This window comes from Chiroxiphia lanceolata, chromosome 12 (genome assembly GCF_009829145.1).
Source record: "Chiroxiphia lanceolata isolate bChiLan1 chromosome 12, bChiLan1.pri, whole genome shotgun sequence".
In the NCBI taxonomy this organism is placed as follows: domain Eukaryota; kingdom Metazoa; phylum Chordata; class Aves; order Passeriformes; family Pipridae; genus Chiroxiphia; species Chiroxiphia lanceolata.
This window is the reverse complement of record NC_045648.1, coordinates 5,775,070-5,919,248: the sequence shown is the minus strand read 5'-3', so window position 1 is coordinate 5,919,248 and position 144,179 is coordinate 5,775,070. Positions and strand designations below refer to the sequence as shown.

The 144,179-nt window shown below is 40.3% G+C and overlaps 1 protein-coding gene across 2 annotated transcripts; it reads left to right on the top strand.

The window, feature by feature from the left end:
• Positions 1–23,698: 23,698 nt before the first annotated feature.
• MCTP2 (multiple C2 and transmembrane domain containing 2) lies at positions 23,699–143,429 on the top strand. 2 transcript variants are annotated; one of them, XM_032700625.1, is made up of 24 exons: positions 23,699–23,746; positions 38,373–38,476; positions 39,269–39,805; positions 45,046–45,108; positions 46,240–46,348; positions 57,912–58,054; positions 58,847–58,923; positions 60,071–60,182; positions 62,070–62,105; positions 70,452–70,616; positions 72,410–72,540; positions 79,587–79,773; positions 80,504–80,597; positions 84,347–84,449; positions 86,129–86,231; positions 95,219–95,320; positions 96,265–96,339; positions 97,119–97,238; positions 120,310–120,432; positions 123,260–123,301; positions 133,439–133,548; positions 135,909–136,018; positions 138,432–138,529; positions 140,732–143,429. In XM_032700625.1, the coding sequence occupies exons 3-24, from the start codon at positions 39,332–39,334 to the stop codon at positions 140,798–140,800; spliced, it is 2,646 nt and encodes an 881-aa protein (XP_032556516.1). In that variant the 5' UTR covers positions 23,699–23,746; positions 38,373–38,476; positions 39,269–39,331; the 3' UTR covers positions 140,801–143,429. The 2 variants fall into 2 exon arrangements, with proteins under 2 accessions (XP_032556516.1, XP_032556515.1); XM_032700624.1 differs by having other exon boundaries at positions 80,501–80,597.
• The last annotated feature ends 750 nt before the right edge of the window (positions 143,430–144,179 follow it).

Genomic DNA, 144,179 nt, shown 5'->3' with positions numbered 1-144,179 from the left:
GTGGCTGCCCCATCCCTGAAGTGTTCAAGGTGAGGTTGGACGAGGCTTGGAGCAACCTGGTCTAGTGGAAGGTGTCCCTGCCCATGGCAGGGGGTTGGAATGAGATGATCTTTAAGGTCCCTTCCAACCCAAACCATTCTGTGGTTCTACAAACTAGAGTACACCTGCAGCTTGGCTGCTCTTCCTTAGTGAAGTAGTGGGACCACCTAAGAAATTCCAGTTCACCATGAAACAGGCACCATGTGGGTGGCTTTGCAGTAATTGCAGAAAGAAAGACAGGAAAAAAAGGATACCAAATTGGTCTGCAAAAAAGGAATTGCATCGGAACAGGTGTGGATAAGTGATGTCATCCAGAAACTCTTTGGGTTTATTTTGCAGCTTCTGAAGAGCTTGTCTGAACACAAACTTCAAAGTGGATTAGAAGGTGAGCCTGGCAGGATCTAAACTTACATGTATTACTTGAGATCCATGTTTTGTTCCAGGCTCTGCTACTGGCCTGGAAGGAAGAAGAAACTTGGAGAAGATATTTCATCTGTCTTTGATTTCCTGTAAAATCAAAGCAGTGATACCAGCTACCATGAAAACATGTGGAGATAAGCTGGAGGAAAGTTATTAATTATACTAGTAAAATCACTTCCATGATTGTCTGTGGCAAGTTTCCCAAATTAGGTTCTTGAATTAACTTCTTTTGGTAAATAAAATTCCCTTGTTTATGCCTCTCTACATCTCATGTCCGGAATACAAGAGGGATCTCAACTTTTTGTTGCTTCCACTTAATTGGATTAGTCATCTACCTCCAAAGGTATGTGCCTCAGGTCCAGTTCTTGCTGACAACCAAACCAATGGGCTATTACATGAGGTAGATGGAATCCAACATCAAAGGAGAGAGCAATTTGGCCTGGATAGATGCCAGGACCTTTTTGTGCTTAACCAAATGCCTGCATGCGTAGAGATTTTTCTCATTGCTGCTGGTGCTTTCTTATTGCATGTTGGAAAGGCTTAAAAACTCTGCTCATGAGTAAGGTTATGCTCCCGTTATCTCCAGTGCCCAAATAAAAATTATGTGGGGTTGTTTGTGATGTCAGAGATCACTTCTCACTTTCAAAAGCTGGTGGCTCTGGGGAATGAAAGCCAGCGCTGTAAAGAACTACCAAAACATGGGATTTTTAGCAGTGCTTCAATATGATCATCTCTTCATCTCTTCCTGTCACAGAATCAATGAAGAAAATTAAGACTTATCATTGCTATAATGTGGCTGGAGGGGTTTGCAAGGACATGGGAGTGCAGAGTTCTTGCTTACTTCTAATGAGGCTCTTGCTGCAAAATAGCTTCCAAAAGATCTGTGAAGGTCCCCTGGAAAGCCTGTCAAAGATATGACATTTGAAGTAGTTTGTGTTGCCCTGGTACTGGTTTCAGGAGTGTGCTCTGTTCTCTTGGCTTTGGTAGCCCACAGCCAGTGTCCCTGTGGAAGAGCCATTTGCTGTAGCAAAGGACCACTTGCAACCTGAGAGCAATTCCTAAACAGACACTGGGAAAGCTGGAACTGTGCTCCAAGTACATTGAAAAGCAGAAAAAACCACAGATAAATATCCATTCCAGCATGTGTGAGAAATTAATCCCCAAGACCTCTATGGAGCTGAGTGCAGCTGTTTTGCAAATTGACCCCTTTGGTTTCTACATTGAGCCAGACAGCTCAAGAGAATTGTGATTACTGTGCTATTTCTAGTATCCTCCTGGGAAAACTATCTTTGTGTTCCTTTTCTGCTGAGGAGTTTGGAAGCAGTGACAGAAGAAAGGTAACTAGGCTTTACTGCTTCTGAAAGTTACTGTGAGGCCAAGCAAATGCACAGCTAAGGTAAGCTGGAAAGATCTGCTAATCAAATCGTTGAGCAGTCTGCTGGGCAGAGCCCATCCCCCTTTCTGTGCCTTAGTTTTCATGTTGAAACATGGGATGATGCTGCTGATCTTTGGATTACTTTGTCTGAAAGATGAAAGCAACATTTGAGCACTTCTTAGGTGATGGGACCTATTTGCTGTTGTTTCTCCCTCATTATCACTAGCACAGAGAATTGACAGCTGTGTTGCAGTAGTGAGCTAACAGGAAGAGCAATGAAATCATATGAGTTTGCAAAAAAAGGTCAGGGCCACCTTTACAGATGCAGCATTTCACAGAACATCTGCTAAAGCTGTGAGAGACCTGTGCTAACTTATTGGGAGCAAGGGTGTTGGGCTGGGGCACTCTTTATGGCCCACAATATATTTACAGCTACTTCTCCACCAAATCGAGTGCTCAGGTTTTTGTGTTTTAGTTTTTTTATCAGTCCCTGGCTGCCTCCAGTCCTCCTGCTTTTGCTGTGCTGAGATTCAATTTTTTCACAATCCGTGGGGCAACTTGCCCATACAGATCAGGCAGGTACAAAGACTCCCCTTGAAAGTCTTGTCCTGGGGGTCCGCATCTGTAAAACCTGGCTCTATAAAACTAGCATTTGGTTATGGCTGTTCCCAGCATAGGATAATGCATGAAGTCAGGAATTCCAGTGTTAGTAGTGGGTGTGGATTTGCCACTCTGACTTTTTTCTTTTTTTTTTCCAAGGAGAAGATATTCTTGCTTTATTTCCAGAGGCGAGCCTTTCCAAAGCTGTGAACACAAGAGATTGCCAAATATTAGCTTTCAAGGTTTTAAGTCGCACAGTGTTTACTTGAGTTACCTCTTCTTGAAGTCTATATAAAGAGTCATGTTTGCTCAGGCATACTCCTAAAAGCCCCAAGACATGGCTCTGGAAGGAGGTATGCAGCAGCAAATGTAAATATTGCTGTTCTTAAAACTGGAAGCCCTCTGAATAATCTATAGAAGGAAATAGTAACATGAGGAAAAGACCTTAGAAAATTTGGAGGAAACTTTATAAGATTTGGAGGTGAAGAACACAAAGTAGTACCTGGAATGGATAAAATACAGAAATTCAGTGATATTGTAAACGCAACTTCTCTTGGCCAAGGCTTAGCACTGCAATCACAGCTGCTCTCTTCTGTTCCCCTGTGTTTCCCCTTGTTGTCACCAAGGCAGCATTTTCCTATATCCCAGCCTCTGAAGCAATTGCTGGGAAGAGATTTAGGGAATTTGCTGGCCAAACTATGGCGGCCTCCTGCTGTGGGAGGACAGTTGGAAACAAAATATTTGTCCTACTTAGCAAAGCGATTTCCTCCCACCTTTTGTCAGTAACAGGAGTCATTTTTCTGAGAAGGTTGTGGAAACCTGAGCTGAATTTCAGGTGCTCTGTGAGACGATAGTTGTGAGGGGAATTTTCATGACAGAGTGAGTAAATACAGTGCAAATAAGGAAAAACAGTTGAATTAAAATGCAACCACAGTATTTACAAGTCTCTCCCCCTGCCTATATATGCAGTTTTGCTGAGACAAAATTCACATCATGTTTCCTGCAGCTGAGACAAGTAAGCAGAGTGCTGGGTTGGCTGGGGAGAATATTTGCCCTTGCCATGAGACTTCTTCTATGTATCAGCAGGCAGCCCATCAAATTTCTACTTCCTTTCTTCCCTCTCTGTAGACAGCTATTATCAGCCTTCCCACAGCAAGGGCAGGATGTAAAGAAATGGAGCTGAAGCATTTCTATGCTGCAGCAGAACACCCTGTGCATGAGTGAGTGCAGAATTATTACACTTATCAGTGTATTTATCTAACGCTGTGCTGCCTCGATGAGTGAAGGATTGCTGCAGAGCTGGAGGCAGCCGGACCAGCTGTGGTCCTGCATCCCACAGATGGATTTACGGTTTCCCGGTGCCATCTGCTGGCATAGAACTTGCTTGTGCACCGAGCCCTCCAGCTCCTCTCTACCGTAAGCAGATGCTGCAGCTCTCCAAGTCTGTGCAGGGGGTGTAACCCCAATCCACCTTTTCTGGATGATTTCTTGAGCTTTGCAAAGCAAATGTTCCCTGCAGCCAGGCACCTGTAAAACCGCTCTGCTCATAGTCCCTACTGGAGTTTTCTTCATCTGAGTGCCCCGTAGGCTTTCCAAACCTCCCTTTTTCCTGCTGTAGTGCTTCCAAGCGCAACTGCAGCTGGAGCTGTTTTCTAACCTACCAGGCTAAACTTTTAAATCCACGTAGTTTTGAGGGAAAGGGTTTGTCTTTGGCGGGGAGTGATACTGCTGGAAAGCTTTGAGAGAAATGGAAGCTTGATTTTTTTTTTTTTTAATAAGTCCCTGAAAAATACCAGAAAACGAGTATCCATGTGGCAGAGGGTGTAGGGAAGTTTGTCCTTTTCCTGTCTTGCAAAAGGGACCCTGACAAGCAAAGATGAATTTTGATAACAACATTAGTTAGTGATATTCCTTGGCTTTTGCTGTTATCACTCTAGATAACCTGGTGGAGCTGTTTTTATGCTTTAAACTGGTATCGCTACCTCCATCACAATATCTGCTCAGGGAACTGATCTCCAGATCTTCCTTGCTGCTTGGAAGAACACTTTGGCATGCTTCAAACACCTGGCTGTGCCCACGTGCACTGCATGAGCCTAAAGACAGGATGGATGTCAAAGCAAAGTCATTAATTCACTTTTAAATCTTCCATTTTTTTCAGAAGTAATATATCATTTTGTGTAAACACCATCAAAAAAAAGACTTGCTTCAGGCACCTTGCTTTGACTTCAATCCAGGTTTGCCCCAGGCTTCCCTTATTTTTGCCCAGGGAGATGTAGGAAACTTGCACTAGTTAAACCACAAATAAAGTGGAGTTTCTGACAAGTAAATTCTAGTATGTCAGGAGTGGGTAGTGACAAGACCTAACTGGGATCTGTATTAGCATGTTTGCAGATATGGATCAGAGGCTTGAAATCCAGATGACGTGAGGATGAATGAAGAGGAGAAATTGCTAATCAAATTCTCCAGGGCTGCAATGCAATAAACCAGGGTAACTTGATGGAAAAGTTAATCAAGCCTTCTAGTCTGTTTTTCAGCTACATCTAGGCTTCAATTTTTCAATCCTTATGCCTCCCTGTCACACAGACTTTAAAAGGAAGGAGGATGTCCGTGAGGATCAATGAAATATCTTATTTTTATGAAGCAAGTCCAGTAATTCTGCTGAATAGATTTCCCAGAGGCTTCTTTCTCTTAAGTGGGGAAATATTGCAAAGAAATTCTCCATCTTCAGACCATGATTAGTATACATAATGCCAAAGCAGAAGCATAACACTGCAGTGGAAATGGATTTTTCACCCCTTTCTGTTCAATAAGTAGTTAAATTTGAGGATTGTTTTCTCTATCTTGCACATATATAAATCAGTTTTTCTGAGTTTCAACACCTGATTTTATGCTAAAGGAAATTGGAACTTGTGTCCACTGTCTTGTTTATCAAAATGATCCAATTAAATGCAGAATATTTATCAGTATAAAGTGTTCATAGACCTTAAATTATAACGGACTGTGTTTGGGTTTTTTACTGAGATGTCTGGATTGCATTATGGGGTGGGGGTGTCCCCTTCCTTACAGACTTTTCTGAACACAGGAATCTTGGGTATTTTGTATCTGTAAGATGAAAGGAGCTGAGCAAGTTCATAAGTGAAGCTGCAGGTGTTGGTTTTCTACAAAGTAGAAAGTTTTTCTCTGAAAAATGCAGTGTAAAAACACAGCAATAGCTGACATACTGCTTCCATTTTGAATTTGAGCCAATATTTAACCCTAAAAAAAGTGACGATCAAGCACTTTGGTTTCTGTAGTATTTTAGGCACATCACTTTCCATGTTTCAACCTTGGCCAGGTGGGAGACAATGCACAGAATTGCTGCTTTAAGACTTAAAGGGCCTCTTTAATGAAGCTCTTAATTTTTCCTTCTGTCTTCCTAAAATTTGCTTGCAGGTTGTATGTGAAACGTTGTTTTGACAGGACAGCCTGATCGGTTTTCAGGGAAAATCATAAACTGGCAGCAAGTTGTGAGCAGTAATGGGACCAGATTACTTTAAGACAGAACTTTTTTAGTTCCTTCTTGGATTTGTAACTTGAATACCTACAAGGGGGAGTGTGTATGTATCCTGGGTCATCAGAAATATAAAGATGTTGTTAATTCTTCTAGGCCATGCAATAAATAAAAAAAAAAAAAATAAATTAAGTGGTCAGACCTTGCACTGGGCATAATCTTCAGACACTGTTTAACTTACGTTGGTCCTAAATTTGGGGGATTTGAAATGGCTTCTTATACTCACTTCTGTTGCACTACAGCTTTGGGGGAGCTGGACAAAGCAGGAGGATGCTCTGGCTGCCTCCAGCTGGATAAAATACAGGTTTGATTTGCTATTAAAATAGAAACAAAAGTTCAGAAGTCATATGGAAGCAGCTGCCCTTGGAAACTCTCATGTTGTCTGTTCCTATTGCCTGAAATTTTTTACATTTCTGTTCACCTCATGTAGGCTCCCGGGACCTGGGAATTGGATGGCTTTGAGGTGCTGCCCTTGCTTTGGGCTGTCCCCCTGCAGTCAGCAGTTATCTGTGAATAACAGTGACTGCTGCTCTGATGCTTAATGGAGGTTTGCTTACACTGAGCCTTCAAGTTCATGGGGAATAAGTCTCTATGCCATAGCCAAAATGGGATCTGGAAGAAGGCTTTATGTGTTTCCATGCATCAATGTTAATATATACTGGGAGGAGACATGAGAGTCTTTATACTTTGTGTTTTCATTTTGCCTCTGCACTGTTTTGCACTCAGCTGACTTGGTTTTGGGGCTTGATCAAAATTTACATGTGGTTTACTTCAGAGATTGTTACACTTGATGGTGGGAGAGGGTTTACCTGTATTTGAATTATAAAAATAGTGAACTATTTAGGGGATACAAAATAGGAAGTGCTACAGGAAAACAATGAGGACTCTTATTTAGCAGCTGTATGGTAGAGTATGGGAGGGGGAAGACTGCTTTTTTTTTTGTGTGTGGTCATTTTAAGGTCCCTCATGGACCACTTTCACCTGTGGAGCTGAGGGCTGCAGAAAACTGTTCCTTGGGGATGCCGAGAGCTCCCATCCAATTTGCTTTATTCTCACCAGGATACTCATGCTCAGGCTCTAATTTCTCAGCTTTCCCATCAGTAAAATGTATATTTATTTTATAGTACCGCATTTTGCATGAAAATGAGCAACATAAGCCATCTGTATAAGAAAATACAGGGGCTGGAGTCTGTGACCGTAGCCGTGGAGTTGTCTGAATTACAGCGTCTTGCCTTGAGATCTTTGCTCCCAATGGCCACACTGTGGCAGCAAAATCCAAACAGGTTTCCCCATTCCAAATCAGTGTATGAAAAGTAGGAATGAGTCCACGAGAGCTTGAGCCTATGCTGCCAAGGGTAATACTTGAGTGAGATGAATCCTGCTGCAGGGAAAGACTGATGGGATTCATTTCTAGCAGTGCTTGATTCCTTTTGTGCTTTGCTCCTGGAGGAATTGGACTGGCTGGGAGTGACACAAACTTTTCTAGACACTTCTAATAAGTTTTGGCTGAGTTTAATGGTTTTTCAAGGAAATGAATAATTTTTTTTTAGCATCTCTCTGAGGATGAATTAAAGGCATAATGGAAATCAGTCTGGTTTTGGAGCATATTGCTTTACTTCAGTCTTATCATACTGTCATGTCATTTACAGCTTCACGGTCTAGGCTGTGTACTCTACACAGTATAAAACCATTCCTTAACTAATCCTTGAAGCCTAAATAAAAAGCAATAAAGAAAGGACACTTCCATCACAGATAAGTTACCAAAGCATGGAGGCAAAGGAATACTTCCTTTTTGTGGCTAAGGTTTTGTCTAGAGACAACTAAGGAGCTGAATCTCTTTTTAAAATGCCTAATTCCCTTGGGATGAAGTCTTCAAGTGTTTGAATGCTTCTTGCTTAAACTACACTGGAAATATCCCAGGTAGGAGACTGGAAAGCAAAGTCTTATCACAGTCCTCTAGCACCATAACATCTCTGGTCCCAAACCTCCTTGCTGCCCCATGGCCTGAGCCATAACCAACGAAAAAAGACAAGGCTGAAAGACAACTAATCATGTATTATAAAAGAAAAATAGTGCAGCTCAAAATGGATTTTTACCTCCTGATCCATAAATCTTCACAGTTTCTCTTCTTGTCTAGGCCAGGAATTTCTTTGGAACCAGAAAAAAGATGCTGGCTGTGTCTGTAGTGTGACCAGCCCAGCAGAAGGGAAATGCTTGCTCATTATTTGCAGCCACAATTAGTATAGGATGCTAGTTAAAGAAGGAGGTGTTTGCTAAGCAATCACCAAGTGAGATATGAGTGTCTGGGAGCAGTGAGGAGCAGCACAGGCAGAGCACTTGCTCGAAGGAATGTGGCCAAACAGGGCAAAACACCACCAGGTATGTGAACTCTAAAGTGATTTTTTTTTTTGCCTGCCTAACGAGTAGATTAGAGACAACCTGAATATCTTCCTTAATTAACACCATTTCCTCTATATGGGGTAATTTACTAGTTTAAATAGGAAATAATATAGTACAATTTATTAAGTGACTCATCAAGTAAAGTAAGATGGATTCAGGCAACTGGTTTATGCCTGTCCTGTAGGAAGGGGTATCTGAAGCTACAGTCACATAGATGTTCTGTACCCCTACAGCAAAGACCATTGCTCTGGGCTGTACCTCTTGCATTTGATCACGGGCCTGTTTAATACTTTTGTTCTCTTGTCTTTTCAAGTTCATAAAAAATTAAGCATTACAGACCTGTCAGAACTGACGTCAGTGCCAGGGAATTTTATGGAGCAGATCATCGCAAGTGTGATCATGTGGCACATACGGGACAACCAGGGGATCAGGACCAGCCAGCACAGGTGTGGGAAAGTTTGGTCCTGCTGGACCAGCCTGATCTCCTTCTATGACAAGGTGACCTGCTCAGTGGATGCTGGAAAGGAACACTGGCTACCTATACTTGGCCTTTGACACCATTTCCCACAGCATTCTCCTGGAGAAACTGGCTGCTCATGGCTGGAGCAGGTGTATGATTCTGCTGTTCACCAGTTTAAAAACTGGCTGGATTGCTGAGCCCAGAGAATGGTGGTGAATGGAGGCAAATCCAGCTGGTGGGCTCAGTACGGGGACCAGTCCTGTTAAATATCCATTTCTGGATGAGGGGATCAAGTGCACCCTCAGTGGGTTCACAGAAGACACCAAGATGGGCAGAAATTTTGATCTCTACAACTACCTGAAAGGAGATTGCAGAGAGGGGGGGGGGGCATCATTCTATTCTCCCGAGTGACAAGTGATTAGAGAAAAGTAAATGGCCTCAAGTTGTGCTCTGTGTGTGTGGGGATTACGTTGGATAAAAGAAAAATTTGTTTACCAAAAGAGCTGTCAAGTATTGGAACAGGCTGTCCAGAGAAGTGGGTGAGTCACTGTCCCAGGAGGTATTTAAAAGACATGTAGATGTGGCACTTAGGGACACGGATATTGGTGGATTTGGCAGTGCTGGATTAGTGATTGGACTTGATGATCTTAGAGGTCTTTTCCAGCCTTAACAATTCTATGATTCTGCAGTTGAGATGTATTTATCTTGCAGCTTACAGCAGTTGGAGGGCAATAAAGAGCCTATTGCAATTTTAAACTTTTCTTTCTCTCACTAACTGTTTATAATACAGAAAAGCAGTTCAACTCAAAATGGATCTTTACATCCTGGTCCATAAATCTCCATGGTTTCTCTCCTTGTTTAGAAGGACAAGAATTTCTTTAAGGTACTATAGATCAAAATTAATGCTTCTCTGTGTTCAAGGCTGAACATGAGACCTGAACACTGGCATAGCCTCTGCAGACTCCTTATGATTTTCCACTATACTTAACAAATGACATGTTCTAGCATGAAATTTGTAGTTGTTTAATTGCAAATAGCTCTAGGAGAGCTAATCTGACCATGAAGATAAACCTGGAAGGTTAGATAAGTTTTCCTTCTGGAGAAAGGAATTAGACATAAAACTTACAACCCCATTCATAAGCCAGCCTCTGACGAGCCTCTTGCTGTTCCTGGGAAGGTACAAATGCTTGTACAGTATATACACACAAATAAAGTAGATATGCACAAATACCTTGGACCTTACCTGATACATTTTCATGTATCACTGTTTTTCTTCCTCTTATATGTTTATTCTTTACCCCCATGATAAATCTTTTATTTCCCTCCCTCATCTGGTGGTCAGACTTTCATCCCCCTCTGTGCAATGCCAGCCTTGGAGCAGGAAGGGTTTGGGTTTCTCCAGGGTCCAGTTCCGTCAGCTCAGGGAGTTTGTGGTTGGGCTTTTTCCCTGAATGTGCCCAGATCCTGTTATTTGGTGTCATTCCTGCTTGCACATGTTCTCTGAACTTTTGCTGGCTGTTTGCATAACCAGGAGTGTATTTCCTGGCTGGCGCATGGCCCTGGGATCTGTTTATTAGCAGGAATCTTGGATGGGGGTGAGTTGGTATTCAGAGCTATAAGCTTGTTCTCCACATGCTCTGCAGGGTCTCCCAGGGGTGTAACTACTTGTCTCACTTAAAGTCAGCCTGTGACTTGATTTAATTTCTGTCCTGTCCCCCCTCCCAACTATCAGCCTGCTTATGCAAATAGAAGATTCCCACCATGATCCTGATGATCTGAGAGAAGGTGTCTGGTACCACATTGCCTAATTCAGTTCCTCTCAAAAGTGTCTGAATGTTATCCACCTTCTCGCCATGCAACTGTAAACTAACAGTGTCTTGAAAGCCACGTTTCTGGGATGTGGGATCATTTATGGAATCTGAATACTAATAATGCCTCAACTGCACTTTGAGCTCAAGATTTTGGTATTTCTATATATCCATTTGCTAGCACAGTCTTTCTCTGATTTTCAGATTTTGTGTGGATTTCTTTCAGACTATAATTCTTCCTCTCAAGTCATCTATCTATTGAGTGTCAACTGAGCATCTTTAGTGTCTCAGGCAACTCAGAAGACAGTATTTCTTTGCTTTTCCCTTCTGTGCTTGCCATTTCTATTGCTCATGCTTAATGGCTGTTCGGTACCACAGCTGCACAACTGCACTTCCCTCATCCACTGTACCTTTGTCTCTTCTGTCATTAGACCTGCTCTCTCTGGTTTTTGGACCTTCCAGCTCATCTGGGGCTAAAAACTGCAGTTCAACCACAAGGGAGGAGTGTTTGCTTGATGCTGAGATGAGAACAAGCTAAGCCCATTTGCTTGTTGCACGCTGCAGAAATGGCCTTCTTCCAATATGAACAGCAAACAGACACAAATCTGCCAAAAATGTAGCCAGAAAACAGCCTGTGCCAATGGCTTTGGAGCCTCATGCTGGAAGGTGCTCCAGATGGGTTACTATTCAGCTTCCTCATGTAACAGTGGTGCTGTTCTGAGTACTATGGCATGAAGTTTAGTGGTAAAGAATGTGGAATAAATCAGGTGATGCTAATAGGCTAACAAACCTTTTTAATATTATTTAATCCAGGTGTAAAGCAATTCCTGTGCAAGACAAACAAGTGGAGAATCTGAGCTTTCTTTTCAATAACAGCAGTTATTTTTTTTCTGTAGCGTTGAGATGCTCTGACCATTTAAAATGGAAAGTTAGTTAAGAGTGCAAGTGTGTATTTGACACATCCACTTACACATGGAACAGAACCCATGGCCTTCTATATCCAGAAGGAATTATGTTATAACAAGACTATGATGTGGTTTTTCCCTGTCAGTGAGAGGCAAAGGAAGAGAGGGAAAATATTCATTTCAGGGGGAGGAGAAGGAGAGACTTCCATCAAGTCTGTCTTGTATTGCCAACTGTGGCAAGAAATATTTCGTGCTTTTTTATAACTTTACTAAATCATATGGGAATGCCAGATTCTGAATAAAGAATTGCATGGAGGAAAAGAATGACTCAAAAGTCGATCTGTCTTACTGAAAGCACAGTTAAACTCTGTGCACGCACTATTCCTGAAACTGTTTTCCCTGCTCTTAAGGTTTATCCTTGGAATCTCTGAATTACTAAAGCTATTGGAGGAAATGAATGTTGGAGTCTGTACAGGATGTTTGTAATTCTTCTAGTGGTATAAAAATAACTTTCCCAGTTTTGATTAAATTGAGTCCTCATAAAGATCATTTTGAGTGTATGTAATGAAGTTTCGCAAAAGATATTTTCTATTTAACTACCAGTGTTAGAAACAAGATTCTCAATGTACATCATTGCTATATCAGTTGTTAGGAGGGATAGACTTGTAAAGAAGCAGCATTTTCCTTCCTACTTAGTTTTGCAAATGTGAAAATCAGCATAGTAATCTTCACTTTTAGATCAGACTTTATTCCTTGCTCATGGATTTTCCTACGTTTTTGAGGTTCCAGACTCTTAAAGGCAGTTTATTTCCTTCTGGAAATGTGACATCTCGATCTTTTAAAAAAAATAGTCCTAGATTTCATTTCTCTGTAAAAACTGTAGAACTTAATTTGATACCTATGTAAGTTTTCACTTTTTCTTCTAAAAGCACAAAAGGTGGTGGTGGTGCAACACTTGCTCTTTGGATAGGCCAGAAATTAGAGCAAGTCTGCAAGCATTAAGGATGTTTATGCTGTATCAGACTTTCTCAGCACTCTCATTCCTTCTCACTAAGGTTTAAAGCTATGTAAAATACAGCTATGTGAAATTTCCATAAAGGCAAATGAAGCAATAATCCACATTCCACTCATGTGGGTTTATTTCCCATGCACTGAGAATCAAAAGGGGGAAATGTTTTCATCTTGCACCATTTTTAGATAGACAAATTCAATCCAAATATTAATAAACAATCTTTAGAAAGGAATTCACTTCAGTTGGGAAGCGAATTGCTTTGTAAGAATCCACATATGACCTAGTTAATCTGCTCTGTCTTTGGGAACCAGGACAAGACCAATAATTCTGTTGAGAAGGTGTGATTTGAAAAAACAATAATGGACCTTATGGTGTGATGAGCAAAGTCCTTTCCTTATAGCTAAAATGCTGGAAAATATTACTGTTTCCCAGGTGATCCGTGTCCCATCTCACTGCTGGAAGTGGTTACCTCATGGGAGGCTCTGGCAGAGTGATCTGATCCTCAGGTGGACTGAGTTGGATGAGCAGCAAGTTGTAGGAGGATCTGAAGGGGTCTGGGCAGGAGGCAGACACCAGTGTTTAAAAGGCTACTTCTCTTTTGTAGCTACAGAGGAGAAGGGTTCAGGTAAACCTGATTGTCAGCTTGTGTAAGCCAAACAGCCACTCAAATTTATGCAACCAGTTCAGGTTTTTCCAAGTGATGCAAATCTAGGCAAAGTGGCACAGCCTCACTGAAACTCTGGGTTTCCAGAGCTGAATGAAGAGCAGAACTCAAAGGCCAGGCTATTTGGGAAGAGTTTTGTGAGAACTCAGGGACAAGCAATGGTTCTAAAATAGTTTTTGTGCCTCCTCAGAATGTAATTGTTTAGCAGAATTACTGCCAAAGGCAGTGAAAGGGGCAGGAAGATTCATGTTGGGTGCTTGAATACAGGATTAGAGGGAGTGGGAGGGCAACCTTGAAGGCATCTTCTAATTAATTAAGTTGAGCTGCATCAGTATGAAAAGGCACTGTAATGTACTGCAATAACTGCCCTTGTGCTGTCCCAGCCCAGTGAGCAGTGGAGGTGCCTGTTCCTGTGTGTCCCTATGGCCCCATGCCATCGATTGCAGCAGCTGTGGCCTCTCTCCTCTTCCAGGTGGAACAGGTAAGTGTTTGAATGCTGAAGACCCTGCTCATTTCAGCTTTTTTGCTTAGAGTATCTTTGCTTTTCCATCAGGATTATATCAGTCTTGAATTTTTTCCTCCCCATCTAGTTATGGGACATTCTAAGAGTATTGGCCACAGGCAGAGAAATGGTGTAAGGTGAGTCAGTCTGGGCATGGAAAATAATTCAGATATTGACCAGAGAGTATTGCTCTTTTTTGGAGGCTTTAGTACCTATACTGTCACGGACCTTTAGAGTCTCCTTCTAATGTGGTACAACATTCTGCTCTCAGGGACTATCTGCTATTTTTACAAAGTTACTATCGTCATGTTTAAAATATCTTCTTGCTAAAGGAATCTAAAAGAAGAGAAAATATTCTTGATGGTTTTTTTCTGATGTTTTTGTGAGGAACCCTGTTTTCTACAGCTTGTGATCTCCTGTGAAATAGATCTGGATTGGTCCTAAGGTACCAAGGCATGAGGTGTATTGTGGAATAGTAAGTGAGAGTTGTGGACATCCCTCTGGACTGATCAACTGTAGTAGGGTTGCTTTTGACTGCAAAGCTGAGTCATGATGATTTACCTTCTTTCCAAAATTTTGAGGTGTTTACTGGTGGTGGGGAGAAGAACTTACACTTTACAAGAAAACAAATATCTGTTTCTTTTACCTGGTACATTGCCCCTTTCTCCCCATGGTCCCCTATCTGACTCTCCAGGTTACTTGCATGTTTTCAAGGTCAGAGTCCGGAGGGATTCCCAGTTTGCTCCACTTAGGCACCACTGCAATTATAATTTCACACTTGGCCTTCAGCAGAATGGAGTGTCTCATCTCTTGGAAAGGAATATGCATAGGAAAACAAATAAAAGCACTTACCAGCTGGTGCCTGGTGAATTATACTGTTTGACGTTCATGGATATTGAGGATAGTACGTGCTGATTGGCATTTACGTGGATGTTTGACTGGCATCATTTGACACTTTCTAGCACTACATTCAGACAGACATACACTAGTGTAGTTTCTGTCTTGCCACATGAAAAAGATGCTTAAACTGTCATGAACTTTCCTTGTTCCCTCTAGATACTTGATTCCTTCTCATCAGCAAATGGTCTAGGTTGGTTCCTGTCTTTCTTGATCCCACAAAATTGCTCTCTTTGGTCCTCATGTCATAAAACAGAGGTGGAGACAGCCTGTAGCAGCAGCTGGTTGCCAGGAAGGCCTCGATTGCTGTGTGGTTCTAGCAAGGAGGAGATACGGTGTAATTTGCTTGCCTGCTGTCAGCCCCTAAGCTCTTGTGTTATTGCTGGACAACTCTCCCTCTTTCCTCCTCCTCATCACCCAGTACCCAAAAAGTGGCTTCAGAAACCATATGTGAGGAATAAAAGGAAAGTAAAATGCTTTAGTCTTATCCTCCTGGTGTAAGAGGTGTCACGTCACAACTTCCTTCACCAGCTGCTAGATCACAGTTTGCAACATGGAAATGCTGTCTGTGTTGAAAGAAAAAGTTAACATGCAGGAATAATTTCCCCAGAACCATTGGATATTTGGAGCCCTGGTTCCTTTTGAACTAGACAAACAATGCAGTTGCTTTCAGTTGTCTCCAAGATTTAGGAAAAGTAAGACATTTTGGTGTTAAGACTGCACTGCAATAGTGGTAAAAATCCTCTTTTTTTTGAAGAACCAAATCTTTTCTAACTTGGCTGCTTAGTCTTTCTCAATACTAAATTATTTGCATCAGTTGGAGACTCATAAAGGAAAAGAACAACAAGATGCTTAAAGTATACATAATGTTGGAACATCCTGCCATGTGATTTATAGAAATGTCATAAAAATGTATGTATTATGCTAAGCATTAGAAAGCCCTTCAAAACACCCACACTCAACAGGTTGGTTTTCTCCTCTGTTTTCTTGTGCTGCATCTTAGCTCTAGATATTGAGGATGGTAAATGTACAGACACTATCTGTTTTGGTCATTCTGTGCCATAACCTTTATTCATATCCCTATGCAAAGCAGAACATGCTTTTATTCCCAACTTATCAATGCCTGTATATCTCTTATCAGCTGTGCTGAAGCCGGATGTGTAAAGCACCTGACTGTCAGCTCTGGCTGTTACCTGGAAACATTACTCAACTTTTAGTGCTCTTTCACCCATCTAGTCCTTGGGTTTATATTAAAAACCTCACCAGTAACCTGCTGGGTTTATCAGGGAGGCAGGCAGGGGAAAGCAAGCTCAAAATACTTTTCTGTATACATATTTATTTTATATCAACCTTAAGTTGCTGAGAAAAGAATTAGGTGTTTTCTTTCAGGCTGCAGTGCCATAAATCTCTAGACTGGCTCCTGTAGTTTATTGGGACTGAATGGCTGTGCTGATCCTCCATAAACAACTTGGACATGTGGAAGATGAATTTTAATAAGTGTTCTCAAAGCTAAGTGCTACCACCTCTTGCTTCTACACCTCAAATTCATCCATTTTTTATTTTTATGTTATATCAGAGGCTGCTCTGTGCTTTTTTCCCCCTCTAATTATCTACACTCAAGCTGAATTCTGTCAAGCCCAGAGGAAAGGGAACATAGCTGTGTACACAGAGGAGGGGTTTCCACCTGGCCTCACTTGTGCAAGGGTTTAAACTCCCAGTCTAAACACCTGGACTTTTAAACAGGAGGGATTAGAGACTTGTGCTCAGGGATTGTTTCATTTGCTTTTGCCTATGCAAAAGGCTTTTGTGTTTCACATCCTGTCTGCAAAATGTTCAACCTTGTTCTAGGAAAGGCTCCAAAGTAAATTAGAGCAGCCTCAGGGGCTGTTTTAAATCATAGCAGCTGAGGCCTTACCCCAGCACTTCACACTCCACCCTGTGTCTCTTCCACCAACACTTTCTACAGTAACCTCAGATCTTCACCTTTTCTCAGAGAGAACTCTTTGCTTTCCATCACTGGTAGGTATTCCTAGGTAGACTGGGAAATCATCAAATCTGGTTCACAATAAGGAAAGGGAATGAGAAACTGAGCCCACTGGCTTTGCTGGGAAACAGACAGTCACCAGTTACTGTAATTCATCATTCCTGTTTATATTCTGGAGTGCACAGGCTGACGAAGTAGGAAAAACACAGCTAGAATAATTGCTCCTGGGTATTGTGCTTTCATTTGCAAACTTAACCATTCCTGAAGCTGCTGAGGACAATTTCCCTGAACTTCCAGCATTGTGCAATTGCCCATATCCCTTCTCTGGAGTTTCCACGTTTCCAGGCTCTGATAAATACTGGTCCCTGATGGAGGCAGGGCAGGGAAACTGATGGATCAGTGGAACGATCCTGTACCAACAAATCCATAGTTACAAAAATAGGCAGTTATTCTTATCATTTCCTTGTTCTGACACAATTTCCTGCCCTCCTCTTAGGCTGTTCTGAAGATTGCCTGGATGACAGACCTCCTTTGAAGCCTGTCAAAGCCCTCTGCAGAGCACCTCTCCTATTAGGAATTGCTGTCTTGGAGAACAATGGCTGAGAGCAGGGTGAGGAGCTGTGCTGTGTTAATGGCCTTTGATCACACCTGGCAAGTGTCCAACTGGAGCCTGCTTGTGGGCACTGCTGGTTTTTAACATTTCTGATCCTATCACTCTAAAGCACAGAAACTGTGCTCTGCTTGATGAGTTTTATTATCCCTCCTACAGATTTAGTCATCTCCAGCCTTCTTGGAGCAGCTGAGAACAGGAGAGGGATGGGGGGACTAGAGATGCTCCTATATGAGCTAGTTAGGACATGACTGCAGCAGCCAAGGGAAGAAGGTGAACGAGTTTAATTAATAGGGTTCTGCTAGTGCAGTTTATTTTGACAGAAGAGGATTAATGAGATCTTACAGCTGCAGCTCTGCTGACAGGTCTGTGTGTGATAATGTCTGGCTCGGGGTGGTAGTGTGCAGATGGAATTGATAACCTCCTTGGCAAGTGCAGCTGTCCTTGGCATAGGAAGTGTGATAGCCTTTAACAATTCCATCAAGCCCCTTAGGGATCTATCTACTGGTGGCTCTAAGAACGTATGAGACATTCAGCCTGGCTTTGCAGGCTGGTCACCTTTAACTTGTCATTCTCAAACCATGTTAAGCTTAGTTATGGTAATTCTCAGCTCACCTTTGGTAATTTCTGGGTCTTTAATATTAAACAGTAATTGCAATTAAAAGGTTAGAGTCCACAGGTCAGTGTTTTTTAGAATGGAGTCTTTCTATTTGCTTATGGGATAACACACTCAGACAGCAACACTAGGTGAGGCTCTAAGTAGATTTGTGGCCATGCCTATATGTAAACACTTGTTCTGGTCCAGGAGCCTTCATATTGAATAACTCATTCAATATCTAGATTTATGTGCAAGACTAATATCCCTCAGAGTCAGCATTTCTAGTTGGTCTGATTAAACAATGTACTGGAAATACGTATTACCAAGAGGGATGGGGTCTGCTGTGCTCCAGTTTTAGACTTTGGATTTTCAGCTTAGTGAGATTTTTGTACTATAATGAAGTGATAAAAAAAAAAACAGTAACAGAAATAAAAACAAGAAGCTATTTTTCCTGATTCAAGTCAGTTGTGAGGAACGCAAATCTTGTTTCTTAGCTATCAATTATTAGTAAACACAGTGTTAAAACCTGTGTGTATAACTTTCTTCCTTCAGCTATGCCAGACTGCAATTTATGAGCAAATACCAATTCTAAGTTCAGGATAGGAAAATACTCTCTTAAACGTGTATTTTCCTAAAAACAGACATAGAGAAAAAAAAAATACTTAATAGTCTGGAAAAGAGTAAAACTCTTACATTCATGTCCCTATTCTCTAAATCCAGGACTAGGTCTGGAGTACAGCATTAACCTCTAGTTCATGTTTGCATGTTCTTCCCATGAGGATCACTTTATGAGAAAGCAAGAGTAATGGTACAACAATAATCTGCTCTCAATAACTCTGTACTTGAAAGGGAGAGGATATTCAGGGGAAATTTTACAAAAAAAAATGAAAGACTGGGGGTTTTTTCATTTTCCTAACCCCATGTTCACAACTTATTTGTGTTGTTCAGACTCTCCATAGCTTGTGAGGTGCCAGCCTCACCTATTCCAAGAGCCAAATGCCTCCCTGCAGCAGGTGGCTGGGAGCTGAAAACTCCAGGGATCCAGTTTTACCCTTTCAAGAAGTACAAGCAGAGAACCCAAACCAAAATAAGTCACTCAGCATCTCCTTCCCTAACAAACACTTCGATATTACTGGAAGGATCAAAATTCATATTTTATTCCTGACTGTCACTGGTTTCCCATCTGAGCCAACCACCAAACTAAAACTCTGCTCGTGTCAGTTTTCCTTATGACAGTACTTCTGAGATGTATGATCAATGCTGGTAAGTTCCTTGGAGATTCCTGGATACAATTCCTTACTCAAATCCCTAAGTATGCTTTTGCTTTAGAGGTTTTCTGCTGCTCTCAGGAGCCCACAGACTCACTGCTCAGCTCTGTACTACTCTTGGGATGAATCAGAAGCTGAATTTTCAAATGTTCTAAAAGTTCATTGTTTGCACAAGAAACAGTCCCCTGCATTGCTGCTCAATAGATTGTCAGAAAAATGACTGATTTAAATACTTAATTATAAGTTCTGTCACAAAATACAGCCTGCTTAAATAGCATTTAAAAGCTGTTAATCCTGAGTGGCTGAAGCAATTGTCTCACATCTTTGTTCTTTCTCACCAGGTACAGCTGATCAAAAGGTAGTCAGAGCTGTTCAAATGGTGAAGCTGCACAGAAACACGGGCATGGGATTGAAAGACAGAGAAGAGGAAGCTTGAGGCTGTGATGGTTTCATTTCTTTGAAGTTCAAGCTCAGGTTTCCACATGTGGCATTTCCGCTGTTCAGACAAAAAATGGCCAGTGACATTTCAGAGCAGAGAACCCAGCCCTAAAGAGAGTATCACACACTTAGCTGATAAAGTGAATCATAATGACGTTAAATGGGATAAAAGTATGTGGTTTTTCAAGGTAATCTGTTGGAGCTGAAAGTGAGTAGTCAAGCCATAACTAATTATCGTTATTCATGCATTAATCTCAAACTACTGACATGCTTAAATCTCCTATGGTCTTGAGTGCATTTATTTGTACAGTTGCACAGAATGGCTTAAATCTTGCAGTTAGCTTAGTTCTCATTCTGGGAATGGCTTAATGCTTGCAGACCTGAGGAGCAAGCACACCCTTGGTCCTGCTCCAAATTCTGCCTGTAAACCAGGTGTTCAGCTGCAAGGAAAATGAGCTACTACTTAGGGATTTGTAATTCTTTGTGTTGGGGTCATCAGGACTCCTAGGACCCACTTGTCCAAAAGAAATAAAACACAACACTTAGCTCTTGCAGGACATTTCACTTTGGGTTTTTAAAAAGCCTTTATAAGTCCCATACCTGAGAGATTGTGCCCAGGGCTAACAAATGTCCAAAGCAATCTTTTAAGCAAAGTTCTGTAAACAATTCAGTAAAGTTGGTGGTGAACAGGTGGTGAGTGCAAACAGAATAGCTCAAAGTCATGATAAAGGGATCTTCAAAACTTCTGGTGGTGTTTCCAGTGAACACCTTCTACCTATGAGATAAAAGAAGGAATCCAAAGTCCAAGACTTGTTACCAGACATACTACCTACGAGGTCAGGAGAAAGGGTGTTTCAACCTACATAGGAGGGAAATTTAGATTAGATATATGGAAGAAATTCTTTACAGTGCAGGCGGTGAGGATCTGGAACACGTTGCCCAGAGAAGCTGTGGATGCTTCCATCCCTGGAAGCGTTCAAGGCCAGGTTGGATGGGGCAGTGAGTAACCTGGTGTAGTAGAAGGTGTCCCTGCCCACGGCAGGGAGGCTGGAACTAGATGAGCTTTAAGGTCCTTTCTAACCCAAACCATTCTGTGACTGTTTTCTTCTGTGATTGGATCTCCCTGTGCTGCTGCACCCTCCTGTGTCTTCCTCATAAACCTGAAGATGTGCTGCAGTGAACAGGCTGTGCAGAGGAGTGGGCTGGATACCAATGCTTCACTTGCTGCCTCTCTGAAAGGTTGAAGATGAGCCTGTGACTAGGAAAGGAGCTAAAACTATTATCTTCAGCAGCCTCAAACTGATCCACACTGGCCAGATTCTGGTAAAGGCTGATGAGGTCAGGTTTTTTGTTTCACCAGTTAGAATACAGGGGGGGAAATGAGAGCAAAGGAGAAGAGTTGCATTTTTTTCCCTCTGTTGAGAAGACAGCATTTCTTTTCCTCATGAGAAAATGACATATTCGCGCAAAAAATGAGTAGGACTTGATAACTCCAACTGTAGTTCTCAATTATGTGTTTTTCTGTTCCCTCAAAGGAATTAATAATGCCAGCCTTAATAAAATCCAGAAGAAAAACCTTTGAGTACATGAAGAGAAGGTGTACAGTGGCTCCTTGTGAGTATTTCTGGAAAGCTAATAACAATAATAATATATAATAAGCAATAACAAGAAGAAATCTTATGCACACTTAAATTTCTCCCACTGGAATATTTTTGTTTGCTGTGTTTTTAGCTGTGCTCTTTTTTTTTATGATGTGTTTTACAGTGGAATTTAATTAGTGCTCATCATTAAGTCCTATGCTTAACAAAGTACTGTTATAATAATGCATATCTTGGCTCTCAATGACTTCAGATTACATTGGATGCATTCACAAAATACCCTCACATTGATGTTTCCATGATACTTCCAAACTGTCATGTTTTCTTCTCTCTTTCCCTCAGCCTGCCAGTGATGGAAAGTTCCTCTCCCAAGGATCTGTGCAGTATTATCCTCTCTTTCTTTTCTTGGTTATCAGTGAAGTAGCAAAGAGCCTTGATACTCAGCATGCTGTGGCCTCATCAGCATACTTAATATAGTTACATGATGTCCAGGAGAAGAAAATTTCTCAACCTAATATTCTGCAGAGCCAATATTTGGGTAGTCTTGTAATAGTTAATTCATTTATCTTTTTATTGCCACTAACTTGTGGCAAGCATTTCTCATTTGGGTGGATATTGGGTATGAGAATTTAATTTCTGTATCTCTTTCTCCCGTTGCATCGAAGGAGCGCTGTTACATTTCATTTTGGCAGACATACACAAGCTACTTTCTTTTCCTACTCCAGAAATCAGCTGCCACCTTTATTAGATTGCCTTTGGGCGTGTTTACAATTTTTTCTCTCTTGGCTGTAGCCTTTGACAGAACATGCACAGAACTATATTTGATACACATTTTGTGGGATCACAGACCCAACAGAAAAGTATTTTGAAGACCGTGTTGTTTTAGCTCTAAACTTATCTAATTATTTGAATCTGATACCTTTCTTGGTTTAGATGAAAGGAAGACAAAAACATTAGTAGCACAAGTTTTCTTTCTTATCTGTTTTCAGTTGAGGTTGTTGATTAGTTTTCTGTTCTCAGCCAACTTCCCCTTGAAGTTTTGATTGCATGAGCTGAGTAAAACCGGCCTGTTTAGCATTTAGCAAAACTTTGGGAAGTTCTATGCACTTTACGACCTGCTGTATGCTTATTGTTGTAATACCGATTGCAGTAACCCATGTTATTATTGAGGTTGTGCTGGAACAGCAGGATCTGACCATTTAAACATGACCTTTAAGTCAGGAGGTAAATTGTCAATTTTTTTTTTTTTTTTAATGCCCTGTTCCTCTAAAATTGCTCATGTGTCCAAACAATAATCTTACTGACGTGCAGCTCCTTAATCCTGAACTGCTGGCTCCTTGATCCTGATTTTGTGGATCTGTGTAGGACTGCGAGTATGTCTGAATAACTTCTCTCCAGATCTGGCTGCAAAAACTGGAGTAACGGCTTTTATATTTTCCCCACATTTTTATTCAGTGATTAGTGAACGATTCTTTGCACTGTGACAAACCCTTACCACACGTCCACGACAACTTCTGTTTAGCAATGGCACGATGTGGTTGCATCACCAAGTTTCAGTCGATGGTGTGAGGTGAGTGTCACTACGTCAGCTATGCCTTTAGACAACATGTAATTTCTGATTGGAATCATATGTCTGGAATGTAAATATACTCCATCACCAAGCTTTTCTTTCCCCATCCCATTGCTCTGCACCTCATGTAGTGCTACCACCCTCAGTGGATGTTAAACACCATAGGTGGGAGTGGTGACGTGTGTGAGCTCTCTGGGAAGGTGCGTGGTGGAGTGTGTGACCCAGGGTGCTCCAGAAACGACCTGGTACTGGAGGTGCTGTTGGGAGGTGTTTGCCTTTCCATGCTGAGGCTAACTCACGAGGAAACACGTGTGGTGCCATGTTTCAGCTGCAGACATGGCAGGTAAGCATGTCAGCTCACCCAATCCTGCCTCAGTTTCCTTGCCTGGAACACAGCTACCGTCCTTGGCTCCCTTGTCAGGCACCTGGAGATGCTGCCAATAAAACATGTTGGGAGATGCAGCCAAGAACAAGTGTTACGTGGCAGCAGTGCCGCTGTTGATTTTATTTCCCTTGGCCCTTCGTCATTCCTGTAGTTTCCTTTCTGGCTCCACCCTCACGCAGGACTCTCCAGGGAGGGAAGTGCTGCCAGTTCCCTGTCCTCTGCCACCGTCGTCCCCGACGTCCCTGGGTTTTGGGGACAAAACCCTGGGGTTTTAGGTTTGGTGGGGGGAGTGCTTTGGTCTTGGTGGGGAGTGGGCGGGAAGGCTAAAGGTCCGAGAGGGGACGGTGATGCTCGGAGGCAAACGATCCGCGCAGGGATGTTCCAAGAGGATGCCCCGGGTGGATGCCCTGGGGAGGCGGTGCGGAGGGGATGCTGGCGGGGGCGGGTTGCAGGAAGCCCCGGCGGTTCGGGGGCGGGCGGGGAGCGGAGCGGAGCTCTCAGGGAGGTGCCGGCGGGCGGCACCGCCCCAGGAGGCGGGAGGGGACGGGCGGCGGTGACAGCGGCGACAGCGACACGTGCCCGCCCCGGGACCGCGTCCGCCGAGCGAGTCCCCGGCGGCGATGGGCGGCTGCGGGCGCTGTGCGGACCCGGCCCGGAGAACAGGTAACTCCAGCAGACAGGTGACCCCGTCAGACAGGGGACCCCGGGCGGGGACCCCGCTCCGCTCGGGGAGCGCTCCTTCCCCCCGCCCTCTGCCGCGGGGCCCCGGTGTGACAGAGGAACCCGAGGAACCGGGTTGGGGGGCGCTTATGTAGGTGGCTTGTTTGTTTTGTCTTTTTGTCTGTTTGTTCTTCTGGATATTTGATGGGTTTCGCCCGGTTTTTTGCCGGCCGAGTCGCTCTCTCGCTGTCCGTGCTTCCCCCGGTCACCCGACAGAACTAACTTTGCAGTGGGAGGCTCGGGGTTGCTGCGCGCTTTGCTTTGCTGTGTGTATCGCTTTAGTGATGCTGCACCAGGTGCTGCTCGCACCTTGTGTGGATAAATCTTTTTGTTTCTTCTCCTGTGAAAAAACGATGCTGGGGAAATCCTCTCCTTACCCAGCCAGCTCGCACTGAACTGATTCATCCCGATGTGCATTTGCTGACTGAAACTGAGTTGGTTGGTTATTGACTTTGACTAAATAAATAAGCCACTTAATAGTAATAATAAAACAATCCCTAAACTGAAAACAAACAAACAGCAAAGAAAAACATTCACAAAAGTGCATCAGTGGAGGGAAATTGCTTAAGAGCACCTTTGAGGGAAATGTAAGGCGTAAAATAAACAGTTCTTTAAAAAAGATCTGTTCAAGTGATTGCAAATGAAAAACAATGTGATTTTTCATTGGTGTTTGCCTCCCACTGGCAAGAAACCAGTTGGTGCCCTTAGTTTTATGACAGTCAGTTGTTCAAAGCACACTGAAATCTGAATTGCTGCTGCGTGGCATTAAGAAAATAGAAATTCTCACCTGGATATTGTAGTATTAATTTCCTGTGATTAAGCTGTAGAATTTGTCATGTATTTTGCAGTGATTTTGATTTGTTCTCAGAAGATGATACTGTTGAGTGGGTCGATTTGGCTGTCAGGATGAATGGGTGTATTTGAGTAATAATTCTACTTGTTTGATTTCTAGCTGCTGTTCAATACCATCGTAAAACAACTTATCGTAAAGCAAATAAGCTTTCATATGCTGTAGGAGATGGATTCAGTATGTGTAGTTTCACTTTCCAGTAGCAGTGTAATTTGAAGAATAATTTGAAGAAAACTGTGCAGAGAGGAGATTTTATTTCTCAAAAATTTTAGCATTTTTTTTTTCTTAGGGATGTTAGATTTTGTGCTAAGAAAAGATTTTGTGTTAAGAAAAGTTTAACTATGATTGTATTAAAGAAGGTATAGCATAGTTTGTAGATGTGTGTATTTAAGGCGTCAATTATAAACAAGGGCATGAGGAGGGGCACTGCTCTCCTTGTCAGGAAACTGAGTATCTAAATAGCAAATAGATTCTTGTAATCATCCCCTCTTGGGCTGATGTATGAGACTATAACAGTGCTAGAATTGTTGCTTATCATGTCATTTGAGGTAATTAGTACCATAATTGTCTCAATTTCACTGCAAGTTTTTTTTTTTTATATTTGGTAATATAAGCAACTGGTTTTGGATTACCTGCACTGATGAAATATCTCTTTCTTGAACAAGTGATTGTTAAAAAATGTACCTGCTCAGGCAACAAGTGATCCTAAGGAGAATAGTGGTTGTGCTTTGAATGTTGAAGTTTGCTGGGATGTGATGAAGCTGGGGTCAGGCTTTGTGTGTGGCTGAAGTGGGCTGGGAACAGGGGATAAACCTCATCCCAGAAGCTTCTTTGTTTCTCCCACTGAGATTTCCAGGCAATACTGAGTTTTTGATACTAAGAAGCTTCTGCTCCTTTAGTCTCTACTGTGCAGATTTGGCCATCTCATCTTTATTACTAGTTTCTTACTGATAGCTGAAGGTTGCCATGAGGCCTCCACCAGTGGCCATCAAATACATGCAAGATGTGCAACAGCTTGTGCTGTCCCTTCGTTATGAGAATTTTGGGGTTTATGTGTTTTGTTCACCAACACCTATATCATGAACTGGGGCTTTGAATTCCAGTGTCCAAGGTGCAGAGAGTTGGGGTCTCATCACTTCCATGTTGTCTGGGGTCCCTCTGCCTGGGCATCGGGGAGAGGGAAGTTTTACCTTAGTAGAGGAGAGGAAAGCATGCCAAATATGCTCTGCATTTCCTCTGTGTTGTTTCCATTTTAGAGTGGAAAATTGCTCCCGATTTCCTCAGATTTGAAGGATTTACATTGGCACCCTTCCCACATTCCCATTTTACTTCCATTTGTACTTATTAGATAACACGCTTGTATAGATGGTTTTTATAAGGAAAAGATCATTTTTCCTCAATCTATTCCTAATGAAGTTAAGCACTTAAATGTTCCCTGGGTTCAAGGGATCTGTTTCTTAGGACTAAACTGGTGTTTGCAGGATTGTGAGGATGTTGGAAGCAGGAGTGCCCTAAACTCTGATTTCAAATTGTGTATCCGAGTAACATCTGTACCTGAGTGCACCTTTATTTTCTAAAAAAATCAAATCATAGAACCAGATGGAATATTCATATTTAGGTAATACTTGTATTTCGATACCAAGTCTTTCTTTCTGTATTCCACTGCAATCCATGTAAGTTTTTCTATATTCCGTGTGAGAATTTAACACCCCATTGTCTTCTGTGTGAGGGTCCTAATGAGGAACCGTAAGAGAAACTGGGCCATCTCTGCCATCTTTGATCAAGTGATTGATCATCTTATTATCTGCCTGGCAATTTCTGCCTTGAAGAAATCAGCTTGGGTGTAACTACAGGTTTACCAGCATAGCCATGGAGTGGGCGGATTGCTGCGTGGGCAGATGGTTTTGGTCCAATTTAGGGATCAGTAGTAAGGAAGCTTTGTTAATGGAAACTTCACTTCTGTTAGATGTTCTCCATCTTCCCTGGATCATGTGAGTATAAGGCACTAGGTTTATGCAGTCTGTCTGTCCTGCCCTGATGATGGAACCTCCTAAGGCAAACTTGACTTTTGGCACATGCCTGTGGCCACATGCCTTGCTGTGCCAGGGCAGGGTAAATACTTGCATGAGTATAATTGTGTTTACACTAACTCTTCATATAGCTACTCTGGAGTGATATAAAGGAGGATCTTGCTATCATTTTTTAAAGATATTTAGGAATTGCTAGTTTTTCTTAATCAAAAAATTCAGTCCTTTGAAAAGCTACACAACCAGAGGTAATTTTCAAACTGTTTAAACTATTCTTTCAACTGAGAAATTATTTGGTAAAATATTTGTTAAGACTGTAGAAAATAAGATGCTAATTAACTTTTCTTGAACCATTCTTAGATGGTTTTGAACTTAGGTTGTTTTGTACTACAGTACATATTCAGGCAAATCAATTATCTCAGGAAAAAAAAAAGTCTATGGTGAGTGCCAGTTAAGTTTGGATGGTGTAATATTAACCAGGCTCCTTGAATGAACTGTGCTTTTCAATTAAGAGAGCTCATTAGAGAGGAGAATGCAGAAGTGGGTGCAATCTGAGTGATGTGGAGTAAACAGAGAACAATTACTCCTAATTTCACATAACTCAAGGTTTTAAAGAGGTGAGAATAAATGACCAAGATTCAATGATTTTTCTTTCCTCAGGTACTTTTCAATAAAAGTGAAATGCTTCCATAGCTAAATTATGTTTCTGTTTCACACAAGCATAATTTGTGTATGGAACTCATTACTGCAATATCTTCCTGTTAAGATACAAATGAATTTTAGAAGTTGTTTGGCAAATTAATAGAGAAAAAGTATGCTGGGACTGTTAATCACAAATATGCAGATACAATTTCTAGCTGAAGCAGCTCCTAAATCACAGATTCCTGGAAGCCAGGAGATTATTTTGCAGGCAGAATCACGGTATAATTTCCTGACCTTATATTCTTTCCCTGAGCATCTGTTTTCAGTCAGAGTTAGAGGCAGCTTATTGGGCTAAATTGATATTTGGAGTGATGTAGTCCCCTTGCATGCTATATGTGATGGAAATGTGGATGGGTTTTCCTGAGATCACTGCTACTTTGTCTGGAATGGTTCCAAGCAGGTGAAGGTTAGATGTAACTTCAATTTTCACACTCGGGGGGGAAAAACCTGAGGTAAATAGTGTGCTAAATGTTGTGTTTCCTTAAGTTTTGATTAACTGGCTATACATAACCATAATCTGTTAAGAACACAGATTGAGCTGACCTTTTGCAAGGCTGCACTACTGCTGCAAAGCTCAATTGTTTTATCACTTGTGAAATGATTGGATTATTGTGTGAAAATCTGGAGGATGTTATGATTTCAGTTTTGATTTCTATTTTCTTAAATGTCTACTGCTTTTCCAAGGAGCCTTTTTTATTATCTTTATATAAGCAGCTTGCTGACCTTTAGGCATTTTTATTAACCCTTTCTTTTGATACTTTCACTGCCTCCTGTTAAAACCTACGTCAGGGCTGATGGGGACAAATTGTGTGTTTCCTCCGTCCTTTCCCCTTGACTTCGGCTGGTGCTTGTCTAAGGAAAACAGATCCTTGAGCTGGGAGTCTTCCAGGCTGCTTGTGGAATTGGAGCTGGAACATTTCCAGTGTCCGACCTCCCCTGCCACCAGAGAGGACCCTTGTGTGGGTAGGTTGGTCTTGCAGGGGAGCCCCTTGGTAACACTGTCTGGTGGTCCTTAGTTAAACCCAGTTATTTTGCTTTCTTGCTCCTGGTTTGTTGGTTAAGTTGTAGGGGGAGAGTCGGAGCAGAGGGACCCAGGGGGTGACTTTTCTGCCTGCAGTGGTGGGTGCCTGTTTCATATGTATTTACACAGGTGCTCCTTCACTAGCTTGTTTTCACTTTCCCACAAAACACAACTTGCTAAAATGCAAGCTAAATACTAACGTAGGTTTTGAGATCTTTGTTTTGTTTTGTTGGCCTTTTGGGATGGGGCAAAAAAAAAAAAAGGGAGATCTTATTCATATCCTTCCCTTCTGGGAAGTACTTGTACCCTTGACAGTTCTTCCTGTTGCCCACTCCTAAGAACTACAGTTGTAGTCTGTGAAGTAAATTTTGTTTTACTGGAAATTTTAGGTTTGGGGGAATTTCATTGTTTTGGAAATTCTTGGAATTGTAAAGTTTTGTTGCTTTAAGATCTGAGAAAAGAGCTAATTTAGAAATAAGAGATTTCTAACTTTGTGTAGCGCTGTAAATTAAGACTCAGAAGCAGTTCTTTTCAGGATTTATGAGTGTGCTTTCATTCTTCCCTCCCAAATAGATTAAGCCCTGCTCTAGAAGTAAGTTCCTAGCCAGGACAGGGTATATAGTCTATGTCGTTTGAAAATCTTTTAATGGAGATGAATGGAAACGAGATGGCCATGCTAATTTATTTGAGCAGGCATTTGTCTTTGTTGCCATTGATGTGGAGGTGGCGATGATCTGGAGCTGTCAGCGAGGATGGGGCAATCTCTCTCTTAGCTCATTTTGTCGTGGCTATGTTTTGGTTTTTTTTAAAGCCTGACTCATTTGGGTTTAAGTGAGGAGGGATTACAGAGCTCAGTTCTTTGAAATTTTATTGGATACAGGTTCCCCTTGAAGAAAAATCCTATTGAACCTAATGGTTTTGACAGTTTCTAATAAAAATATCCGATTGAATGAGCGTAACTCACCTCCTTGTTGCTGCTTCCCTGGGTTTCAAGAGGAATGTTTTTTTGCTGTCTTCCCTCATGGGAAACATCTGCAGAACCAAATGGCAAGTCATTAATGCTCATTCAATAGCAGGCTTTGTTCCCAGTTTCTTGTACTTGGAAACAATTAACTGTAGAGTTTTGTTTTGTCTTGTTTCTCTTTTTAAATGGGAACGTCTAATTCCAGTTATATATTCTGGTGGATTTTGTAGAAATCCTGCTATTTGAGCTTGTTTGTGATTATTTTAAAATATATACTCCCTACCCAAATTCGGATAGTGGGAATAGTGCTTTTGTGGTTGGGATGTGATTTTATTTTATTTTTAATGTATAAGTGGCTGAATTTTGTTCATCTCTTTAAAACTGTAATTTAAGAAACAAATCTCATTACAACCTAAAGGAAGACATTTGTGTTCAGTTCAGGAAGATTTCTGGTCTCTCACATCAACCAAGCAACCTTGCATGCCTCATAGTAGCATTTAGCAAAAAATCTGTCTGGTCTTTGGTGCTAAGCAAATGAAAACTGGATAAGATCATGCATTCATCTACTTGGGTGTAAAAGTTTTTTGAATCAGAAAACTTCCAAATCTGTATATCTGACTGTGAGCAGTTTGTGTTTCAAGGCACTTGCCAGATTGCTGACTCCTGTCCATATCTGCTGGACACAGGGAACTGGAACGTGAATAGTTCTTAAATACATTAAAAAACATTACTACATCTTTAAAGGTTTTTATTGACGCCTGTTGGAAAATTTTGGTTTTGAGCCAAAACAGGAGATTGCGTAATTATGACAGCTGAATTAAAATACCTTTTAGTCAGTATTCACCAGAACTATACATCCATGATTAATAAACTCTGTGTTTTGTTAGTTAATTAAGGGCTAAGTGGTCATAATTTGTTCACTTAACATTTACTTTGAGAATATATGAATGGGGCACGATAATGACAAGTGTGGTGGTCAGCTTGATCTGTTTTAAACGATTTTGCCTGAGGCTATACATGCATGAAAGGAGAATTAAAAACAAAAAAACCCACTGTGGTAGCAGTGTACAAAGGAGCAGCCAGTGTGGTTGGGCAGCATGAGAAGAAGCTGTAGATAAGCTTAAGGGAGGGTATTTAAAGTTTAGCAAACTTTACCCCACCCCGCCTATGGCGTATTTACGCCAGATGAATCAGAACCAAATCGTTTCTTAAGCACTGTATAATGTGTCTGCAGGTTTTCACAGAGCAGGTTTGTCACATAGAATCGTAGAAGAACTGAAAGTGAGTTTTAAATTGCTTCAGTCATTCTGGCTCTAAAATGCCAGTATTTCTGTTTTGGGGAGCTTTTCTGATTAGATCACTTCCAGGAGCCACAATTAACAAAACCGGGCTTTGCTGTAGTTGAGGTTCTCTGAACTTCTGCAGGTAAAATACTGAACAGTCCACTTATTCATCCCAGCATGATATTCTTATATTTTTATTTTGGACCCCTTTATTCCAGCTTAAAATAGTTACTGGAGTTGCAGTTTGTGGTTTTCTTTATAATGATGCCAGTATTTAGAGACTTCAGCTTTAGCAAACTGAAACCCCAGTGTTAAGACTTTGGAAGTGCCAAAGTGTAAATGCCAATGCATTTAAGTTAAATTTACCAACTTTATCTGATCTCAACGGGAAAATAATGCTGTAACAGAACCTGGAGACAAGGTGCCTATTTCTAGTGCCAGGAGGCTGAAAACTCAGATGGTGTAAGGAAAGATAAACCTCAAGGCTGGTTTGTTTCTGTGAGAAATGACTGGCATTTAGAGATGTGTGCTGGCATATGTTTAATCTCTACAGTTGGAAATAAAAAAGTTTAAAGGAGTTAAATGAGTCTTTAGGTTTATGCTGCTATTTGCATGCTGAACGTTTTGCTGTCATGACTTCAGGGGAGCAGTGTGACTGACTTGAGTTGTATGCATTGGCTTTAAATATTTAAAATACTAAATTATTGTCCAGGATGAGACCTGCAAACACTTGCCTTCACCAAGAGCTTCCTAAGGGCTTTCTTTGTATGTGGGTTTTCCAGTCTCCCTTCCAGCTTTCTCAGTGGCAATGCTCAACCCCAGATCTGTAAGTGCAGTGATTTTCTGTAAGGAGGCTCCAGGTTCTTGCAGAAAATGAGGACTATTACTGGTGCAATTCCCTCCTTCGGGGCTATGCTACAATACACCGATCTCCCTTTAGGGGCAGTTGCCTTCAGCCTCCTGCCTGTGGTAATTAAAAGCCTGCAAAAACACTGGGTCATTTTGTCTGGAGATATACCTAAACCGTGTGGAGATGTTAAATGTGAAAGGACATTTAATCACGCAGGTCAATACAGATTCAAAGTAAATCAACTCTCCTGTGTGCCCAACTCTCACCGTGAGCTCTGGGCCTGGCTTGTGCCATGTTGCTGTTGGAACATGCCCTGGTAAGGAAAAAAGAGGGCAAATCAACAGCTTAGTGCAGGTTTTTATCCTGCTCAAGTTATCACCAGGTCATTTTTATGAATCAGAAGTGTTCTGTTTGGTAAATTGTTGTTAAATAAAGGATCATGCAGAGCTTTTAATAGATCTTTCCTCTGTAGTCACTGAGTTTTGGTAAGAAGTGTGACAGTAGTAGTAGTTATTTAGGGAGCAATGCTGGTGCACGCAAAAGTAATTTGCATATGGCCACAAACTTCTTTTATTTAAATATATTATTTAAGTGATAATAAGAGGCACTGGTTGATTTGGCCTCCAGTGGAAATGAGTCTCCAATTTCCTTCCTAGGTTTGTTTTCCCTGAGAGTTATGGAAAGGGAGGATCTATTTCTGTGCACCTCTTGTTATAAAAATAAACCTTTTGTTATGAGAGAGGGGAACAGGGGGTTGAAGGAGAGAGTGAGGAGGGAGGAGGTGCAGGGTTGGATTCCCACTGGAGCTGCTCCAGCAGGTACCAGCTCCTTCAGTATTTGTGTATCTGCCTCTTGTGTTGTTCCTCCTGTGAGCCCTGATAAACCTCATTTCTTTTTGGAGCCCTTCTTATCTCTCACTTTGCTTGTACCTACATCTCTCCTTCCTCTTGCTGCTCATCAGCTTTCCCTCTTCCCCTGCTCCAGGCGTCACCATTCCCAGGGATCACTCGATGTGGTTGGGAACAATGAGGCAAATTACAAAGCAGATATAGTCAATGACGAAGAGCTATCCCAATTTTTGGTGTGATCTCAGCACATGGCACAGTACATTCTGAGAGCAGGATCTGTCAGTCCAGGTTCTTTCCTGGAGTCTGGTTTGAGGTACACATCATCCCCTGTGGCACAGGGCTGCAGGAATCAGATCTTCATGCATAGGTGTCTGATGCTCAGCAGGTGTGTTAGCATTGTAAAGATCAGATTCGATTGTACCAGCTTGGTACAATCCCATGAATTAGACTGAGAAGATTGAAAGGGCCTTCTGGCTTGTACAGGTACAATTACAAGCCACAATATTTTGAAGGAAGCTGAAAAAGTGGAAGGAACTTGTGAAACATTTTTGTAAAAATACACCCAAACACTTCCTCCTTCGTTTCCTCCACACATACTCATCATTTTTCTTGTATTTTAGAATAGACAGAAGCAAAATGAAAGCAATGCTTTCATAAGCTGGAGGCAGGTGTAGGTTTTTTTCTCAGTAACTTTCACTATCAGATGCTATTTTAAGATGCTTGTAGCAGCTGGTGGTTCTGTTACTTCTCATAGCTCCTGTCTGCTCATAAATGTTGAGAAAAAAGCTCTCCAGATTGTGCAAAAGAGCCTCTAATGAGTTAAAGTGCCCTTGTTCCTCTCTTGTGTGATAAGTGGAGGAAGATGTGTGCTTGTTTCATGTGTTTGTGAAAGATGAAGCTCATCACATTTGAGCCAATTAAAAATCAGAAAGCCAAATGTGGGATCTAAAAGCCCAGAGCCTAAAATCTAGGGGTCTGTAAAAAAGCCCAACCCAAAACAACAAAACCCAAACCTAAATTAGAAAATATTAATTCAGATGTCTGTATTATCTGCATGTAATAAACAGGATTTTCTTAAGCTTTGTATTTACCTTGGGTTCTATTTGTCATCTACTGCAAGGACTGTAGATTTCTTTCACCTCACATGAAGAAAATAGGGCTGATTTGGTTATTTTATTTCTATTAAAGCCTATACAATTGTCTCTTATGCAGCACTGGTACTAATTTGGCTGACAGCAACAGGTCAAGTTTCTATTTTACTTTAGTTTAGCATCCTGCTATGCTTTTAAAAATGAGTCTGTTACAGTAGAGCAATAGAAGAGCAGGATCTGCATCCACAGACTGGCATCATTTGAAGCCCTACAGGGAAGCTTAAGCTCAAATGCAGTGGGAAGATTTGGAAGCTGGCCAAGCCTTGACCCTGCTTTAGCAGCAAATCACCTGTGCAATGAAGATGTTAGCTACACCACAGCAGTGTGCTCCCTTTGATGCTTGTTAGTGCAAAAAATAATTCCAACACTGATTTCCCTAGGGTAATTAGCCTGTGCAGAGTCAGAGATTAGACTTTTTCTGGTGCCTTATCAAATTTAACTTCAGGTATTTACCATATGCTGCAGGAAGAAAAGGCTGTCTCAGTTGCTCTATATTAAGATGTATGTGTCTAATTCAGTGTCCTGTGTTACCTTCTGGGATCATACCCGGGGAGAAATGTCCTCGGGCCCACCTAGGTCAGCCTTTCATTTTGGACTTGTTTTTTTTCTGCAAAGGAAGTGCAACGCTGGCTTGAAGGTGTTGATAATCCAAGGGACATCCTGCCCCTGGTAAGGTATTCCCTTTTCTTTTCAATATTATATATGAGTGTAACTAGTGCTGGGTTTGGAATGCTCCAGTACAAACTGGAGTTACTTTATTTAGGTGATATTCTCTTATCTCTCTGTCTGTTGGTGCTTAGCATAAAGTTACTGTATTTCCAGATAAGGCACTGAAATAAGCCACTGCAAAGAAGGAAGTTTTGGTTTCTTCAGAAAAAGTCATTCCTCTCAGTAATGATTTATATTTGACTGTGTTTGAGATACAATTATAATTAAAAACCTGGAGTGCTTGGTATGATCTGTTATAGAAATAACCAGCCAGCACACACAGTGGTTGTTCTACCAGCTGAGAGCTATTTTCCTGATATTTTCCTTTCTCTCCCAGGGAGCAGTGGTTTAATTTATGGCTTCTAGGGCCAGAGAGTGGAATTTATAGCAAAAAGATAAAAGAAGGTTATGAAAAAGAAGACCTCAGTCCCTTACTCCCCTTCTCCCTTATCTCCTTCTAGATGTCAGCCTTGTTTCTCAGCACACTAAATTCAGAAATTATAAACCTAAAGAGGTTATACTCATATTAGAACTTTCCATAGCCAAATACTATTTTGCAGAGCAGAAATGTAATTAGCTTTGCTTGTAATTTTTACAATGTCTCGTGTGTTAGGTTTTAGGTCAGTGAGTGTGCCAGGCAGGCAGAGATTGGGCTGAATATCCTATGCCAGAACAGCCAGAATCAATAGAGGTTTTACAGAGGGAGTTTCATTAGTTCCTTCTAATTTGAACCTATTTTAATATGCATCCAAGCGAGGAGCACCTTCCTAACAGCCTCTGATGCATGTTGGTGTTTTCAGCTGTGATGGATTACCATTTAGTTGTAGCTGAAAACATACTGGCTGAATCAAACCTTAGAGGTGGGTGGTGCCTGCACACTGACCCAGAGTTTTCACCTTAATTTGGATAAACAAATTGGGTACAAGGATTAATAGATTTATGGAAGCTGTAATAGTGGTGGTGTGGTGCTCAGCAGTGTTTCAATCGTCTTGCTGGTTTGGGAGATGATGCTTAAAAGTATTAGCAGGAAGTGTCTCATGGTGCCTCAGTGAGCATCGTGCACTTCTGGGTGTGCAGGGAACGGTTACATAGCGAAGAAGGACAATCTGTTTCATAATTTCCAATGTGTAAATGAATTTGGGTTTGTTTAGTTTATTTGTTTAGTTATATTGGGCACTTTTATAATGTTTTCGGACTCTCTTGCAGTATTTCTCACTTGTGGCTTTGCTGGCTTCCTGACAAGACAGTAAGTGAAGTAGAATTGCAGAATGATTTCTCTAGGCTTTCAGTTGCATTTGAAATATCTCACAGAGCCACCTGTTAGAACATCTAAAAAATAATTTAGCTCTAAATATTATAACAATTTAAGAGAGTACATACGGAGTGTTACAGTGAAGGAAAACAAAGCACATTAAAAAAAGTAAAAAAAAAAAATCCCAAGGACCATAATGAGGAGATACTTGAGAGGATAAAATGCTAGAAATATTTGTCCAGTCACAGTGAGCTGTAACCAACTTTTTTATCACTAATCCTTTCCTTCTTGCCCCTATTACCCCCAAAAGAGGAGACAGCAAAAGAAAAGGATATAATAAAAATGACACGTGCAGTCAAAGTGGTCTCTCCATAGGAAAACATTAAACTATGTGGATTCTTCTGAGCATTTGAGATTTAGCAGAATATTAAAAAGAGGGCTGAAGAAGATGGGCTAAAAAGATTTTTTTTTTTCTCACTGCATAAAAACAAGGAGCCATTCAATTAAGACCAACAGAATTAAAATTGATAACAGGAAATGTTTCTCTTTGAACCATTACTGTTTGCAGATTTTTGATACAATGTGCCATTGAAAGGTAGAGAATAAAGAGGCCAAGCTTAGACCAGGAATTTGGCAAAGTATGTCTTTTTTCCTTGTGGTTGCTTAGGGAATATTTGGCGATGCGGTTGGCAATGAACTTCTGAGGCTGGGAAAGGAAGAAGGAAAACTTCTGGCCCGTGGAGGATAAGGACTATGTGAACAACATGTTGGTACTGAGAACAACATGTTGGTGCTGAGAACACACGGTTTACAAGCAAGGGAGAATTTATCTCTCTGAAATGAAGTGTTTTTGTTATGTTGCTCAGTATGGCGTGGTAGGGGGTATCCCAGTGTTCCTGGCACCCCTGGCTCTTCCGCTGATCTCTAGGGAACAGATTTCTGGTCGTGGTGGTGTCTTCTGCTTGAAGTGGGGAAGTGAAGAAAGGACCAGTCTGCAGATGGCATCTCTGAGGGTGCATTTGCCATTCAGACTGTATTTACCCTTTTCTCAGATTGGAACAGATCGTGCATTTTTTGTTAATGATGTATCGTAGCCATCATTTTGGTTAATTTATTTGTAAATACAGTATTTATATAGAAGAAGTTGTAGCTGCAGCAGGAATGTGGATGCAAAGGTTCAGAGGCAGAATATGGCCAAACTTCTAAGCAATCCAATGACCAGGGATGGGCTTACTTCTTCTGTGGCCTCAGTTAGTCAATTTAGTGCTCTCTATGCAGCAAATACAATCAATGTATTGCCCCAATGTGGGAGCTGCAAGGTAGCAGATTACTGGAGCCACCCCTGCTGCCTTGACCAAACCCCAGAAACTTTTCATCCAACTTTTTTTCCCTTTTTTTAATTTTTTTAATTCCACTGTTTTCCTGCCTGGCTTGAGGAGGACTCTTCTCACTCTGGGTTAAATGCAAGTGTGTCTCAGAGATACAGTATGGTCCCTGCACCATCCTTCCTGAATGAGCATTTCTATTCAGCAACTGAGGCAACGTAATTATGAAAAAAATCATTTGACTTGGGGAAAGTAACTGGAAAAACCTACAGGAACAAGTCTGCTGCTAGGGAACAAAATCTCAAAGCAAACAAAATAAAAACAACAGTGGTGGATCATCAAAATGAGAGGGGTGGAGAACAACAGGAAGGGAATAGGAAGCAGTAGGAGCCTTGGGAAGTGGATGTTGAGCTGGGCTCTGCCTTTATTTGCAATATCTTTGCTTCAGCAGGTTTCTGTGCATGTAGGTGAGCAAAGCAGAGAGCACTGGCAGCAGATGAGTTCTTTAAATGAGTCCCAACAGTGCGTTTCATAATGTTTTGTGCAAATGTGTGCACACATTGTGCCTAATAACTTCTGTTGCTGGCATGTGATGGATGTGGTGCTACCAGGGAGGCCTCGTCAAGATTTTATGCAAAGAGGGAAGAGCCGAAGTGAAAGCTCTCAGCTGATGAGAGCAAGTTCAGACACATCTCAGTGAGCTTGTGCAAGGCATCAGGTGCTGCTGCTCCAGCACAGGCATCCCTCCATCTCCAGTCAGATAGGGTTGGTATTTATTTCTTTTCTTGTCCCTCTGTAAATCTGTTCATCTTATGCTTCAACCTGAGTTCAGTGAGAAAGACAGACCCACCATGCCTTTGTGTACCTCAAATCTTCCTCTGTGAGGTTCAGAAAATTGTTTTTACTTCTCAGTGATGCTGTGAGGGAAAAAATAATTTCAGTTTGTTCATGTGCACTTTAATACTGTGGCTGACTTCTGGAGATAGAGGTGAAAATGCTATGTTAAGCTGATATATCTATACTAGCACACCTTCCTATTTGGGCAAAACTTATTATTGCCTCCTGAATGCATGGAGTTACTGATATTTATTATTAATATAAAGGGAGGAGGAGAGGATTGTGCAGCTTTAGTTACACAGTAATACAGTTAGAGCATTTTTTTTTTAGAACCTGAACACTGCAAGTGTGGTAAGGTTAGTCATAAAGTTATTTAAATAAGTTATTAAGTAACTGGTTCTACAACCTCATCAAAATTAATGGTGTAAGAGTAGATTTCTTTGGAAGCAGACTGATTTCTCTGTCTGGATTCATCCAACAGTTGTATTTCTGTTGCCTGTTCTGGCCTTTTTCCTAGTTATCAGGAAAACAGTGGGATAAATATTTTTTTGTCAACTGTGCAATAGTTAGGAGGTAAATATGCTGTGAGTTTTGGGAGCAGCCATCATGTAGTTAATGGTTATATATTTCTAAGGACATGGATATATGCTGTAACCTTTGAGTGTGTGACTATAAAGGAGTAAATCTACGGGTTTCATCAGCTTTTTTCTTACTGAGTTTTGATGATGATTTGACTACCTCTGCTTCACAGAATAAGGATGGTTGCTCAGCTGTTAACCACGGAAGAGACTTCCTGTGAGGATATTCCTGTGCACAGAGGTGTCAATTTGACTGCTCTCTTACGATGCAGATACAGTAAGTGATTTTGTTCTACCCCTTTTCTTCCCTGCTGACTAAATGCTCAGGATGAGTTAACTCAAAGTTGAGTCCACCAATAGGTTTTCAAAATCTCTAGCTGATCCAGCTATCCATTTTTGTCCTCATTTTCATTCAATTGCCTTCTTTATGAGGAAAACTAATTCTATAGCATCAGCTTTCACTGACAGTGGGTTAATGTAAGGGCATGTTTTGGGGTCCCAGTTGGGATTCCTTGTATCCAGTGTGCCCTCGTCAGCCTCAGCCATCTACTTTGTGGAGCTGTTTTTCTTTTGTGCTTGTCCATTAACATGTCCTGTAAGAATCCACGTAGCCTTGGAAATAGCCAACAAAACCCTACATAGCCTAGAAAAGTGTCAGCAGAAATGTCAGTGCCAGCTTTGCCAGCAGGTTTTGTGTGCTCGCAATGTCACGATTTAACTCCCATCAGTAAGTTTTGTACAGAAACAGTTTCAAATTGGATAAATCTCAAGTTTTCACAAATCAGGACTTGGCAGAAGAAGAAATATAATGTGTCCTCTTTGCAATCATGAAGTAGTGGGCAGACATTGCATTTTTGTGTAGGAATAAATACTTGTTCTGGCTGTTTTCCTCCTAAATAATCAAACCTACCCACCAGATTGTATTTGAAAGCACTTACTAATGTGACATGCTCCGTTTTAACTGTTTAGAAAAATGACTGAAAGTTTTAAGATGAGACAACATGAATCATAGTCTCCAGCGGCTGTTCACTTCTGTGATTGACTTGCTTTCTTCCTACGTTCCTTTTAGTCACCCTGGGAATCGCTGAAGCTGTTCTGTGCAGGAGGCATTGCTGAGATTCCCCTCGCAGCAATGGATTTGGATAAACCATCCGTATGGGGATCCCTGAAACAGAAAACTAGACCATTCCTGCAAAACCTGAGCGTGAGGAAGACGAAGAAGAGGTCTAGCAAAATGATGAAGAGGACAGTGCACTCCTTGGACCGATGTCTGAGTGTGTCGGTGCCTGACATGCTGGAGGTGGAGACTCTTACGGAGGAAGAAACTACTTATTCAAGTACTCAGGTGCTGTCGAGCAGCTCCCCCAAGAGCTTTTCCAGGTCTGTGATGTCCCTGAAAAGCAGAAGCGCTTCAGCGAGGGCAGTGGGAGAGGACTGGCCGTGGCTGTCGCAGCAGGTGACACGGACAGAGGTGATTGTCACCCCCCCAGACTCGCAGGCTGCGGGCAGCCCCGTGTCCGAGGGCAAGAGGAAACCCAGCGACGACCTCTTTGAGCTGCTGCAGAGCTCCCGCCTGAGCGCTGCTCTGACGGACGAGGGGGCAGAGGTAGGTGCTTGAGCATCACCCGGGCTCAGTGGCCACTTCGGGCTTGTTGTGCTTCTCCTTAATTTTCTGGGTTATAAAGAGGTGGAAGATCCAACCAAGGCCGGGTTGGACAGGGCTCTGAGCAACCTGGTCTAGTGGAAGGTATCCCTGCCCACGGCAGAGGATTGGAACAAGGTGATCTTTAAGGTTCCTTCCAACGTGAACCATTCTGTGATTCTGTGAGGAGGGGGCTCTCTTCAAGGAATGAATGGGGAATAGAAATAAGCATAAACTTTACATGATATACACATTATTCAAGACTAATTCAGCTATCCTTTCTGTCAGTCTGGAGCTGCAAAATAACCCTGCTCCATTTTTTAATTTTTCTATTATTATTTTTTTATTGTATTATTTTTTAATGGCACTTTAGATTTTTCAGATTTATTGGAGTTGCTTGCTTAAATCAAAAGTTATTGCAGCCCTTTGAGCTCTGAAATGCAGTGCATTTGGTTTTTAGTTACTAGAGTTTACCAGGATTGCTGTATAGCGAAATCAATTTACCATTCACCCACTCAAGACTCAGTGGGTGAAAGATGACTGTGAGCAAAGTGAACTCTGCCTGTCTCTGGAATTAACCAAAACAGGCACGTGATGGAGAACAGAACATGTAGCATCATGCTCAGGACTGTCCTTTGGGTTTTCATCGTGATGATTTAGAGGAGGTGCAAAACCAGTATGCGCCCTCTACGTTCCCCGTCTCGTTCCCTTTACCCTTCCCTCCCATCTCTGTGGTCAGTATTTATGTGGCTGGACATAATTTCACATGCACAGGAGGATCAGAGACCAATGTGCTCCAAAACTGACATGAAACTAATTCCTGCTTGGCCTGAGCAAATTGAGAATCCTGTAGAGTTGCACGATGGCTTCATAAAAGAGACAGCAGGTGAAGATTTGGGCTGCATGAAACACTTCAGGAAAAATCTGCTTTGTTTATATTTTGTGGAAGTATGTGTCCTGCTGTTGAGTTCTCACTGGGAAGGTTAGATTTTGAACTTTTTGCAGCCTTTTCCCCTTTATCTAATTGTGGCAGTTATGGCTGGTTTCCTTAGTCATTCAATATTCAAAAATGGCAACCAGGCATTTTGGTTTAAACTCCTCCTGGGAATGGTGATTTCACAGGTTAATTATTTTTAACTGGTTAATTATTTTTTAACTGCACCTTTCAAAATGATGGTTAGTGCTGCTGTGGGGAAAATGGTCCTTTCTGATACAAACTGCTTGTTCTGCATCTGAAGGCCTGTGTATTCCTACCAAATCGGTGTTGGCTCCTAGTCTGTTGTGATGCAAAGTGTCAGGCCGGTAGTTACTGACCATCACTTGCAGTTTAGTGTTGCTAAATTGTTCACACATTGGCTTCATCTTAGTGGAGTGTACCATTATTCAGAGGGCTCCATAAAAAAATGACTGGAATAGTATATTGCCTTGTTTCTGTGCTCAAACTTTACTCTAAACTTGTAGCACCTCAATCAGTATATGGCAAATATATGGACTCTCATTATTGTGGGAGTTCTTCCACGTTGTTTTAACAACAGCAGCAGTTTTTTCCTGCTGTTGTAGACCAGAAACTCTAATCTAGAATTAAGCACAGCACACCAAAGTTAATACTGTATCCTGATTTGATTTTGGGCAAATGAAGTGTTCAAGGAGAATGAAGTACCTGTGTAGTGATGGAATAGCTTAACTTCAAGTCAAGTTTCCTCCAGATGTACAATCTGAGTCTGGCTTATTTTCTGCAGCATTCATATCTTTCCCTAAATGTGTATTTCTGTATGTGCTAGTGTGTGTAAATCATTTAGTATTTACTTTTATGGCAAATTATCTCACTATGGGAATATCCTTCCTTCCTATAATCTGCCTTCAATACAACTTTTAAAAGCAGAAATATCTTCTTCCTCAAAAATACATAGGAGAGAATGAAACAAAGGAAGGTAGAAATGGATAAGGAATATCGAACAAATTTAATTATATTGAATCTGACTCAGTAGTGGAAGGTGTCCTTGTCTATGGCAGGGAGGTTGGAACTAGATAGTCTTTAAGGTCCCTTCCAACCCAAATCATTCTATGATTCTATGAAAACATCAATATTCAGCTTCTCTTGTACATAAATGAACGGCTACAGGATTTGTGCTCTGTGTGTCTTGGATAGGAACAGTTTGTTACAGAGGTTGTTAGTCTCTGAATACTGGGTGGGGTTGCTGTGAGGAGCAATACGTGAGCTCAAAGAACAAGCATTGTTCTTTTGCGAGCATCACTCGCTGCTCGGGGAGGTAAATCAGAAGGAAGGCAGATCCCTGGAACAAAACAAACTAAAAAAAGCAAAAATGTAGGTTGAGCTTTTTTTCCCCCCTCTGAATTGCTTGTCACATGCCACCTACTCATTTCCTGGTTGTCTTTGGCCACCCGATGTCGTGAGATGCTTTCGGAGCCTCCTGCATGATCGTCAGTGTGGGCTTGTGGTTTTCCCATCGCTCTGAACCCTCCGTGCAGAGCTGCTGGTGCTCAGCACGTGCCATCCTCAGGAAAGGCTCTTGCCACAGGAACTGTCTTTAACATTTGTCGAGAGATTTACTTTCTGTTCTCCATTGCAGCCCAGCCAGGCGAATCTGAGGGGTGAAGAGGCAAGTGAATTTGCATTGAATCCCCTCCCTGCCTGGTTCAGGTTGTAAAGGGCTCCAGTAATGTCACTTTTTTTTGTCCGTGGCCACGTGTCGTTGCTGGGGTGTTCTGACACCACTTCATTCTCTTGCCAGTGCTTTGCAGTGAGTCACTGGCAACCCCCAGCCTTGTCCTGTTGCTGATGCACTCGGTGCCCTTGTATTATTAATCATTCTGCAGAAAACGAGGAGACAGAGGTTCCTCTTGCCAAGAGGAACTTTTGATTTATTTAAATATATATGTGTTCATACATGCACTCTTGCTTGCTTTGTTTTCACATGGATAGGTTTGGGACTGTGGCCCCCTTGGATGTGTTGACTTTTGTTTAAAGTTGAGAAATGTCACTGTAGTTTGATAAAAATCAAGATTTCAGGACCAGATTTTCACCAAGACATTTATCTGTATTCAGTGATCTCATTGCAAATAGCTACCTAGTATAATAGTAATTTACGTTATGAGAAGCTAAGATGAAAACACTAAGCTTTTTTACTTAAAGTTATAATTGCTGTTCAGTATCTGTGGGTGTAATGCCAATAAACAAAAAGTCGAAAAAAAATCATAACTTTGAGGGTAATTTTTTTATTATAAATTATATCAAGCTACCCAAGACAGTACTTTTTAAATTATTATAATTTCCATGCAGTTCTTTGATCCTGTGTTTGCGCCATGTAAAGCAAGCTGTAAAGAGAAACCATTATCAGTGCCAATGATGGTGCCTGAAGGAGATTCTTGTGAAGCCAGAGACTCCTAGAAACACTAAGTTAAATGCACACAAGTGAGATTTTATGCATACTAGTCAGAAAATTCAAAGTTAGGGTTCCCCTAGCAGCTGTAACTCAGCTCTGTTGTGTGAGAAAATTCTTCTGCTGCTCTTTATGATGATAATTTTTTCCAGTTTTAATGTGTTTTTGCAAGGTGGCCAAGTTACGATTACTGTGGGAACCATAATGTTAAATTTTGTCTGTCATGCAAGGGAAATTTTACTTGCAATGCTGAATTACTCTACTTCCTGATATGTAATATATGTATTTGGGGGGAGGAGGAGGTGAGGAATTACACAAAGGATATTTATATTTATTTCAGTGTGTCAATATATCTAAGATTTATGTACTTTGGTGTAGGAACTGGTTCTTTTTTTAATGTCTCTATAGTGCTCCACACAATGCCTCTCTCATCTGAGAGGTTTGGATGTTACCACACTGCACATAATAACATTTTCACATGAGGATCGAATTCCACCTTGTGTGCATTTTTGTAGACTGAGGTTATTCATTGCATAAATCTTTGTATTTGAATGGGCTGTGAGTGCCCTGCCTTAGACCAAAAGAGTTGCCCAGGCATGTAGGTCTTCTTAAGCTTAAAAGATGATCATAGGCTGTTCTAGCAGTCAAAATAGCATCAGAGGTGCCTTGACTGTGATGAATCCCTTCTGTGTGTCCAGTCTAGATGTCGTGCCAGTGTAGCCTCAAGTTTTTTGATGAGTCAGTATTTAGGAAGAAATGTTTGACTTCCTCTCCTGTACTGGGCACTGGATGAAAAAACCTTTGGATCTTCCACTTACTGCAGAAAGCAGGGGGAAGTACATGTGCAATGTATTTTTTTCTCTTTTGTCATGGTTTAACACTACAGGTAGCTAAATATGACACAGCTTTTTGCTTACTCCCCCCCTCAGTGTGAGATATAATCCTCCATCCCAGAGTGTACTGGGGAGAGAATCAGGGAAAACGAATGTAAAATTGGTGGGTCGAGATAAAGACAGGAAAGGAAGAGAGAATAATTTAAAGGAATGACACAACAATTAAAATATTCAAAACAAGTGATGCACAGTGTAGTTGCTTATCACCTGCTGACTGATGCCCAGCCAGTTCCTGAGCAGTGGTCCCTGTCCAGCAACAACTAAAACATCTGCATGTTATCAACACTGTTCTCATTCTAAATCTAAAACACAATAGTGTATGAACTACTAGGAGGAAAATTAACTATTCCAGCCAAAACCAGGACACCTGTCCCTTTGACCATTTCTTTTTAACTTTTCCCCTGAGCATTTTTTATTTCAAAAAAACCAAAACAAACAAAACCAAACACACAGACACACAAAAAAACCCCAAACAAAACCACACACACACAAACCCAAAACAAAACACCCCAGCAAACCAAGCAAAATAATCCTTTTCATGGAACTTGCCTTTTGGGTGATGAAGGAGAAATTGTAGTTAAGTGAGAGTAGCCTGTCACCAGATGCAATAACCTTCAGGCATCAGGAGAGTTTGTGGTGAGGACCTTCAGCACTTGCTCCTGGGGAGGAGAAGTTATTGCAATAGCTGGAAGCAGGCACTTACTTTCTTGGATTAAACTCAAGAGACTAAGTGCTGTTACTGCAAAACAGGAAAAAGAAATGTATATTTAAGTTGTTGAGAGAAGGTTCTATAAGCAGAAATAAAAGAATTTCACTTATTACATGTATAAGTAATTTCTTGACTCCTACTAGGAGTATTTTATTTTCCTACATTACTGTTGTCTAATTCATTGTATCTTTTGTTTTATAGTACCCATGTGGAGAAATGGATTTTGACTCTTCCCTATCATCTCAAAATTTTGATGATCAAGTGGTAAGTCGTGTCGTTTTAAAGCATTTTGAAACTTGATCAGAAGCACAATTTATTTTAGCTTCAGATTTTCTGCTTCTTATATATTTAAAAACCCAGCAAGTGAAGAAGCCATCTATAGATTTGTCCAGTGTGGGGGTTTTTTTTGTGGGTTTGTGAGGGTTTTGTTTGCTTAGTGGTAGTTTTGTTTTTTTGTTGTTGTTTGGTTTTTGAGTCCTTCACAGCAGTTGCTGATGTTTTAAAATTGACCCAAACATTCTGGATTATATAATATTTACATTGTACTGGTAACTGATGAAAGCATCAGGATAAAGACTCATCTAACAGCCTAGGAACAAATTGGATTAGAGTAAACACAGCAAACACAGCTGTAGGGTTTGACAGACAACAAAAACAGTTTTAGGGCAGTGTGAAAAGGCCTTGGCAGTTTTGAAATGTTATTCTCGTGTAAAGCATGTTTGCCTATTCTGGATGAACTTCTCTACCTTTGCCCTCTTGATAACCTCTCAAGTGTTGTCCAGAGGCTGTTTTCACTGAAGATGCCTGCTGGATGATGCTGAGGTGTGCAACCCTGGCAGCATCTCAGATGAACAAGAATCCTCTCGAGTTTGCTTCTGCAAAACCTCACAACTAGCATTGCCTGCTGCTGGGAATCTCTCTTTTAGAACTGTGTGGAGATGCTGTTCTCTCATCTCAGTGGCTGTGTGAGATATGTACTTCCTTGTGAGTTTATCAGATGAGCACAAATGACTTGATAAACCTCTTCCAACTTGATATATTCTACGAATGCACAAGAAACAACTAGGAAAAAAACATGCAGTGAGCTGATAGGATTTGGAAAAACTGGCATCTGTGGTTGTTAATACTGCCACGCATTTTCGGCTATAACCCTCCTTGTGTTACCCCTTGTTTTGTTGAGCATACCCTGTGCTGCTACTTAGCTACTTGCATAGTGAAATAAAGCCTGGGAGAGAAATCTTTTATCTTTTTCCTTTTTTTTTTTTTTTTCTTTCTGTAAGATTGCCCTGAGGAAAAAAGAGAACTTTGTCTCTACAGAACCAAGAGCACACCTGCCTCTTTCATGGTCTGCTTCAGGAGCTGTGTGTTGGTGACTGATTTCTTTGTTCTCTTTAGGCTCTGGAGGAAGCAAATGACTGCTTGAGTGACCTGCCCAGCCCCTTTGCCTACCTGCTGACCATCCACCTGAAGGAAGGCCGGAACCTGGTTATCAGAGATCGCTGTGGTGAGCCCCACCTTTCAGCTGTTTTCCTTTGATATTCACGCAGCTCTCCTTTCACTGATTTCAGATTGGCAGCACATTGGCTTCTTTTCTTATCTCCAGTGCAACAAATCATTGACTTGTATGTCTTGTCCAGGTCAGAGCAGTAAGAGGTTGGGTTTATCCACTGTAGATACAGAGGGGAGAGAGCTGCCCTCTCCTTGCTGCTCCTCCTGCCTGATGGTGCAGCTTCAAAGCACCTTCTTGGCTACTCCAAGCCCTTGTACCTATTCACTGAAAGAAGTCATTTGAACTTTAAAAAAACAAAACAAAACAAAAAAACCCCAGAGAATATTTGGAGATTTATTAAATGATGGAGCTGCCTCTAGGAGTGCTTTTGGGGTTGTCTGCAGAGATGTTAATAAAAGGGAAACCATAGGAGCAGGGCTGCAAGCCAACAACCCTCTCTCTAATCTGGGATGTGACTGAATGATCATGACATGCTGAAAACCCCAAACCCGAAATTCAGCCCCAAATGACGTATCAAATAAATTAGAAAAGATTTGGGGAATTCCTGGAAAAATTATGTGAAAGTGCCTGCTGTTAGCCTGGCTCTTCTTCAGGCTGTTGCAACAGGGAGTGAAAGTGCTTTTAAGCAGCCAGTTGGTAGTTTCTCCACTTGCTGTGGAGGGAAGAACTGTCCTGGCAGAGGTTCTGCAGGGGCTCTCTAAACCTGTCAGAGAGCTCTTTCATATGTTCAGTCTTTATTTAATTTTTTTTTCTGTGTGTGGAACCAGTTCTGATACCTCTGTGTTGCAAAATGTCTGAGCAGTTTCTTTTGAGATGAAGCCATAGGGTTTATTCCTGCAGTTTTAAAGAAAATAAGCTTGCACAGTCTAAAGGCCTGTGAAGGTTTGCACCTGAAGGAACCTGTCTGATTTAGAAACGTTCTCACATGGGGTGCTTGTTGGGATTTTTATTGTCTGCTGTCTCAGTTAACTTTTTCCATGCTGGTTTTTCATGTCTTCACGAAACTGTAACTTTTGGCCAAGTTTTTTGCCTTGTTTTTCCTCCCATTTTTTGGAAGGAGTGAATGAGTGCTTAGATTAAGATCTTTCCTGGTTATACAGAATTCCCTGACAGTGTAGCAGTGATTTACTTGCAAGCTGCACAAGCCAGGACACATCCAACTGCTCATATGAAAAAGATGCTAGAAGTGAGCAATTCCAGCTGAGTAATATTTCTAGAGAAGACAGAGCATACTTTGCTCTAGGCTGTGTTTCATTGTGTAAGAAAGCAAATGCTTGTGTCAGTGCAGCACTGGACAGCACAGTGAAACAGCATAAGGGGAAAAAAAAGCATTTTGATGAGTCTGTTTTGTGGCAAATGACCACTCATTTAGTAAACAGAGTAGGTGAGGTTTTTTATTACACAGGTAGTGGAAGGGGAGAAAATAGTGACTTAATGATTATGCTTCAGTCACCACTGTGCTGTAGTGCTGGCTCTCAACACTGCTGATACCCTGATGCAGGTCTTTATAGGTCTCTGGTTTTGTACTGGTAATGTGGCATCTTTGCATGACACTCAGGCTTGATTTACAACCACTGTGCTTTTTCAACATGCTTTTAAATGTGGGAAGTTGTCAGCTTTGCTCATCTCTACAATGTGAGAAATCCTCAGGCCTTGTGGGCTGAAAGAGTGTGACTTCCCTCCCCTGTCCCCACCCTGATGCTGGATACAGCCATTGTGCTGGGGTATCAGTGTACTCTGAATAATCTGAATAATCTGAATGTAGGAACATGTTATCCATAGCCACCATGTCCTGTGAATCAGATTGTGGCTTGGGCTGAAGGCCAAGTCATCCTCTTCCGCATTTTGGGAACAGCAAACCCAGCAATGCTGCCTGACACAACTGGGAGAGGGCTCAGACCCTCTTCCCCACAGTTTTTCTTATGCAAAGAGGTGCCAGGGCTCTCCAGTGTGTAAAGCTTTGATGATGCTTGTGCATTTCTTCCAACTCAGGATATTCTGTGATTCTGTGAAAGCTGAGTTGCTGGTCCTATGTTTTAAACCCTCCTCTGGTCAGCTTTGTGTGTTCAACTTCAAAAATGCTTTGGTTAGGTGGGAGTGGGGGCAGAGAGTTGGAGTTTATAGGCAGGAGTAGAAATGTCCTGTTTTTGTTCAAATAAATTGTTCATACTTTGCAGTCATTGATGCAAACCAACTCCAAAGACCATGTGGAGTATTCTATACATTAAATAACAAAATATTCACATGTAAACCACAGACTGAGTGAAGAGTTTATGCCAGCATCTCTAGCCTAAATCAGGTTTAATGTAAGTCTTGTAATTTTCCTGAATTTTAATATTCAGTTATTATGTTATCAGCAATTTCTCTAGGGGAAAAAGTCTCAAAGCAGTCATCAAACCCTTTTTAAAAGTTCTTTACTGAGAGATTAAAAAATGGCATTTAAGTGTATTGTCCTGCCTTCTCATGTTTGCAGTTTTCCCCTTAATTTTATCTTACAACAGTTTAAATATCACCCACAGCACGGGTGGGTGATGCCCTCTCCTGGCAGATGAGTAAAGTCTCTTGTACCAGTGACTATTTCTGCTTGTTTTATCCCAATGTCAGAGGTATTTATCTGAATGTGTATATAAAAATAAATCTAAGGTGTGTGCGACCAAGGAGAAATATTTCTGCCCTTGGAAACAGCTGTTGCTGAAAAATCCTGTCTCTCCTCAGCAAATGTACAGGGTTCCCCCTGAATTTACTCATTATATGCTTAACAGTTATTAATTAGGAATTAGTTAAGTTTGGCTGAGTGAAGGGGATCAGGAGTTCTGCTGATAACTGCAGGCTATAAGACTAACATGTGGCTTCACTTTTTTCCACCTTTCCATGTGTTTCCAGATTTTTTGACTCTCTGTATTCTGCTCTTTCCAGGATATGTTCCCTTTGGTGTGATTTAAATTCCTCCTTCCCTTTACCAGATTTTTATTACTTTTTCCCCTCCCTTCATAGTGTTAATCCTGTTAACGCTGCTCTTTCCTATTTTTCTCTTCACCTTTTGCCTCTTGAGTTGCTTTTTGTCTGTCTGTTGTTCTTTCTAGTCCCTGACTTTCTGCAGCTCCTCTCCTTGTACCTCCTCTTTATAGAGAGGGTCTGTCAGCCCAGGAGCCTGGCTCAGCTGCATGTGCTCCCTGGAGCTTCCTCTGAAGTACATAAGCAATGCAGGAAAAAAAAAATATTTTCAGTGTTTTCTTCCCCTCTTTTATCTATTTTTTGAAGTGTAAATGGGAGAAAAAGCCTCCATACAGCAACACCCAGTAGGTACCCCAGCAAAGGAAACCAAGTGCTGTTAGAGCAGGATCTTGGTTCTGGTGGAAAGTGGAGAAACTCTGAAAAATCCCTCTTTGGCTCAAAATTTCAGTGCCCCTCCTAGGAATGCAGGATGAGAGAGGTGTTACCTGCTGGTCTTCAGCTTGCTTGGAGTCTGATTTACTTGCTTACAGTCCAACCCAGTCATACATTAGAAACTGCCTAAGCAGCTGGTAAGGTGTGCTTGGCATCTTACCTGTGTGTGCCTTTGGTGCCTAACATTAGACAGCACATGAGTCCTGTATTTAAAATTCTTGTAATTGATGACCCAAACACTGAAGGTCAAGGATCTCAGTGCGTATATACACAGCATGAAAAACTTGATTTTTATGTACTTTTTATAGTATTATTGTTACTAGATGACATGATGCATCTCAGTGATGGTGAGGAGTTTGTGTCTATGTAGTTTTAATACTGTAAGTAATAAGAAAGGAGGAATGTATTTTATTGATTAAAAATCTGTTGAGCACAGCAGCAGTTTTGCAGAACAGAGAGATAACTATCTTATTTGGCTTTAAAAAAAAAATCACTGGTGCTGTCAGTGTTGCCATCTTGTTGCACCCTTAGTGGTTTTATGACCTTGTTGACCCTGTTTTGTGAAGCTCCCAACTTCCTGCTTTGAACTAGGAGAGGCTGGAGCCCATTTCTACCTGCTGGTTCACTTTCACAGGGCAGGGTGATGCCTAATGATCATTTGAGTCAGTCTAATGAAATCTGAAAGGTCCTGCTCCCTTTTGGCTCTGAGATGCTCTGACTGTGCACGTTTGCTGCCTGTACCAGTCACCTTTGCACAACAGTGATGCTGTGACAGGGAGCAGCAATTTAATGCCACAGCTGTAAGGAAATGTTGCCTTCCCTTACACCCAGCTCTGCTGCTGTTAAGAGTAAACAGAAACTGGATTTTTGAGTGCCTGTAAGGGTAAGAAGTCCCTCTCATTTCCAAATCCTGTACTCTCAAAGTTTGAGTATATTTTTCATCTGTTAAACAATGTGGTTACAAGAAGTACACTTCTCAGATGTGATGTCAGCTGGTGAGTGGCTGACATCCACTGGTTGGTGTCCTTTTTCTTTTTTCCCCTCCTTTAAATGCCTTGTTCCAGCCTGAACTTTGTGTGTGTCTCTTTTCCACATGGTTTTGTGTTTTGTAGATTTTTTCACAAGACCTTTGTGCCCCGTTTCTATTTCTTTCTTTAAAGTTTCATTTGTTTCCTGTTCCTGCACTTTGATTTTCCTCTCATTTCTTTCCCAAGGCAGCTGAACATGTGAAGGGAGCAAGATGGGGTGCAGTAGTACAGAGGATGCCATTGTCTAGATGGGTGCACCCTGCTTTCTATATCCAGGGCATGTCATCATCTGCTCTCATGTCTAACAGCCCCCACTGCCAGAGGGTCCCACTGGGCTCCTGGAGCTGGCAGAGAGGCTGTGCTGCATGGGCAGCTCTGGAATCACTGAGAGCTGTGCTAGAGCTCAGCCTCCCAAGGACAAAATAAAATGAAAGAAAGGGCGTAGGATAACACACTTTTAACTTCCAGCAGTAACGAATCTGCAGTAGCCCAGCACTCACAGGTCTGGGCTGTCTGGGAGCTGGACTTCGATGATCCTTGTGGGTCCCTTCCAACTAAGGATATTCTGTGATTCACTGTCTGGGGCTGTGCTGATACCAGGGTGCCAGAGGAAGGGATGTATGTGTGCTGTGCTGGGTATTTGTCAGCTTAGAGCAAGTAATTGTTTGGAAAGCAAATGCTCAGAGCAATTAGGCTGAATTGCTCTCTGCAAACACGCTGATTAATTTAGACTTTCTCTGTTTTCAGGGTATCTGCAATTAGATCATTAGGCTTTCAGATTTATTAATTATTGAGATGTATTAGGCAACTTTTCACACTTCTTTTTGAAAGGCGTAATCATGCCTAATTTACAACTGCTGAGAATTTGAATGGTGCTGAGGACTTATTTTGATATTTTCTGGATACTGGGTAGGTCTGTGTACAAGAGCTGGTGCTGCAAGTGTATATCTGTGCCAAAGGCAGTTTCTGGAAGTGCAACGTGTAGATGAAACTTTTTGCTTATACACAGTGATCCCTGTGAACATCCTTCCTGGATTGGCTGTGGCAAAGGAATGCACAGAGATAGGAGCCTCGGGAAAATAAGAGATCAAAAAAAGCAATTTATGTGTGTATCTGCCCTTGGTTAAATTAATGTTAAATTAGGAAATGTAGGAATGGCAGCATATAAAGAGAATATGTAGGGCCCAGAGAATACCCTGTGACTCTTCTTTTGTGGGAATTGTAATTTAGATAACGGGTTTCTTAAACTGTAATAGCTCCATCAGTTGTCAGAGCTTGCTCTCTGGGGGCACCTGTCTGCATTAACAGCTCACATGGCATCTTTCAGGTAATCTGTGAGGAGATTCATTAGGTCAAAGACTGAGAAAACAAGAAAATCTGAATTGGGTAGCTCAGCCTGGAGAAGAGATGTTTCCAGAGAGACCTTAGAGCCCCTTCCAGTGCTTAAAAGGGCTACAAGGGAGCTGAAGAGGCATTTTTTACGAGGGCATGTGACAGGACAAGGGTGAATGGCTTTAAATTTAGAGATTAGGGTTAGATTAGATACTAAGGTGAAATTCTTTACTGTGAGGGTGGTGAGGCCCTGGTACAGGTTGCCCAGAGAAGCAGTGCATGCCTCATCCCTGGAAGTGTCCAAGGCCAGGTTAGATGGGGCTTGGAGCAACCTGGTCTAGTGGAAGGTGTCCCTGCCCATGTCAGGGGGTTGGAACGAGATGATCTTTAATATCCCTTCCAACCCAAACCATTCTATGATGAGATACCACAGAAGTTTCTCAGTGCTGCCTGGTGATGTAAATGTACCTTCTACCCTGTCCTTGTGACCTCCTTTGAGTTCATACCTGAGTCCTGACTGGGAATTCAATGTTCCATTGGACCGATTTTCACCACAGACAATTCTGTTCTTTATGTCATCTGTCCCTTACGGATCCCACATGGCATTTTGGTAGGGTTTTCAGTTGGTTTTGCTCAGATCCTTTACCTTTTTTTTTTTTTTTTAAGTGGTGTTTCTGAAGTGTCTTGAATAGAAACTCCTGTATCTGCATTTTTCACTCTGTTAATGCTCAGTTCAGGCATTTCCCCCCCTCCTTTATTCCCCCATCAACTATGGGTTTACACACTTCCTTCACACTTCTCTGGTCTTTTTGATTTATTGTGTTTTGTTGTGGTGGTTTTCTTTTTTTTTTTTTGGTTTGTGTGTTTTGTTTGGTTTAGGTTCTTTTTTTTCACTTATTGGTTTGTTTTCCCTTGGAACCTATTGGTGCTGCTTGTTTCCAAGCAATGTTTCATTTCCATCTGGCTGTGTAAAACTAGCTGGGCACAAAACTTTCCAAAATTACCTGAATTTCCTGCCAGCAGAATACTTTTTTCTGTTTCCCCTTTAAGCCTTGATCTGTGCTATTCCACTACAAGAAATATAGTGGTTTTCCACTTAAAATGAAAAATGTGTGTTCCATTTTAAAATGTCTTTACTCTTTGTCATAAATAACTCCAGTAATTCTATTTCTAGGAAGATTTTCAGATATTTATTCTTTACATGCATATAAAATAAATCTTTAATTTCCTTCTTCAGAGTAAAATTTAGTTTTTTAACCAAAACTTAAGATGGTCTAGGTTATATTTCACACTGTTCTTTGATTTTTCAGACTTTTAAGGCAGCTTGGTGGTAATTTTTATTTATTTATTTATGGAACAAGACTTGTTTCATATGCTATATTTCCAGTAAGTTTGCTCCTATAAAACAGTGTGTGGCTTGAAATTATATTGGGTCTTCTGGGTTTGTTGGGTTACTATTTCCTAATTACAAAGCAAATGTGTAGCAGTATGAGACGGTCAATGTGATCCGTCTCTCGGTAGCTGCTAGAGGGCAGCAGTATCCATTTAAAAACACCATTAACAGTTTCTTGGGCTACTGAACCCTCTCCTACTCACTGAAGCTTTCTCATGTTTTGGGTGATGTCTGATCTGCCTGCACTCATTGCTTTTTAGTGTTAGTGGGAGAAAATAGAAGTGAAATAGATATTATGCAAAGGAATTCCAGGGAGCATCACTGTCGAGATGAATGTTCTTTCTCTAATGGGGAAACAGGCCTAGCTGATGCAATGATTTCTTTTTTTTTTTTTAGAGGTCATCCTTTTTTTTTTTTTTTACTCCTATTGGGTTTTCTTTAGGCTGAGAAGTAAATTATCTTGAGTTTTTATATATATATGTTTTACTGTGTGCAAACCTTTTTGTCATTGCATAATATTCGAATTAGCCTCAAAGCATCACACCTTGCCTTCCCAACGAGAGAATTATTTTTGGGGGTAAAATTCTCAACTGACTTCAAGAATGGTCTGTTCCCCCATTGACATTGCTACAGTTGATGTGATTGAGATGAAAGATGAGCAGGTTCAGACCTCATGTTCAGAAGAGCCTGGGTGCACGTGCTGAAAAGTTGTTGATTCAGTTGCCTTCACTAGGAAATGGCTGCTAAAAAGCCTTTTTTTTTTTTTAATTGATGTGGCTTCTTCAGAAAATTATCCATTTCTGTCACACTTCAAAGAAGATTATAAACAAAAATCCTTTTTTTAGACTGGTTCATCTCTAAAATCACTAGGCGCTTTTCAAAAGAAGTTATGTTTTTCTGCTTAGATTGTAGATTGTCTCTAATAAATAGCTTTTAATAGATCCAGACATCTTTCTGAGCTTGAATCCAGAAGGCTTCAAGCCTTGAATTCAAATGCAAGTCAGTATTTTGCAGTCTGTGCTGTTCATCCCATCAGGAGAGACTCGTCCACCTGGGTTATTTCTCGTTCCCTGTCTGCTTTTTAACCTGTTCTGTTCACCTGGATGCAATGGGATGTCTTAAAGAAAACCAGAAGCAGCCAGAACGACGCAGGGGGAGCTTCGTCAACATCTTGGGAGCGGCTTGGGGGAAGCTTTGGGAGCCCCCAGAGGGGTCGTGGTGCCGTATCCACTCCCAGCATCTCTCTCCTGGCCGTCCAGGTTCACCCCACCGAGCCCTGTGTGCTCCAGCTCCCACTGTGGAGGTGACAGTCCAGCTGTTTGCTGGCACGGAGGTGTCATCCCGTCATTTGTATGATCCGGGAGCCGCGCTCCCGTGCCGACCCCGTTCCCCGCCTGCCTAGTTGAGATGTTACCCCTCTGACAGCCAGACAGGCGAGCGCCGCCGAGCCCCCGCCCCTCCACAATTATTTTCCCTCACAATTAACACCGGTACTAACTTGACACCTTTTCCTTGTTTGGCTTTTGTAAACCATCATCCCTTTCTCTATTAATTCCCGGCATTAATATTTTCTTTCGCCCGAGTGCTGCCGCTCACCCGTGAAACAGTTTGAACATTATGTGGCTGTCAAGATAGCGAGGGATTACCCAGCCTGCCTTGCTGGAGTAAGTGACACCACTGAGGCCCTGCTTTGAGATGTTTATTTTGAGAGTAAGCTGACAAGCATGAAGGCCTGATCCCAGAGTGGCAATCTTATTTAATTAAAGGCCTCTTTTTATTATAGCTTTCCGCCCGCCTCTCACTGTTTGTTTTTTTTTTTAATATACAATATATATATTTTTTATATAAATATAGATTTACACAAATATATACTCCTTTCATATGCACATATATGTTTCTGTGTATAAATAGATGTAAATATGAGGGTAGAATTTATTAAAAAAAATATGAGAATGATTGCTAAAGCCTGGCTCACATGAGCAGTGCTGGGCAGCCCTTCCCCCCTTTTTATTTTCCTTTACTGTATAACAACCTGGAAAGCTTTCAGAGCAATAATGCAATTGGGATGCTTACTTAGCTATGGTCTTCTTGCTTCCCAGCCTCGGAGAAGGGGCTTGGAGTTTTCTACTTGTGGGTATTGGACTTGCTGGCTGTTTGCTTTCTCTATATCTCCTGTTTTTCTCTCTCTTTTCAGGTTTTGCCCTTGTTCATGAGTTTTCTCTGCCAAAAGCAGATGAGTTATGGCCATAGACCACCTGCTTCCATCGCCCTCTTCGTGCTTTCATTTCATCAGTTGCTTTCTCTGTCTTGGCCAGTTGCTATTTTGTGCACAGAATGGGTTGTGGAGACATTATTATAACTCTTATTTTTAATAATGCAGCTTTCTCCTGCTTACTCTGTAAATAAAACTCAGGGGATTTTTTGCCTTTCTTTTTTTTTTTTTTTTAATTTTTAAATCTTTTTGAAGAAGGTGCAAGAAACTAACACCAAAGAGCTCAACGATGCTATTTCTTAATTCTGCATCCCCTGAGGGCTACTGCCCACATTGTGGGGCTACCATTTATCTGTATTTTCCCATTCCTTATGGAAATTTTGCTGTTTTTAAGATGTATGCTTTATGTAAGAGTATAATCATAGTTCTGAGAAGTTTTTAGGGAAAGGTCTAGTCCTAACCCATTGGAAACAATGAGAAGCTGCCCTCTGACTTCCCTGGCTTTGGACCAGGCCCTTATTATTATTCTGTCTTCGAGGAGAAGAAAAAGAAAATTCTCTTTAAGTTTGCAGCACTTTTTCACAAAAAAGGGGTTTATTTCAACAATTCTTATTTAGGAAAAGGATCAGCTGCAGATAGTATTTGAAAACCAACTGGTATTTTTCTTCTGTGAATGAAACACCCTTTATGTGCAGAATGGGCCGGGTTCTACAACTCCTCCCTTTTGAAATTAAAGCAGAATCAAAACTGTTTACAATTCTTAAAAATAAGTTTGTATGTCCCACGAGCACAGTTGTTTTCAGTGCCATGTAATTCCAAATAGATGCTTACATATAACTATTTTTTCTTGAGTTGAAGTGTGTCTTCACATAACACTGATCAGAGCTTTATATATTTAAATATGGACTTTTCAAATTCTCACTGTTTTTCACCAAATTACTGACAAGACTGAGTATTTCTCTTAGACTGGATTATCCTGGACTGCCATGTGTTTGTCAGTCAATATCTCAGTGGAAACCAGGGAGAACAGGTTCAGATTATTTCTGACTGTGGAGTCTGGTGTAGGAATTGATCTTTCCTACCAGGAGCCCTCGCTGCAGGCTGGGGGGCAGCCAGGACCATCACCTTATTCTTCCAATAAAACTGAACTGTTAAGAGGGAAGTTTAATATAATATTCAAAATACAAAGTATCATAGAGAAAATATTGGATATGATAGATGAGTGGCACCTAGTTCAGTTAATTGTATGTGCTGCTGCATCTCAGTTTTATTTTTTCCCCTTATTTACCACTTGTGATATTTTTTTGCTAAGTCTGTATGAATAACTAAATCAACCATCTAGTTAAATCCTCTCTGTACCTTGTTCCCCCTTTTGTCCCGTGTCCTGCACGGTGGTTGGTGTTAATGCAGATGCCGCCAGTTGAATAACAGTAATAAAAAGTTGATTCCCTCTTCTGTTTTCCTTTGACAGCTGCAAGTCCTTCTATTGCTGTCGAGTGGCACGAGCCTCACGCTCTGTCCATGGACATCTGCTCCATAAAAATACGGGACATTATTGCCGTGGCAAATTGTGCCACTTGGATTAAAAAATGTGTTACCTGAACGCTGCCTGGTTTCACAGAGTCTGTTCTGCGTGTGGTTTTTATCCTGAGCTGATGAATAATGTTGGTGTTTTTTCACTGAAACTTCAGATTTGTTTTTAAGTAAATTGGCAAGTGACACCCAGTGATGAAATCCTGACGGGTATTTTAGCTATTGTTACTGGTTTCCTTGGAGCTCCTATCCCAGTTACGATGCTTTTGAGTTTTGGTCCTTTTATATATTCATAGTCACAGGATCACATTTTCTCTCTTCCACTGTGCCGTTAGTTGACCTGTAAATAGTCCTTCATCACTGCTGCTGTTTACTCTTTTCCCAAATTAAAATGTTAACTAAGTTACTAAAGAATAATTAATGTTCTTTAAGAATAAACCAGCAGAGATTAGGCAAACTGAAGATTTTTTGTTGCCTACTTTCAACACAACTTTCTGGTTCGTCTGTAGATTTCCTGTATGAATGAACAATTTTTATGTAGGTAATTAAGTATATGCATGTATATATAAAATAAATAATGACCATTTATTATTATTTACTATTTTATGAAAATATAATTTAATATTGTGGGGTTACATGGAGGTGTGCTAACCTATTTTTTTATTATCACAGGTACAAGTGACCCGTATGTGAAGTTTAAACTGAATGGGAAAACTCTTTACAAAAGTAAGGTCATCTACAAGAACCTCAACCCAGTTTGGGATGAAACTGTTGTGCTGCCTGTACAGACTCTTGATCAAAAACTGTGGATCGAGGTAAGTTTTGGTTTTAGATTTTAAAAAGATAGATCAATATTTTTTTAAGCAATTATTTTCAACTTCAGGAACATTGATTTTTATTTGCTGTAGCAGCATAACATAAAACACAATCCAGTTTAAGAGTTTCAGCAATTTCAAATTAAAATGCACATATGTCTTTTCCAGATTTAACTCGCGTGTTTTGCTTTTCGTCTGCAAAAACCCAAGTTGAAACAAAACTCCTTGACTGGATCTCTTTAAAGCTGTGGAGCTGAATTCTTCTCCCTCTTCCCGTGCTTGTGCAAACTCAGGAAAACCAAGAGTGGTTTCAGGAGCACGTTTTAGGAGTGTAATTTGGCTGGGTTGCACAGAATTATTACCTGGGATGCAGCCGTGACAAGTAGCAAAGCCTTTTCTCATTATGAGTAACGTTATAGTTACCAGAACCGCAAGCTACCAGTTGTGAGCACTAATTGCTAAAACGTCTGTAACCAGAAGTACCTGATTTTTGTGCAGTGTTTCATTAGGCTGTCGCACGGAGCATAAAGGAACAGGCACGATCCATAGCAGCACACATGTCTCTGTTTACATAATATTAAGAAGATACTTTCAAAATGCTAGTTAAATATTTAGTTAAAAATACAAATTAAAGCAGGGAGATGGAAAATGATCCCCGAATTATATCTAAGCTTTGATCTTTCAAATACAAAATTGAACTGAAGGGGCTTAAAATATCTGTTCTTTCATCGCCTGGGATAAAACTGGCTTATGATGTGAAAATTGGAAATATTTGTCTTATTTTGCTACCAGGTGTACGATCGAGATTTAACCTCTTCAGACTTCATGGGTTCGGCGTTTGTAGCGCTCACTGAACTTGAACTCAATAGGTAATGTGTTTATTTAATTAAAGTTTATTAATGCAGCTTAATTGATTAACAGAGGGAAATAATGAAATGCTTTTGTTCTGCCTTGGAATTTGTCTATTCATGCAAACTTTTTTTTTTCTGATAGAAGTATGGGGAGCACATTTTAAGGGAAATCACTTGAGATAAATCTTCTGCACACGTGTTTTCATCCGGCGTTACGTACCGGATTCAAATCAACCTGGATGGAGCCCAGTTCTGGGGCTAACAGTTTCTGTATGTGGCATTGTTTAGGGAGAGCTACACCAGAATAATTTATGGAGGTGGGGGAAGAAAGAGGGGGAGAAGGCTGAGACCCGTTCTTATCCCCACATAGCATGGGGTGCCTTTCCCTGCACACCACTGGGCTGGGGAGCGGTTTTCCCGGCCACTGCCAGCGCCCCGTTTCCAGCCTCCCCCCGCAGCCATCCATCCCTGCAGCAGCTGCATCTGGCCCTGATTTAGTGCCGAGGCAAGCCCTGTGCCTTTTGTCTGCTGCTGCTGCTGCTGCTTGGTCTCAATGTGGAGCTGGAAGCCAGGAATTCAAGTTTTAGTTCTCTCTTTTATACTCCCTTGCTGTGCGACGACTTTTTTTGGAGAAAATGAGTTCTCCCTGCGCGGGTGTGTTGTAGGTCCTATGGCTGTTGTATCCGAATTTCTAGAAACATTAATGAGTTTATCCATGAGATAGTGCCACCAGGTAAATACCAGCATTCCTGTTTTTAGCAAGGGAGCAGAGTCAGGGAGGGAGATTAAATGCAGGCGGAATAAATATCTCTGGAGTCAAAACCAGCCACTAATATTAGAAAATTCACTTGGATGAGTTTTCCTGATACTCTTCCTGTGAAGTGAAGGTAGTAGTAGCTTAATTTGGTGTGTATCTGCATATGGAGAGTTATGAGTAGTAAGCAGTGCTATAGAAACACTGTGCTGTTATTAAAAGAGGGGTGTATTTTGTAAGAACTCAGAAGGAACCCTCCAGATTTCCCATTTTAACATTTAAACTCGATATTGGGAATTTCAGACAAGAAGCTGAAATTTGCACAGCTCAGCCTGACCTTTAATAATCAACTCGAGTTAACTGCAGTCAATAAATGCACGTTTTTTTTTCTTTTTCTTTTTTTGCTTATAGAACTACTGAACAGATTTTAAAACTGGAAGATCCCAACAGTTTAGAAGATGACATGGGAGTGATTGTATTAGACTTGAGTCTAGCAGTCAAGCAAGGAGACTTCAAGAGAAATGTAAGTGGCTTAGGAAATCAAATTTATAGCTGGAATTTGTAGGGGAGAGAAAAGAAGACCTGGCATAATCTGATTTACTGGGAAATGCCACCTTTATTTTCATCCTCTGAGACTCAATATTGAAATCGAGGTAGATCATAACTTTAAAAAAAGCCCCATATTTATCTGGGTTAAAGTTGTGTAGGCATTTGTAGCTGGATGCTTCTGTCTCAGTGCTGTGACATGCACTGTGACAGTGCTCTCCGTGTGCTGCACTGTGTCCACCACTGCAATGGGCAGGTTGAAGAAAAGTTACTATATTTTTTTTTTTTTTTTTTTTAGCAACAGTGAACAAATTTATCCACATGAAACCTAAAAGCTGAGCTTTGATGTTAAGACTTAAACTACCCCAGTCCTGCACAGGAGGACACTGCTTGTAAAAACCCTGATTTCCCCATGGCAGTTTCTTCACTGAGTTCAATTGAACTTGGCTCCTTATGCTAAAACATGGTGCATTTGGTGATGCAAGAAACCCAGAAGAGCCTGGGCAGAGATTGGAACACCATAACTGAAGCTGATAGCTTTTAAATTTGAGATCCTACGTTTGGGTTTTTTTGCTTTTGCTTTATCTTTTAAGATTCCTGCTAGTGTTTTATACAGAGTGTGAAGCATACAAATGTTGGTGAACTAATCCTGCTCCTGGCAAGCAAGGGGTGGGGAAAAGCCAAGATTAGGCATTTACCTGAACTGTCTTAAAAAACAGAGCTGATTTTAAATATATATGTAATACATATGTTAAGAGAAAATACTCCTACAAGTTTGCTGCATAGTCTAGTATGAAAGTTACTGTTTACAGCACATTATTGAATTATAGGTGTGGAACTCCAGCCTGAATGGGATTATTTATAGAAATGCAAATGTTTCAGTGGGTTTGAAAGCAAAATCAGAAAAAGCTAATGTGGGATATCTGCTATTCATTATTTATTTTTCAAATAGTTGCTTTCTTGAGAATTGTAAATTCTTAATTAATAAGAAGATAATCATAGAGTTATTTTAACCTCGCTATGTGATAATTTAAAGGCTTAATGACAATATTTTAAACACTGTTGTATTTATATATCTGTATTATGAGGTGGCTTTGATCTGGAATATGAATTGCCTCTTAACTTGTACAAGAGAGCATTGCTGGCACATGGCACTGGGTCGCAGGAAGGGGTGAAGCAAAGACATAAAGTTACTATAGCAAAAAAAAATGTAGCCAGAAGAGCCTAAGGAATTCTTCTAGGATTTTTAGAAATACCTCGGCTAAATTGGACTTAGCCATAGAAACAAAAAATATATTAGTTTAAACAGCAGCTTTTGGTACTCTTGGGTGCTTAGTTAACATTCAGAGTGCAGACGATAGATGAGCTGATGCACACTGTAATTTTTTTTAAGGACAGTGTTTTAAACCCTCGTATTTCAAATGCAGATTTCTGAGCCATTTCCAATGGAATCAGAAAAGTCAAATGGCTCTGTCCATATTAGCACTTAACAAGAAGATGACTTTTTTTTCCTTTTTAAATTAGCTTACTGTAGAACCAGATGGCACCAAAAGTATAAACCATGTTTCTTACTAATGGCTCTGGGTCCCTCCACTTTTGATTCTCAATTACTTTTTTTTTCCTTTCCTCTTTATTTTGGTGCAGTGCAGGTATTGTGTGTTTGTTGATTGTTACGTTCCATGAGGGAGGGAAGGTAGATGGAAATGCAGTTGTAGATCCAGTCCCCTGTTTTGTCATAAGCTTTTCTAACTCATTTGACAAGCTGCTGTTTTAATTATTTTACTAAACACTTTCCCCATTTTACTCCTTCTCTGTTTCCTTTCCCTGGATTCTCTTTGATACAATAATGGGGACTCATGGACAGAGATGGTCAAGTCGGAAGAAGCGAACTTCGTCCAAGGTAATCCATATTTCTTTCACTTAAAATAAAAGTCCCCTCTCAAATCTGTGCCCTCCTCTGAAACAAAGAGGGTAAACAAAGGAAAACTCTGAAGTATAGGTGCAACCTGACATAATGTGAGGGCTGTGATACCCTTTTGCTTTTTGGTTTTTTTTTTCATTTTGATGAGAAATTTCATCTCTTTTCTAATTGTAGGTGCTATGGTAGTGTTTAGAGAATAAGACCCCATTCAGCAAAGAGCTGTAGAAAGAGAAAAAAATCTGTCTGTACTAAGGAAATGGGTGTAAATTCAACCAAAAAAAATGAGCTGTGGAGGATTTGAGTAGTTAAGGACACCCGAAACGTGGCCGGTGGTTGGTACTGGGTTTGAGTGTGGGTCTCCCGGATCCCAGTTTATCGCTTGGGTTGCCTCTCGTCACAGGAGGAATTTTGTGAGGCAGTATTTCTTCTGGTTTCCCCTGTGGGTTTTGAAATTCCTTTTGTTCTTGGGATAGAGACGGAGCAGGGAGTTTTCATTACCTCCATTTTAACAGGATTTCCAAGGTTTGTGTGTTCCCACGTATCTACATAACTTGCTTCCCTCGGTCTCCTATAGTATCTCTGCAGGCTTCCATTACTTTTATATTCCTGTATCATTTTTACATTAGGTTTTGACTTGTTCAGGAAACAGACTGTGGCTTTTTATTTGTTCTGTAAAGCTTTAATTTGCTATTGAGTAAATAATGATATAGAAACTGCAAGCCCCAGTATCCAGCTTGAGAGCTGTACGGTCTCACTTCCTGAAAAGCAGAATTTGGCTCTTATGAGAACACATGCATCTTGATATTTTTCCTGTATAACTATCAGTTTGTGCCTAAATTAATTGAATAATTAACCTCCTCTTGTTTTATTCATTACAACTGTGGTGTGCTGTGTAGAGAATCCAACCATTTCAGGTATTGTGCCAGCAAGAATATTTTTGTTAATAGAAGTAGTGCAAAGTACAGCCCTCGGAGCCCTGATTCCAGGGATATTGCAGTGCTTGGAGCAGAGAGTTGCCAGAGCTCCCTGAATGCCGTGTGATAGAAAGTGATGGAATAATTGAAGAGCTCAGCACTTAGTTTTTAACTGGAACTCTGGAAATTACTGTACCCTCATTCAGTCAGTGTCGCTTGGTCTCCCTGTTTCTCACACAGCTGTCTTTGGATGCTGGTTGGCTTTGGGACCTGGGGAAGGGAGCCAGGTTTTTAAACTCTGGTCTTTTTTCTCCAGAATAGCCAAATTCTGTCTTGATTGCTGTCACTCGAAGTTTTTTTTCTTCCTTGGTCGTACGCAGTATCCCATTGCATTTTGAATAATTTTTTTTTACATACATGTTTTTGAATCTTTAGGTGTCAGTCTTCAGCTCTCAAGACTCTGGCTTGTCCCTTAACATCTTTGAAAATAAAATTAAGAAGTGCTGAGGCGTGGTACTGATTTGGGAGACATGAAAGTACTGTTTAAAAGGAAAAAAGCTTCAACTCTGTGCTCTGTTCTGTTCCAGTCACTAGAGGGTAGGAGAGCTTCAGCTCTTCCTAGGGAAGACACAGTTCATGCTCCAGTGTGATCTCTAAAGAAAACCTCTGTGACCATCCAAAGGCAGTAAAAAATATTTCCCAGCATGCACAGGAAAAATCTGACAAAGCAGTATTTCCTAGTTTATTGATTCTGCTACTGCACTAAAACACTAGTACTGTACATCAATAACCATCTTTAGTTAGGAAACTCTGGTCTGTGGAAGCAGTACTAGCAGTTTGTGGCAGAACATAAAGGCTAGGAAGAAAAATTGTGTGCATGGGGAATATAGGTGTCTAGGGAAAGCACAAGAGGTTATGGAAGAATAGCCAGAGAGTATGATGGGGTAGAAAACAATGTTGCTGGACGAGATAAAGATACAGGAATAAGGGAGGCCGGGGAAATGGAGAGAGCTGTGTAATGGATACACAAACTTGTCTCTTTTTGGGCTCCTGAGCTGACTCTGGTTGGGTGTTGCAGGAGAAAAACACAGTATACTTTCCATTTGAGCAACTGAACTGAGACAGATCTAAATTTTATCTCTGCAGGTTTAGGCAAATAAAAGTTTTCTGTTTGAAATAGTTTTCATGAGATATTTTTTTTTTTTTTTGTGTGCTGAACTACAGCTGACCTCAATTGTAATATTTAGATTTTCTCCTTCTATAAATACAGGGAAAATGACTTATTTTAGGGATGGACAAATGAATATAACTTTCACAGCTGTTTTTTAATCTGTATTGCCTACATGAAAGAAATCTGATTATCCTCTAATTTGACTATTTTATGTTATTTTAGTGCAGATTTGGCACATCAGTGTCCTAAATGAGTCTTTTCACATTAATCACAGGATTCTTGCTGACTTCCCAAATTCACCCCAAATGTTGATGGCATCAATACCTGTTGCAACTCCATGTCAGACTGGCAAAGAGGTTCATGTGGGCTCTTGTGGATATTGCGTACTCTTTGTGTGTGTGTTCTCTGAGCTCCCTTGCTGTTTTAAGAAAAAGCTGCATTTCAGACAACAACAAAAACAGTGGCAGTACAAGATGTCCAGTCCAGCTCCAGTAGCCTCATGGTCTGCATATGTAATATGCAGGAAGGATTTTGGCAACTGAATATTGTCTTTTAAATCACTTTGGAGCAAGAGCTGTTGAACTGGATGATTTAGCTATCCGTTGATTACACAGTGCATATTTTTCACTTCTGCTAGAAGGGAATCATTGCATATTTGGGAGGACTCCCAAGACATGGGCATGACATCCAGATCCTTCATTTTTCGTGGAAGCCAAGAACAGCTCTGTCTTCTGTGGGAGCTGTTCCCAAGAGCACAGCTTTCTTCTTTTCCTCATGAAGGGTGGCATTGAAAAGGAAAGAGGATACTATTAGGCAGTATTATTGGCAAACTCTCCCCTCTTTTCTGTTTTCCTTTCTGGGTCTCAGAGGGAGTTGGTTGATCTCTCTGCTGGAGCCCAACATGCTGATGCTCAGTAGCCTTGTTTGTCCCGGGTGGCTTGAGTCTCACCCTGAGTGCCTGGCACGCTATTTCCAGCATTTGTACAGCTGAATAACCTTAAAGTGTTGAACATCCGTGAAGCAAATAAGCAGGTTTGCTTGGGGTGGATTGACCGGCAGCAGTCCAGTCCTGAAACAAAAGTGACAGAATTGCCACCTTGATAGCCTAAGCTGATTGAATAAATTGGCTGAAAGGCTGACCGGACCCAAGTGCTCCTCAGCATCTCATCGCAGGGGAAAATCCCTCGCTCTCCTCTTTTTTTTTTTTTTTTGTGTGGGCTGTTAGGTTTCATTTTTGTCTGCCTCATTGTGTTTGGCTTACTCCCACAATACCCTGTGGGCAGCCAAGCTCTCCAAGCGCTTCGTGGAGCGGAGGGACTCGGTTGCCACAGGGTCACGCGTCGTGGCGGCAATCTCGTGTTGGTTCACTTGCCTTTCTCGCTGCCCTCTCCTCTTTCCCAAGGGGAGATTGCCTCTGCAAAATGGTTTCTCTGCCTAATGAGGAGAGGTCCAAAGAGTCCTCCTATTTGTGTGTTGTTGTTTTCTCAAATGGCAAATTATGTGGCCCAGTTTTGACGTTGACCTCTTCACAGGGATTGCAGCAGGCTTTCTGTTGTCCTGTCTCATCCTTTTAAATGAAAGATGGGAGAGATAGGCTCACTTCACACTTGGCCACCTCGCCGTGTCATTTAAATGTACAATTTTTCTGCATCTCTTTATTGCTTCAAAAACAAGTTTGAACTTGGGGCATGTATGTGTGTGTCAGGAAGAGAGACAGATTTGAAAGCAGCCCTGATGCACCAGAGGGGATTTGCTGGGTGCCTGTGGAGGGACATTATATACAAATGGAGTTATCAGGGAGACTGGAACTCCTAAAGGATTTTGTGAAGCTGGGTCAATGAGCCAGTTCTTTCCTCTCCAAAGCTCTGTCATTCTTGTTCATCTCTTGTATTTGGCTCTGTGAAGGCAGAATATGGCCCACCTGCTCATTCTTGTCCAGCTTTCTTTTTAAACCAGAAAGTAATAAAAAATGGAAAGTTGATGTGAGAAACTCTTAAATTCCATTTAAGATGGTAATATGAGCACTGATTTTTAATTTTTCTATTCAGAGATGTGGGATGTTTTCTGGGCAAATGCTCTTTCTAAGCAGTAGGGAGAAGAGCAATCTTCTGGTCCTCATGTGGCAGGGTCCTGCTTTATGACCAGGCCATACTTTTGCCTCAAAGAAGCTTATTCATTACTTACCTGATGTTGCACAGTCCCTAAATCTGCAACAAACATGGGCTCTTAGACTTCAAAAGATCTAGTTTGTTTTTGAGAATAAAGATCTCTGGATATTTTTGTTCTTACTTTTTTTTGTTGGTTGGTTGTTTGTTTTCTGGCTGGCTTGTCTGAGGGATGCTTTTAGTTCCAGTTGTTATTAATTTTACAGCAGTGAACTACTCATAAAGGTGACTTTTATGGTATTAGTGGTTATTTGCACACAGAGGCCAGCCCAAATCAGAGCACTATCTAGAGACAACCCCTCAAATTCTGGCCTCAAGGCTACCTTGATTTTAGAAGTGATGAGGGGAAGGAATAAGCAAGCTTGTCCAATGTTTTGTGCTTGGGATATGTGCCAACTTCCATCATAAAGCATGTGTTTACTGATTTCAAGCCCTATAGACTGATCCTAGCTTAAGCCAACTTTTCTGCACCTCTGCAATGCACCTTTACTTTGGTCTGGGATGTAGCCAGAGTGTGAGCAGGCTGAGTGCAGAGAGCTTACAGGAAAAAAGAGCAGGAGAGGCCTGAAGGACCTGGCACCCAGTCTGGGAGCACAGCTGGAAAGGGCTTGGGATCAGCAGCGGGAGGAACTGAAGCACCCAAGTGCGGAGGCGTCCGTAGCCTGGGAGGTAACAGGGAAAGGGAAGAGCTGAATAGATAAAACAGTTCGAAATCGCTTCTGATTAAGCAGTTATGTCCTCACTTTCTGACCACTATAGACAGGGGCTTTGATTTTTCTGGTCTCATTGTGAAGGCAGGTTAGGGTAGTGGGGGCTGGAGGGAGGGAGGGAGGGAGAGTGTTTGGGGTGTTTTTTTCAGTGCTTCTTTTGCACCTGAGTGACTTTGTTGGACTAATCACTGCACTCCTCTGTGCTCTGCTCTGCAATAGTTTTGCCAGCTCAGAGGGAGGCTGTGAAGTTTAATCAATTAGCTCTGTGTAAATCAGTTTGAAATGAGTAGGTGTGGGGTATCAGAGAGGAGGTAAGACTTCTAAAATAAATAATGTAATATCATTTTCTTGTCACCTGGGAGAAATTTTCCATAGTGCAGACTTCCCTAGGCAGCACTAAAGTTGACTCATTGATGGCCCAGGTCTGTGGGTCTACCACACATCTGAGTTTCCCCAGACCTACTTCCTTCCAGAAACTGTGAGTGGAATCTGAGACACTACCTGTTTCACTGGGATTTCCATCAGGGTGGTCAGAGGAACAGCCTGCCAAGTACCTGGGGAGGCTGGAGAGGTGGCCACAGAGCCTGCACAGAGGGGCTCTTTGGTGCACGCATAGGTGCTACGAGGCACAGGAAACATGCCAGACCTGCTGAGTAGACTCTGTGGGAGCAACCTGGGCATGTCCAGGAAATCCAGAGCATTCCTAATGTGTCTCGCAGGGGTGTAAGGCAAGCAGCCCCCCGGTGCTCTGCTGTTCTCTCTTTGGAGGGAAGTTTGTGCCAGTGGCAGAACTGGCCTGGGGGGAGGTGGGAAGCAGACTGCAGTCCTGGAGCCTGTGTTGAGGTGCTGCAGGTCAACGCTGTGCCCTAAACCAGTTGCAAACATCTTGGCTTCACTATCCATTGGAATGCTCTCAAGTGATGCTAGATCTCCTCCAGGCCCTGTTAGCAGGAGACCAACACACCCCTGTTCTGAGCACAGAGAGCTTTACAGCTGCACAGCCATCTGAGAAAGGAGCGCACAAGGATGTTTGCTTGGGGCCACCTGTTTTGGAAGGTCAAGGCTGATGTGTTGCAATGTGTTCCAGTAATACTGAGTGCAGGTGCTGATTTTTCCTGTGGCCGTGTGGAATCCAGGGTGGTTTGGGTACCTCCCAACAGTCCTTTGAACTGTCAAGCCACTGGCTACAAGGCTGGGGTTATGTGTGTTGCAGAACTGGGGTAGGAAGATCCCCAGTGCTGAGTGACTCCCTAAAATACTGGCCTGGATAAGAAAAAAGAAAAGAATCCAAGTTTGATTTGAAAACTGAGTGATAACAACTGTCTTTTGTGTTCAGCCTGGATGCTTTGAAGAGAGATGGATGCTTTGTTTTTAAAGGAAATTGTAACGTGGATAATAAACTTTGTCTTTTTTTTTTTTTTTTGTGAACTAACATCAAATATCTCTTCCTCCTCTGAGGAAGGAGCGGCAGGGAGGGAAAAATCCTTGTTCCTAAAGCAGCAAGTACATCACATCAAACATGACTATGTTAAATACTAAAATGTTCAAAGTACAAGCGAGATAGATAAAGGCTTTGATGGGAAGTGGATATTTCCCAGGGACATTACAAGCAATAATCCAGATGTTATGGTGTAATGCAATGAGTGTCCATGGATAGATGGGGAGCTCAAGCCAAGCAGCGCCTGCTGTAGGCCTTAGCCCTCCACTCCCATGCTGTTACGCCATATGGAAGCAATCTCCAGGCCCCCTTAATAGCCAGCTTTGGATTCCATTTTCACAGGGCTCATAGAGCTAAGTGGAGCTGTTTTATGGACAAGTTAGATAGAAGCCTTTCCAAGATAAACATCCAATTCGAAATTAGGACATACCAAGCTGCAAAATTATTTTAGGGCATATTTCATGGAAGCACTGCCATTTTTCTAAGGCGATTGCCAGACTGTAGAATGCCCTTTGATCCCTTGTGGACGTTACTCCCTTTTTTATAAAAAGGATTTTGAAATAGTTGCAGTGTTTAGGGAGGAATATATCTGCTGGGACTTTGAAGTATGTCCATGGGAACAGTCATGCTTTAGCTCTTTGGCCCAAAAGATGAACTTTAAAAAAAAAAAGAGAGAAAAGAAATTACATTGCAGCTGGATTTATGAATCAAAATCTCGTTTTCTTTTTAAAGGTAGGAATTTTTACCCGTTGCACCAGGAAAGCCAAACGGGGTGTTTAAATAGAAGTATATTAATATGCTTGTGGGATTCAGAGTTTGGTATTTTAACCAGTAAAAAGTGAGTAAAAAATTTGTGAGTTCACCACCTATGATTTAAGAATTTTGTTGCCGGGTAATTGATCCATAAAAAGTAATCTTCAGACATCAGGTGCTTTTGCAATAGTTTTATTTAGCAACAACATTTCTTACTTGCTTTTAAAGCTAACACGTCCTGTTTTAAAGTGACTTGTGAAATCTTCTCCTCCGTCTTGCTCCCACCTGTATATGACATGATTGAAGCTCCAAAGTGTGGCGAGTTAAAAGTTGCTTCACGAGAATAAAATATGGCAGGATTTTTACTGCGAGAAGAAAAGTATAGCCTTGAGTTTTAATGTTTCCAGCTCACTCCCCCCAAATAAAGGCCTATTTAATCATCCTCTGTCCAATAAAATATTGCCAGTTAGCAAACTGTTAGCGCAGCCGTGCTATGTAAGATGAAGCTGCGAAGGTAACAAATGTGGCTACCAGGTAACCATAACTCCAGATAAAGAGCCTGGTGGTGTCAGTGTTTTTTCAGCAGGCATCAGTATTTTTGATTCGTGGGCTCAGTTTCTGGAAGCAGGAGCAGGAAAGGCAGCAGGCAAAGAGCTAACGCAGACGGCGGGCGGTTGAGTGATGGAGGAGGTGGAAGATGCGTGTTCAGCCTTTCACCTGACCATAGGCTTTATGATCATGGGTTGTCTCCCCAGAAAGGACAGACCTGCGTTTTATGGATGTAGCTAGAGACATTTTTAAGAGTTTACTTTAGTTTCTCCCCTGTTCCATCTCCCCATCACTCTCCTGTGTCTTTCCCTGAGCCAAGGTAACAGATTGCTCTCAATGCTCAAGGTCTGCTCTTGCCAGAGCTCAGCCAGGTTAGCTGAAGTCGACTTCCATGGTGGTTTAAGGTAACTCTGCTTATTTTACTGTGGTGCTGAACCCTATCCCTTCGCAAGGCCAGCTGTAGTACAGTCAGAAAATCCATAGCATCCCACTGCCCTCCATTGTCTACTTACTCTTAGGGAACATGGTACCTCTCTTACTCCTGGTGATTTTATATCACACTTAACTTGAGCATGAAAATATGTTTGGGTCTGTAAACATTTTCTGTTGCTGACTTGCTTTTCAGTCGAGTTTCATGCGGAGCATGCGACTCTCCGAGTCTTTGCGCAAGAACCAGTTGTGGAACGGGCTGGTCACCATCACACTCTTGGAGGGGAAGAACATGCCTGGAGGGGGCTTGGCAGAGATTTTTATTCTCCTCAAACTGGGAGATCAAAGATACAAGAGCAAGGTAAGTATTAAGGATTTTCTTAAGTTTGCTGAAGCCAGTAATGCACTTGGTGTTTTAGTGGTGTTGCTGCCTCAGATGGAACTGGTTTTGATACCCTTTTATATGTGAGATCAAAACCAGGAGACCAGATCAGAAACATTAGTGTTTTACTAATATACTTTACATGCTGATAGAGAAAGAGGAAGTTAGAAATATTGTGTGTATCTGTGTTTTGTGCGTTTAACATACTCATCATGTTGATGGATGTTTGACCTCAATATGAAATGAAGCTACACACACCACACGTGTTTTGTTCTTTGCAAGTACAGAAGTTGGGTTTACAATGTTAGATCTGCTGGAAAAGCAGACCTGAAATGGTTCCCAGCGCAGGGGAATTATTTTTTTTCTTTTTTTAAAGTACCTTTCTTGAAAAATGTGTTACATATAGTGGGAGCCCCTCACCACAAACAGACAGAATACTCCATGGTCTTTATTTTAATTTGTATTACTCTAGGCTGTGTGAACTTGTATCCAGTACTGTTTAATGGGAATCTAAAAAATGAATGCAGTTCTCAAAGATATACATTTCACTGCCAGTGTCTAATAATGAGAGAGGCTGTAATTAAAATAATATTCTGTTGAGAAAGCAAGAGCTCTGTATGTCATGAACTGGAAGTGCAGAGGAGGAGGAAACAAACCTCCTCCTGTACAAAACGTACAGAGCAAGTTCACAGAACATAATGTTCGGATGTAGGCGCATCTGAAACCTGCACTCTGTCCCCCACATCAGACCTCAGACCAAGGTCAATGTTTTTTATTTGGAAAACTAGTTTTGAAAAATAACAAATGAGTTAGTTTATTTAGAATAAATGTATGTTATTCCTGTTACGATCCCTTTTTGTGTTATCCTGTAATGGTCCATAGCCCATGTTGTGAATCTGCAAGGATGGGCTGTTTGCAGTCACAGAAAATTAAGATATTTAAAATGGGGAGTCAAGTACAGTGTTGCCTGTAGTGAGTTAATTACTTAAAATTTCCGTCTGGGGTCCAGCAAAAGTTGGGGGCCGGTTCCTTTACACTCTAAGACTTCAAATTGGCAGTGCTTCATGTTCTTTCCTGGAGTTCATTCAAATTAAAAAGTACGATCTCTCATGGTTCAGAAAAGCAGACAAAGTGGGAGAAATCTCAGTCATCGTCCAGCTAATCCTATCTCCTGGTCTCCCAGTGATCATACTGATGTTGACAGTGGGCAGTGCAGTGTGACACGAGCTGCAAGTGATTTAAGTCCCATTCCAGTTAATACTTGGAGTAACCTGAACACATGAGCAGTCTTGCTGAGCTCAGAGACACAATTTACAGATATCAAATTAACTGGATATTAAAAATTTCAAATCTGTTCCTTCTTTGCCTGTATCTTACACAGAAGGGTAAAAAATACTGGGTTGGGTTCCTTAATTCGTTCAAACCTGTTTCCAGGTAATTTTCCTCAAAAGGGTTATTCTTGATTTCTTCTGTGTGTGATGTTGGATGATGACCACAGTCCGCGGGAAGTGGAGTTGGTGGGTCCATCCTGCATTTCAGAATTTCTCCAGCCATTCATTCACATCACAATTGCATATTTCTTATTGAGAGAGAGGAAAGAAGGTATTTAGGAAAATGAGACTGTGTGATGGGCTGGGGACCTTTGGTTGGAAAGACCTTAGTAATTGATGTTCTAATACCCAGCCTTGTTCTGTAGAAGAATTGATATGTGCTTTACTGTGGAAATAAGTACTGTTTAAGAAAAGTAAATATTATAACTGCATGTTTTCTAGACACTGTGTAAGAGTGCAAATCCTCAGTGGAGGGAACAGTTTGATTTTCACTACTTCTCTGACAGGAAGGATATGTTGGACATTGAGGTCTGGAGAAAGGATAACAAAAAGCACGAGGAGCTTTTGGGAACGTAAGTTGGGTTTGGCTTAGATTTTTTTTGGGGTGGGGTGGGGTAAGTATGAAAAATAATGTGATTTATTTTTTTTTTAACTGGTCAATTTATTTTTATTCCCAGCATCATAATATATTTCTTTCTCCTTACTGCGGTCATGTCCAGGTCATGTTTACATTATGTTTATTAAAACCTGTTAATGGGTAATTGATTAGCCACAAGCTGAATGCAGAGACACTGAAGCTGCCTCTAAAACCCAAAATATTGTGGGAGCTCAGTGGCAGTTGTTTCTGGAGAGCCAGAGTGGCATCAAGGAGGCAGGATTTGTCTGTATTTGTATGGTGATATTGCTCCAGATCCTGATGGTGACAGCCCAAGGATCTTTGTGCACTTTTGAGACACTGGTATCCCTTTTTTCTGTTTGCACTTTGATGTTGTGTTCTTGTAGTTCTTATAAACTAATGTTTACATATGGGTCTTGCTACCTGGGTTTGCTTTATTTGGGTAATCTTCCCCCCATTGCCACAGAGGACTGATCTCTGTGGGTTTGGGGCTCCACACTCCTGCACAAGCTTATTTGGTTTAAAGCATCATTTCTGGGGGGCAACCTCACTGGTGATTTATCCGTCTCCTGACTGCTACCAGATCTTGTCCCACTGCATTATTCCAGTACCTGTAGGGAGCCTACGAGAAAAATTGAGAGACTATTTACAAGGACACGTAATGACAGGAAAAGGGAGAGTGGGTTCAAATTGACAGAGAGTAGGTTTAGATTAGATATTAGGAACAAATTTTCACTGTGACAGTTGTAAGGCACTGAAACAGGTTGCTCAGGGAAGCTGTGGATGCCCCATCCCTGGAACTGTCCAAGGCCAGGTTGGACGGGGCTTGGATCAACATGGGATAGTGGAAGGTGTCCCTGCCCAGGGCAGTGTTTTGGAATGGGATGATCTTTAAGGCCCCTTCCAACCCAAACCATTCTGTGATTCTGTGATATCTTCAAATTCTCAAATACTGGTCTTATGCCACATTGGCAGATGAAACTTTTTGTGAGATAGCAGTCAACCTTTAATTTTGTAAAGGGAATAGAATACGTTTTCTACTCTTACATCAGAACTTGATGATTCTTATGAGTCCCTTCCAACTTGAGATCTTCTAGATTCTATAATCCCATTCCACTCTATCTCACTTTGTACAGTGCTGTTTTCCTGCTAGTAACTCTACCTTCTTCCTTGTTTTGGCTTGCAGCATTGTCATGTTCCCCAAACTCCATCTGCACTGTTGGGTACATGCAGCAACATCAAGAACCATTTAGCTTCTGGAGCCCCTCTTGGGTCTGCCCATGCTTATTGCTTGCAGGATCATTGCCACAACCTCTCAATTTCTTGGGGGCTGGGATTCTGCCTGCAGTTGTTTGCTGTTCTCACCTGGCCAGGGTTTCACAACTTGCTGACTAAATAAGAGTAACAATAACTCATAAGAACATTCTCTTACTTTAAGCATGCAAATAGTTTGAAACTATTCACTGAGAAGAACAATGCCCTTTGGCTCTACAAATGTTTGTGGTTTTGCAGAGCAGGAAATGCTTTCTGGCTGACTGCTGTTGCTCATCACATGGAGAAGTGGCTGAAGATGAATCTGTTCCTTCCATTCTCACAGTTACTTCCATTACTTCTGATATTCTGTTTAGAGTTAAGAAATGAAGCAGTGGTTGCAGCTTGCCTCAGGTCAGTCTCCCTTATGCCAGAGAAATTCTTCCTTAGGTTTTTCCCCTCTTTTTTATTTTTTTCTACTGGTTTCTGGCAGGTGATGTTTAGTGTGGCAAAAACTATCAGCAAAATGCTTATTCTGTTTAGGATTGGTGAAGTCTGTGTGGCAGATTTACCTTAAAGTAAAGGTAAATCTTCCAGGGTAAATCCCTGGAAGTATTCAAGACCAGATTGGATGGGGCCCTGAGCAATCTGGTCTAGAAGAAGGTGCCCCAGCCTGTGGCAAGAGGTTGGAACAAGATGATCTTTAAAATCCTTTCCAACCCAAACAATTCTATGATTCTATGTTGAAAGTTATTTTTGATGTCTGTGTGAAGAGAAAAATTTTGCTTTTCTTGTTTTAAGCACAGTAAATTGGCTGTAGCATCAAAACAGTAAAGAAAATATACTAGTTTTTGAAAAGCAATTGCAAGAATAGGTAAACACCAAATGCATAATAAGAAGTCTTTTTTTGACTGTGTAGAAACTTTTGACACCCAATAAATAATATTTTATGAAGGGTTCAAATACCGTCTAATCTGGAAAAGGATTCTATTGGAAAAACAGCATTATGAGGTGCCATGTTTATTGTCTCCATGATTTCCAAGTTGAGTTTTGAGATTTCTGGATTTCACAACATCATTGTAAGAAAGATTCTTTAGTAAAATGTTTGTGGGTTATATTCAGTCATAGCACATGCCAGTACAGCCAACTGCCCTCAAATAATTTGAATGGTTTTAAGTAAAAGGCAAAATTTTCTGGATCTGAATTAATAATTTTGTGGTCAATTTGTGAATAGAGTTAGAATTTGTTATACTCCCCTCCAGCCTGTTCAGCCTAGAACTGTGATGGTTAGACCTTTAAATATATGTATATTTTTAATATTCAAATGAAGTTGGAGATGCTCAAAGTGGAGTCAAATCTGTTAATCCAGGCTGCAGAACTTTTGTGGCTTAAAGACTCCTATGAGTTCCTTTAAACCCAGGATTTTATGTAGGATGGATGCCTTACAACCCTAGAACAGGTCTCTTCTCCGAGGCATAATTTGATTTCAAGGTAAAAATATTATTCCTGAAATAGGACCTGAAGTGTCTGTGGAGACTATGGAACATGTAGAATAAGGAATGCCTTGCACCTCTGGTGCTAAACACTAACACCTGGGGCGTTTGTCTGCTGCTGAATTAGTGAGGAAACATTTCATGCCACTCTTCTATCACAAAACAAACCCTCACTGTCAGTGCACATCACAAGCTAAATTATTACATTCGACCTACCTGCAGTCTCCTTAGATTTTCAGCTGGGTCCAATTGCTCTTCCTTGCTTAAAATCCTGCAGCCTTTGAGTGGTTCATCTGCAGGGTCTGACACTGAGGAGTGGCTGCATTTTGGTGCTGGATGAAATAATCCCTTTATTTAGTCTGCACAAGACTGTTAGTAACATTTATTGAGTGCTTTTTGTGTCCTTTGGGATAAGAGGCATGCTATAAACAGGAGACAATGTTAATGTATATTAATAAACAAAGGTGTTAACGGGTGCAGAATTTGTCCAGGCAGAGTTAAATTGTTTATGCCAGGGTTTTAGAGAGTGTTTCTGCACTAAGGAATATGTTTTAAAAAAGAGATGCTGCGGAATGTTGAAGGGTTTTCCTTCACATATTTACCTCAAGGAAGAGATTTTACAAAAACTGCTAGACTTAAGATCATGAGCTCTGAAACTGGAGTGCATCCAATATCTTTGTGATGAATGCCTCCAGGAAACTGTGTCTTTGCAACAAGAAACAAACCTTATTTTAAAGGCCTTGATGTTGGGATGGAACAGTGAAATCTACTATGACTGTATCCAAACCTTTAATTTAAATTTCACCAGGTTACAGGATGAATCAGACAACAAAAATTTATCTGTAGAATGAGTCAGAATAAGACCTTATGAATTGTCTCCCTGACACCTGTGGCATTTGAAATTCCTCTTCAAATGTTAATCATAGATGCATCTTGCTGGACCCTGTGGTAATGATTCTGACCTCTTTTGTGAAGGGTTCTCAAGAATTGTGCAGGGGCTAGTAAGAGGCTAAGCTCAGCACCTTTTAGTGAAATTTTAACATTTGATTCCCAAATGTACTGTGTAGTGTTCTCAAGTAATATTTCTCTGCAAAATGAATAAAAAAGGGGGGAGAAAGTAGCTACAGATGAGGGCTGTAAGTCAAAAGAATAGCTTTAAATGAAAACTAAAGCTGTGGTGTAATCCCCTACAGGACTAGGGGTTAATGTAGAGGTGCAGACCTCAATATTGATCAAGAGGACGAAGGAAAGCATTTAATTAATCGTGGTTTAAAAAAAAGAAAAGGTGCTACATTTGTGTGCACAATGCACTCAACTTACATAACTGCATCCCCTACAGATCTTACATACAGCCACGTGTGTGAAAGATTATACCTGAATTTAATATGTAATGTAGCAAAAGATGACCACAAGTAGAGCTATTCTATTCTGAAATAGGATTACTGTGTTGAGAATTTAACTTGGGAGATCATTTGCATCACGTAAAATACAAATAATCTGAAAGTTTTGCCCTTTGCATTCAGATCAGACAACCTTTAAGCAAAAAGTAGATTACCTCCATTAGTTTTATTCTGTGCCTATCATGATAGTCTCTTACCACTTTCCTCTGAAATAATTATCTGTAATAAGGTCTTGCAGATAGAAAGCTGAGAGAGAAGGAAAGGAATAGTTTCTGTTTCGGGAGGATGAGGGAAGCAGTTTGGAAACCATTAGAGTTGTTTTAATAGTGTAGAGGCATTTGTGTGGAAACTGCTGAATTTATAGAGTAAATTGAGTGTCTAATTGTTTTACCAAGCTGCATTCTTTTCAGTCTGATCAATTATGTTGTATAACCTAAATGAAACAGATTCTTTTTTTTTTCTTAAACCTTTTGCCATTTGCAAGTGCAGATGTGGATTTTCAGTTCCTCACAAGAAAATACAGAATGAATTTTGCTTTCTCTCACCTTGAATGAACACAGATGTTTTAAGGACGTTGGTTTGCACAGAAATCGGACATCATTTGAGGAAGAAATGCTTATACACCATCTCCTGCTGTTCTCCCCTCCACATGTGCATCCCTCCTACCCCCACATCCTTATACTCCATCTTTTCTTTGAACTTTGGCTATTCAAATTCTTTTACTAAGAGAAACAACTCCAATATGCCAAAACAAGCTAGAATTATATTTAACTTTGCCTTTGAGATATGAGAGATTTCTGAGGTTATCTATTGGTAGGAGATGCACCATTTTCTGAACAAGTTGTCTTTTCTCTCTTACCCCATGGAAAGTTTTTAACATAAAAAACAATTGCAGCTTTTCCCAGTTGTGGACTGTGTTGAGTGGGTGGTGTATGAAATGCTGACGTGGGAGACATGGCCTCTATTGCCAGCTGAACCACAGACCAGCTGGGAGACCTTGAGATTTCCCCTCTCCTTCCTTCAGTTTCTTCATCTGAAAAAAAAAAATAAAACTAAACCCCAAGATAATGATACATTCCCCTTTTTGTACTGATACCCAAAGTATGAGTGAAACTGCTGTGATCTGAGGTGCAATGGTGTTAATGCAGCCAAGGTGATGTTGACCTCCACTGGGGAAGTGATAAGGTCTTTTTCTCAAATAAAAATAAGGTCTTTTTCTCTCTCTTTGTTGTTGTTTTGTTTTCCTTTCTGCTGTAACTTTTCCTGTCATATCTTTCTGAGGAGTCTAGGCGTAGCAATGAGTTTAAAACGCAACCTCTCACACTTGGAAATGGTGTTGAGAGGCAGCCTACGCGCCGAGCCGTCTTGGTACTCTGCCTGGTTTATTTTCTTTCTCTTTCAAAGCACTTGAAAGCAGTTAATAAGAGTAAACTTGAAACCTGTTGTACATCCAGTGCAGTGTACAGCAAAGAGCACACTTAAGGCAAAGTCATTCCTGTTGATTGTGGTCAGAGGAAGCTTAAAGAGTCATGTTTTAATACACGGTGCTACTGGATGACTTTCAAACTCATCAGAGCAATGGCTTTTACTTCATAACACTGTTTCTTGGGTTTTCAGGCTGAAATGGTTTGAGATTTTTTTTTTTTTCACCCCCTTTAGCATTCACAGAAAATAGGCTGTTAAGAAGCGGAAAGCATGCAATTTATAGCAGATGGGTATAAACTGCTCCAGCTCTACTACTGGAATGGGATCAATCAGGAACACTACATGCACCATTTACCCAGAAGAAACCCACCTGGGGGAGCCCTGTGGAATTTTAGCCTATTAAGACAACACCTTAACAAGTTTAGTTTAAATAAAAACTTGTCGGCAGGCATTAAGCGGAGCAAAAGCTCTTGCTCTCCATCATCCGCTTGCCGTCGCTTTGAGAAATGTGACTCCTCTTGCACTGTGGCAACGAACTCCCTCCTTCCTAATTTTTTCTTTTTTTTTTTTTTTTTTTTCCTTTTTCATCTGTAACTTTTGTTCAGCCCGTCCTTAAAAGTCAGGCCCCACAGAGGTTCAAAAAAGTTCCACTCCATTTACTGGACTTCTAAATAGAAGGCATTTAGCCGAGCCAAGTGATAAGGCTTTTTGTTGGGTTTAACCGCTCCCTTCGTGTGTAACTGGCTGCCTAGTGATCTCTCTGCTTTAGCCCATACTCATCTTCTATTATTGTCTCTTTATGAATGTTTTTCCTTTATCGTCCTTATTTTTATTTTTGGGGGAAGTATCAGGTTAATGATACATATTATGTGCAGGGAGTGGGGGGGGAGGACTTTTAAGGCAATCCTTCCCTTTGGGAAATAGTACACTGAAAATGTAGCTCTGGTAAGGCTTGTAAAAGAGATTGGGGCATACAGTATAATGTAGCATAAAATGGAGAATGTGACTTTAAAGAAACTAATCTATTTTAGGCTAATGTTTTAAATTTTGCGTTTGCCCCTTTTCTTTTCCCCCAGGTGAAATAAAATTGTGTTTCGAATCCATCACAAAACACTGGGGGATTTCAGAGGGGAAGTGAGGCAGGCCAGAGTTAAGGTTTCCTCCTGTACTTGCAGCCCATACCTCTTGCCTCTCCTTACCAGTAGACAGACCAGAAAGCAAAACTTGACAGTGAGACAGAAATTGGCTAATTTTAAGACAGAAATTGGCTAATCCCAATTTTAATTTTGGGATGTTTTTTGCATTCTTTTTATCCTGAACAAGCAATAAGTTTTGATGCCTGCTTGCTACTAAAATCAATATAAATGTTACTTCATAATTTTTTTTTTTCCCCATCTCCTTTTTCTTGTTAACCCTTGACAATGTTGTTCTAGGTGCCAAGTTGACATTACTGCCCTGCCCATGAAGCAGACCAATCGCCTAGAGCTGCCTCTGGAAAAACATCCAGGGTCCCTGCTAATGCTGATTGCTGTTGCCCCATGTACAGGAGTATCTATCTCTGATCTGTGTGTCTGTCCTTTGGGAGACCCCAGCGAACGGCAACAGATTTCTCAACGTTATGTGAGTTTGTGTGGGTTTTTTTTTGTTGTTTGTTTTTTTTTCTCTCCTTTAGTTTTGAAAGTAGCCAAAATTGCAGGAAAAAAATAAATTCTCCAGTCATAATAACATGTCTCCTACCAAAGAAAACTGTTATGTGGTAGAGTTATTACATTTAGAATGACAAGGAGATGGGCAGAGCAGATAGACCCAAGCAGTTTGGCTGTTTGTATTTGTTGAGTTTTAAACTAATGCTATTCTTTGCAAATTTGAATTGTATTAAGAGATTATCATGCAGAATGAGACACTGAATATCATTAAGAGATCATAATATACTTAGCTTCATTTCCTCCTTTGGGGAGGTTATTTTCTGGGCTTTCAGCTGTTGGAAGATAAAGCTATATGATGGCTTCCACGTCCTCAAAAGCTGGCCAAGAAGGAGTAAGTGTATCTCAGTGTGCCAGGAGAGGTTCAAATTGGATATTAGGAAACATTTCTTCACCAAAAGGATTGTCAGGCGTTGGAACAGGCTGCCCAGGGAAGTGGTTTAGTCATCAGTGCTGGAGGTATTTAGAAGATGTGTAGATGTGGTTTAGTGGTGGGCTTGGCACTGCTGTGTTAATGGTTGGACTCAGTGATCTCAGAGCTTATTTCCAGCCTAATTGTTTCTGTGATAAGTTATTTAGTAGTTCAATAGTTTCTGTTTCTTACTGAATTGCAAACAAAATATGTCTTTATACTTTCCTCCTAGCAGTGTATAAAGAATTCCTTTCGGGACATAAAGGACATTGGCTTCTTACAAGTCAAAGTTTTAAAGGCAGTGGACCTGTTGGCAGCAGATTTTTCAGGTATTTTGTTTCTGTTTTGCATCATATGATGTTATAATATATTGCAAGTGATTGTTAGATTTTGTGCAGTACTGTCAGTGGATCAAGGAAAAGTAAATCTTCCCATCATTTCTCCAGCTGTGAAATCTGCCTTGGGGAACTGAGATACCAATTGATTTTGAATGCCAAAAGTATGTGGGAAGGTCCAGTGGATGGAGATCTTAATTTCCCTTTAGATCTGAGCAATATGACAGATACCTTTACAACAGCACATCATGCTAAGTGTTTTTTCCAGCAGGAATATGTAAAATAAGTGTTAATATAAAGTGATGGTGCCTGCAAAGCACCTGCAAAGCAAAGCCTCTCCATCTTTTATCAGGTGTCTTGTGAGTTTGGAGCAAAACTGAAAGATTTTGGGGGTGTCTGACATGGTGCTGGGTGTGTGGGTTTGGGTGATGCTGCAGGCTGTCACCTGAAAAAGAAAGCTTGTCAGCAGTGGGGGTGTGAGTGTGATGGTTTCTCTCACAGCTTATATGAGGCTTCAATTTGGAATGACCCCTGTGGTGCTCTTACTCCACAAAAAGGATGGATTTTCCATTGAGCTGTACCTCAACTTGTGACTGGTCCTGACAGCAATGGACACTAACACCTTTTAAAACCACAACTTTATATTGTCCCTCCAGGGAAGGTCTAGGGGATTGATACTTCTCTGTAGTGGCTGCCTGGATATTATTATTTTTATTAGCAACTTCTCCAGGATTCTGGAGACCTTTTAATTCCCCTCTGTATCTCGCAGCAGCTCATAATTCACAGACACAGCATTGTGTGTTGTGTATTTGCTGACATAGTCATTTTTTTAAGATAACTTGTTGATAAAGGCAGGAAAGATGCTAGAAAAAAAACACTCTTACCCCATTCCGTTGTATTTGTGAAGGAATTGTTACATAAGAGAATGTTGCTCCTAAAATAAGGAGCAAAGCAGAAAGCCTGCAATTAATCATGGTACTATGTCAGTGCTATTTTCAATTCACTACTTAATCCTGAAGTGGAAAAAGAAGGTTACTGTAGAGAGCAGTACTTTGAGGAACTGAAGAACTTAATTTGAAAACAAACAGAAAACCTGCCAATAATGAAAGGAAACTTGCAAAGAAACCCATTTCTAAATTGACATAATGTGTATGTCCATATATTAGTAGTGTAACTGCACCTTACTGACTAATTTAATAAGTGTAGCACAGCAAAGCAGAACCTTTGGCACATGGCAAGGCTGGGGCTATCTACAAATATATGAGATTTTAATATAGCCAGTGTTCATGGAAAGAGCTGAGCCCGGAAGGTTATTTACCCTTTGGAAAACTTTGCTGATGCTAAAGCAGTTTCATCAGTGATGGATTTGGCCCCCTTTCCCTCAGTACTTAAACAGGAGCATGTGGGTGGATAATGAACATTGGAAGAGACACGCAGGTTCTTGATTCTGCAATTCAAAGACTTTTCATACGGAGTATGTGACACACATTCCTTGTGCATAGCACAGAATGAAATTCTGCTTAAGTAAAAGGTTACTCAGTCTGTCATTATATTCAAAATAACCCAGGCTTTGAGCCTGATTCATGAAGCAAATGACAAATTGTTTTTCAATGGCAGTGCTGAAAATATCCTAGTATTATGCTGTAATAGACCCACCAAATTGCAAAAGGATGCAGCCATTTTAGGTAAAAATAGCATAATTTCTGATCGTGAAATGAGAGACATAAAGATTAATTATCTGTTCTGAGCCATTCATAAATGATTAGTGCAGCAATTATGGGCTTCCATAATAGAGCCCTCCTAGAGCAGTGCCATATTTCCTGCACTGCCAAGGAGACTGCTCAGATTTATTGTTATTGATAAAAGTAAATTCAAAGTCCAGCTAAAAATCTGATAAAGGGAAAATGGCAGAGACAGTCAGAGGTACAAAGATTTCAAGGGTTAATGGAGGAGCAGTGTGAGCAGTGCTCCCCTCCCTGTCCTGTCCCATAATCTTATGTCCATGAACTTCTGCAGACCAGTCATGTGATGATGAGTGTAATGCCACCTTGTACCTTATTCCCATGGTAAAGATTGGATTTTGGTGTGATTGGGATTTCTGTTGTCAGTTGCTTGCATTATAGATTTTAATAGATTTTAATTGCAAGTTTTCAGCCTGCTATAATAATAGCAATTAGAAAACACAGAGTATCTGCTTTGGTTTTGAGCAGTGTTTTGAAAATCCATATTTCACTGTTCATAAACGTCAGGCTACTTCCCACACAGCTGTATCATACATGTAGAAGCTCTTCAGCCACAGCTAGCCCAATTTGAGCCTTCCATACTTTTATGTTCCTAGATAATAGTTTTGTTGACGTGGAAATGACTTTTTCTGCTTTGTTGGATGTTTTCTGTGTACGCATGAGAGTTCTTCTCAAACACTGAATTTGCTCACTGACCAAAAAATAACATTCAGAATACCAAATTATACAGTGGGATTGTTTTTGGCATATACTAGTTTGCATTTCAAGCAGTTTCTCTGAAAGGCTACATGCGTTTTCCACACTTATCAGGGAATGGGCACGTAAGCTGAAAAGAAGACAAATAGATTCCAGTGATACACATGGTCTTTAAACTTTACCAGTATTGACTAGTTAATACCCACTGTTTACATACTGAAAAGATTCCTGTTTAGTTTTTAAACTTCTCAGAGTAAGACCCTTAAGAACTCTGCATTAATAATACCAAAAATAAGGATTAAGGAAAAGACAGCTTTTGCTTAAATATCTTGTTTGTCTGCTGTCTAAATCCCTGCATTGCTGGCATATTTAGTTGCCTACATAGAAGTTAGGCTGGGATGTTTGTGGCTGAGTTGTACATGAACACTGGAGATGAGATTAAGTCTGATACTGAGCCAGACATGCTGATAAGGGGCACTGTGTTCATCATGGAAACTGCTGAGCTGCAATAAGTTGGGAAAGCTACAGATTCATGTAATGTGAGCTATCAAAAAATACATTAGCAAACGTGTCCTGACCATAGTAGGTTCCATGTTGAGATCCTTCTTTTGAGAGGAGGTTGGGTTTTTTTGTTGTTTTGGGGAGGTTTACTCTGTTTGTTTGCTGTAAGTGTGATACCTGGTTCATGCATGGATTCTCCACTTGATGTTGGGTTCTGTTTAAACTGTGGCACGGTGTGGAGTCTTCATAGCTTCAAGGACTTGCTCACATGGAACTAATTGAAGAAATGCTGCTGATTCAGTCGTTGTCCTGCTTTTTTTCTCATGGTGTGGATACTTAATCTTGTAATCAGCCGAAGGAGACCACAAGCCCTAAGGAGAGGATAAAACAAGAGATTGTAACTGCAGCACTGATGATTCCCTGGCTCAGAATGATGGTACTGCTTTCATAATGTCATCTGAGTAATTGTCAGCATGAACAGATTTTTCTTACTATAAAGACTTAGAGATGATTCAGTTTAAGTCTCAGATTTCAGGTGTTAGAATGAAGCCCCCTGAATGAGTTACAAGGTAAGTGTTAGAGTTTCTGGACCTGGGGGTGAATCAGAGATACTGTTTATTTAGCAAGTCCTTCCAGCAGAAGGAGGCACTTTGCAGTTGTCTTAATGACTCTAATTTTATTTGACCAATCACTTCCTCAGCCCTACTGCAAAGAAAGACTCTGCATGCCAAATACCAGAACGGTTCCACATAATTTTTCTTCTCTCTCTCTTTTTTTTTTTTTACCTATCTGATCTTCTCCTAGGCAAAAGTGATCCTTTCTGTGTATTAGAGCTGGGAAATGACATGCTTCAAACACACACTGTTTACAAGAACCTCAATCCAGAGTGGAACAAAGTTTTCACATTGTAAGTGGATTGCTTTTGAAACCATGCTGCAACTGCAGTTAGCAGCTTAACTAGAAAAGCTATTGACTTTGGGAAAATACAAAGGTCAAGTTTAAGATATGTCATTTTTTTCGCAGTCAGAGAGGATGTTGGAGAAATCTCAAATATAACTTAATTAAAGCCTTTTGCCTTTTACTAGTTCTTGCATGGAGTTTATTAATAGAAGTCATTAAAAGAAAAATTACTGTGATATTTATAGGAAGAATCATGAGTAGACATAATGGAGTCATAGCTGGATCCAAGAGATAATGTAGCAGAAAGCTGAGAGCAGATACTCACGCCTACATTTTCCGTATATTAAAATAAAATATGTTTCATTGAACCTTGGTAGAATCCTTGTTGAATTTGAAGTAAGCAGAAAATTAGAGCTCATGTTGGTTTTGGTAAATCTTCTGAATTTAAACTCGTCAAACACACTTCAAATTAGAAGCATAATTTTTTATGGAAATCAAAGTATTCTTTTTTCTTTTGGTGACTTTATTAATAAAAAAAGTTATAATTTAGGTATTGCTTTAAATCAGCAGAATTTTTTAATCTTTACTTTATGCTGACAAAGATTTTTGTGAATAAGTGAATGAGATATACATTTCCAAGACTGTTGCAGTTTGTGCAAGGAAAGCAACCACAAGGGCTGGCGATGGAGCATTTGTGACATTTGCATCTGTCCACTGGAAGAACAGTTTGAGAATGATGAGCTTCTTGCAAAAGCAACATTCATAAATATTAGGCTGGATGAGAACACAGTAAAAAGTATCTGATTTGTTTTATAGAAATACCTTGCTGTGTTTCTGTTTAATTCCTGGGTGCAGCTGAGAGATTGTCTCTTGGAGTCCGTTCTCTAACTTTATTTTCAAGAAGCTTCCTCTCATCAGTGTTTTTTCTGAGATTGTGCCAGCAGATGAGGCTTGTTGGATGTTCAGCCAGCAAAATAAATCCAATAAGATTCCAAATTTATTTTATTAAAAAAGAAGGTTTGTGTCTGTACTTCCTGTGAGTCTCAGGAATGTCATGTACAGACTATCTCTAACTTTCTTACTGATGTTGCATGGATAATCCAAGCACCAAAATTGCAGAGGTAGTGAGTCACTCCCATCTCTCCTTAGATTTTTGTCCATTTAAAAAAAAAAAATGAATTAAACACCTTAAAAGCTATTGATATTTTAGATTGATTTTGGAGCAGTGTGAATTGTTTTGTGTGGTGAGTCCATTTCATCTGGAGCATTCAAAGCCCCCAGAAAGCCTTTCCCATCATATTTAGACTTTCTGCAACACACTTATCTGTGTGTGTCACTGTGCAGTTTTAATGCACTGAAGCCTGGTTTTGAATTCATCCCTTGACCTCTCCCACTCACCAGCTTTCTCTGTTAGAGAGCTGAGTTTTGCATTGATAGCATTGCCAATAAACACAGAAAATGTCACTGTCTGCTAGTGTTTCCACTTAGTTATGGGACTGAAACATGAGGGGAAAGCTTGGGAAATACCCATAATTTGATTCATTTTGGGGGGAATTTAATTAAATTCTGGTTTTATACTCCAAGGTAATACAAACTTAATTAGTAAAACAGAATTCTCAGATCTTTGTGGAGGAAACTGTGTGCGTGTACATTATTTTTTTGTGTGTCTGTACTTTTCTGTTGCAGCCCTATTAAGGATATTCATGATGTTCTGGAAGTGACAGTGTTTGATGAAGATGGAGATAAACCCCCTGATTTTCTTGGAAAAGTTGCCATCCCTTTGCTGTCTGTAAGTTACCTTTACCACATGTATCATTCAAACATTGATGGATTTGCTGGGGACAAGTTGCATGTCTTTTCCCCATGGCACAAAGCAACACAGTTTTAGAGATAAACAGGTTTTGTGATCTGTACATGCCTTAGTTGGCAGTGTTTATAGTTCTCCTTAGTGTAACGAGCATTGTCAGCCCATTTTAGTACAAATTTGTTTGATTGGGAAGAAAATTGCAGAAATGTCTGTACTTCATCAGCACTATAAGCCATGTAGGTCTGAAAACATAATTGAGTTGTTCTGTATGTTTCCACATCGTCCTCTGAAGGTAACATTTTAAGCATGTCTTTGTTCCGTCTTGCTTCTTTTTACTCCATGGAAGTAATTGCACATCACAGTAGGATTGACTAGAGATAGCTGTTGTTATTGGCACAGCTGAATAAAATTACCTAAAAGGGGTGTTTTCCACTCCATAGTGCTTTTAAAGACTGGTGGCTTTTGTTCTGTAAACAAATATGTGAGGAGTGAGCGCTACCATGGGAGTATAAAATCAAAACTGGAAACAAAGAGAGCTCATGGGAAAGTGGTTGCTCTGGAGATTAAGGAGAGTTGAAGCTTTTTTCAGAAACAGCCAAAAAAGGCCAGGCTAAAGAGAGTGGAACATGAAAGGGTCATTAAAAGACTTTAATAGAGAAACGAGGCGAAAGCAGCTTTGTGTTTGGTAAGACTGATTTAATTTTGAAACAAAGCTGGTAATAATAATAAGTAAACCAGATCAAGAGGATGTAAACAGCTCCATGTGTATGTGCAGTGTCACAGAAGATTCTGGTAGTTTTTACAGTAACATTTAGGAAGAACTTTCTATGCTGTGACTTATTAAATCAATTAGTAGACGAGGCTTGAAACATCATGGGACTCTTGTGTCATATTAGTCAAGTTGTGTAAACACGTTTAACTGTAGGCACGGGGGTTTCCACGAGTTTTGAGGCAGAGATGCTTTGCAGTAGGTTCCCTTTACAGAGGAGAGGATGTGACAGGTATTTGCACAGTGAGTACTGCGTTGAGCCCTGTACAAACATTTGTGGTGGTGATTTGTTGTACAAACATCATGGTGTGATTCTTGGGGTTGTCCTGTGCAGGGCCAGGAGTTGGACTCAGTGATCCTTACGAGTCCCTTTCAGCTCAGGATATTCTGTGATGACATTTATGCTTGCAATATGTGACATGATTCCAGTGATACAGGCAGTGGTGAGATGCTTTCAGTAATGCACAGTGTGATACTGTGGGTAATAGCACTCTCAAATAGGCAGATGGTGGATCCTGAGTGATACAGAGTACAAAATTGCAGTATTGTTTTGAAACATCCCTGTGAAAGCATATTCATCCCCGCAGAAAGGCTGGCACACATCTTTCAGGGTTAAGGCAAGAATTTGTCTTTGAGTTTTAGAGGCGGGCTGCTGTAGGAAAGGCAATGGCAGGTTAGTGGGACTCTATCCTAGCAGAGACTGGAGAAATGGGAGATTTCTAGAGGGAAACCAGAGGTCCCATTTGATCAAGGCAGGCCATATAAACCCGACAGCGCCAGCATAGTTTAGGTGAGGGACCAGTCAAGATCAGAGGGGGGAACTGCAAATATTTGATGTTTCCAAATAAATAATGAACTGCCCAGAAAACTCTTGAACTGACTTAGAGGATATGATCCCAACCTAAGGAATGCTTTATAGTGGTAAAGGAATAGGCCAATGTGCTCCAACTTTGTTTTGATTTTGTCTAAATAAGTGTATTTCTTGTGTATGTGAATTAAAAGCAATGTAACTTCTGAATCTCTTCAAGAAAGTGTGTTTGTTTCCATCCACCCCGTGCCCTTTAGAGTTCACACTGGAGTTTGAAATGGGAACTCTTGCAATTTGGGGATATAAAGAGCCTAAGCTATAGGAGCTAAGGTGTAAATACTGAGCTGTTGGTGCCCCACAGGCTGTTGTGTTCTGTGCAATGTTCTTCCCTCCGTGACTCAGACTGCAGGTTCTTTTTGGGGATATTTTAGCTTGTTCGTCTGTTTTAGTGGCTTGAGTTGTCAATATCTCCTATTTTATAACAATATTAGAGTCAGTTGGGCATGGAGGATGATTTGATGTTTACAGGGAGGAAAAAACCTCTTAACATCTTTTATTCCATTTTTGATCACTTTGTTAATTTTTCCCCAAGTCCTCGTATCTCTGATGTTACTGGAAGAGAGTGGCTGGAGCAGCTGCTCTCCTGCAGATCCAGTGCTTGCCAAATGGTCTGCATGATCGGCAGCAGGCTGTGTGGGCTCACAGTGAGAAGATGTTAGATTTGGATTTTCTGTTGATTTTATAGGCATTTGTCAAGTATCCCTTAGGAAGCATGTAACAAGGCAGAGGAGGGGAGTGCATGTGTGTGGTAATGTCCAAACTATTCGGTGTAGGGTATTTTTGTCCAAGGTTTTAGACAAAAAAAAAATAAAATAAAAATTGTTTATGCTTTCCCTTGCCAACCGATCTTCTTCCTTCCCATCCAAACTTCTCTGCCTCCTATTTCAGTCAAATCTAGTGTAAATATACTCATCTCTGCTTCTGATTAAAAACATTTTGCACCTATTAACTTGGTCTGCTCAGACAGAAAACTGTAATTTTCTAAGCTATTTTTCTTGAAATGGGAATTTCAGTGTATGTTGTCATTTTGACTATAAGTTTGAATGTATCCTTTGAACCATTTAGATAAATATACTAAAAGAGAACAAAAGTTAAAAACGCCAGGAAGCCTCACAATCATGTAGGTTTAATTTCTCTAGGTAATCAGGCCTGACATTTGCCTGACATTAAATTATCTTTTGAAAATAGATGTGCATTTGCCATTTTTTTCTTGTTAAAATTGCAAAAGTTAGACTTGTGAGCTGTCAGCACATGAAGTAAGTTTACTTCAGGAATTGTTCATGGATGACTAGATTTTTTTTCTTAATGAAAAATTGCCTTGAATAAAGTATATGTTGGAGGGATATGAAATGTTTAATTAATTTGACAACGAATTTTGGGTTAAATGTGTTCAGTAGTCCCACACTGGCATTTTACAAACACAAGTACACCTTCATCATCGCATTAACACCCAAATAATCTTACTGTACAAAACTTTAGGGATTATGAAATTACTTATGCTTTGACTGTGATCAAGGCTTATGCAGGCACCAAATAAGAAAAATAGAAAGTTGGGCAGCATGAGAAGAGTTTCAAGGTGCCAAATGATGAATAAAGCTGCAAGCTTCACTTTCTTCTGATAGACATGATGAAGTAGCATTGGATAAATACACATTTTCGTAGCATTACACTGAATTTTGGGAGAGAGAGAGAGAGAAAAGTTATTTGCATTTTAGCTTTAGCTTTTCCATGTTGATCAACCTGTCTCAAACACAGCTCTGGTCAGCCACATTCACAGAAGGCAGAATTTAAACTGGAAAAGACACAGATTAGTGCTGCCAGAGTATTCAGCAAAATGGATCACTGTCTTGTCAGAGGTGACCTGTAGACTCTGTCTTGCTTAACCTTTGGGCTGGGAGGGAGATTGCCATCTTGGAGCCTGGGGAGTGAAAGAGAAGACCATGTACATCACTGAACAGAGCAGGCTTTTGTGCTAGAAACTGAAGAAGAACCTGGGGAACGGAGAAGTAGGGCAAAAACTTTATTACTTCAAGAAAGAAGTTTGATAGGTTTAGAAGTTTTGTAGGTTCTGGGGGACTTGAACTAATTATCAAAGAAGTCCTTTCTATCTCTGTGTTCCTTTGTGTCCTAGATCTTAGTAAAAGCAACCGTGCGTCTCTTTGTGAGGGTCTGTCTTTCTTCTTTTGCTTCAAGAGACTCCCATCTCCTAGAAGGCTGCAAGTTATTAGAGACATGGGAGCATATAGTGTGCTTCAATGAATTTGAAAGCAGAGTATATCAAATATCCTCATGTAGAAAGACCTTTGAGTAAAGAGTTGTATCACAGAATGGAATGTTTTTTATCTGCTGGATTATCAGATCAGTGTAGTCCTCAGCTGCACCCTTTTTTCAGCAAATAGGAAGAGGTCTATGAAATATTTTCAAGTGCCAGTCAGGGTCAGTAGCCAATGATACACTGAAAACAAATAGTGTGCCTTTTGGAAGCTTAATTACCTAAAACATGGCCTGGATTCAGAGAGCAGACACCCGATGACTGCAGTTACTGAGCACTTGACCATAAGTGCACAGTATTTTCCAGGAGAAAGTCTTAGAGTTTGAGAAAGTGAAATTGCTGTGTTTTATGCAATAGAGGCAGCTGTGAAGTGTGTTGTGTGTTCTGACTTTTATCCTCATCATGGACCAGGATTTTTGGAATTGAGAAAATCCCCCCACATCTCTTCCAGAAAAAAACCAGCACCTTGTTTCTGAAATTAGATTCTCCTCTGACCATGCACTCACTGAAGTGGTATCAACAGGAGTGTTTTCTCAGGTACCACCTAGGATCCTTATACTCCCAGGGTTTTCAGCTCCTCCCCAGACTGGCTGGAAGCCCTCGTGTGGCTGCCTGCTTTCAGTCCATATCTGTTTGGTCTTTGGATAAGAATCCTCTGCCAAGAACCCAAATCTCCATTCCACTTTGGATCCCATGGAAGGTTGCTGAAACTGACACATTTGGGGCAAAGGTTTCTGGGGTGAATGAACAGGCATTTTGTACAGAATTGGTGCAACATATATGGCAAGCCTGGAGAGAAACAAAACATTATTTGTTCGTGTACAGGTGGATCACATATGTGGCTTGCTTTCCTCTTTTCCTGGGGAAATATGTCCTTTGATAAGGGTAGGTGTGTGTCTGTTACAAGACAGCTTTATGTTATGCAGGGCAAATGGGATGACATTGTGCATCAGCAATGAGCTCAAGCAGGAATATCAGAGGTCCCAAATGCTTTAGATGAATTACCCTTGGAGAGTAGCCATTACCCTTTCCACACGTCACGGGTGTTGATGTACAGAGGTTTAACCCAACGTTCTTCTGTCAGGTCATCAATATATGACATTGAATCTGCATCAAAGCTGGATACAGAGTGAAGTTTTCTTAAAATCAATGTAAAAAAAAAAAGCCACTAAACCATATTTCTTTGAGACAAGAGCAATGAAAAAACACGCTTTGCTGCGTAAGGGTCCTGTCTGCTCCGTGTTTTGTGTCATATCAATCTTGGCTTTTGCTATTTCATTAAAATTCCCAAGCGGTCAGAAGGTTGTTGCTTAATAGATTTAGCATTGGCTGGCTACATCAATACTGTGTTTAGTCACATTTGTTTTACTGGGGACATCTGTGTGAAGAGTTTAGCAAATATATTCATTCATTTGAAAGGAACTCGCTGCACTTTGGACCTTGACTGTGTGGTGGTCTCAGGTACCTGAACGTTTCCTTCAGTTAGAGGCAACTTCTGGCAATGTTTTGCCTGAAGTGCTTCTGTAGACCGAAATATTTATTGCAAAAACAATTTTAGATGTTCTTCCAGCTGGTAATTTCCTTTGCATGGTCCTGTATGGAGAAGAGATGTGATATAGAATATACAGTTTGTTCTGTGAAAATATGGACATTGCTTTGTCTTTCGGTGTTGACTCAGAAGAGGAAAATGTCCCAAGTATCAGAAATTCCCATGGGATGAAAATCCATTTTTTCTGATTGTGACCTTGCAAAATGCAGTATGTTGGTAGGATAGGCACTACTGTCCTGAGGTTAATCCCAGGGTTAGGGCAGTCTTGGTTTGTGGTTGAGCCTCAGTATGCTGTATGATATTAAGAAGCTTCCAGAGGATGCAGGCATTAGTATTCAGTGAGAATATAAAGCATCGTCAATAAAGGAATAATATCGATTATGTCTGTTTAAGGTGCTTACCTGCCGATATTTTCACATTTAATTTGAACAGTCCTTTCCTTCCCTTTTCCCCTAAGTAGGTGTTAACATTCTTAGGAAGGCTAACCTGTTTTAGACACAGCTATCAGAAATATTCATGAGTCAAATCCGTGTGAGATCATCAGGTATGTAGCAAAAGATGTTCGGGTGATAGAAGAAACCTGATCTTTCTGACATTTGAGGTTCATCCTAGGACCCAGCCCTGGCTGCTCACTTTTCCACGGCTGGAGAGAGTGTTTAAGTGATCTTTGTGAATAGCAGAGATTGGGAAAAAGTACCCAGAGAGGAGAAGGAAATAAATCCAGAGTGAAATTAATATGACTTGTCTTCCTCTCGAGGTTGAGGGAGAAGCTGAACAAAATCTGAACTCTGGCCCAAGAACAGCATGCAATGAAAATGTGGAGTATTTAAAGCTATTTTGCATGATTTCGCCTGGGCACAGTTGAGACATGCCACCGATCTAATCTCCATGCAGTCATGGGGGTTAGAATTACCCTGTACCTTTTGTTGAACCGCACTCCTTTAGCACATTGCCAAAAATGTGAGAGTTTCTTTTGTTTGATTTCTTTTTCAGTGTTTTTTTCTTTTTATCCAAATGAAAATGCAATGGAGAGAGGCCATTTCATAGCCTGTCATTCTTTTCTCTTGTGCTTTTTTCTCTCTGAAGAAGGTCAAAAGCTAGGATATCTGTATGATTGTTTAGTCTTAGGCTGAGTTATAATTGTGCATCTTTTTGCAGACAATTCAAACACTTAGAATTAAATATACCAAATGAATCTGACTGTAAAACTGTATTTGCACTGCATTACTTTCTACCCTGTTCAATTTTAGAATAGTAGCAACAAAAATAATGACACAAAAATAATTCCCAAGAAACGAGCAACCATTTTTTCCAGATACAGACCAAGATGGAAGTTATTTGCTTCTGATTTAAAACTTACTGTTTTAGATCTGCAGACACACCTGCAGACACACCCAAAATGTTTGATTCAGCTCCAGCTCTTGAAATAATCTTTTCCCAAAAGTCAGAAGCATTTTTTGAGTGCAGAATACCACAGTATCAGACTCAGATACTCAGATACATTTATTTTCATTTTTCTATCAATTTAGTGGCCTATGACTTCTCTTTCCTTGTGGTTTTGCTCTTGAAGATGTAAGAAATATATCCCAAGGAATATGAAGTGAACTTCCCGCTAGTTGTTGCTCCTAGTTTAGCAGGATAAAATGTGATGAACATATGTGTAACTGAAATACAGGGAAATTCAGCTCCCAATTAATAACGATGGAGAATCCAGAATTAGGATATTGTGATACATATTGGGCATCTACATCTCTGCAGACAATCTGGGAACACAGTTTTCTCTTGTTTCAGGAGAGTCCATGAATCAAAGCTCAGGCTAAACCTGCTGCTGGGACATCCTCAAAAACCTCAAACCAAATCCTTCTGGCTTGGTGCCCTTACCATCAGTAAATCCATTTTTCATTTAATTTGGGAAATTGAGCAGAATATTCAATTTCAAAAAAAAATAATTGTTTTCTTACAGTAACTTTTCAAATTAATTTTTTGTCCTTGTTCGAAGGGAGAGAAAAAAACCTGGTGAAATAGCAGAAACCTTTATGATGGGTTGACAATGCTGTATGTGGCAGTTGCCCCAAGGACCTTCTGGTGCCAGTCCATTTGGCCCTAGAAGAGGGGCTGATCTTTAAGCAGCATTTCTGTTTTGAAGCTGCAGATCTGCAAAATAGTTTTTTTACCTGCCCCTTTCCTGGGAGCTGCATCATCCTTTGATACCAGGTCCAACCTTGTGCTCTTGTGGTGAAATAAATTCCACGTAGGTCTCCAAACTGGTAAAGCTTCAGATGAGAAAATAGAAAAAGGCTGGAATTCCTGGTCATAGAGCACAGAGGATGCAAAATTGGTCCTTGTGAGAACCCTCTTCCCTTTCAGTCCTTAGCCAGAAAACCCATCTACCCTTTGAACTCTTTAGTATAGAAAGGATGGAGCAACATTGGGAAAGAAAGTGACCTTTCCCTTGTCTTGTGGAATCACTTGGTTCCTATTATACCTTCTTTTTTTTTACCTTGCTTGTTTCTGCCATGGTTTATATGAGTGCCTCTTCTAAATGCCAGAGCAGCAATAGCCGTTTTAAATATGGTTGCAATTTCATGCCCCCAAATTTCCTCTGTTATCTTTAATCTTTGATCATTACAGTCCCTCAATGTAGCTTTTTGGTAAGCTGCAGTTTTTTATGTTACTGCTGTTTAGAATTAACTGCTCTGCTTCCTAAAAAGCCAAATGTTTAATCAATACATATCCTACTGTGTATAATAAATACATTTCTGCCATCACTTTTTGAAGAGAGAATGCTTTTGATTTGAGCCAAATAGTTTACAAAATGGTGAGGGAGGTTTTTTTCGTTGGTTGTTTTTTTTTTTTAATAGATGTTTAATGAGATAGGGCCAACCGGTGGATTAGAGCATAGAAATGGTATTGAAATTCAGGGGTGGGGTGGGGGAGAAGTCTCTTACACTAATTAGTTAATTTTGAACATTTGTTACATTAGCATTTGCTTTACTTCAGCTGATTCATTTCTTTGGATTGCGTTTGTTTGCTGGGTAATAATTTGACAACGTTGCAATAAACTAAGCATTAAGAAGTGGTTTCGTGTACTGGAGTGTGCAATAGGTAGGTAAAGTTGTTGTTAGTGGCTCTTTTCCTGAACTTTGGAAAAAAAATCCCATTTTAAACCTGTAATAACGGAGGCTGATTACTTCCCATCAACTGACTGGCTTCCAGGGCAGAATTTTCAGACTGGTTATTGCGTGCACTGCTCTACTATAAAGTACAAGGTCTGTAAATTAAAGTTGGACCATAAGAGATTTAATCTGCAATTTTATAGGTCTCTAATCCAACAGTCGTTTTGTGTTTCAGGCTCCAAGTATATTATCAGAGGTTGAGGAAGGTTGGTTTTTTTTTGTGTGTGTGTGCTTGAGTTATATTTATTTATTTGTTTGCAATGTCTTTAAATTATATTGTGAATTACAGCCAGGAAAATATTGATGCTTTTTCTTCTTCCCCCCCCCAACTATAGATTAGAAACGGTAAACAAAGTTGTTACACACTGAAGAATAAAGACTTGGAACGTGCTTCAAAAGGAGTAATTTACTTGGAGCTGGATGTCCTATTTAATCCTGTAAGTTGAAGTATTTTCTCTTTGCTTATCTCTGGTGTAAGAAAAGTGTGAACCTACAAGGACGAGGATGGGGGGTGATGCTTTACAAACCAGGATCCAAGCAGGAAAAGTCCTGACCCGATTGCATCTGGTGGTAGAGGGATGTTTGATGTCGTGGGTGAGGAAATATTGGACTGTCAGAGCCGTGGCCCCTCCAGGTGGATGGGGCAAAGCAGGTGCAGCTTTGGTTTGACAAATAACCACAAGTGCCTTGGGAAGGAGGTGCCGATTGCTGTGGCCACGGCTTCAATTGCAACAGCCAAAAAGGCACTTAATGTTCATCTTATTATACATTAATTTTAACACCTACTTCTTCCCCAAAAAGCTGACCCAGGATGTTCTCTTCCCGGGGTGTTGACAGGAAAATTAATGAGGCATGGACACAGTGTGCTTAGTTTTTAGGTGGCTGAGTCAGTCTCAATCGTTTATGCCCTACAGCCTTTTACTGAGTTTAACTCCTATTTATTAAGGCCATCATGGGCTGTGCCACAGCTTTACTTTTGCTGAAATGAGTCCAACCTTGCCCAGTTTAACTCATCTGCATTTTTCTTAGCACAGAATGGTTTTGGGTTCGAAGGGACCTTAAAGGTCATCTCATTCCAACCGCCCTGCCCTGGGCACGGACACCTTCCACTAGACCAGGTTGCTCTGAGCCCTATCCATTGAATATTTCCAGGGATGGGGCATCCATCACCTCTCTGGGCCACTTGTGTCAGTGGCTCACCATCCTCATTGTAGAAAAGATCTCTAAAAAGCAACTCCTAAGCCACACAGAGGCTGAAAAGAGTGATATTGAAATCCCTAATCTTCCTGAACAGCACTAATGATATGAAACTGAAATAACACATTTAAAACTCCATGATGTTATTTTTATAATTTTCTTTTTTTTCTTTCTTTTTTTTTAGATAAAAGCAAGTATTAGAACATTCAAACCCCGAGAAAAGCGCTTCACTCAGGAAAACCGCAAATTTTCTAAAAAGGTGAATGTTGTGTCTGGGCTAAGCTTTTGCATTTGTTTTGGAAAGATTTGAATTGCTGTAGCACGGTGGCAAGAACAAAACCTACTTATGCATAAAATGCTGAACACATGTAAATTCAATGTATTTCTGTATATATTAAAAGGTTTGTTTGTGTTAACATGAAATTGCTTTCTGATCTAGCTTGCATCAGTAGTTCTGCTTTGTGCTTCTGAGTGGTAAAAATGATAGCTGTGGTTTTTGCACAGTTCGCAGCACTTAAAGCTCAACGAAAGCCTTATTCCCTCCTTTGGGAAGGAAGAAGCCAGGTCTTCCTTATGTAAAAAGCCCATAGGATTTTAGAACAATGGCCATTATTCTTTTTAAAATGAAGGTGTCCTGTAATAAGTCTCTATTTGTTTCTATAGACTAGTCCAAAACATGTAGAAAAGAGGTTCAGACTACATTCGCTCTGGCCCTTTTCCTGAGACATTCATATATTTTGAGAATCAAATGAGGATAAAGGTAGGTTTGTGTAACTGTTTTATTTAGTTTTGGCATCAAGACAGGCCTTTTTTCTTTTTTTTCTTTTTAAAGACTGAGGAAAATCTGGAAGGTTTGGGTGTAATCAGAAAGCAGACAGGAGCTGGAGAATGTATCTGAAATAGAGGCTTTATTTGTAATATGTGCCCTGGCGTGCATTTGTAGCTTAAATTATCCCTGTTTCTGAAGCAATAGTAGAATATTAGTGTGTTTGATTAAACTCCTCTTCTCCTCCCTTCCTCCCACTCAATATTTATCAGATCTTATCAAGAAATGTTGATCGTGTGAAAAAAATCACCATGGCAATATGGAATACAATACAATTCCTTTGGAGCTGCTTTCTCTGGGAGTCCACGGTAAAGAGCTTGATAGCATTTGTGGTAAGTGGATTTCTTCTTTTATTGCATGAGGCTAAGTGATATAAGATCTCGAGTGTTACCGTGCCTTCCTCTCCACCAGCGTAAAGCCCTTTATCGTTTGCTGTTATTGGTGTTTTATAGCTCTGTGGCTGCAGGGCTGTGGCTTTTCAAGGCAGCTTGGGCCACACTGGGCCTGATGGGGATGGAAATTAGACCTTCAGGAATAGCCTTTCTTTGCTTGGAGCAGAGGTATTCACCACCTGCACTGAGCACTGGGGATGCCCATGTCCATGGTGGGTGATGCCACCATGCAAAGGCTGTAACTGTCCGGTGACTCTGGAATTTTTAATTGTTTTTAATTTAAGACATGGCAACTTGGTGGTAGGAAAGAAAGGAGGTGGCGGCCCAGAGGGCGTTGTAGGGAGATGCCTTTGATCTGGGTGACACAGTGAGCTGATGGGGTCTTGTTCATTCCATCTTCCATTGCACTTCACTGCAGGTTATCAATTCCTGCTATGCCTGTGTTGACGTTGCCTGTTGCAGATTTATTCTCTTGACTGTAATAATACATTGTTTAAAAGAAAAAAAAAGAGAAAAGGAAAAGGCTGGTCAGTGAGTTCTGCTACACGCTGCAAACAAAAAGCCAAGTTCTCCACCTGCCTGTCCCGCTTTTCATCTCTCTCCTTTTTCCTCTTGGTAGTAAACACCCCATTTGCAGTTTTCTCATAATCCACTCAAGCACAAAAAGGTTTTACCTGCTCTTTATTCTGCGGTGTGACATTTTCTTCATGCTTGAAATGTTTGGCATGCCATTAAAGGTTGCAGAATCGTTTTGTGGTGGTCCAGCATGCAGAAAGAAAGTTTTTGAGTTGAATGTTTATTAAGCAATATAAGTCACATCTCCAAGACTTTCTCCTGCTTTTACTGTCTGTGAATTGTAAGATGCTTAAAGGCTTTTTTAAAGAAAACACTTCAGTGTATTTACCAGAGATGAGTAAAGTAGACCATTCCTGATTAAAGAAGCTGCAGAGTGAAGACAGAGGAGCTGTCTTCACCCTTAGGTCAGAGGGATGGCTGACACATAGGAGTGGGTAGAATGAGAGGGTCTTTTCTCTGTAAGTTTTTGTCTTTCTGTTGCTTGTAGTTAATTTAGATCATATTATATTTATTACATAATATATATATTATATATATTATGTATAATATATATAATATTAATATTATATATATATACTATATATTGTTAACAGCTTGAGTAGAGTAGAGTAGAGTTGAGGAGAGCAGAGTAGTTGGTGCCTCACTGAAGTCTGTGTGGCTGTGCAAGAGAGTTCTGTGATTGTGCCCAAGGGAATCAAGGTCATACACACTGGGACTGGAAAAGGAGTATCCTGTGTAAAATCCCAGTGTCACTGTCCTACCATCAGTATACAGCAATAATCTAAGCACATAGTTAAAAGGTTTGCTCTTACGAGATTTTATACCAAAGTACTTGTGAAGTTACAGCTGTGAAGTTTGGTTTTCCAGACCTAGGAAAAATTTGGAGGGGGTGAAGAGGCAGAAAAATAAGAAGGTGAGAAAGTGGGTCTGCAGAAAAAGGAATTTATTCCTAGTGGAAAGGAGGATGAGCAGGTAACAAATTACAGACTGTTAACATCTTTACTGGATACCGTAATACTCCCAGTTTCCTGAAAGAAAGTGGGTAATGGGAAAGGAATAAAAATACTCAACTCTAAGAATAATTACCACAGGCTTCTTCTACAACCCAGAATTTAAGTCTATCTGATTTTTCTCACATGGAAATAATTCAGCTCTGGCACTTAAAATGAAATGCTAATTATATATCTCTCTCTCTCTCACTATTTCCAGCGTGAGTGTTCATAGTATTGAAAATACGCACACAGCGTGGTAGGTGCAGCATCTCTCCCTACCTCAGTCTCTATGGAAAATCCACTCTTAACATGTTGGTTAAAAGATGAGGTGAGGAAGATGCACAAAGCTTCTCTACCCATTTTTCAGCTGGGTTCATAAAACCCTCACTGGTAGCTTCAGTGCCAGTCGGGCCCTCAAACCATAAAACGTCTTTTTAGAAAAGTGCTTTTCCTTACAGATGTTGTCCCTTGGGCCGCTGGCAATAACTGTTTTGATCATATTCTGCATTTCCATATATCTTCTCAGAGATAATCCCAGATACTGGGTGGTCCTCAAAACCCCCCTTCTCCTCTTGTATTGCTCTTTCCCTCTACAGGTAGTCCATACCCCTTCCTCCAAAGGGGAATAAAGGGAGGGAGGAGGAGGAAGACAAGCAGAAAGTGTAATCATGGGAGCCCTGTTTTTAAGGCAATCAGACAAAAAAACACTGCCAGACAGAAGAAAATATTTGTGAGCTCATCAGAGGATGGCAATAGGCAAGGACACAGTATCTTACACCTTCCCAGTTTAGTCTTCATTACACTGCCCCTCCCTCCCCATTAGTGTGACAGCTCATGTGTGTGACAAGGACATCAGCTGCTACTTCTGGGTGTGCAAGAGAAAAAGAGGGATGGGTAAAGAGGGAAGAAACAGAGGACAGCACAGGCAGGACATGAGTGAATAGAAAAACGCTATCACTCTATTTTCTCATTTATAAGATCCATCATCCCAAGCTAAATTTATTAGTTTGTAATGGTGAGAGGAGACAATCCAAGAACATGTGAGTAGATTAATTTTTTTTGTGCTATAAAAATGAAATCATATTATTCATTAGCATTCTCTGCTTTTAATCCAATGATTTTTCATCTGAGTTAATTGTATAGGCACAGAGGGCACTGATGGGCTCTGCTCAGGCACATGTAAAATCAGAATTTTTTCAGATTTACAGATTTTGGAAAGAGAGTTGCAAGGGAGGTGAGGTGAAAAACAAAATTTCCCTTTCAGTCATGTTTGCTCTGTGCACAAAGGGTTTGGTGCAAATTGTGTTACACAGATTCTAGAAAAAACATCCTTGGTCAGAGAAAAGAGTCATACACAGGTTTTCTGTGTTCTTTAAAGTGTATCTCTTATTGTTGATCTGGTGTAAAAAAATTGGACACAAGTGGCTGTGTGTGCCTGGGAATATCAGGAGTATTCCCACATGTGAAAAGTGCTTCCTATAGAGTTAACAGTGTTCATATACTAAGGAATACCTTTAAATACATTGTCTGTGTACTCTTTTTCATTAATTCAGGATTGGGGGGGGGGAATTTGTAGATTTTTTAAAACCAAAGACACCTTCAAACATTCTATTCTGTTTAATTATGATCTAGTGATCTCTCTATTCAACCCAATATGTTGTGTTTTGATTGAAACACACCTCTCAAAAAGGTCTTTACTTTGAAGAGACCCAGAGACATAGTCCAGTACATCCCTGCATGGTCCTTCTTCTGTGCCTGACACATTTCATATCCTACCTTGGACAATTTTCTCTCAGTTTCCAGTGTGAATGTTGTAGTTTTAGCCTGGTCCTCATCACTCCTTCCTCATCACACTTTTCTCCACTGGGACATCACTTCCATGCAGGGTTACTGGTGTCCAAAAAGCTGGAACTGCATGGTCAAATGTGCCCGTGGGAATGTCTGCTCACAAGTCATTTTATATGTCTGTGTGATTATAAACTGTTTGTTTTCCCCACTTATGCATATGAAAACTCATGTTCTTACCCTTCTGATGCACACTTAAACCAAATTTTTGAACCTTCTTTCTACATAAAAACACTCTCTGCCTGCTCTGCTCCCCCATCTCCTCTGGTCATGGAAGTGAAGTCTATATTAACCAAATCATTCTTACTGTACTCAATGTATTATTTTAAAAATATTTTAAAAGTTAATTTTAGTCACAGAATGATTTTCATGAGGAATTATGCATCATTGCACATTGTGCTTGTGATTTTATACAACATAATTACACCTTCTATTGACAGTTTTCTCTGCATTAATGATAATTATGCCATTTAATGAAATTACAGTAATTGCATTAAAAAATATAATCTGGTGTGAATTAAAAGGATATATTGACTGGAATTTTTACTATAATGTGTACTTTTTTTAAACTTTGCATGATAGTTGGAAGAGACATTGACAGGATCAGGCAAACGATGAGAAACCAGGCACCAAAGCACCTCTGGTGTGACTGGCAGTGCTTGCTGCTGAATTCCTTCAGGGTCCCTGCACACTCACCCATGCCAGAATACTTCATTTTTACTGGCAGCATTTCCCACTATGTCAGGTTTAGGCTTCTTGCTAATCAAGGCTGCTGCCAGGGTGGGTACAGGTGGGAGCTGTTTTTCCAGCTCAGCCCTTGCTGGCAGCCTGGGCCAGCCAGACAAGGAATGCATCAGGCACAGGCAGTATTTGTTTATTTAGCAGTGACATTGCAGTGTGTCTGCTAATTATTTTATGATGGCTTAGTACAGGGAGGAAGGGAAGGAATATGTGGTGATGCAGCATAACGTGTTATAAATGTGGAGTTTTTGGTCAAACTCACTGCAGTTATGTAATGGTGGGCAGCTGGGAAAATGACAGGCGTGGAATCATTTTGGAGCACTCTGGGCTGCCCAAAAAGCCAGCTGATGCGAGAGTAGGGAAGCTCTGGGGGTTTGGGATGCCCAGCAGAGCAGCTGGGGGTTGTGAATGCAGCAGGAAACCCAAACGTAAGCTTTTGTGCTCCTTGCTGCAGAGGTGAGATTTTGGTACCATTCTCTGTTGAGATCTCCAAAGCTTTTTAAATCTAGAGAGAGCTCAAGGATGCCCTGTTGGTTTTTTTTTGCACTGGCCCCTTGGGCTGTGGGAACTTGGAAGTCTGAGGAGTCACAGGGCTGGGTGAGGCTGCAGGTATGTGCAGTGCTGTGCCAGTTTGCTTCAGGCCTAATCTGGGGTAGTAGCAGAGAGATAGGTCAGGCTCTGCAGCCCATGAACTTCTGGGCTTCTCTGCTGAGTGTGCCATTGAACATGCTGCCACTTCAGCTCGTGATATGGGAGCGGGATCTGAGCCCACCTAAACTCACCTCATAGAGAAGACACCAATCATCTTATGAGACATGAACAGGTTTTGATCCCTGTTGAGCTGGGCTATATTTATAGTGATGAACTATGGGCAAAAGGCCATTAGTTTGTTGACAGTGTCCTCTAAAATTGCTAATTGCCTATCAGTAAGGGAAATGTTCTCTTTCCCTCAGGAAAGATGTTTGTTCAAAATCTAAGCCTTCTGGAGTTTACTTGGGGTAAATCTCTCATTCTGCATGTGGACAAGTGTCTCCTACTTGTTATGGTGTGATTTTCCCAAGCAAAGCACAAAATGTTCCAGCCCTTTTTGTACTGAGCATAATTCAACCCCGGACATGACAACAATGTATGGGTAAAACATCCAATTTAACTCCTGCATTGTTTTGAAACACAGTGATTTATTTTATTTTTTTCCTTGATGGGAGGGGAGTTATAGATCAATAAGGGGAAACTCTTGAGATGAATGTTTCACAGGGAACATGAGAAATCTATGGAGAAGGGAGACCAGTACCAGCCATGAAATCCAAACAGCTTAGGATAGAAACTGAGTCACCAAATATCTCTTGGACCTCTGGCCAGTTCAGCAGAGGATAGGGGTTAAATTGAACTGAGACTTTTGAATTACCAGTAGATGATAATAATTCACTCTTCTGTAGGGTGGGGAAGAAGTTGTGCTCTCACATGAGCTTCCCTAAAATATTTCTTATTTTTCCCATGGATTGTCCACTAATTTTGAACAAGCAGTTGCCTGATACAAAGCACAAACCACCCTGTCATGACTACATGTGTAACTGATGAGAAGAGTATAGTCTTTTTCTCCTTTTTTTTTTTTTTCTCATCCTCCTAGCTAAAGACGAAATATAAAACATTGTTCCCAAACTATCCGGGAACAGCATTAAAGTAATGGTAGATTAAAATGTCTCCACATTTAAAAGCTAAATAAAATGAATAGATGTAATCCTAAAGAGAGAAGAATGAGTATTCTTCAAACACTGAATAGGGAACTTGGAAAAACAAGAAACTTTAAAAAAAAAAAAAAAAGAAGAAGAAAAAAGTATTAATGCAAAAGAGATGGTCTTTACATCCGCTTTACTGTAGAGCTTTTGCTGAGGGCTGTTCTCAGCCCATTTGCAGCTTGTGTTTTGCTACAGTTTTAAAGAAGCAGTCGGCAAAGGGACTAAGGCAGTTTCTACTTAAATAGGGGAGCTATAAAATAACACTCTGGTACAAAAATTTGCTCATTTTAAGTCTAGAGCTGGTGCTGGAGGAGCAGCAAAAGGCAGGTTTCGGGAATCTGACCTAGTAAGTAATCCTTCAGAGCCCCTAACATTTCCTCCCCTCTTTCCCTCTTCAAATCCCTGGCAAAGGCACATCTTTAAAATTATTGTCTCGAACTGCAGTGAGAAGGCGGGATTGGAGGTATGTTTTTATTCTGAGCTATTATATCCCAGTAAAAGCATTTTCCTAATGACGGAGGAAACGTTTACATCCTGCTTCCTCCGCACGGCTCATGGCAGTGCCTGTGAAAATGCACCGTCTCTGCTGGCAAAGCTGTCAGGAGCACGTTACCTGACACAAGTGGCTGCTCAGATGAGAAACAGGCTTCTCTAGACAATTAAAGGAGATGGTTTTACCCTTTTTTCCCCGCAGTTTTTACATTTCCAGTATTATTCTTCTGTGGTTGAGGGGAATACAATTTAAGCTTGAGATCCCAGACTTCGCTTTGCTGCGGCAGTTAAAATTCCTGGAATAGCAACAGTGATATTGATGATGCTGAGAGACACACAGCAAAGTAAACACATGTTATTTCCAGCTCTTTCAAAAATGCAAGAACAAACAAGGACAAAGTTAATAGGGAAATAACCACTTAGAAGCTTGACAACAGGATAAACATGATTTAAAAAGCAAAGTTTGAAGCTTTGGAGTCAGGGTGAGATGGAGCTGAGCAGAGACCAGTACAAATATCCCCTTTAACTCTGAAAAAAGGTGGATAGCCTTATGTTTCCTTCTCAGGAGTTTTGGGGATTTGCTTTTGACCAGTGAGATGCTCCAAAATAAAAATAAAAGCAAAACTGTGTTTTGCGTCTGAGGAGTCATACTCATTTCCTATGGGTGTGCTTAACAAGGCATTTACCCAATATAGCAATTCCCTTGATTTTGGGGTTAGGGATCTTCCTCTTAATTTAAGTCTGTGCTGTGCTGATATTTTAGAAGAATAGTCACGTTTTCTGTGCCGTGTACTCAAAACTTGAATGCATCACATAGGAATGATTCCCCTCAGCCCTGGTAAAGAGACAGATCTAAATCACTGCCTCTCACTCTTTAATTGCATTATATTGTTTTTAATTGATGATAAAGCCTCTTAATACCTTCGCTGTGTGTGTTAAACTCTGTAGTCCGAGTATCCGGGTAGAAGGACAGTCCTGTCAGAGGATAAGCCTCTGTACAGCTGGTCAGCAGGAATGTGTATGCAGGCATCCAGTCGAGAATTAAGGCAATGAAAAAGAAATTCAGCTTTGTTTCAGTGTATGGATTTATCCCTAGAAGGTGTCTGCGTTAAGATACAAGTACCTTATTTAGCTATCTGTCAGTCTCCAGAACCGGAGTGGAAATATAGTTTCCCTCTCTTTGGCTATTTAATGACAGCCCACAAAGCCAAGATCAAAGGTGGAAACATTTTATCTAATAATAATAATAATAATAATAAAAAATCAAAAGAAAAAGGGCTCTTTCTAGCTAAAACCTCAGCTAACTGCATCCACAAACCCTTCTGCCTGCCTTTGTGCTCAAGTTGTGACCTGTTGGAGAACTCTGCTCGGTGCATTTCCAGCTAATTTGATATCAGATTTTTTTTTCTTTTTTTTTTTTTTTTTTTTGGTGGTTGAAGCTTTGTCATTTGTTTCGAAGCTGTCATTTTTATTAGTCTCCCTGGCTGATCTTTTTGGGCTCTCGTCAGGTGGTGTGTGTTCTCCATTGTCTGCCTGGTCTTGGCAAGCTGTAGGTCCTTTTATTGCCATATGACGTGGGCGTGCTTGCAGCAGTAGCCTGTAATTATACCCACCACAGGTGACAGTTACAAGGGAGCTTTGGTAATAATTTTAGCTGCCTGATCTGATGTTTATGAAGAGCAAACCCTCTTTGTGGTCTGGCTGGAGTTTGCTATATTGTTTTGTACTTTAGCCGTTTGATTTATGAAGCCCTTTTTCTTAAATTTTATTTTTCCTTAATATATAACGTCTTGTGCCTTTTGAAGTTCTGAAGTTTTGTAAAAGGTTATTGTTGATCTTATGCTATTTTGTACATTTTCTGTTTATTTTTGGATGCACTGTATTTATTTTTGCTTTGTTCAGCACAGTAAAATAATACCCTTGCCTGTTGCTGGTTTTATTTGTATATTTAGCGTTGCTGAGCTCCTGTAACTAACCCCTCATTAGCAGATATGCTGTGTTCTCCTAACTGTAAGAGTAATCACAGATTAGCATTTTTTTTTTAATTTTTACTATTATTCAACTGTTTTATAAAAGGTGAAATTCTCTGTCCATGAAGGCAACTCTGTTTCCTTTACTCCTGAAGGAATTGCAAAACTTACATATGTCAAAGGTGAATTTAGCTCATGATTCTTACTGTTATCTTGCAAAACTCCATCACAATTTTAGGAATTTGCCACAGAAAAAAATGTGGACAAGACTGACATGCCCATTGCCTGATAGCTGGCTTCTCTCTTGTGCTTTATTTCTTTTCTCAGTTCTAAATCCTTTAGAGGAACTTAAAACTCTTGAGCATCTTTTGAATTTTTGATTCTTATCACAATATTCTGATTTGGTAGGTTGAAAACCATGGGAAATTTATTTGTAACCATTTGCTAACCTATCTGATCCTAAAAAGATGATATTCCATATCAGGATCCAGTCATTTTTATTTTCCCATTTTGTCTGTTGCCTTTATGTGAAAGTTCACTTTATTCACAGATTAGAAATTGCATAAACGAAGATGAAATTAGTATTCTGAGTTGAATGAATGCTGCATCTGCGTGAGACTCATTAAACAGGAGTGTGAGACAGAAGCTACTTAGCTACTTACCCATCACTATTGGAAATACCAGAATTTGAGAAGCTTATTTGTAAAATTCCCAAAGTTTGGTGTGGATTTTGACTACACAAGCTACATGGAAAAAGGCATGCAGCCCAGTCCAAACAAACAAAAAAGGCAGGAACCCCACAGTATGTATTATGAAAAAGGTATATATTAGGAAGTGAAAATGTCATTAAAATTAAAAATTTTTTTACTAAGTGTGCTCTTTTTTCCCCCCGGAGCCACAGGTGTATTGATTTTCTTTCAGTCAGCATCTGCCTGGGTTTGTCTCATTATTCACATTACTTTGACCTGGCACCTCTTAGAAAGTACTTTAAAGCACTCAGTTTTACAGGGAATTTGTATACATTGACTGTTATCTCCCATGTCATTGGTGAAGCAACCCTACCAGTATTTGTTTTTCTTCTTTTTATTTTCTTTTAAATTTTAAAAAGGCAGATCATTTATTTTTAACACAGATGTAAGCTTAGAACAACACTGCATTCCCTTGAAACATCGAGGAAGTTTTTATTCTTCCAAAATGAGGGAATAAGTAGACACATGTCTGTAGGTGGTTTAAATCACTGTAAATCCATTAACTTCAGCGAACCTATGTTATTTAACATCAGTTAAAAATCTCTATCCTCATTTTGGGGCAAATCCTGTGTGAATAGGAATAGCAGGTTTTCTGAGAAGAGCAAAAGCCTGTAGATGGCGATGGACCCTCAGGAATGAGCCAGTTCTGGCATTCAGGCTTTTGTCAGATTTTTCTGGCAGGTTTTCTTTCTTTTGCTTGAACTATTTTATTTTTAATTTAATTCACCCTTTCTCTCAGCACTAATCTAAAACTAGTTGCAGAAATCGTGACAACTGGAAGAAATTTCCTGTTTGAAGGTAATGCAACATTTTGGTTTTATGATGGAGACAGATGCACCTTGAGGGATTTCTCTTAAGGCATTCTGCTTGTCGGACTTTTTTTGCTTTTTTAAATAAGAAAGAGTTGGATACTTTACAAGTTCTGAAATAAAAGGGGATTAGTATAGAAGCTACAGAGCAAATACATTTTTTAAAAAGCCTGTTCTCATTTAGTTTTATTTTTCTTCATTAGAAACTAAGATGTGCTTGAACTTAGAGGTTGATCTGAAGTAACCAAAAAGTTCTTGGGTTGTTTAAGGATAGCAGTAATAATAAAAATACCTTAAATCGGGATATGTCCCTTTCATTTTTTTTATTTATTTTTTTAATTCAGTGGGAAATAAAGCTGGAACAATAGGATGCCTGCAAAATCCCAGAAATCTGATTAAAAAAACCTCTGTTATTAATTGTGAATAAATTTGACTGCTACCACAGTAAAAGGTTACACTCTGAAAAGTATCAACAGAGTTTTGATCACTTCCCCGACAACTTCATGAAAATTAAATCTGTTATTTTTAATTGTAGCATCCATGCTGTAGTCAAGCTTAGCTGTTTTCCGTTGGTTTGGTTTTTGTTCCCTAAAGGTAGTGCTGTGATTTTGAGAAGTGTTAATAAATATGTAAATCATGTAGTGCTTAATACCAGTCTAATATACTGATTTATTTTACCCTTAACATAACCCATGTAAAGTCAGCATGTTTACTGGGAGATATGTCATAGGTGAGCAAAGGTCTTCACTAGAACAGCCTTTATCTACTCTGCTAGCTCAGTTCAGAACTTTCTACTTGCTTTTTGGGAGAAGCCACTGTTTCCTGTACTTTCCTTCAGCTTTCATCTTTTAATGGAAGAGAAGAGCAGCACAGCTCTGTATCAAAGCCAATTGTCAGCTTTCATTAGATGTAGTCTATTGTTTGTTCAGATTAGAAATAACTGCATTACACTTTGACTTTGAAGGCTTGTTTGTTTTTAAATATACTGGGTATATGTGACCTTTTTGTCATTTCTGATGCACTTGGCTTGGCAAATTTGAGATACCGATTTAAACAGCAGCCAAACCTATTTGTAACACAGGTACTTTGTGAAGGCACTTTTTGTAGGTCAGGAAAAGTAAAACAAAACCTTGCTGCTAATAAAAAGCATTAATAGATTCACATAAAGCATTTTTAGCTAATACCTTGAATAGATTGCATGGGGGTAACCCCCAGTGCTCAGTGAAATTGCAGCACCCAATATTTAGCAGTGGGTGGGAATCCAGTCAGCTGGTTTTATCATCCCATTATGTGTTGGCCATATGAGATGTGGCCTGTGTCAGAACATGATGTCAGATCAGAAAGTCTAATTCCATTAAAAAATTGCACTAAGCAAATTTTCTTAAAATGTTTAGAATATTAAATGGGAAATGCATAATTGATACAGCGATATTAGCTTTTTTTTTTTTAACCGAACATGCCCATCAGGAATTAGATGATGACTTGTTCTTGCAGTTAAGAAAACTTCCCCAGATACTTCCATGTACACATTTGGGAAAATTATTTGCAATGATATATTTCAATTTCCTTAATAAACTAGACCTGTCTTCCTAATTCCCTTTCCCTTAAGTCCCTCCGCAGGGGTTAAGAAATGAAGTATTTTGAAATTATTACCAGATAACTGTTTCTATGAATAAAAAACTAATCTAAGCTTTTTTTAAAAAATAGATTTATATTCCAAAGCCGGGAAATAAACAGTGGCAGTAGAAAGGAAATATGAGATTAATAAAAATGAAGACGTTTTGCAGAGCTATTCTGGGTTGGTTTAATCTTGTTGTTTTTTTTTTTTTTTTCCTTTTTCTGGGAAGTAGTACTTCTGCAGCAGCCTGCATTGCAATGAAGGCAATTCCTGCTTACTGTTTTAAAAGTTGTATGAATACTGGCAGAGACAGTGGTCCTTCAGTGCCCGGTGAATCCTGTCTTACACACTGATACCTATAGTAACACACACAGAGTGACGATGAGATCAAATGCTCTGGTTAAAAAGCCTTAGGGAAGCATTATGTGTCTGAGGTCTGATCTATTGTCTGGGAGGTCGGAGAGTGTTAATGCACTCTGCAAAGATTAGACTCCCCCTCTAATTGCTCCAACACTTCCTTAAAGGATTTAAACAGTCAGGAAAGGTGATGCTCCTTGTCAATTTTTGTCTTCTGACAGCTGTTGAAGTTTATCTGTCTTTCCACGGAGACCACTAGATCACGCAAACCAAGCAGTGGCAAAAGCACAGACCCTGGATTAGGACTCAGAGCAATGAATGCCACTATTTACAACTCCATTATTTCTGTTTTTAAATACTTGAAGGGCTGTGGCCGGGATTGCTCCTTCGTGCTGTGCCATTTACTTTTGGTGCTGGGAACTCCCGAAGTTCCACGAAAACTTTAACTCCCTAGTTTGATGAAAAGTCACCCTGTTAATTCTGAAAGTGAGTCATATTATGGTCTGCATCCCTTAGAGCTTGGCTGATGCTTCTTCAGCACATCTCTGTGGTACCAAGTCAGTCATGGCACAGCCACTGCTTGTTTATCCAAGTGCAGTGCTACAGCTGAGCTACTGTGAGGCACTCTGCTATTTGATACCAAATTTTCCTCTCCCTCACTAAGTCTGATAAGGATTTGAGTTCTCTTGGTTCATAAAGCCTGAAACACATATAAAAAATTTGCTCAGAACTCTGGTTAAGCTCATGCAGGAAAGTTTTTCTGCTGCTGAACCAGAGTGTCTACAAGTACCTGACCCCTGTCACTAATTTTGTGAAGCAAAATAGAAATTTGTCCAATGAATCAGAACCACATAAAAAAACCAGTTTGTTATTTTGCAGCCTAGATATTTGAAATGCCTTACATTTGCAAAGGATGCTGCTTTTACTTGGAAAGTACTTTAAAAGCAAGGGATGCAAAAAAAATTGAATGTTAGTGAGAAAGGAGAAACATAACTCCAGCCCAGGAGATTTTGGGAAATTTAATATATTTATGCAACAAGGCCCTGGTATCCTCAGGTTCGCGGTAGGGTAACATTTATTGTAACAAGAGTGCAATTTGACCCATCTTTTTAAAAATGTCTATTCCTGTTTCACAGACAGATGTGAATGTGTCCTGTTTCACTGCAGCTGACACGACATGACAGGTCCTGCAGACCAGAGAGCCATCCTGTAGTTATTTCTTCTGGTGCATCAGAAGCCTCTCAGTTTGATAGTGTCTGTGTTTTTGCTAGTCTTGCAGCATCTAAATGTGTTGGTGTTTCTAATCCATTTCACACATAAATGTATAAATATGACCTATATAAATATACATATATTTAATGCCTCTTTTCTAGACTCTGAGCAGATGACTAATACAGCTGTTTGAAGGAGAAAGGGATTTTTTTTCTTTTCTTTTTTTTTTTTCAAAGCCCTCTTGGCTCTGAATCGGAAATTGAGGAGCAGAATTCATCAAGTGTATTCTGATCGTTCTCACATGGGTAGTTCCTCCTTCCCTTCCTGCATAGCATGTTCCTTTGCACTGTTGCTATATTACATGAAATGTTTCATCTGTATATAAAAATTAAAAATTCAAACAAAAATCTGGCCCACATGAAGAACAGGCCCTTTGGGCATATGGTTCATTATGCATATTCGTTTAATTACTAAAACACTTGGGATGTCTCTACTGCCCTTGCTTTCAACTTGTAAAGTTGGATCTGTTCTGCAGCACAGAATATGTTGAACAGGCATGTGTCATAAAGGACTTCAGTTTTCTCCTACTTCAAACTCCATATAATGTTCTTGGCTGAATCGTTAGAATTTACTGATTAACGGTTCAATCCACTGCATCAAAACAGCATTTCAGGATCTCTTTTCTCTTAACACCTTCTCTAACCCCAAAAAGGCAAGTTTTACAGTGGTTCAGAGTTGTGTTTAGTATCAAAGTAACGTGAGACTCAAGATTTAGATTTCAGGCACATTCCCACAAAGCACCTAAAGCTGCATGTTGAAGCTGTATAACTTTTATTAGCTAGGAAGGGATTGCTGTGATAGTGTGACTTTAATTGATTTTCAGGGCAAACAGGTGGTGATGGTTTAGGCATCCCCCAGTCTCCTGCCATTCCTAATTTGGAGCTGCACATATAATAGCTTTATTAAAATAAACAATCTTCTGGCTTTGGTTTTACCTGAACAGCTGCCTGAAATTGTGGGAGTCTTGCAACTTTTTTTTTTTAAATTATTTTTTATTTTGGAAAGCAAAATGCTATAGGTCTGCTAGTGGAAAATCTCTATTACATAGTCATGCTGTCAATATATTGGATTTTTTTTTTGTGTGTCACTGCTGCTAGATTACAATGGTAACATATCCAGGGTATAATTACAGTGAGTCTCACAGTCATCTTCATGCATTTGTTCTGTAATGCAGCAATTTTGTCACACTGCAGATGAAGAACCTGCTGAAATAGTTAAGTGTTGTGTAATCACTCTCACTGTTCCTGGGTGTGTGTCAGGTGTGGGGAGGGCTGGGTTCCAGTTATGAACTGCAGTTCTTCCCTTGGCTTTGGGAAATAGATCTCTGGGTTTACTGGTTCGTTGTTTTGTTGTTGTTGGTTTTTTTTTTTTTTTGGTTTTGTTTTTTTTTTAAATTAGTTTTTTGTTCCTTCTGCTCTGTTTCAGTCTGGAAACATTTTTTTTAGGACTGGAGGTTTTGGAAAAGAGGGTACCAGGCAGTTTTGCAGCAATAGTGTGTACAATCATATATTTCTTATTTAACTGGGTTTACTGCAATCTGTGTTTTGATTTTACTTTTTTTCTCCATGCCATAACTGGAGACTGCCAGGGAAGTAACCTTAGGTGCAATTCTTCTGCCACTGAACTAAATTTAACAGGTTTGCTTTATTGGAAAGCTCTTTTTTCTTTACTCATTCAGCTCTAATATACACCACTAACATGAAGGAGGAGGTCATTAAAGTAGTTTAAACGTATCATTTCAGACTCCCATTTGCTACCAATTGGAACCCAATTAAGAGCCCAAATTTAAGAACACTGTCACTGACACTCCTTCCACTCCTGTACAATTATGTCACTATCTGACCCTGTCTGCTAATGTTTCTCACAATGCTAACAAATATGTCTCCAAATAAGTGGACATTTATCAACTCAGCTAATGATAGTTTTTTTCATGACCCTTTTAAGGTGTTCACCTTATGCAGATAAATAAAATCAGCCTACATTTTTGCCTCCTTTTAAATAGCACAGATATTTTTTTCTGACACATTTTGGAAGAATTATTTACTATAGGACCAGGCTTTTAACTGGCATAATGCCTGTCTTCCCTGCAAATAGATTATAACTTTCTGTATGAGAATAATTCCAAAATTGTCACCCTGCTGATAAACCAAAACATTAGAGTTAAAAATGAGAATTTAATTTATCTGTGATATGAAACAACAGATTTTTTTTTTCTCTTGCATGCCACCCCATCTTTATTTTGTGATCTTGCTCCATTGCCTTGGTCTGTGATAGTTACCCCTCGAGAAATAACATGCAGATTTATTCCCCTGCCCCATTCCCAGCAGATTACCCCAAAAGATAGAGAAAACTTGTAATATTTTTTTTCTTCTGGTTTTTTTTTTTTTTCAATTTTAAGCTTTACTGCTTGAGGGTCTTAACTGTATTTTACTTGGCACAGGAAATGTAAAATACGTTAGATAAAAGCATGAGGGAAAAATTAGACCAGTCAGCATGTTGGCAAACCGCTATTTCTTCGTGTCTGCTGCCTAAAAGGATTTGAAATCTTTTACTCTAAAGCTGTTGTACATACATAAATATAGAACCCAAAACTTGTGATGTAGTTGATTTTGTTTTAACCTCTTTTGAGATTAGGGATAAAGTAGCAGCCACAACAAAATTGGATAGAGGCACTCACTAGACTTGTGGTGAGCATAAGGCTTTGGGGTTTAAATGTATGTGTCCTAGAGGACAAAGGTGACACCCCCAGACATAAACCCTTTTGTGTTGGAAATTGTCATCCACCCTGACCAATTTGCCAGAGGTGTCAAATAGCTGGAATGCAATATAGAAATCTTAACATACATATAGTCTCAACAGGTGATAAGTTCAGTGGAATAAATTTGAACCAAGTGCCTCTTCCCTGACCTCCTCATTAAAGAAATACATCTAACTTTCCAGTTTTCTAGGCTGGCTAACCTCATTAATGTAACCAAAATAATCGTCATTTTTAATTAGTGTGGGTTTATTTTGTTGTTGTTTATCACTTTCTGATTCCAGGCATTGTTATGAATAAAGAACAAATCAGTTGAATGTGTTAATGGCAACAGTAATTCAGGCTCAGAGTGGGGACATTTTGTAAGTGTTTGCAGTCTTAAGTGTAGCATCCCAACCCTCCCTGATGGAGTTCTGCACCGCAGTGTCCCAAGAGGATGGTGGAGAACAGATTGTAACATTGTCAGCTCTTCTGATTTCGCTGTGACTTTTGCAGAAGAACATGCTTCTTCTTAAAGCACCATTTCTGAAGAGTCCTGTGATTGCACATGAATCACAGCTTTCATTTAAAACACAAATGAGTCTCTACTTCCTACCAGCAGCAAAGAAAATGAGATCCCCCTGAAGAGTCTAAATCAGGCAGTGACAAAAAAGGCCCTAACACATATTGACTTAAACAGTGTAAGTTTTTTCGCATGGTTTTTGAGACTATTTTTGTTGGTTGCTTTATGTCTTTTTTTGTTGGGAGTGGGATACATCGTGGTTTTTCTTTTCTTTTTGAATGTTCAGTAAAACTGTGACCATGCTGACCAGAGTTCTCATCCTTCACAGGCTTTATTCTGTCACTCCTCTTCCTTGTTGTATCCTCACATATGATGTAAATTGTAAAGTACAAGTCGGGTATCTCAGATTCCCCCTTGAGCTCATCCTGGGCCAGCAAGGTGCAGTTGGGACAAGAAGAGATGGGACATATGGCTATGGCAGCAGGACATGGCTTTGCTTCTGTGTCATTTAATCTTTGCAGACAACTGAGGTGGGCAAATGTAACCATGTTGTTTGTTACCCAAAACATCTTCTGAGAAAAAAAACAAATTAGGTAGATCTACATGGTAAAAAACTGTTACATATCCTTTATTTCTACTTCTCAGTTCTGTGCAGTCACATATGTGATACAGATTGAGAGTTTTTGAGGCATAATTTGGTTTGACTTTGGGATGTTTAAGTGGATGCTTTGTGCCTTGTCTTTGTTTTTAGATTCCATTTGTGTTTGCACTTGCATCAAAGAGCTTTTTGCTTGTAGTACACCCTTAAAAAATTAGTAAGTTGTAGGCTGATGTGTGGAGCAATGCAGAGATAATTTGTAACGTGGCATTAATATTTAAAGACCTATTCCTTCAGGTCATTTTTGATTTTGGTCATTGCTGTTCAATACAGTGCACGTTTCACACTGCTGTTGAGACGCTCTGTGTTCTTCTGCTGGGGACACAAAAAGCAAATTGAATCTAAAGTAAATAGGTTTCTCCTGCCAGTGCTGGTTTATTTAAGTATAATTTCTCTTCCTGCCACATTCTCCATTATTGCATTGCAACAAGGGAGCGACTCCACTCATAACTGACCCCTCCTTGAGCTCTGGTTTAGTGGCCATGAAGTGGCATCAGCAGTGAGGGGGCATCATATGGATGTGGGAATGAGAGTGTTGGTATGAACAATTCTGGAATGCATTCTTGGAAGGAGGACCTTTAGTGGGAAATACATGCTACGTGGTTGCCTCAGCCTTCTTTGCCATGCCCTGAGGTGGGGCTGTGTTAGGCTAATTTTCATTATTTTTAATGGCTTCTTCTTTAAACATTCTCATTAGTCCCATGCACAAACCAACCCAAGAGCACAAGCCTCATTACTGCACCCACATCAGGCTGAGCCCACACTGGGTACCCTGATTTTTGTTAGTGTGGGCTCAGCACTACTCTGTTCCTGGATCTAGATTGTCCTTATCTGGAAGAGATGCCTCTGTATACACAGCTATATATATACATATACGCAAATGTACTGCTCTGTGTGAGTGTGTTTATTCTCTCCTCTACTCTTGTACTCTCCCTTTCTAAGGGCAGGAGTAAGTATCTGTCAGAAATAATTTGTTGTCGACAGGCTTATTGCCTCCAAGGGATTTGAGTGCCCTTTTGGGGAGCCAGTATCTTACATTATTGGCTAATATCCTCTTATTTTGTTTTGTACTGAAAACGTAACAAAACCCCAAAAGTCTAGAGAGTTTGTCCCTGCATACTTATTTTCAGAAATTTTTCCTTTCTTCTAGGGTTCATTTGTGCATATGTGGTAACTTGAAACTACATAACTCAGAGATAAGTAATAAGTACAGAATCCCTCTCCCCTGTAAATAAAAGGGGTGCAAATCTTTGTGTCTCAGATCAGAATCAGTGATATGGCTTAGTTCAAAACCTAACTTGGACATTCACAGCAGTGTCAGCTCAAGTTTTTCTCCTGCCTTCATGAATTACACAGATCGTGTTTATAAATCGCATGAAGCTGTTAGTAGTTTGGAGTTCAGTTGAATTGTGGGTTTTGAGACTTTGAGTTCCAAATAATATTTTTCACAGCTCTGCTGATGAGGCATTTCATTAGCATTGGAGCCTACACTGGCTGAGAAGAGAACTTTTTACCATAGGTTCCTCGCATGCATTTAATCTCCTTTCACTTTTATTTCTTCCATCTGATGGAATGTATCGCTCTCCTACCATCACTGTTGTTTTCCAAGAATTACTCTGTCACATAACACAGCATCTTTCACTTTTCCACAAAAGCTTACCAGGTCAAAGAAAGCCTGTTTTTTACAGTTAGAAAAATTATAATTGCTGCATAGAAAAAATCACACGGAAGATACTATCTTATGCTGGGTTTCTAAACATCTTAAAACTGTTCTATCCCCTGACTGTGGGTTTGCTGGTGACAAATGTTTTATGGGCATATTTTAGTAGACACCCGTCTAAAATCTGGTCTTAATAGTCAGATCCTAAATTGGAACCAGAGGGGCAGAAAAACCAGATTTGAAACGTGTTTCTAAGGGTTTGTTTTTACTTTCAGTTGAGGCTGCCTTCTCTCATCTTTTGTACTGCTGTCAAAAGGGCCACTCTCATGGTTGTTCAAACTCCATGCTTCTTGACAGGAACAGTTGGACCCCTCTTCAATGATTTTCAGATGAAACGGCTTCCAAACCTCCAGAGCTTTAACTTGTAGTTATTAGGCCCTTTGAAATAGCAACACATTAATCAGCTGAAATCAAGTGGTCCTTTCTCCAAGGCTGTGATATTGCTGTTCTCTTCTAGGTAGAGCTCTAGTCTAAATATTAGTTTCAAGAGCTCTTTTTCTTTTTCTTTCCCTCGAGATACGTCTATCCCATTTCTGTTTCTGTTTGGATCAGTGTTTTAGAATGCTGTGAATTAAATTGTTCGCTCCTATAATAGGCTTTTATACTCTCAAATGGCATTAAAGGAAGTAACGCAGAAAACTCGCTTCCACTTTTTTGACTCTTGGTTTAGAAATCGGCTGTTGTCCTTTTAACTTCTCCCATGCATAGTGTGAAGCCCAGAAGAAAAGGTGTCAATGATGTAATGGATTGTGTCTGACACAACTTGTTCTAACAATGATGTGAAAAAAGAAATGGTTTGTTGAAACTGGATCATTTGAAACAGGGCCTTGGTTTGTGTCCCTCCCCTCTGGGGTATTGAGAAAGTGACCTGAACCTGTTAATGGATTCCCTTACTGGTCTGTGTATTAGGCAAAAGGCAGACTGGGGATGACAAGAAATCAAGAAGACACTGTTCCTTGCATTAGCCATCATTTACATCAGCAGACAAAGCATTCTTGAGTTTTGGCAAAAAAAATATTGAAAATAATTTAGGGAGCATAATGCAGGACCTTCTCCCAGGCATAAGGTATGATTGAGGAGACAGTAAAAACATGCATGATTGAGAACCTTGTCATTTGGGGAGTGGGTGTCTGTGTCACAGGGCTGCTGATGCTGTGGTCAGTGTCAGGGAGCTGCCTGAGAGCTGATAAAATAGGACATGGGCCTGCTTGGGATCTGCTTTGAAAACTGATGCTGCAGAACTACTCAAAAGGCTGCTAAATTGCAGAAATATTTCTATTCGCTTTATAAACACGCTCTGAACTTTTATTATGTACTGTATGTTCACAGCAATCATTTCCCATACCTCCGAGGCTAAATAATTTCTGAATAGCTAAATCAATTTGTCTTGTGTCTGTGTTGTGTCACAGTAATGAAAGTTCCCTGTACTGTGGCAGCAGCAGTAAAGCAACTCTTGTTAAGGAGATGTGGGGGCTCTATCAAAGCGTCACTGTCTGAGTTACAGCTCAGCAGCTGATTAACCAGTCAGCATTAGAAAGGAAGAGACAGGGTGCCTGAGCTATCCACTGAGCCTACAGTGAGATTTTGTAATGAAGTTTGAAGTTTTATTTAAGGTCTGAAACTTAATAATACACAAAATGTACTGTAAGATCTAAAATCACCAAGGTCTTGATTTCGTAGCCTGCCTAAATGACCTGTGATTGCAAGGTTGTGTTGCACTTGCAGCAGAGCAGAGTGATGTTCACACAGGATGGTGACAGATGCACTAAAATTGGGTCAAGTCCTGCAATTGAGTGAATGAAGAAAGGTTCTTCAAGAGCTTCATTGACTCCTTGTAGGAAGGACTCTGCGTGGCTGGGTGCTGGTGGAGCCTTTTTGCTGCATTAAGGGAAGACTGAGTTTGCTCGTGCCCCACGGAGATGGTGTAAATGCAACCCCCTGCAACGGGCTGGAGCAAATGTATTGAATTAATAACCTGGCAACAGGAATTTCCATGAAATGGTTTACATAAGGATCAGATGTATATTTATATGTGTGTGCCTGTTTTTATCTGTCTGTATGTACGTGAGAAAGATATCTATGTAGAGATGTACAAGAAGAGATCCTTGTTCTTTGGAGTGACATTTGAGGTAGGACAGGAGCTGGTATCACCTTTACTTTGTCTTACAAAACAAGCAGAGATTCATCCGAGGGAGTTGTAATAGTTCCAGATGAACTTGTTCGGGTTAGAACTTTTCATTTATGGGAGACTTTTCAGCTGGGAATATAACAATTTTGGAAGTCTTTATTAGCTAGAGTCATGCAAGACTCCTGTAAGACAGATCAAGCACTGTGCCTTCTTGGCCCGGATTCATGTGTTTCTGTTGCCTTGCTTACATATGAAATGTGACTGTGTGAATCATTATCACTTCTAATTTTTTAGTATGTTGAAAAGCAGGATCAAAAAGGGAAAAAAAAAAAAAAAGGAAACCAAATCCTCTTCTACATTCCTGTGCTGCAAATCAATAGCATGGGGATATATTGCCTGGATGTCAGCCCATTTTATAAATGAATATATCTCAAAGATTGTTTTACTGGCCTACAAATGCCAAGAACAGGATGACAGTCTAATTCCTTGCATAGCAACAGCTAACATAAAATCAGGTTCACTTTAGAAAATGCAGTGCTGTTTGGGCAAGGTTACGGATACAGGCATTGTTTCTCGGTTTATGTTTGGCCCGTGGTAGATATTAACTGGTCATTTGTCTGATGTCAGACAAGTCTTTTTGTTTAAAAGTTACAACAGCTGCTGTTCTGTAGGAGTATAAATTCTCACACTGCTGAATGCAATGGGAAGTATTTCTTTGGTACACTTTCAAGTCCATAACACAAAATACATTGCCATAAATATCCCATTCTACAACTGCCAGCATTGTCTTTATGTGTAATGTCTGATGGGCCAAGGATGAGGGGAGGTAGAGATTTAGATTTCTCATCACACATAGAGTTTTCCTTTGTTGTGGTTTGAGATACATTTACTGGATCTGACTCATTTTCACTTACCTGTGTTATTCTAAAGATGTGATTGTTGTTTCTGATCATTCCAGGTTCTTTTGGGGGAAGAAAAATGAGAAAAATGTGTTTGTGCCTTGTCTTTAAAGGAGATTGCTTAAAATAGCTTCAAGTTGCTACCAGCATTAGGCAGTTCTTCTGGAAACACTATGTATGAGTAGAAAAGGAAATGGGATCACAACATGCATTTTATGGCAGTTCTGGATTTAGTTTATTAACTTTGCATTGCCAGCCCCTCCAAGTTTGCAGTCTGTTCAGGTATTGTTGGTACTTTTAAGATAGGATTGCAGTTTGGCTTGATACATTTTTTTTTGAAAAAAAACCTATGTGTTTTTTAAATCCCCATCACATTAGTTGTGTGTTTTGCTGTTCCAATTTGCAGGACAAAATGTCAAAATTTGGCTTCATGTTTTGCTGTTAGTGAGTTTTGTCAGATACCGCTCCAAATACACAGACTCATACTAGTTTTGGGTTAAGAGGGTCCAAGCTACCAGTGAGATCAGAATATGCTGTGCTGAAAAATGGCAAGAGTATGAGAATGGAGACTAGGCTGACTGGATCCCTTTCCAAAATAAATGATACATCATGTGCAGCCTGAAGCCTTGCCTCCTGGATGGTAACAGTCCTTTCTCTGTGCTGTTGTGCCAAGAATATAGGTGGATTAATGGTGAACATGCATGTGCTGATTATCCACTGTGGAGTGACAATGGATCTCCATGGTTCCTGTTGCACAAGAGGAAAAAAACCTCTCCTCTAGCCTGTGAAAGACTCCCTGGCAATTAGGGTTTGATGTAGTGGAGCAGGTTTACCTCTATAAGTGCATCTGTTCTACACTAGCACTAAGGACAAAAGGCTTTCAGGCTTGAAGGGGTCCCAGGAAGGAGTGAATAAAGCCTTTGGAGTAACCTTATGTTCAGGGCCTTATACTTCCCCAGATACAGGGGAGGAGGACCTAACAAACAGCAGCCTAATGATCTCAAACAGAATGGAGTGAAAGCACACGCTTTCCAAGCTGATTTCTTTGCCAAAATAATAATATGAATGAGGTTTGAGGTTAACAGACATTCAAGGATGAATGTACAGAGTGATAATGACTGAAAAACTTTCTTACATGTCTTTCTCTTTAAACACTTGTGTGTATTCCCTTCTGCTGCTTTATTTCTCCCAGGTATTTGTGGTCACCGTCTGGAACGTGGAGCTGTACATGGTGCCCCTGGCTTTGCTGGTGCTCTTTGCCTACAATTTCTCCCTCGTCACGACAGGGAAGGTCAATAACACCCAAGATGCCCAGGCAAGTAAAGTGGCAGTAACATTTCTGGCAGCCCCAGTTTGCCCTTGAGCGAAGTGTCACGTGTTTTAATGGTATTAAGCTAGTTGTGTATCTAAACAGCGGTTTTATTTCAAAGTTAGTGAAAAGAAACCTCCACCCTCTCGATTTTCATTATTTGATTAAAGCAATAAACCATTCAGACTAGTAGGAGAAGACAACGAGAGTGTGTAGGAGGAGGATTTCACTTACTAAGTAACTACAAACATTTTTAAGTTGAATTAAGAAAGGCTTCCAAAGCGACAAGTGCCATGCCTCTCCTGCCATTACACTTTGCATCACACTAATGATTCGTGATTCACAGAAGAGCAAAGTCAATAGAAGCCAGAAGAGAATATAGTTATTTTTAAAGTTATTTTGTTGTCCTGTGATCCGAGGCTTTAAAAAACCTTTGTTCCTCCTTCCCACCCCCCACCCTTAAATGACAAGTGCTTTTTTCCCCCAGAAATTTAGCCTTCGTTTTTTTAACTTGGGAGAAAAAAGAATTTAAATGCAGAAAATAATCACAAAGTAACAAAGTGCTACTCTTGGGGTATGAAATGCTGTTTGATGTTGACCACTGTCTTTACTCATACAACAGTGGTAATTACAGCTAGAAATGAGGGTAAATTCATGAATGTCCATAATGTTCTGTTTTTAAAAGTGAAATAAATACAGTACTGAAATGGAGGCCAAAGTGTAGCTTTCAACTTTTGATAAAAAGATGATTGACATTGGTACCTTTACCTGAACAAGTCAAGTGGATTTTATACAAAGACATAATATTTTAGAATTTAAAAAGTCAGTAGCTGCTCTCTTAGTTTTAGTGAGAAAAGTTGCTCCTAGTTCAGTTTTCATCCATTCCCTAGTGGAAAGATTCTTAGAAAATAGGGGAAGTTGCATTATCCAGACCGGGAGACGTTTAATTTGAAAACATGGTAAAAGAAATTCTTTTCTTCAGTTTCAGCCACGTCCAGAATAACACAAAAAGATACTGTGTGTCTTCAGTGACTACTTGATTTCATCAAGAAAATAACTTCCCATGTGGGAGAATCCCAGGCAAACAGCTGTTTTTGGTTTTAATACAAAAACCAATAAAAAATAACAATAATAACTTACCCAGAAAAAAATACACAGAGAATGCCTTCCAGCCCCCTCACTCATCCTGTGGTGAGTTTGTTGCATGTTCAGGTGAGGTCAGTCTGACAGAAAATAGAAGAATTGAGCAGAGGATCATTTAGGTGGATACTACAAAAAGGATATCTCTAAAAATACAGCTAATTGTAATAATACTCAAGGAAGGTCCATCAGAAATTTGGCTCTTTTCCTGTCACACACTCTGTAAGCAATTCAGTGCCGTGAAATTCAGGGGTGCGTTTTGCATAAGCAAAATCACACATCTGCCAAAGTGCTTTGCAGGATTGAGATCATATGGAACAAGTAGTCAAAGTGCCTTTAATATTACCTGATTTCTTTTTTATGTGTGTCTATGATTCTAACCATCTGTAGGTCAAAAATAGACAATCAGGTGCTACCCCTAGTCACATCTGTTGTGCAGATGAGATAAGGTTTTCTTCAAAATACCAATGATTTTTACATAGTCATTTATTTATTTTTTGCTTCTTAAGCCCTTGGCTGCGTGTTCACTGCCCTTGGTTTTTGTGTGCTAGCACACACTTTTTGTGTATATAGAGGAATGCAAGCAACAGTCTTTGCAAAAGCGAACCTTAAATTCTCTCTGATTTCTGTGCTATAAAATGTGAGTAACAGTATTAACCTTGTACTCCTGATCCAGTTGCCAAGAGGCTAAATTTGTGAATATTGGTAAAAATGGTTTATGATTTACAGATGGGGAGCTTCTATAGAAATTTAAACTATGATCAGTGTTAATTTGGCTGCTCAGGGTATTCCAGAGAGCCAGAGAGTACATCTGGGTATCTCAACTCCCAGTACTTTTTACATACTAGATGAAACTGCTTTTCAGGGGGAAAAAAGAAAGAAAAAAAAACCCAAACAGAAACACCCAACCCCCCAAGAAAACCCAAATTCAAAACATCTTTTTTATTGTGATTCCTCACATTCTTTGCATGTTTGCTGTATTTAAACTTGTAGTACACAGATTCAAATGTAGCTATTAAATAACCAAGAAAAACCTGGAGGATCCTGTTAAAGGCTCAGTTTATTAAATACCTGAATTGAAAGCCAAGTGCTCCTAATTCCAAGCCTTAGCCAAGTCTTTTGTTTTCTCCCCTACCTGTCAGCATAGAAGTTAAAGGGAGGAAATAATGCTGCATAGAAATCTGACTGTGATTCGTGAGATTGATTATGTTCATACTAATGTGTTTTCTAAAGTCTGATGTTTCAGTAATGGCCCTAAAGGGAGGGAGCAGTCATTGTAGCAGAGAGGATGGAACAAGTTGAGTATAGAGTCCTCAGCCTTGACATATCATCTGGTTCATTTGCAAGACTTACATACAAAGCTGTTTACAGACAGTAAAAGTTGGCAATGAATTTGAAAGCCTGTTGCCTTCAAATTACTGGACACAACCACGAGTGCTTTATTTAGGCTTAAAATTTGTATAGGGTATTGCGTGCTTTGTTCAGAATATCACACACACACAAAAAAAAAGGTCCTTGAATACAAAACATTATTTCTGAAAGGTGAAAGTGGTGGGTTTTTTAAATGACTTTCAGTAGAAGTGGGAGAAAATTGTATAATGAAATGTTGTGGGAGTATCATAAGCTTTTTGAACATTGCCTGTTGCTGAAAAATAAATGTAGTGTTTTGTAATATGGACATCTGCTTCTGCAGGAGCTTATGGGCTTGGATGAAGATGAGGATGAAGATGATAAGGTAAGCATATCTCATGATTATGTTGGGTAGTATCAGAAGGAACGTGGGAGAACACAAACCCACCATCTTGTCTCCATGAGATCTTCATTTATTATCTGTATTAAGTGGGAAGACAGTTGTCAGCAGTTTGCTGTTTGGCAAATTTGAAAGTAAGAGAAGACTGGTTTGTGTAACCTTCCATAGTGGTATTACCTCCATGAGACCTCCGATCATTAATTGAATCTGAGCAGCTCCAGTTTGTGCTTGACCTTGTAATGGGCACATGTTCATGTATGTGCACTGAGAGGTGTGTGTATGGGTGCACGAGGTGCAAAGACATACACGAGTGTGTAAAATCCCCCATTGCCTCTGAGTGTTGGATGACATTCTGTGCTGGTAGCTTTTCCCAAATGATTTGGCATTTCCACTCCAGTAGGCCAGAATTAGTGTGATTTGTGGAGGACTGGTTAGAATTTTCTCAGCGTTTCTTTCAGAAATGTGGAAAGAATTGGAATTGGCAAGGCCTGTTTTTTATTTTATTGGAACGTACTTACTCATTCTTCTCACTGTGAAAAATTCATTGGATTTTTTTCCAAGTTTATCAAACCACACTGACAAATGATAAAAGGATTAGAGGGCATGACATATGAAGAAAGATTAAGAGAACTTAATGTATACAGCTTGAAAAAACGTAAGTAAGTGAAGGAGGATCTGATAATCTATAAATACTTTAAAGCTAAAAGGTGAGGAATTATTTAACGAGCAACAGCATGCAAAGGAACATTAGCTGTTAGGAAAAAAATGTTCACAAGGCGATGTGAAACTTTAAAATTGCATACAAAGTTAATAAGACTCTTCTTGAATATTCTGTATTTTAAAAGTGTTAAAGTGAAATTGTTGTTCATTGAGAAGTAAATCAATACCACAGCAGGCAAGTGCACCTTAACTCTTCTCAGTCACAGACCCTAGAATTGAAGCTCAGCAGACTAATTGATGGGAATAGTTATTTAAATTTAACTTACTCCTCTGTGGTGGTTATATTTTAATGAGCAACCAGAAATCTGTCAAAGTTATAAAGTGAACTTTAGGCAATCTAGTTGAATTACAGGTTTCTTGCAACACACAATAATTGTCTAAATGTTCTCATTTATAATTTACTCTTTGCGTCGTAAAATTCGTCAACTGAATGGACCAATATCTGGAACTCATCAGAAGTTGCTAAATGAAAGCTGCCTCTTTTTCAAAGGAATAGTGTGTATCTCTAAAAGTCAATAATTTCTATTTAGTGGGTGTAATTTCTATACAGTGCTAGACACCTGTAAATATTGACCCTCTGCATATTATTTGTGTGATGCCTAAAGGTGTAACTTATTCGCTGGAACAATCCCGTTTACTTTCTTCTATTTTAATATTCCTCTTTTTCACTTGGAAGTGCTGAGGTGGGAATAGAGAAGTAAAAATGTATTAAGTAGGTGTATAATCCTCTGTTTCCTGTGCTGTGCAAGAGATTCATTGCTGCAATGATAAAATATTCTCGGTTATGTTTACCCTAGATTTAACTCCAGTGACTTTGGTTCTCTCTATAGATACAACTGGGTTGCTTAAATATGGATTAATGACTTTACAGTTTTGCCTCCCCCCAGACAACTTCACTGTAATTCTCTTTCTTGGTTTCTTCTAACTAAGTAGGTAGGTTTGGGGAAACTCCTGAGAGTCAGTGTTGAACTGTTGATGATTTGGCCCTGCCATTTTGTAATCAGTGTTGCCTCTGTCTCCATTTCATGAGACTCTTGACACAGAGAGCTGGTAGCGCTGACTAAAGCTACTCACAGTAGACACCAGCAGGCTTTCTCATCAAGGTAGCCCTTTACATCCCAACATTTCAGTAATAATAATTCATATTAATTGTTGTACTAGTGTTACGGGACGATGGAATTCTGACACAGAGTTGCCAGAAGAGACAATTTCCAGCCACTGCATGTGTCCCATGCTTTCATTCTGCCTTGTGTGTATCCCCTGTGCAGCAGTTGTGGACCATGCTTGCACTCTGATGACTTGCATCTTTAAGTACATTAGGTTATTCTAAGTGACTTTTCCAAGTCTGAGGGTGGCCAGTGCTCTTTGGGGAGTGTAAGAAAAATGTAATTTCATGACATTATCTCATGGCAATGTCAACATTTAAACAGACAACTATACTTTAAAAAGAAGTCTGTATATTTTTTTTCCCTCCCTAATACAAGAGCTCCCAGAGTTGAAATCTGCTAGTTGGGTTGTGGTATAGGAGGTCACTGTTTCTGTTTCCTATCATCGTGCTGTATCAAAATACGCACACACAGAGCCCTTCTGGGTTCTGCTGCCTGTTAGACATAACAGACCGTGCTTCTGGGAATTGTAACACACCCTCTAAGAGATGAACTGTTTACAAATTAAAAATACACAGACACTTAGTTCAAAAACCCAAGAGCAGATTAACTCCCTGCACCTAAACTATCTGTCTTAAATGACAGGACTTAATTGCCAGCTCCCCCGTCCTTTCTCCCTTTGCCCTCCCCACATACCAGCATGGAGGACTGTAAAAGATAGGAGAGCTCTGTCCCTTTGGCACAGCTCTTCGGTGGATAAATGCCTTCTCGGATTTGTGCCATCTTGGACACAGAGTTCAGGCTGTGTCCTGTCAGCTCTGGGCTCTGTCAGGCTGCCTGAGTAAGGATTGTTTTAAAATTACATCACCAAAACATCTTTTGCCTGCCAGTAAGAAGGTATAGACAAGTTACATGCAGCTTGCATGCAGTAAGTTGTCTAATTGTTGACCATTTCTATTTATTTTATTTTATTTTCTGTTTTTGATAATGACTTCAGAGCTTCAAGAGCAGACAGCTCTGCTGTGAATGAGTGTGTCATAGCACTTGACTGGAAAAAGTCTTGGAGTCTTCTCAGTTGTGTGAATAAAAGTTTGCATCTCCTCCACAACAGACAAAACTTAAATTACTACTATTTCCAGGTCTGGTAACTAATTCAAAAGAAAATCAGAGCCAAAACTAAATCAACCACAGTTCCTGTGTGGGCTTTTTTTTTTTTTTTTTGGAGGGTTTGTATCCTGTGGTGAACCAAAGTAGCCCTGCTTGGCTAGTGGGATGTAACAGGGGAGGATCAAATGATACCATGGCGTTAAGCCAAGTTATTTGGCAACTTCCAAGGAAGGTTTAGTATCTCATGTATTGGAAACAAACAGAAGTGGGTAAAATAACCAAAGAATAAAAATCCAATGTTTATAATGTAGGAAATTCTCTGTCAAAAATAGGTACCAAAGATATACAAAGTTTTATGAACAGAATTCAGAAGGACTCCAGCTGAACAAATTAAAGTCAAATTCATCCAGTAGCAAACAGCTGACATTTTCCATTTGAGTTAGATTCAGCATGTGGAAACCTTCCGTATGGATCTTATTTGTACGGGTGGATTACGATGAAAATTGCATTAATTTTCTCCACAGTAAAGGTCAGTAATTGAAACATGAACCAAGACTCTATTGTGTAAGATGCTATATCCCCATACTTAGGAAAGGTCATTCAAGACAATATCATCTCATTGTTTTCTTCCCTGGAAGTATAAATAATTTCATTAGTTTTTCTTTTTCTCTTCAGTGCAACAATCGCAATATAATATTTCAACATCTCCCATTAAAATTGCTGAAGAGAGATGATGGTAAGGACTTGAAAATACCCTGTGATACACAGGGTATGTTCAGACTGATGAGGATCATCCACCTTCTCCACAAAATTTTGGGCAAGATCGTGTCCTAAAAAGACCCAGTGCAGGGGTTGCTCTGACTGTGCTTTGTTCTTTCCTTGGGAGCCTCCTGTGTTTAAGAAACTGGAAGATAAATGGTCTCTTGTTATGCCTTATTTGCACTGCATCATTGTCTAGGACTGTTCTTATCCACAGGCATCCCATAAATTGGCATGGTTCTTGTATCAGCACCCATTCACAGGTTTAGAGGTGATGGGGTAGCAGAGTTGAAAGGAAGAGCTTGCAGAGGACTTTTAGACATCTTGGGTATGTCTCTCCTCAGAAAGAAACCTTAGCAGCCCTGTGGCAGTCTAAAGTTCTCCCTTTTAGGGAGCATTACCTACCTAGAGGTAGGTGAACCAACACTGTAACTTCTCTGACTCTCTAGAGAAATATTAAGTTAGCAGTAGGCAGGTCACTGGACTGAGCACATAAACCTCAGGGAGTCCTTGTCCCTTAAAAATTCCAACTATTTAAAATGTTAAATTTTATTTTGAATAGACCAGATGTATGAATAGATCTGTCTTTCCCCTGTACCCCAAATTGCTAAAGGTCATTACCTAGATTATAGATGATGATCCAGTAGTTTAAGTCTAATCACCATGTGATTGTTCTTAAGTCTCATGTATTTCCAGGAGAAAGCACTTATTTTGACAGAACTTGTTTTCTTTCCCCTTCCCTTTTTTAAATCAAAAATGACTGATGACTTTTTATCTCCATTCAGGATTGATTCCCTTTGCTTCCTACACACATGTTCCTCACCTGAATGGTGTTTTATTCTGTTGTGACTGCCAGTATTGCTTTAAAACTTGTAGCAATGCCACTGGACTTTGAGTTACTTTACATATCTATGAAAACGTGAGCAAGTACAAATAATGCTTCTTAAAGCCCCTGCATTTCACGCCTGTGCATAGAGAAAGCAACAGAGTTATGATCTAAGGCTTTTCACATAACATTTTTCTTGGGTTTGGCTTAGGAGACTTTTTACTGGTCTCCTGTGCACAGATGAAATTCGTCTAAATGTAAACAAAGAAAGTGTGAGCATGGCTAAGCGAGACATGAAGTGGTCATCTTCTGCCCTATAGGCAGTGTTGCCCAGCCTTAGCTGTAGGATCATGTGCTATTGCTTTTAAAATGTGTCCTTTTAAGACCAATGCTGCTCTCCTTCATACCAGTCTGAAGTGATTCTATTGGCTCTGGTGGAATTATTCCAGATTTCACACCTTTTTAACTGAGAGCATAAATTGACCTGTATGTGTTGCATTTCCTCTATTTGGTAATTATTTCAAGTACACTCAGATTCGCTAAATTTCCACAGGCAGGCACATTTGCAGCATGGTGTTAATAAACAAAAAGATCCTGTGATGCACAGTTTGAGGACTGCACGAGGCAATTGCTCAGAGTTTGGCAGCCGTCCTCTCTGGGTACCCGTCCTCCTGGAAGTGCCGAGCAGCTCCCCTTGACACGCAGCAGACATTGCAGCACAGGGCAAGACAGTGACTCAGCAAGGCAGATTGCTGGGTTCATTTCAGCCGCCTTTGGCTCCCACCGAAGGCAGGATCCAGTTCAAGGTTGCTGTGGTGACTGTTTTTAAAGCTCTGCCTGGAATTCATTTTAGCTACCAAGAGACTGTCTGTCACTCCATGGCTACCACCTCCCACAAGAGCTTCATTCTGCTGCTAGACTGGAGCTGTTAGTGGAGTGTTCCCTGCAGACAATAGAGGCCAGTGGTCTGCTGTTTATACCCAATAAAATCTTTCTGGTTTCAGAAGTTCTTCATGGACAAGTATTTTGGCCTTAAGCTGTTGTTTGGCACAGGTTTTGCTGGACACCGGTAAGGTCAGAGTTTTGTAGTCTAGCACAGAGCAAGTTGCAAATTAAATCCAACTTTGGCTAACTCTGCTTTTCTCTAAATAACTACAGCATGTTTTGTTTTGTTGTTTTTTGTTTGTTTGTTTGTTTTTTAAAGCAGAATAATAGCGGAGCAAAAAGCAATGCGTGTCTGAGCTGTTTTCCTTTCTTTTCACTTTGCATCAATGCTGTTCGTTGCTAATACAGTGAGGAATTAATAACTGGTATGTCAGATAAATCCTGGTAAAACATTGCCCTAATGTGCTTGCAGCAGTAGCATAATGAGACAGCTACTGTAAGAAAGCTAATCCCAAAAGTTAGGCCAGCCCAGGGCTTGGCAGAATAATTCTTTCAATCCCTGAAGATATTCATGATTTTCATTCCTGACTCAGTTGGCTGTATCCTGTTTTCTTCTTCCTTTTGCATTAATCCCTATTTATGTTTTCTCCTCCCCTTTTCCTCATCTTTGCCCCCAAATGTTCCTCAGCTTAATATATTGAGTTTCCCTTGGCACGCCAAAAATCTGCTGATGAATACCACTTGTTTGAAAGTTGCATGCAAGATTTCTTTTTCTGCGAGTGTTTTATATGAAATCCAAGTGAGCAAGAATTTAGAACTTACTCGTGGCTTCAAGCCTAACTTTTAGTTGTGTGCATATGATATTTGCAGTATACATCAGAAATACCCTTAGAGAGTAAAAATTGTCTATGTGTTTGGAGCACTGCTTACTGGTTTGGATGTATCCAGAGCAAAAATATCTGCAGGATAGATTTAAAAAATGGGAAACAGCTTTCTGTAAAGATGAAAGCTATTAATCATTGAAACAAATGATCAAAAGAAGTTAGGGGATCTCCACCATCGAAGCTTTCAATTCTGTAATGGATGCTTGGCTACAGAAGAAGCAGTAACGGGCGGTATTTGGTCTTTGTTCCAGAGCAGACGATTGAAGAATTTTGCCTTCAGTCTCTTCCTCCACAAGTCGTACGATTTTCCCTTGCAAGCCCAGCTCTGACCATTGTAGTTCCCCCATCGTGAACTGCTTGTGCTAGTGCTGGGGGTGTCCTCTCCTGGCCTGCCTCATACTCCAACTCTTTAAAACTCTTCAGCATTGGAAGTACCTCAGTGTTGAGATTGCGTGAAGGTTTCTTTTGCAACTGTCCCTGAATGTCTGGGAGCTGCATAAGTTCCTTTCAGGGAAGGAAGATCACAGAGCCGTGGTAACCCTTTAAGTGTGCTTACATGCCCCTCTTAAAGTGTTACATATTTCAGAAACAGGAAAATCTAGAAGCCACTTCCAGTACAGTTTGGTGTCTTCACTTACAAGTTTAAGTTGATGTGCATTAGCTGGACACAAAAGACTTATTTATGAAATTACTGGGTCTTGGTTGGTGTTGTTTTTTTTATTTTTCCTTCCCCTGACATGCTCAATCTTTTGTAAACCCCCTTTTGTGGTTTTGTTCAGGCAATTAATGTAGAAATGAAGGTTTCTTAAATCAGGATATGCAAGGAAGATTTGAAGCAGCACACTGATTATATAATTAATTCTCAGTTGTAAATTCATTTTGATGGAGTTAATTCTTTCCCAAAGGCTGAAGACAAGTTTTGGTCCACCCACAGTGCTGTAATCAGCTAAGAAATAAAGAAGAGAAAGGCCTTGAAGGAATGGAATTTTCGCGACTGGTTTTAGGGGAAAATTGCCAGAAACGGAAAGGATATTTTATTTTCAATTCAAGCATAAACTTCTGAGCTGTGATTTTGAACCATGGGTATCCAAATCCTGTTTTCAAGCAGCATAATATATTGAGTCCGAAAGAAAGCAGAAAGGAATGATACTTGAAGAGGCTGGAGAAAAATTATCTGGGTGGTGGGATCTTGCACAGATGGGAAAGTCCATTTAGTGGAAGATGTATTTAGGATTACTTTTTCCATCTTCCACAAATATGGTAGTGTCCAAATATAGCTTTCTCTGTGACAGTTGCCTGTTTCCTAATAAATAGGGGCCAGTGACTGTCGTCCTGATGGACTCCTACTGCTTCCGACAGTGCTTTGTGAGGTGCTGACTTCAGAAAGCATAAACAACACTCCAAAATCTAAATAATTTGAAAAATCTTGTTTGCTGTACTTCATTTGTCTGCTTCTCTCTTGCTTAATCAGTGACCTAATAATCCTGCAGATGTATTTAGTCTGCAGGTTTCTAGAACAAAACAATAATAACAAAGAAACATTGACAAATTTCCAGGATTTTTAAATGATTATGCACATACACTGTAGTGCATACTGCAAGGACAGTTGCAGCCTATTTTACTCTAATAACTGATTTTATTTACAAGGCTTTCTAATCTCAGTTTGTCTTTGCCTTTACGTTGGTTGGTCACATTTTATACTAGAAGTTGAAACCATCACTGTCTAGGGGTGATTTTAACTTGCATGCCAGGTAAGCACAGGCATGCAGGTGTCATTATAATCTTTGGAGCTGGTAGTTTGTGTTTTATTTTCCTACTCTGCTTCATGGCTGCAGCAGAAGTTGTGTTGTGTTGGTTAAACTGCGTTATCACCACATCTCTAAGCTCAATCGAAGATGTGTAAATGAAGTCAGCATGATGCAGATAGAGCTGACAGATGATCTGCCTTGCAGCTCGGGGTAGCAAGAGTAGGCTTGCCCTGCAATATCACTTTATTTAAGTGGTTTATTTACCCCTCTGTCTGAATTTGGACAGAATGAAATTCCCACTGTCTGGTTTTCCATGAACTGTTCTCCAACTTTTACTCCCAAGTTTGGTGGAAAAAAAGCCAACTGTGGCAGAGGGACCACTGTACCACTCCAGTGAGTGAATAGTTAAATATAATTCCAATGTGTCATTTACATTTGAGCCTAACGAGGTTATAACTGGAGCTGTGTGAAAATGACTTTTTTGTGCTATTTTCACATAAACTGACTATTTATTTATTTATTTTGTTCTGGGGTTATTTCACACCCCAAGGGTTTCATTTTTGTTGGTTGTTTTATTAATGTAAAAATACTCATTTTCACACCCAAATGTGTGATTATTTAAAAAGCTGCTTCTATTCATTGTGCACTCACTTGCAACCTAAAGGCAAATATTCAAATGTCTGGAGCTTGATAACTCCATGGTGGTTTTGGCTGGCTTTTTAAAATCAAAAATTACTGGGGAGAGAAATGGGCAGTAAGTAATTCCAAGTGTTATAAGAGCTATACTCCCATGCCTCTCTCTCTCAGCATCCTAGGATGGGTCAGAGGTTATTCCAGCACATGCTGGACTCTGGTGCTCTGTGTCAGGCAGACACAAACCTTTTCCCATCACGGTAGTGCCAAAAGGCTGGAGCAAGAGACCTCACCTCTGTGGTGCTGTGTGACTCTAAGTAGCCTCTGACCTTCTCCTGCATGGAGATATAATGTGGATGACAACACAGAGGCAGAATTGCAGCCGTGTTGATCCGCACGTCTCTGGCCCTCGCTCGTCCCCACCCACCCTTTCCGCTACCCCGACTGATGAGGACCACGGAGAACATGGATACAAAATGCTTTTTACCATCATCTCCCCTCTCTGGAAACCAGCTGGTTAAAGCACAGCTTAAAATGTCTTATTTTCGCTAAATTGGCCTGATTTTTGAGTGTCTAAAAGTGATGTAAAATCAGTGTCCAGGGCTCTGCGTTTTGTAATAAGTGAATGTTTTGCTGATTTCTCGCTAGAATATCTGCAACCACACCAATTTGCATGCCTGTATGTGTGTTAGATTGCTGGCAAAGAAATGCTGAATGCTGATAATTGTATACTGATTTTCAAGCCTGATTTAAGTCATTTTGATTTTTAATTCATTCTGTGCTTCCTTTTTATTTCTGCAGTTCTGTAGTAATGTCCTGTAATGTTGTTGCCTAAAATAAGCAGTAAGAAACAAAGTTGTGAGATGGCCACTGTGAAGGAAAAAGGACATTTCTTCCTTTGATTGTTTTTTTTTTCCAGTAAAAGAATAAGTCTCTGTATACAGAATGTTCAAAAAATATTGCATTCACTATCTTGCTGCTAATTTATATACACAAAACAGCATGGCTGTGGGGAACCCAGAAAGCTCAGAAAAGTGATATTCAGAAGTTCTGCACAAGAATATTCTTGTTCTTGAGGAGCACTGAGCAGCCACCGGTGCACATCGGGGGTGCTCAACACTTCTGCTTTAGGGTGAAACTGAGTTCTTCAGGGAAGTCCTGGTTGAGATTCTGCAGCTGATTTGCATTGGAAGGTAAAGAAACCTCTGCCCACGTGTTGAGGAAAAGGAAGAAAATAGGGATCTATATTTTCCATATATATTACATACAATTAAAAAAGAATGTTAATTGTATGTGATAAACCCTAAGTATGTGTTCTTTCCTTCCTTCAGTGACATACTTGAGTTCATGGATACAACAGCAGTTCTTTGTTCACATATCTTTGAATATCCTAGCAAATACTGAATATATTAAAAAAAAGTTTTGGTTTTCTGTTTTGTCCTTTTGTGTGTTAGGAATCTGAGAAAAAGGGGCTAATTGACAGAATCCACATGGTCCAAGAGATCATCATAGCTGTTCAAAGCATCCTAGAAGAAATAGCATCGTTTGGAGAGAGGATTAAAAAGTAAGTAATAAATTTTTTGTTGCTTAACTGTGATTTGCAGTGAAGCAGAACCAGGAGGACTAAGGTTGAGCGAATGTCTTGCTCCAGAAATGACTTCAAGGTGCGGCAGGTTATCTTCACCAGTCCCACCACTGCTGCTTCTCTTACAGCCATTTATTCCAAAAACCTTTTCAAAGCCTAGAGAAGAGGTGAAGCCAAGTGCTTTACTGATAGCTTCCACATTTGCCTGAATTTCTGGTCTTATTTGTTTGTGATGGAGTAGGGAGGCATGAGTGCCACATCTTAAAGATGTGGGCACAGAAGCATCAGGTATTTGTTTTCACTCCCATCACAGAAAGTAGGTAGGGAACTGATGGTTGCTTTTCCCACGCCCTCTGTGTCCAGACCTGGCTGCAGGGGTTACCAGTCACTTATGTCTCTGGCCAATGCGTTGATGTTCTTTTCTCTTTGCCATTTTGAGCTGTCTGCTTCCTGCTGGTGCCACAAGGAAGCCCAAAGGGGGTTTTCAGGGTCTCATTGCAAGGGGAGGCACGCAGGGTATTACTGACCTTAAAACGGAGGGAGGTGAAGAGCCTAAAAAAAGAGAAAAAATCCCACACACGAACACACACAAACTTTTATAACTCAATCTACTGGAGCTTAATTGACCCACACTGTTTTCTGTTTTGAACACAAAGTGATGGTTTGTGATCGAGCCACACTTTAATGAGGAGCTGGGTTCAAGCTAAAAATACAGCAAACGCATGTGCTGTGGTACCACGCCGGACACCCCAGCTGGGGTGGAAATGGCCCAAAGATGTATTCCAGTCTATGAACAGGGCACTGTTCTGCCCAGCTGCATGGCAGGAAGGCTCAGAGCACTTAAACACTATTAATTCTTGTATTCATATTGGTAACAATGGTCTTAAAGAACACATTGGGTATTAATGTGGAGGCCCGATGTAATTTCAGAAGAATTCTGTTGTAACTCAACAGTGATGTACCATTAAAAAATTGCTATCAAAGTTTTTTTGTAAGTGACAGACTGAATTGTACTGCAGTTTCCGTCTGTCACTCCAGTTACACAATCATAGGGAGTTTTCTCTGAATTGAGCTATTTTGATTTTTTTTTTTTTTTGCTTAAACTACTTGATTGATGATGATGGGTCCTCTCCCACCTATCTTTACTTAATATTTAATACGTCTGTTGAAGCTTAAAAGTAATTTTTGTAGCATCCTATTAATTTTATCTGTCAAGGGAAGTTTGTCTTATTTTATAGCCTGATCAGTGGTCCACGTTCATTCTCTCTTCTTCCTACTCCCCGTCATTGTGATATGATGCAGTTAGCAGGCAGATTGTGAGAAACAGAGATGCCCAGATCTGTAAATCTATCTAACTGGACTAAAATCCATGTAACTGTGGAATAACTGGCATTATTGTAGTCCAGGTATCTCAATATTTGATGCATGCCATAGGGTTATGTCTTACAAGGGCATGGAGGGACAAAGTAACTTCAAAGGTGTGTTAGCAGTACCTGCTCACCTTAAGTCCATCATTGACTTACAGATGAGAGGTCAGAGTGAAATAAAGTCCTGTTTTTCACTGCAATGTTGTAAAAGTCTGAAATACTTTAGTAACTGAGCCTCTCAAGAGTGCTTCCCTTGGGAGAAATCTGATGCAGATTGTTGGAATGCAGAAGCTTGGATTGCTGCTAGAATATTACAGCTTACCCAGGCCAACGTCCTATATACAGTGTAGTAAGGAATTGTTGAAAATTTAAAGAAATAGAATCAAATTTATGTATATAAAGAGAGATTTATATAAAACATTATTCCCTAATGCTATGCAGAGGAATTACTCTAACTGCTCTTTCAAAGTTTAGCATCATAATTAATCCATTCCAAGTTACCATCAGGGTTGACTCTGGCTACCTGCCACGTTTGAGTCGTGCACTGACACATCTCATGTCATCTCCACTGTGGCCCGGTGGAGCCAGCTCTGATGGCTCCATCTGCAGATCAGATAATCCACCCATGAATAATGAAGAGCTGACTGGTGAGCAGAGATGTGAAACAAGTGCGACACGTAGAAGAAAAAACAAAAACAACTCACTTACATGCCTAACAACTTCACTGAGCTCCCCTGGGCTCCTTTTCTCTTTCCTTATCGTGATATCTGCCTCTCAGATATCTCCCTTAATCCATTATAACATCCAGATGTAGGAATCTGCTTATCCACCTTCCAAAGTGTCTGCAATTTATGGCATATCTGACTGTGCCAGCCACTGCAAAGAGGTCATTAAATTATTATTGGGTAGCAGAGTACAAACAGTGTCCAAGAACAGAAATGTTGAGAAGGATTGTTTGTTTTTTCCTTACAGCACATTCAACTGGACGGTGCCTTTCCTCTCTGTCCTGGCCTGCTTGATCCTGGCAGCAGCAACAGTTATTTTGTATTTTATACCCCTGAGGTACATAATTTTAATCTGGGGTAAGTACTCCACTGTGTCTCATTTATATGAGATTAAATACAATATATGTGTACAGAATGAAATCAAACAAGCTTTAAACAACCTGTTACACAGACAAACAAGTGCTGTTGCTTAGAGGTGAATAAAGATGTTATGAACTTCTTAAAATTACCATTTCTCCCCCCTGGGTTATCCGATAATTTGCTTTTCTTAGGGTTCTTTATAAGTTTCCAACAGCACTGCAAGAAGAGCATTAGCCTAGATAAGCTACTTTCAGTGTTATTATTCTTCTGCAAGAAAGTAATTAGCTTCCTGGTGCTGTAGCCCCCCAGCTGGGAAATGGTAAAAAGTGGACAAGAAGTGTTTTCAGAGCTGGACCATGTAGACCTGGACCCCAGGAGCCTTTTGGGTCTGAATATCCCTGCAATCAGAACAGGCAGTGTGCCCAGAACCCAGTGGGGAGACCCTGAGCATCTCCTTTTGTCATGGGTCAGAAAGCATTTGTATGAAGATACACCATGAAGTAAAAGTAAAAGAGGAGCTTTTAAAAATTAAAACTTTCCTGATGGTGTTATGAAGAAGTATAAGATTATCTTTTGCTAAAGGAGGTGGCATTCAAGGACATGCAGTCACAGGACAAAGGGGAATGGCTTTAAACTGAAAGAGCGTGGGTTTAGATTAGATACTAGGAAAAAACTATGATGATGATGAGTCACTAGTACAAGGTGTGGATGCACAGTCCCTGGAAGTGTTCAAGGCCAGGTTGGATGGGGCTTGGATGAACCCGGTCTAGTGGAAGGTATCCCTGCCCATGGCAGGGATGTTGGATTGAGTTGGTCTTTAAGATCCCTTCCAACCCAAAGCATTCTATGATTCTAGCTACTTGAAGACTTTCTACATCTCCAAATGGCCTCCTGTCTTATTTAGGGTAGTGACTTTTATCTCAGCCTTGAGGTAAAGTGGTTGAGAATATTGTGCAGATAATCCTCACTGACCTGTGGAAGCTTGGCCCTAGTGTGGCTCTGGGTTGTAGGGACCCCCTGTCACCCCTCAGGGCTGAGCCATCTGCAGCTGTCTTGGCTCTCCTGGATGTAGAAAAGGGAGGGAATGAGAAGGTGGCAGTAAAAAAAGCCACTTCTGGTCAGCAACAGCAGCCAACAAAAAAGAAATAAAGCATTATATCAAACAAAAGAAAGGGCAAAAGGAAAGGAGAGAAATTGCTGGGAGTAAAAAGTTCAGTAACAAAATATTACTGTTCTTGTGTGGAAGACATGGTGGGTACATGAAAACTATACATCCGTTCAACATCATCTAGAGTGACAGGGCCTTCAAATATGATACATGTTAAACAACTACCCTGTGGCAAGGCCTCAAAAGACCTTATGGTATTTTCTGTTTTTTAAAAATCAGGTACACAGAAAATTGTGTTGTCATTTTGCTACAAGTATGTGGCTTAAAAGCTGAATCTCAGATGTGAAGCAGGTACATTTCAGGGAGAGGAGAAGGCTGCAGCAGCCTCCACATTCAAAATCACTTTCAGGGAAACCACTATGAGATTTTGGACAGGGGCATGATGGAATTGCATGTTGTATTATGCTCCTCAGAGGCAACCATCATTTGAATTTTTTGATATTCTTTAAAATGGATTAGCTGATTTTCTTCACCTAGAAGAAGACCTCATGCAAGGCAAGAGAAGACCTCATGAACTCCACAATAATATGAACATTAGACTCCCATAGATCTAATGTCCAGACTAGAGACCACCTCTGACAGCTGAAGCTTAACTAAGTCCATGGAGATGGGGAGCGCAGTTGCTGCAGTTAGCAAGCCAAATTATTCACACAATGATCAAAATAAAATAAACCTTGTGATAAGTTTTTAGAGTTTCTCACAGCATCATAATATGGCCAACTTGTCAAATGTGGTTCTACAAAGAGAGGATAAGCTCTGAGACATGATGGGGAAAGGAAACTTTCATTTTGAGTAGAAATGGAAGGGAAAAAAAGGCTTTTTCCTGCCTAGTTATTTTCAGAGCCCTCCAGTTGCCTGGGCAAGAGGAGAGGGATATCTTTGGTCATCTAGGAAGCAGATTTAACAGCAGTCTTGTTTGTAAACATGTGTATTCTATCCCAGAATATCCCCCAGAAAGAATTCATGCTGCAATCTCTTTTCACCACCTTGTTGGCAACAGATGATGCCCAAAGTAGAGAAATACCTTTATCAATAATGCCCTCTCCTTCCTCCAGGAGGCACTTGCAGATGATTCCACATGACAGGGAACATGTTGTGTGGCTTTAAGGCACTGTTTTCACACTAATTTTTACTTGTGAATCCCTCTTCCCTTTTTCACCTTGCCTGAACAGCTTAGAGGGGGAGAGTAGAAAAGGGTTGCATTATTTTGTTTGCCTGTTTTTTTTTTCCTGTTCTTCCTAGGCATAAATAAATTTACTAAGAAGCTTAGAAATCCCTACGCCATCGACAATAATGAGCTACTAGATTTCCTCTCCAGGGTACCATCTGATGTTCAAAAGGTAAGTAATGAATGGCCACTGCCAACAGAGGCCACGAGTGACACTGAGAGCGGCCGAGCGCTCCGCTTGGGAATACAATGCCAATGCACTTTTGAATAACAGAGATAAGGAATGGGGGAAAATCCACAAAGGGAGGGGGGAGAGAGAGCGTTAAAAGAGAGGAGAGCCAAAATCCTTTGTCAGAAGGATAAAATGATTGCAGAAAAATTATCCTGAAAAGACCTACTTAAAAAATGATCTGGAAAATCACTCAGCGTGGTTACTGAACTATGGTTTTCGTCACCTTTCTGCTCCGGTATTGGTAGGAGGGAGGAGAAAAATAGTCTCTTTGATAGAGATAACCATCCAAAAGGATTTGCTGAATTCTCCCTTTTCTCAAGGTAGGGGGAGGAATGGGGGGAATTATTTCTGTGACTTTGTGCTTGAGCTCCAAGCCTCCTTTGGACAATGCCCTGCTCATCTTTTTCTTTAAAGAAAACCTTGAAATGTGTATAAAATTCTCTGCAGTTGATCAGATCAATCTTCTGCCATTATGGAATTATAAGTTTTAATCTAACCAGAATCTGTCCTCCCTGAATTTCAGTCAAGTCTTGTCTCTTCTCCTATTCTTTGAAACAACCACACTGTCTTCAGTAATCTCGCCTATCTTTCTAGAAATTATTTGAACAATAAGTCCTTTAGAATGTCAAGATCTGTTTATTTCTCTTGGAGGAGGGAAAATAGTCTTGCTGGGTAATGAAGCCATACGATATAAAGGATTCTTTCTTTTGTTTTAATCAACTGGAGTCTGTGTCCTCAGGCCCTGATCCTGATGCCCTGGATCCCACTGACATTGTACCTTTCTCTGTGAATTGTGGCACTTTCCCTGTGAGATGCTACTTGGTGGGAATAAGGGAATCATAATCTCATGTATGGTGACTTTATGCTGTTGGAGACAGAAATATAATTGCTCACATGCAGTGTCGAGGCATCTGGTAGAAACAAGGTTGGGAAAAGCTTCTGGTGACAAGAGGCCACCAGATTGGTTGGTGGCAGCACTAATAACTGGAAAGAAATCTCACCATAGGCTGGTGGGAGGAAAAATGCTAAACAGAAACAATCATAGAGACATTAGGCTTCAGTGTAGTTTTGTTTTTTGTCATTACTCTGGTAGAGGCCACTGGATTTGCAGTGATGGTTTGCATATGCCCTTTAAGTGTTTATGTTTAAAGATAAGCTGCTTTTCTATTTATGCTTTATTTAACATTTACATTTGTAACATTTCCTTGAGTGGTTTCTGTCATTTCGGGATCCTTTGAGCTCTCCAAGGAAAATGATAACCACTTTCTATGGGAGGAATGATAAAAGTTCCTCAGATAGGACAAACCTTGGAGTTTTCTACTAGTGCTAAAAACAGTGAGGCCAAGTGACAGCCACACTCTAGTGAAAAGTCATCCATGGAAGCTACATGCTATCAATGCATCAGCATTTCACTGGGGTACTGCAGTGAGTTAGAAAGTACTTCTGTCTGTACATTTACCATTTACAACCCACATATGTTGGACAAAAGACAGAAGAGGGGTAAAAAAGATGGCATGTTCAGCCACAGTTTCCCCATGATTTCAATGGGAATACTTTTCTTTAGCACAACAAACAATTTGGAGATTACACAATCCTTTGCAGTTTATCACATGTGTTTTAACCATTATATTGTATATGAATTTGTTTTGGAAGGTGGAGGTAGCTTTTCCTAGGTTCTATTTGGGAGAATACTTTCCTTTTTTGGAAATGATTAAGTACATCAACCTCTCAAGGTCTTTGTATGGTTTTGAAAACTGTCATCTTACTGTCTATTGGGATCCACTTGAATTGAAACTCCTGAGAGAAGTTTATTAAACTTATAGGTTAATGCCAGAGAGATAAGAAAAACAACTCCCAAACCAAAACAAACCCAAAAGATCTACCCTACGTTGCTGAAATCAGGTAGAGCCCCATGTATCTCATTAGAAAAATCTGCTTTTAATATTTTTGTTTCAAGAAATGATGCATGACTTCTCAAATCCTTCCTGCAATTAATCCCCCATGTTCCTGTGTTTAGAAAATGATTCATTACTTTTGAACCTTCCTTAGTTTCCCTTGGTTTGTCCTCGGGGAGCCATTAACACACACTGTAGTGAGCTAGAGTTACCTAACTGCAAACGTCATGTCTATTTGTTTTTACAGGTGCAGCATGCTGAATTGAAACCATACAGCAGCTCCAGTCCCATTAGGAGGAAGCGGAGTGCGCTATAGGATGCAGCGGGATTTCGGAATGCAGCATCTCCCTCCATCCACACGCATGTGCACACAAGCTGCAGCCCTCCCCTCCTTCTAGCTTCAGAACAATAATACTAGAATCACTGCCACAGGCTTTTTCTTTTTTTTTTTTTTTTTTGGAAGATGTGTTTTTTGATAAACACCTAGCCTGGGTTTCTTTTTTGGGTTGTCTTTTTGACATGGAGTCATAACCTGAAAAAGAGCAAGGTGGAACGTATGAATTAGCTTGTGGGGTGGGGAGGAGGAGAATGGGAGAGGATGGTGCAACTGCACCTTTTATTTTTCTTTTTTCTTTTTCCCTTTGATTGCAGAGACAAGGCTGGATGTGGCAGCACTCCCTGTTTTATGTAGGAAGAGATAATTTCGCTTAGTGTAGCAGATCAGCTGAGCTGATGTGAGGAGATGCTCTGAACCAGTTTTTAACATATCCAACAGATTTACATTAAGATATGAAAGCTATTCTTTTCTGAGTTAAATCACTGTGCCTAGAAAGGTTTAAGCTCTGAATTAACGAGTCTTTGATACCCATCTTCTGTTCAAGCAGTGTACATTTTAGAAAGTTTTTTATCATAATTAGCAGAAAGAGCTAGGAACTCCAACAGTATCTCAATATTTCATCCAGCACTTGTGGGTTTTTCTTTTTCCTTTTTTTTTCCCCTCTTTTTTTTTTTTTTTTTAAAGCCCATCCTGTGGTTAACTCTTTGGATACTGGAATCATCAGAGATCCATTGCTGGCAATGGATGCATGAAAACCTTATGCCGTGAAAGGATTAAGAGGCTGTGGAAAAGGCTAACTCACTGACCTGAAAAGACTCTGTTGACTTGCCTTTTATAATTCCATCTCATCAGATAATTTCAACATTGCTGTTGTTTTCCTGTCTAAATCCAGAGGGGTCAACACTACAGATCCAAGAGAAAAAACACTTTATAGCCTTAAAGAAATAAGTACTTGTGCAGAAAGAGAGCCCTGTGCCCAAAGATGTGGTTGTGCAATAGTGTGCAGGCTTTGGTCAACCACTGATGTCTTCTTGTAGTCTTTCCTGGTGGTTCACAAGGAGAGGACCAGAAAGTGAAGTCATATGGAAACTGAGCAAAGACAGAAGAAAAGACCCCTTATTCTGTTCTGAGGAGAATGTGATTTCTTGCTTGCTTACCAGTCTTTTAACTATTGTGCTTTTGCTTTATATATTTCACATAACCAGCATTATTCAGATTGTTTGACTGGGGTAACTAAAACACAGAATCATATGTAAACCTGCTTAATTTTGGTGATAGTGTAGCCCTTGGTCCTTTAGGTGCTGTAGGACATTGTGGGAGTGACTTGCCCCTGCAAGAAGTCACTGGTAGCACGAGAGCTGGAGTTTTCTTCTTATTCCCAGCCAGGGGCTACCACCAGCATCCCCTGTGGTAGTTCACAGAACAAAGAAATAAAGAAACCTTAGAGACAGGTTTCTTTTTACCAAAAAAAAATTAATTTGGAAGTCACCTAATAAATGGATGGGTGATCCAAATGGAGCTGTGTGTGGTTCTGTGGGTCTGTTGCATGAATTTGAAGAAGGAAAACTAACAGCAGAGTATCTTCCACTGGATTATTAGCCAGATTCAGTAATTTTTCGTAAGTTTATTTTTCAAAGTCCCACTGTGCCTTTGAATAAGGACAGGCACATTTTCATATACTTGATTGGATAAAGAATGTATTTTGCTCATGCAAAGTGTGTGTAGCTGCAAATGGAAGGATAGAAGAAAGATTATCCTGGTTTAAAAAGCCACAAAAATGCCTCTTTGTTTGCACGTGTGCTTGTGTACCCATGTGTATACAGAGTTGTGTATAAAGAGTACATGTATAATGTATTTATAGGAGAGTGTGTGTGGGAAAATGGGTGAATATACAGATTGAAAAACCTTGAAAATGTTTATGAAAAATGCCAAAGATTCTAAAGCTTATCATCTGCGTCTGTTCTTCTTCATTTTGTATCTTTCCCGGCATGTCTCTCTGGCTGAGCCAGATCTCTGCATGATTTGATTTACTTCAGCTTAATGAAGCTGGTTGGAAAGAGCCTTGTAGAAATTACGAAATCTCCAGTAAATCTCCTTCTTGTACATACAATAGATGTCCACGGAACCCTTTTGTTAAACCGGTTTCTCAATCTTCTCTGTAAACAATGCCTCATTGTCTCGCTTAAAACTATCATCTGGTTTATCATACTGTAGTCTTGTCATTTTGTAAGGACCAAAGTCAGACATATTTAAGCAGGCATGTGAGATCTGATGGTTTATTTGAGTGAAAACATTCAACTGCAGGAAAAATCGCTTATTTATTCAGAAGTTGGGACTCTAATAGATTTGTTGAGTTTTTTCCTAAGATTTTTCCACATGGAGCTTATTTCTGTTCAGGAGACAGGGTCACATTTTTTTTTTAATTTTATTTTTTAATTTTTCCTTTTTTTTGATGTAGATATGTTGGGTTTCAGAATAATTTATGTTAATTGTTGCACTGGAGACATACCAAATGAAGGGGTTTGGATGGTCCAGTACCTATATATGTTGTAATGAGCTCTTTGTTTTGATAACTGCTGTTTGAAATGAAATAAACATCTGAGGTTAAGCTGATGCTTTTAATTTATCTGGTTTAGGAGGTATGTTTCCCATTCTTTGCAAAATACTTACTGTGCTATAATATTTACTGTCTGACTAGGTAAGCAAGTACATCCCTTGGCAGAGCAGTGTAACAGCTAACACTGGAGTTTACTTGAAGCGGAGTAAGGAGCATAAGTATATCTGTGCTGCAGCAGGAGATGAGGTAAAGCCTTACCCCACCTACATAAAACTCTTCGGTGGGATTTCCTAGGCCCTGACTAAAGGAGAAGAGGGTTATGTGCACTTACTGCACTCTACAGTCATCAAACTCTATATTCAGATTTTTCATTTGGATCTTAAAGCAAGAATATTAGTTGATATCTCTGTGTGTCCGTTTGCCTGTGCAGATTATCAGCATTTACATTGTTAATCTATTCAATGTACAGCGTAGACATTATAAATTTATATTTTTAATTTAAGGATTAAAAAGGCGTTTTGGTGCATTTGCAGTTTAAGGTCTCTGAGACCAGAAGCCATTTGGAAATTTAAATCTAACTATGTGTCTTTTGGATTTTAGAATCATGGAGATATGGGAATATGAAGCATGTCCACTAACTGTACAGTGTGTAAATGCCTGGGTTTGACATACATGTGCAAATGCAGTGTGTACTCATGTTTGCCCAAACAAAAGCTTCTGCTGAAAGTTGGTTTCTCGAATAATCACGAATAGGACTGAGAACTTGGCTGCCCTATGGATCACTGTCAGTAAAACTCAGTC

Excerpts from the sequence above, each read along its gene's own strand:
- MCTP2 (XM_032700624.1), top strand. The coding sequence starts at position 39,332 with ATGGATTTGGATAAACCATCCGTATGGGGATCCCTGAAACAGAAAACT. Across the intron at positions 60,183-62,069 it reads AAGGAGACTTCAAGAGAAAT|AGATGGTCAAGTCGGAAGAA; the intron begins GTAAGTGGCTTA and ends ACTCATGGACAG. Across the intron at positions 62,106-70,451 it reads AGAAGCGAACTTCGTCCAAG|TCGAGTTTCATGCGGAGCAT; the intron begins GTAATCCATATT and ends CTTGCTTTTCAG.